General features: G+C 45.2%; 2 protein-coding genes and 1 pseudogene across 7 annotated transcripts; 2 read left to right on the top strand and 1 right to left on the bottom strand.

Moving 5' to 3' along the window:
- The first annotated feature begins 40,009 nt into the window (after positions 1–40,009).
- LOC136124809 (kunitz-type protease inhibitor 2-like) lies at positions 40,010–40,819 on the top strand (annotated as a pseudogene).
- A 23,326-nt stretch (positions 40,820–64,145) lies between these two features.
- On the top strand, positions 64,146–77,382 carry STOM (stomatin). The gene is made up of 6 exons (XM_065879138.1): positions 64,146–64,244; positions 65,175–65,247; positions 66,272–66,354; positions 69,521–69,724; positions 70,702–70,836; positions 77,188–77,382. The coding sequence occupies exons 1-6, from the start codon at positions 64,233–64,235 to the stop codon at positions 77,380–77,382; spliced, it is 702 nt and encodes a 233-aa protein (XP_065735210.1). The 5' UTR covers positions 64,146–64,232.
- Positions 77,383–86,054: 8,672 nt separating this feature from the next.
- On the bottom strand, positions 86,055–142,760 carry GSN (gelsolin). Of its 6 annotated transcripts, XM_065878788.1 has the most exons (18): positions 142,724–142,760; positions 130,829–130,917; positions 111,921–112,125; positions 110,805–110,959; positions 105,249–105,410; positions 103,292–103,441; positions 102,058–102,147; positions 99,177–99,309; positions 98,605–98,693; positions 98,220–98,435; positions 96,247–96,380; positions 92,934–93,024; positions 90,879–91,049; positions 90,095–90,269; positions 88,887–89,011; positions 88,564–88,641; positions 87,053–87,113; positions 86,055–86,462 (listed from the first exon to the last, which is right to left on the bottom strand). In XM_065878788.1, exons 3-18 carry the CDS (start codon positions 112,114–112,116, stop codon positions 86,293–86,295), a joined length of 2,196 nt encoding a protein of 731 aa, XP_065734860.1. In that variant the 5' UTR covers positions 112,117–112,125; positions 130,829–130,917; positions 142,724–142,760; the 3' UTR covers positions 86,055–86,292. The 6 variants fall into 6 exon arrangements, with proteins under 6 accessions (XP_065734860.1, XP_065734856.1, XP_065734857.1 ...); XM_065878784.1 differs by lacking the exons at positions 130,829–130,917; positions 142,724–142,760 and adding an exon at positions 113,624–113,731 and having other exon boundaries at positions 111,921–112,164; XM_065878785.1 differs by lacking the exons at positions 130,829–130,917; positions 142,724–142,760 and adding an exon at positions 113,624–113,731 and having other exon boundaries at positions 111,921–112,146.
- Positions 142,761–144,179: the final 1,419 nt, after the last annotated feature.

Genomic DNA, 144,179 nt, shown 5'->3' with positions numbered 1-144,179 from the left:
TAAGATAGAAATATAATGCAAGCCACATTTGTAACTTTAAATATTCCAGGAGCTACACTGCGAAAATGTAAAAGAAATACGAAATTCATTTTAATAATATATTTAATTTAACCCACTATATCCAAAATTTCATTTCAACATGTATTGAATATAAACAATTATTAATGAGATATCTCACATTATTTTTTTCATAGTGAGTCTTCAAAGTCCACTGTTGGACCAGAAACATTTCAAGTATTCACTAGTCACTTGTTGCTAGTGGCCACCATATTGGAAGGTACAGATCTAAAACATCTTGCTCATTAAGTGAGGGTTCAAAAAGTAAATATCAGAGACGTCCATTTTCCTCCAACATATAATCTAAAAGCAGGACCTCTTTTTGGATGATGCCTACTGAAAACCAGTTTATGCTTGTAAACGAAAATCCTGCCTAAGGCCTTCAACACAAGCTTGGTCATTGGCTGAAGCCAAATATTCCATTTTAGAGCTTAATGCCTTTAATTTATATTTTTAATCACTGTTTACTAGGATATACCTTTGAAAGAGCTCATATATTTTTAGGTTTCTGGTCCTATAGACTTTGAATAAATTATCAGTCTTAATATCTTTGTGAGGAAAATTCATAGATAGATAGATAGGGATACATAAATCAACTTTGGGGGCAGAATATATCCTAATGCATAATGATGTCTCCCTTAGTACTCCATTTTATTGTCACAGAAGCCCAAGTGAAATAGAATGAGTTTTATTGAATTTCTTTTACACAAACAGGGTGGAATTTGATAAAGGAATACAAAAAGAATATCACAGACACTTTGCACCTAATCTAAAATGGATCCCTCCTAGAGGGCCCACCCTGAGGGAGATTTCTGAAGCACTTCAAACAGAATAGGTGGTTCTCCTGACTCAAGTCTGCCTTCTTCCTAAGGCTGAGCATTCTGGAATCAGACACTTGGATTGATGGCCAAGCTTCCACAAATTAGTCTGTTGTTAGAAGGTGGCAAGAAGGTTGTTTTCTACTTCCCCCCAAAACTTTTTATCCTCTTTTTTTCTAGGAGGGAATGAATACCAAATGGAGAAAGCTGTTATTGGTGGCATTTGCTTTATCCTTGATGTGATGAAGCATCATTTTCGGTAAATACAAAAGACTGATGAGTTATCTTTAATGATTGGCAGAGTTGATCTAAAATGCTAAGTGTGGCCCCAAAATATTAATAAATATTTCCTAAATTAATCAGAAATTAATTCCCCTTTGGGGAACAAATCGAATCATAAATATATTAATTCTTTCATTTTCCAACATTCAACAAATATTTATTGAGCACCTTCTTGGTGCTAGGCCCTATTCTAAGTGCTGGGAAAACAGGAATAACACAAAGTGACTGCTCTTATGAAGCTTTACATTCTAGGTGGAGAAGATGGACAATATGCAAAGAAATATTCAATATAATGTCAGGAGCATTGTATTTTATGTAATAATACTATGAAGAAAGAAATTAGACAAGATAAGAGGATATAGAGCGTTGGGGGCTATTTCAGATACATTTTAAACGACATCAAAGTTCCATCTAATAGGAATAAGATTCAAAGTAACCTGCTACAGAAACACAACTATACTGGGAAACAAATTTTTTAACCTGCTAAAATTCTCTCACATAGAAAAACTCAAAGTCTTCCCACCTCCATGCCTTCCTTTTTTATCTTTTTAAAATAAGCAATGCAATGCTACTGCTGCTATTTGAAAGTCAGCTATTTGTGGGAGCTAATGTCTTTTAAAATTAACCCTATTGCTTTGGTATCATGTTCTCCATGTTATTTGCCCTCCTGAGGTGTTGCGCCTTAATAGAAAGGACTTGTGGTCACTTGTAACATTATCAATATCATCTTTTTGAAGATAATGTGCTATCTTAGTCGAAAAAGAAATAATAGATCGTAAGCTCATTGCAGGCCTGGATTCCAGAACTGGAATGTCACATCAGAACTAGATGCCACGTAGTCCAGAACAGGAGTATTGTGCCCGGCACATAGTAGTTTTGTAGTAATTATCTGGCTAACAAGTGAGTGAATGAATGGATCTGAATTCTAGATTTTTTTGTTATTCAATTGCAATAGGCATTTGTTCAAATTTAACACTAAAATGCCTTTTTTTCTTGTATCTAAAGAATAAAGAAGAACCTAGAGGAGATCAATCTCTGCTGGTAAGAATCTTTGTTCTGTAAGTACTTTACAAACTGTATTGAGGGCAAACTGGCTGGAGTCAGGTGGATTCTAATGGCAATGGCAGTCAGAAAGAACAGAAAACTAGACTGAATTTCCTAGAGGCAACCACTGACAAATTTCTTGGGTTATCAGTTCAGACACAAAGTGACTGCTCACTTTGAGTTTATATGGACATCTCCCAATTTTGCTCACTTGACATACTCATTTGCTTATACCAGACAAGTTTTTGACATTTTCTATAGTTTAAGTATCTCTGTCCAGGTTGATATTTTTCTTTAGATTGATAGCCCTCCTTAGTCAACCATGTTTTCTACCACTGACCATTGTGTAGAACCCAAGAATTAGTGAAACCAACCTTAAAAAAAACTTTTTTTTAAGCTCTCCATTTGTCATTGTATATATATATATATATATATATATTTTTTTTTTTTTTTTTTTTTTTTCGGTATGCGGGACTCTCACTGCTGTGGCCTCTCCTGTTGCGGAGCACAGGCTCCGGACGCGCAGGCTCAGCGGCCATGGCTCACGGGCCTAGCCGCTCTGCGGCATGTGGGATCTTCCCGGACCGGGGCACAAACCCATCAGCAGGCTCTCAACCACTGCGCCACCAGGGAAGCCCTGTCATTGTATATTTTTAATAAAGTTGGGTGATTTGGATTTTGAAAGAGCACAAATATTGAGCAATCCTATAATGAAATGTCTTTGGCTAAAAACATCTATGAAATGTCAAAAAGGATACACTTTTAAAGGTTTTACGTTTAATATATGATTTTGAAATAATTATAGATTCACAGGAAGTTGCAAAGGTAGTACAAAGAAGTCACATGTACCTTTCACCAAATTTCCCTCAGTGTTACATCTTTCATAATGGTAATCTAATAACAGGAAATCAATGTTGGGACAATGTATGTGTATAATTATTTGACATTTTATCACATGTGTAGATTCCTGTAACCACCACAGCAATCAAGATACAAAAGTATTCCATCACCATAAAGATCTCAGAGCTACCATTTGTAGACCCACCCAGTTCCTCTCCCTGACTCTCCCTAAACCCTAGGACCACTAATCTATTTTTATCTCTATAATTTTGTCTCTTTGAGAATGTTTTATGAATGGAATCATATAGTTATGATCTATTGAGATGAGACTTTTTCACTCAGCATAATGCCTTGAGATTCAGCCAGGTTGTTGTTTATATTAGTAGGTCATTCCTTTTTCATGCTGTGTAGTATTCCACGAAGGGATGTACCAAAGTTTGTTTAAGCATTCACCTATTGAGGGACATTTTGATTGATAGCTCTTACTGCACGTGAAAAATACTGTTCTACTTCCTTTTGGGTCCAGGGTTTCGGATAAGAAATCCACTTTCATTCAAATTATTTTCCCCTTATAGGTGAATCATTTCTGACTGCTTTTAAGATTTTTTCATCTTTAGTTTTCAGAAATTTGACTATCATGTGCCTTAGCATGTATTTCTTTAGGTTTATCCTGTTTGGGATTCACTCAGCTTCTTGAATCTGTGTGTTTGTTTCTTTTGCCAAATGTTAGAAAGTGTTCATCCATTTAAAAAATAATTTTCAGCCCCACCTCTTTCTTCCCTCTGGGACTCCAATTAAATGAATATTAGTTTTTTTGTTATAGTCTCACTTGTCTCTGAGATGCTGTTTTTTTTTTTCTTCATTTTTTTCTCTCTGTTGTTCAGCTTGAGTGATTTCTATTATTCTGTCTTCAAGTTCATGACTCTTTCCTCCATCCTCTTCATTCTACTGTTAAGGAATTGTATTTTTAAGTTCTAAAATTTATTTGGTTTTTTATATCTTCTATATCTTTGATTTTCTATATCTTTGACTTTCAAATTCTTTGCTGTGACTTTCAACTTATTTGCTGTGACTTTCTATTTCTTCTTGTTTCAAGTATTTGCAGTTGCCCACTGAGGCCTTTTTTTACAATGGCTGCTTTACAATCCTTGTCAGATAAAACTAATATCTGTGTTATCAAGGCATCTGCATATTGTCCTTTCTCACTCAAGTTGAGGTCTTCCTGATTCTTGGAATGATGAGTGATTAGTTATTGAAACTGGATATTTTGGGTATTATGAGACTCTGGATCTTATTTAAATCTTGCGTTTTCACAGGCATCCTCTGATACCGCTCCAGCTGGAAAATGGGTTGGCACCTCCCTATTACTGTCAGTTGAGAGGTGAAATTTCAGGTTCTCAACTCTGCCTCTAATGGAACTTAGTGGGGAGGGGCTCCTTGTTACTAATGAGGGGGGATGAGAGTTTAGGCTCCCCACATGGTCTCCACTGACACTGACCACAGAGAGATGGCCACAGATGCTGAGCAGTGGTGAAGGTTCTAACCCCCACTAACCTCCTCCAACTCCACACCAGTGAGGAGGGTCGGGGGAGCCTCATTACAGGCTGGTGAGGGTGGAAGTTTCAGTTCTCCACTTGGTCTTTGCTGGAGGCATGGATATGGGGTCACAGTTTTTCTGTGGTATTGGGCTGGAGTAGAGTGAGTAGTGCCTAAAAGTTTTCTGCCTTGCTAGGCTGCCCTTTTCCTAGTCCTTTAGTTGTAAAGAGCAGGTTTTTCTCAGGGTTCTTTTTGTGTCTATATCCATTGGCATTTCATCTGGGATACATGTGGCAGAAAACCCAAGGAACTCACTGCCATGTCAATCCATGAGTTCTGAGGTGCCTACCTGAACTGGCTTCTTTGCTTTCAGAGTGTTCTTTTGTTTGCTCTCTATATAATGTCCAGGGATTGTAGCTATATTTAGGGGTAGGAATAGGAAAAATTAGGACTATTCCATTTTTCTGGAAGCACAAGTCACTTAAAAGTTATTCTTATTTTACAAAAATCCTCAGTGTATGAAAGGGAAGTTCTCTCATAACCTTGTCAATTATGTAATTAACTTAAAAGTACCACAAAACCTTAGGTGCATCCTATCTTTAAGTGGAAATCAAAGGTGAACATCTGGACCCCTACTCCAACCCCTTTATTTCAATACATAAGAGTATTTATCACATAATAAGCTACTAATGTTTGATAAATTAAATCTGTATTTTCTATGGATATACATTATTTTCTGGCTCTGTTAATTTTTAAAATATATCACCCCCCGCAAAAGAAACCATACTGTCCCTTGCCTTCCTGCCCTTGATCATAACTTCTTCACCCTAATGTAGCCCTTATTGTTCCAGACTCAGTTTCTATTTCTTCTCCAAGTGGTTTCCCTTAACCCCAAATTTAGGTTGGATGCCCCATTTATATGCTCTGTTTTCCCTATTAGCACTTATCACTCTGTACTGTAATTATCTATTTAATATCATCTTTCCTGCTCATCTATCAGCTTCCTGAGGACAGGAGACTATCTAAATATTCATAGTTATAGAACCAGCACCAAACAGTGCCTGTCATATTATAGGGGTACAACATACATTTGTTGAATGAGCAGATTACTCTTAACATGATTTTCATTTTGTACCCAGGGATCAAGAAGCAGGAGAACCTCAGCTCTCAGACTGGTTTAATCCTAAGTAAGAACCAAAAATTCTGCTCATGAAGTAATAATAATAATATAACTCTATTTGAATGGGGAAGATTTTTTTTCATCATCAAATTTTAGCTAACCTGGGAGGTTTCCAGGACTTGGAACTTTTACTTTTAAGGCTTTTATATACAATCCTAGGACCTATTTATCAAGAATTAGGCAATTAAGGGTCATAATGAGAAAGATGTTTTCTGGTTTAACATTCCTGGTTTTATTAGGAGAAAGAAAAAACCTCTTTAGTAACAGCCTGAAAAATGCCATTAATGACTCCTCTTGATTTTGGCATTAACATTCGGGGGAGAATTTCATTCTTTATAATGGCTGTATACCATAATTTAAGTATTAGCCATTCACTGTTGGTTTTGTATTGTTTGCAGTTTGGGGGCTATTGTAAGTAATATTTCAACAAATAGCCTTACACATATGTTTTGTAAACTGCTGTGTGAATTTATCTGTAATATAAATTCCCATTATGGCATCATTGGTTTAAGAGGTTGTGAACATTTTAAATATTGCTTCAGGCTGCTAAATTGCCCTTTAACAATTATACTATTTATTTTCTAATCTACAGAGGATAAATGTTAATAATTTTTATTTTATATATCTACATTTTATTCTAGTAGTATCAAACATTTTATTACTTGAAAAACTTAGTTGAAATATCTCAATTCAATCTGTATTTCTGTAATTATTATTGAATTTGAGCATCCTCTATGTTTACTATTTATTTGTATTTCATCTTATCGGAATTCTTTTTTATATTTTTAATGGACTGCCGGTGCAGAGAATTAGAGGAATAATAATCCTTGCTTCATGACTTACTCTCATCATTAGTTCATGCAAAATCCACTTATTTTATTTATTTGTGTGCTTTCTTGCTTATTTTTAATGAAGCAAAAATTACAACCTTCTATAACGTCAACGTCTAGCTTTGTGTCCTTTTCAATACCCCCACTCTGTTTCCTTGCCCTAGTCCCTGAAATAACCACAGTCCTGAATCCTGGTTCATCATCCCCTTGCTTTTTTTTATTTTTATTTATTTATTTTTAAAAACATCTGTATTGGAGTATAATTGCTCTACAATGATGTGTTAATTTCTGCTTTATAACAAAGTAAATCAGCTATACATATACATACATCCCCGTATCTCCTCCCTCTTGCATCTCCCTCCCTCCCACCCTCCCTATCCCACCCCTCTAGGTGGTCACAAAGCACCGAGCTGATCTCCCTGTGTTCTGCGGCTGCTTCCCACTAGCTATCTATTTTACATTTTTTTTAAACATCTTTATTGGGGTATAATTGCTTTACAATGGTGTGTTAGTTTCTGCTTTCTAACAAAGTGAATCAGTTATACATATACATATGTTCCCATATCTCTTCCCTCTTGTGTCTCCCTCCCTCCCACCCTCCCTATCCCACCCCTCCAGGCGGTCACAAAGCACCGAGCCGATATCCCTGTGCATTTGGTAGTGTATATATGTCCATGCCACTCTCTCACTTTGTCCCAGCTTACCCTTCCCCCTCCCCGTGTCCTCAAGTCCATTCTCTAGTAGGTCTGCATCTTTATTCCCATTCTGCCTCTAGGTTCTTCATGACCATTTTTTTTTTTTTAGATTCCATATATATGTGTTAGCATACGGTATTTTTTAAAGTATAAACTTATATCCTCCATGTGTATTCTGGAAAAGTCTATTTTAAAATTTTAGTTGTTTATATCAGTAACTTTATAAAGAGGATATCACGATGTAGGTAATCTTCAGGGATTTATTTTTTCCCTTAATGTTAGATTGCTAAAATTCATCTCCAAATTGCATATCACTGACATTCATTTTGATGGCTGCATAATTGACTGTGGAAATATACCACAGTTTGTTCATCTACTGCTTCATTAAAGGGCACTTGAACTGTTTCTAGGTTTTTGCTGCTACTAACATTAAGAACTAATGCTCTTTTAAGATGCCTTTCCAGAGAGTTCAAAGAGTTTAAAAGGTGAAAAAAAATTATAGATAAAATAGCTGCCCAACATCTTCAACATTTGTCTTCCTCATTCCACTCCAATCGTACTGGCTTCCTTGATATTCCTCAGATACACCAAGCATGCTCTCACCTTAGGGCCTTTGCACCTTCTGTTCTCCTGCATGAACCATGCATCTTCTGTATAGTCAAATGGCTCATTCTCTCACTTCCATCAAGACTCCACACAAATGTTATTTTATCAGTGAAGCCTTCTCCAACCACTCATAAAAAATGGCCCCTCCCATTCCCTTTTTCCCTCACCCAGTTTTATTTTTCTCCATTGCATTCATCAACATCTGGTATACTACTTATTTGCTTGTTTATTCATTTATTATCTGCCTCTCCCAATAGAAAGTGCCTAGAAAAGAATCCTAGACATAGCAGAGGCTCAATATTTGTGGATTAAATAAATACATGAAACCTTTTGACTAATCGAAATGTCAGCATTTTCATAACATAACATACCATTACATAATAGTGGTAGAAGGCATTCTTTCATTAGAGGGCTTGTGCTTTACTATTAAGCATCATGGATTTTAGTTTAAAATGAAATGACCAGGAATTCCCTGGCAGTCAGTGGTTAAGACTCAGCACTTTCACTGCCATGGGCCGGGGTTCAATCCCTGGTCAGAGAACTAAGATCCCACAAGCTATGCAGTGCAGCCAAAAAAAAAAAAAAAAAAAACTTAAAAAAAAAAAGTAATTGGGTAACATCTATTAAAAATGAACATACATAAAAGGAATCCTACTTCTAGGACTAGCTGATAAATATAACAGCAACAGTACACAAAGACATAAGATTAAGAAAGTTTATTGTATCATTTTTCATAGTGAGAAAAATTTCAAAAATAAAATGAATACCTATTCGTGAGGAAGTGGCTAAACTCCACACTGTGGAATATTATGCAGCCATTTTAAAAAACGAATAAGAGGGCTTCCCTGGTGGCGCAGTGGTTGAGAGTCCGCCTGCCAATGCAGGGGACACGGGTTCGTGCCCCGGTCCGGGAAGATCCCACATGCCGCGGAGCAGCTGGGCCCGTGAGCCATGGCCGCTGAGCCTGCGCGTCCGGAGCCTGTGCTCCGCAACGGGAGAGGCCGCAACAGTGAGAGGCCCGTGTACCACAAAAAAAAAAAAAAAAGAATTAGTCCAGATAACCTGGAAGGGTTTTCACAAGGTTGTATTGAGTAAGAAAAACAAGATGCAGAAAGGTGTGCATTATTTCATTATTGTAAAACAAACAAGATTTTAAAAGCCTGGATACATATGTGTATCTATGTATATGTGTATATTATACACATATTATCTATAGAATTAAGTGAATATGGAGGAAAAAAGAAAAGAACACAAACTAGGCTGCTAATATGGGGATCCAGCCAGGAGGTGGAGAAATTGTATACTGATAGAGCAGGAGTAGAGGTGGAAATTCTCTAGTACTATTCTATCATGATTCTATCCATTCATAGTAAATTTATTTCCAATATATCACTTCTGATTCTTACTCCTTTTAGACTTATACTCAGTTTCCTAGAACTAGATATAGGTCAATATAGCCTTGACTTATAGAAAGGGTCCCCACCTTCTCTCTCCAGATACACTTTTTGAACAAATTATTCCCTCCCATATTATTATCATGATTCACATCTCATCAAATTTTAGTGACACATTCTAGCATCAAAATCATTTTAATACCTATTCTCTCTTTTCTAAGAATGTAAATATCTTAGGCCATATATATTATTTCCCTCCCTCATCATTGTGCTTCTTTCTATGTCACACCTATGATAGTCTATAGTACCATGAGACCAGAATTTTATCTGTGTATCTTCTTTCTGGAAATTTTCGTTGTAAACAATATACTTCATGAGCAGGTCACTTTGTGTCCTGCTGAATACTCAGGCCTCATGAGGTGTTGTCTAAGCTTCTCAGATACTGAATATATCACGGTATGAAAGAAGCAACTCAAGTGACATGAAGAAACTTTAATGAAGAGATTGTTAGCAGAGATTTGGGACCCAGCAAAGGAAATGGAGGCACACAGGGGCTTGCAAGAGCAGGAAGCTGTGACCACCCTAAGCCTAAAGGGACCAGGGAAGGAATGATGCTCCTGGAGACCAGGGATTCCTGAAACCATGAAAGAGTCAACCAATAGAAGTTGCAGCTGTATATGGATACAGCCACTGTCAAGATCTCAACAAAGCTGGAAGGAAGAGAGGAGAATAGGTAACCTCTCTTCCTGCCCTCTGATCTTGTGTTGGGGCCTCCCATTAGAAGAACCAGTTGGAAGCCACAGAGCAGGGGACTGGATGACCAGTCTGCTTCCAGGATATAACACCGGGCAGAGAAGGTCTAAGGATAAATAAGGAGAAGGTAAATAACTAGCACAATCCCCCCTTTTGCCTCTTAGCATCAATTCTCAACCTTCACTTAGATGAAGAAGCTCATGTTCCCCAAACAGGAGAAACACAGTCCCATCAGCTACAAGGTGTTGTCAAGAGATGAGGTAATGGCAATTCAGCCATATTCCCACCTGGAACCTAAAATGTAACAGCCATCTCCAGTGGTCTTCTTATAAAGTGGCAGAGAAAGGGGAAAAATATAATTAACATAATAAATCATGGCTACAATCCCACCTCTGTAACTGTTCAGGATGTTGGTAATCTATGGTATCCTTATCCTCTGCTAACCCCCGGGTCAGCCAGAGTTCTTATCTGTTAGGGTGACCCAAACCTCCATTCCTGAAGATTCTGAGTCCTTTAGTGGTACCAACTTATTGAGATGCCACAATTTCCTATTGACAATTATTACTAGAAATGGGAGTACTGTTGGGCACCCCAGAGAATCTCTTGGGTTCTATATGCAGCCCTCCTTGCCATCATTGTGTAACTACATCTTAATATCCTCTCAGTGATGAAGATCAGCCACCCCAGCCAGTGAAGTAATGCCATTTTCTGCCTCTTAGCTAAGCATCATGAAGAACCCCAAGTGACCTGCTATCAGGTTCATAGAACCATGACTTATTTCCTAGAGGAAGAACCCCTCCCTTGGGATCTAGGAGATCTAAACTCACTGAACCCAAGGTTACAACAATGGCAAGTAAACATTCTGTAAGTGAGTTATTAGATGCAATCATGAGCTGGAACATCTCCACACCCACCTTGCTTTTTGGACCGTGTATTTTAGCTTTGGAAGGAATGGTATCTCATATCGCTCATTGATTCAAAACATGAATGGTATACAATAGGATAGTACCTCAAACTTTCAGGGAATTATCTCCAAACTATCACTGAAATTGAGACTCTCCCTGGCCATTCCACTTTCTACTAGGCCAGCTGCCTCTAGAGAGTGAGGCACATAGTCAGACAAGAGAACTTCATGGAATTGAGCCAAATGTCATTTCACCCTGAGATGTATACTTTAGGCGGAGGCAATGTTATGTGTGATATAATGGCAATGAATAAGGTATCTGCAAGTCAACAAAACTGACAGATTTGTAGGCTGGGAAAGCAAATCCCTATCCTGAACATGAAACATTTCCTGAGGGAAAGCTGCTGTCCCTTTCATCATGGAGTCTAATATAATCAAGCAGCCATCAGTTGGCTGCTGGTCCCTGAAAAATGGTGTCATATAGTGGGCTCAGAGTTGGCCCCTGCTGTTGGCAGGTTGGGCACTCATCACTGGGAGATATTCATGTCATTGAGCTCATCATCATCTCCACCGGAGTCCAAGTACCTGGCGCCTCTTCGTATACAGACACTAAGCCCACCACAAGGGAGGCTAAGCAAGGCATCTTGCTAACATCCAGAGGGTAGATCATCTTGTCGACCTGACTACTGAAAGCCACCTTTGCAGAGGATATCCTCTGGTCAGATTTACCTCCCAGGCAAAGAGTTTCATACCTAGAGTATAAATCTAATGACTCTAAGTCTCTGCTCTTACTGCTTCCTCTTCTGTTTTATCTAACAATTTCTAAACACAGGTTCTTAATTGCTTTCTGCTTTCAGAGACTCTTTTTCTTTCATTCTGGCAGCAAATCTTTAACCAGATCTAATGAGGAAAGAGAGATAATCTTCAAACCCTTTCATTGTCTTAAATAGATATTGATTTGCATCTGTAGCATGCCTAATTACTAAGTATCATCACTGTGACAAGGATACATCTGGCCAGTTTTAAGGTAGAGTGTGAGACTTACAGTCAAATAGAAGTGCATGACTATTAATTCTAAGAACAGAGAGGGTGTAAAAATAAATGTATAAAAAAAATAAATGTATAAGCTAAAACAGTAAAAGGGTCACTTTAGAAGAATTTGTTATCATATTATTATTAATATACTATTAAGCGTTGCCAAATCCTACACTTGTCTGGGTCTGGATTTGTGATTAAAACCTGCGATCATTAATAGCAAAATGGCTTCTCACTTTGTATTCAATTCCTTCCAAAATGAAGGTCTTGATTGACTTTAATCGTTTAACGCCCTGCCTCCAGCCAAACTATTTATTATTACGAATACTGCTACTTCTGCTGTCATTTTGTTATTATTAGAAGCAAATCTAATGTCATTCTTCCTTTATGGACTAATCACGTTTTCTTCCAGGTTGTAGTGATGGGCCTAAAGCATTAAGGAGAAGGTGAAAAGAGAATACTCTGGGTCTTCTAGGAAAAGAGGAGGGAGAAAGAGGAAAAGAAGAAGTTGCGGGGAGGGAGAAAGGAAGATATAAGGAGACAGTGGTGCTGCCTGCTTTAGGCAACAATCAGAGAAATGTTCAGACACCAGGCTATTTCAGTTTAAGCTCCAGTCAGAGCTCAAATAAAAAATCCTCGGGCTCAAAAGGCAGTATGTCATAATGACTAAAGTATAGATTCTGAAGCCCACTGGCTGATCTTGAACCCTGACTCTGCCATTTATTAGCTGTGTGATAGCAATTTACTCAACCAATCTGTGACCTAAATTTCCTCCTATGAAAAACGGGGATAATAATAGTACTTACAGGACATTGCAAGGATTAAATGAGTAATGGAAAGCACTTAATCACCATGCCAGGCACATAGTAAGTATTTGATAATCATTAGCTATTATCACTTAGACAACAACTTTTCCTGTCATAATAAAGTGGTAGCTGCTTAACTTGTTTCTTGTCTGTTCAACAGAAAACGTCCTGATGTAATAACAACAACTGACTGGCTTGCTCCAGTCATATGAGATGGAACTTACAGTAGACAGGTCCTGGAAAAATATTACAAAAGGCTGGACATTACCATAGGCTTGGCTGTAATATGTGCTCCCAGAAAGTAGGTGCTACTAATAGTCATCCTTTTATTTATTTTGGAAAAATGTGGATGAGTACCCATAGACTTTCTACATTCAAAGAGCTATTCATATTTAACTCTAACCATTATATCTGGCTGGCTATATAATTATTTTTAGTGATTATTTTCTTCAGCTGTGTCTGAGTCCTTAAACTATTTGGGAATCTTTTCATTAGTATCCAGTTAGCTTTCGCAACAAACTCTATGGCTCTTGTCAGGCTCCCAAGCTCACACTACATTCTCTTTCACTAACCAATACCGTTAAGTTCTAGACCCAACTGCTCTACTCTTACATGTTGACAGTTCTTAAGCAACAATGACACGTGTTAGACATCATGTTTAAATGACAGGTAATCTCCTGATGATTTTTAGCAAAACAAGTCTTTTCCGTTGTGTATTAGTTTGTTTGTTTTTCATGTTCCACAGGTCTTCTGCTCGGAACTTGCAAGAGTTCATCCAATCTGCTAATAAGTACCTTTTGGTTGGCTACGATGTTATCTTTTACATCTTGCTGGATAGCTTCTCCAAGCTGCCTCCCATAGTGTTAGGTCCCCTTTGAACATTTAAAGTATTTTTGGTGATCAAAGAGAATATATGGGAAAAAAAAGATAATATATGGGAAGACTTACATTTCATATACATGAAGAACTTACTTGACTACATCACAACACACATCCAGCATGAAGTCAACTTTCTCTTCATTATGACTGCAAACCAGATCTTCAAGGATGACTTTGGAGTGGAAACCCTGGGAAAATCTGTAGCTCAACTTAGTGCATGGTGGTATTTTAAAAATGGTAAAACTTTCCCCTATGAGAGAAGACATAAATCTGCAGCTTTCATCCCTTTTGAAGAGGGAGATTTCTATTACCATAGTGCAATTTTTGGTGACACAGTCCAGGAGGTTTTAAACCTCCTTAAAGTGTATCAGAAAGGAGCTATTCAAGACACTGAAAATAGACTTACCAGCACATATGAACATCACCTGAACAAATATATTTTTATTAAGAAACCCACTAAATTATTATCACCAGAATATAATTGGGATCCAAGTTTTAGAACTCCTCCACAAATTAAATCTGTTAAGATACCATGGCAGACAAAAAGTGTTTGATGGTATTATTATTAGATTTATGGATTAACAAGTTCACTACAATAATTCCTCAAATATAAAACTCATTAAAGTTTTCAGTGTTTTAGAAACTTACAAAAATGTGCAATCTTCCTAAAGAAATTGTTTTTCTCCTTCCAATTTTGAAATATCTAAATCTACCTATGCTGGATTAAGAATAAATGGTTATTAATTTAATGTTAATGCACAGTGATGTTATTATATATAAAATATAGATATATATTATAAATAATGTAAAAATGCTTTTGAAGGCATAAAATGAATGTTTCATGAAGAAACACATCCAGACTGTAGTTCAAAAAATAATAATAGATGGATAGATAAATAGGTACATAGGTAGACAGAGAGACAGATAGACAGATAGATATACACACAAATAATCAAAGGGATATGTGTAAGGGAAAAATATTCATCAACTCACTCATCAAATATTTACTCAGTTTTTTTAGTGTTGGGATATATATTGCTTGTGATTAATCTCCACAATTAGTATTCATTCTATCTAGTGCCTGATTGAATTTAAGTGAACTAAAGACATTCTATGAAATACGTATCTTACTTTTATTGTTACAAAGATATTGAGTTCATTTTCTTTTTAATGCTACAAGAATTTTATTTAAAAAAATTAGATATCGGGCTTCCCTGGTGGCGCAGTGGTTGAGAGTCCGCCTGCCGATGCAGGGGACACGGGTTCGTGCCCCGGTCCGGGAAGATCCCACATGCCGCGGAGCGGCTGGGCCCGTGAGCCATGGCCACTGAGCCTGCGCGTCCGGAGCCTGTGCTCCACAACAGGAGAGGCCACAACGGTGAGAGGCCCGCGTACCGCAAAAAAAAAAAAATTAGATATCTACTGAATCCCACAGTAAGTATATGAGATGCAGTCAGGGATAGAAAAAATGTTTCAAAAATATATAATGTGCCCTCAAGCAGCCTATAGTCTAGCAAGGGAGATAAAACTAATGATAAATATCTCTTTTACGAGTTTAAAAGTGCCAAAAACTCATAAGGAAGACACGGCTAAAACGCATGGTGGTTCAGGAAAGGGAGTAATCATCTTCATAAGAACCTTTATGTAGTCATATCCACTATGTTTCCATAAACTAGTGAAGTATTATCGCATAGTTATAAGAGCTAGAGGTTCTAAAGTCAAAATAGGTTATTATTTTAATCCTCTTTTTTGGGAGAAAAACTGAGTCTTAGTAAGTAGTCTATAAAAGATAAGGATTATTGGCTATTGAAAACACTAAAATTATAAGGAATATTGATGATGACTGTGGCAGGAAGACCTTATCATGGTCCCTGATGATCCCCATATCCTGGTATTCATGTCCTTGTGTAGTCCCCCCTACCTGTCCAGCTGCATTGTGAGCTGAATGTAGTGACTTCCTTCCAATCTATAGAATATAACAAAGATGTTGGGATGTCCCTTTCATGATTAGGTTGCATATGATTGTGATTTCCATCTTACTAGCAGACTCTCTTTCTTGCTGTCTTTGATGAAGCAAGTTGAAATGTTGGAGAGGCCCTCATAGCAAGGAACTGAGGGCAGTCATCAGCCAACAGCTAGAAAGGAACTGAGGCCTTCAGTCCAACAACCCTCAAGGAACTGAATTCTGCCAACAACCATGTAAGTGAGTTTAGAAGCAGATCTTTCCCCAGTTGAGTCTTCACATGAGACCTTATCTCCAGCCAACACCTTGATTGCAGCCTTGTGAGAGACCCAGAAGTAGAAGGTCCAGCTAAACCATGCCCAGATTGTTTTTTTTTTTAAATAGATTTATTTAATTTATTTATTTATTGGCTGCATTGCGTCTTCTGTGGCTGTGCACGGGCTTTCTCTAGTTGCCGAGGGCCTCTCATTGCAGTGGCTTCTCTTGTTGCAGAGCACAGGCTCTAGGCACGCAGGCTCAGTAGTGGCACACGGGCTTAGTTGCTCCGCGGCATGTGGGATCTTCCTGAACCAGGGCTGGAACCCGTGTCCCCTGCATTGGCAGGCGGATGCTTAACCACTGCGCCACCAGGGAAGTCCCATGACCAGATTCTTGAACCACAGAAACTGTGAGATAATAAAGATGTGCTGCTTTAAGACATTAAGTTTTGGGGTAATTTGTTACGCAGCAATAGATAAATAATACAGATACCGTACCTGAAAGTGGTGTGATGCCATGAAAAATACTAAAATTGTGGGAGCGGTTTTGGAACTGGGCAGTAGATGGAACCTGGAAAGATTTTCCAGCTCATGATAGAGTGAGCCTAAATTTTTTTGAATGGACTGTTAGTAGAAATCTGAACTTTGAGGATGCTGTCCGTGAGAGCTCAAAAGGAAGTGAGGAAGATATTATTGGAAAGTGTAGGAAGGGGGATCTTTGTTATGTAGTGACAGAAAGCATGACAACATTGCCCCCTTCAGATATGTGGAAAATGGAACATGTACCTAATGAGCTTGGTTTTGTAGATAAGGAGATTTCTAAGCTTCCTTCTTGCTGTTTATAATAAAATGTTAGGAAATGAACTATAAAATAAAATAGCCTACTTTCTTTGCAACTTCTGGTCCTAGACAAGATGACAAAGACGCACTTTCCCTTTTACTTCCCTCAAAATAAAATAAAATCCTGGAAATAATTACAGACAACCATAAAAGGACTCGGAAAAGTGGAAAGAGGAAGCAGGCTGGCTAGGGACCTTAGGACTTGAGGAACAACATGATGGTGAGTCCCTGAGATTTCTTTTTGTCTCCCATATATCCCAGACTGGGCACTGAAGAAGGCCCACAACTCAAACCACCAAAAGGTGTAGATTTTTAAAAGTTCTAGGAAAAGCCAGCTCTCTCTGGCTGAAGACCCAGAAAAGAGGCAGCACAGCTGAGACCTGGTGGGGAACCCCATCTTCACTCTGTACCTGGCTGGCCTGCTCTGCCTGCACCAGCAGCACCTGCAAGAGTAGGCAGCTGACTCTACCAGAAGTATCAATAGGCCCAGTGTCTCCTGGCCCTCCACTCAGCAGCAGAGGGAGACCTATATCCAAAATCTCCTGGCCTCCATTCAGTGGCAAAGAAGGACTCCCAGCACTACCACCAGAGGCAGAAGGAGGCCCAGGCAGATGTTTCCTCCCTCAGTGGCACTGGCACAGATGGAATAAGAAGCCTGTTGGCACAAGGTAAGATAGAGAGAAGCTAGAGAGAAGAAGATAGAGATAGAAGATAAAGAGAAGTTCCTGGGAAACACTCTCTCCCATAGACTCAGCTTCCTACCACCTAGCAGCATTGGGGACCCCAGAAAAGCGCCTTCCACACCCCTTAGGCAACACCATCAGTGATTAGGCAGGCATTGGGTGGTAGCCTTGAGAACAGGCTCAGGGAAACATTCACTACCCCGTGGCCCAGCATCTCCCATGCTCCCCCTAGCAGGATCTGCCTGGGAAATCACACTCGGTCCCTGCAGGCAGCATCTGCAGGATCAGACAGGAGCCCCGGTGGTGCCAGGGGAAAGAAGTGGACCAGAAAATCGCTGTATAGGCTCTGAAACCTATATTGTCACAGCTGAAAAAAGTAGGCAAGGGACTATGCACTAAACATAAACAGGGTGACTGCCTGCTGAAAGAAAAGACTTAAATAGGATTCAGGGTCTCATAACTTAATTCTCAAAATGTTCAGATACAAAAAACCACTCATCATACCAAGAACCAGAAAAGTCACAACCTGAATGAGAAAAGGCAATCAACTGATATCAATATAGAGATAACCAAATGTTAGAATTATCTGACAAGGATTTTAGAGCAGCTATCATAAAAAATGCTTCAGGGGCAAGGGATAATTTGGAAGATTGGTATTGACATATATACATTGCTATATATAAAATAGATAACTAATAAGAACCTACTATATAGCACAGGGAACTCTACTCAATACTCTGTAATGACCTATATAGGAAAAGAATCTAAAAAAGAGTGGATATATGTATAACTGATTCATTTTGCTGTACAGCAGAAACTAACACAACATTGTAAATCAACTATACACCAATAAAAAATTAATTTAAATAAATAAATAAAAATCCAACTCTTGATTTTGCTGGAAAAAAAAAGCTTTAACAAGCAATTCCAACTCATCTCAAAACAGATGAAAAAATAGAAAACTTCAGCAGAAACATTTCTATCGGTAGAAGGACACATACCATATCCTATCATTTATATATTACTTTATAAAATGCAATGTAACACTACATACTATTTAGGGATATACACATATAGGTAAAAATATAAGGATACAAATTGCAAGAATGATCAGCAAATTTGTGATGTGGTTACCTTTGTGATAGGAAGGAAATACAATTAGAAAGGGATACACGGTATGTTTCATCTAGATGTGAAATGTTTTGTTTCTTAAGCTTCATTGTTGGTACATGTTCATCATAATAGTCTTTACATTTCTATGTCTGAAATATTTCATAATAAAAATGACTATTGAAAAATTCTACTAAGTGATGTCTATCTCTTATCGTTTGAAACTTTTCACTTAGTACCTTAAACAAAGCATTAGAGCTTAATGTGGTTAATTTTTGCTTTAACTTTTTTTTTTTTTTTTTTGCGGTACGCAGGCCTCTCACTGTTGTGGCCTCTCCCGTTGCGGAAACAGGCTCCGGACGCGCAGGCTCAGCGGCCATGGCTCACGGGCCCAGCCGCTCCGCGGCATGTGGGATATTCCCGGACCAGGGCACGAACCCGTGTTCCCTGCATTGGCAGGTGGACTCTCAACCACTATGCCACCAGGGAAGCCCTGCTTTAACTTTTAAAGTTTTTAAATAAAAATATTAAAGAAGAAATAGAAAATTAGAATATCTTAAGGAAACTGAGTCAGAGGGGAAAAAATCTTTTCACAAAAATAACTCTAGGCCATTTACAAAAATTAACTCAAAATTGATCAAAAATCTAAATGTGTGCTCCCATGTCTTGGCTATTGTAAATAGTGCTGTTATGAACTTTGGGGTGCATGTATCTTTTCGAACTAGAGTTTTCTCCCTATATATGCCCAGGAGTAGGATTGCAGAATCATATGGTAACTCTATTTTTAGTTTTTTAAGGAACCTCCATACAGTATTCCATAGTGGCTGCAGTAATTTACATTCCCATCAACAGTGTAGGAGGGTTCCTTTTTCTCCACATCCTCTCCAGCATTTATTATTTGTAGATTTTTTAATGATGGCCATTCTGACTGGTATAAGTTGATAACTCATTTTAGTTTTGGTTTGCATTTCTCTAATAATTAGCGATATTGAGCATCTTTTCATGTGCCTGTTGCCCATTTGTATGTCTTCTTTGGAGAAACGTCTATTTAGGTCTTCTGCCCTTTTTTTGATTGGGTTGTTTGGTTTCTTTTTATATTAAGCTGTATGAGCTGTTTGTATATTTTGGAAATTAATCCCTTGTTTGTAGCATCATTTGTAAAAATTTTCTCCCAGTCTTTAGGTTGTTTTTTCATCGTTTATGGTTTCCTTTGCTGTGCAAAAACTTTTAAGTTTAACTAGGTCCCATTTGTTTATTTTTATTTCCATTACTCTAGGAGATGGATCCAAAAATATATTGCTGCAATTTATGTCAAAGAGTATTCTGCCTATGTTTTCCTCTAGGAGTTTTATAGTATCCAGTCTTACTTTAGGTCTTTAATCCATTTTGAGTTTATTTTTGTATATGGTGTTAGAGAATCGTCTAATTTCATTCTTTTATATGTAGCTGTCAAGTTTTCCCAGGACCACTTATTGAAGAGACTGTCTTTTCTCCATTGTATATTCTTGCCGCCTTTGTCATAGATTAATTGACTGTAAGTGTGTGGTTTTATTTCTGTGCTTTCTATCCTTTTCCATTGATCGCTATGTCTGGTTTTGTGCCAGTACCACACACACTGGCACAAAACCAGTTTCGATAACTGTAGCTTTGTACTATAGCCTGAAGTCAGGGAGTGTGATTCCTGAGCTCCGTTCTTCTTTCTCAAGATTGTTTTAGCTATTTGGAGTGTTTTGTGTTTCCATACAAATTTAAAAATTTTTTATTCTGGTTCTGTGAAAAATGTCATTGGTAATTTGGTAGGGATTGCATTGAATCTGTAGATTGCATTGGGGACTATGATCATTTTAACAATATTGATTCTTCCACTCCAAGAACACGGTTTATTTGTCCATCTGTTTGTGTTGTCTTCAATTTCTTTCATCAGCATCTTATAGTTTTCAGAATACAGGTCTTTTGTCTCCTTAGATAGGTTTATTCCTAGGCATTTTATTCTTTTTGATGTGATGGTAAACAGGATTGTTTCCTTAAATTCCGTTTCTGATTTCTCTTTCTGTTAGTGTCTATAAATGCAACAGATTTCTGTATATTAATTTTGTATCCAGCAACTCTACCAAATTCATCGATGAGCTCTTGTAGTTTTCTGGTAGTGTCTCTAGGATTTTCTATGTATAGTATCATGTCATTTGCAAACAGTGACCATCTTACTTCTTCTTTTCCAACTTGGATTCCTTTTATTTCTTTTTCTTCTCTGATTACTGTGGCCAAGACTTCCAAAACTATGTTGAATAAAAGTGGTGAGAGTGGACACCCTTGCCTTGTTCCTGATCTTAGAGGAAATGCTTTAGCTTTTCACCATTGAGTATGATGTTAGCCCTGAGTTTGTCATATATGGCCTCTATTATGTTGAGATATGTTCCCTCTATGCCTACTTCCTAAAGAGTTTTTATCATAAATGGATGTTGAATTGTATCAAAAGCTTTTCCTGCATCGATTGAGATGATCACATGGTTTTTATTCTTCAATTTGTTAATGTGGTGTATCAAATTGACTGATTGGTGGATATTGAAAAATCCTTGCATCCCTGGGATAAATCCCACTTGATCATAGTGTATGATCCTCTTAATGTATTGTTGCATTCAGTTTACTAGTATTTTGTTAAGGATTTCTGCATCTATGTTCATCATTTCATTGGCATGCAATTTCTTTTTCTGTGATACTTTGTCTGGTTTTGGTATCAGGGTGATGATGACCTCATAGAATGAATTCAAAAGTGTTCCTTCCTCTGCAATTTTTTGGAATAGTTTCAGAAGGTTAGGTGTTAACTATTCTCTAAATGTTAGTAGAATTCACCTGTGAAGCCATCTGGTCCTGGACTTTTGCTTATTTGGGAGTTTTTAAATTACTGATTCAATTTCAGTACTGGTAATTGGTCTGTTCATATTTTCTATTGCTTCCTGGTTCAGTCTTGGGAGATTATACCATTCTAAGAATTTTATCATTTCTTCTAGGTTGTCTATTTTATTGGCATATAGTTGCTTGTAGTAGTCTCTTATGATCCTTTGTATTTCTGTGGTGTCAGCTGTAAATTCTTTTTCATATCTGATTTTATTGATTTGAACCCTCTATCCTTTTTTCTTTTTCTTTTTTTTTAAAATAAATTTATTTATTTATTTATTATTATTTTTTGGCTGCATTAGGTCTTTGTTGCTGCGTGTGGCTTTCTCTAGTCGTGGTGCGAGCGGGGTCTACTCTTCACTGTGGTGCGCAGGCTTCTCATTGTGGTGGCTTCTCTTGTTGTGGAGCTTGGGCTCTAGGCACGTGGGCTTCAGTAGTTGTGGCTCGCAGGCTCTAGAGCGCAGGCTCAGTAGTAGTGGCACATGGGCTTAGCTGCTCCGTGACATGTGGGATTGTCCTGGACCAGGGCTCAAACCCGTGTTCCCTGCATTGGCAGGTAGATTCTTAACCACTGTGCCACCAGGGAAGCCCTATCCTTTTTTCTTGATGAATCTGGTTAAAGTTTATCAATCTTGTCTATCTTTTCAAAGAACCAGCTTTTAGTTTCATTGATCTTTTCTATTGCTTTTTAGTCTCTATTTCATTTATTTCTGCTCTGATCTTTATGATTTCTTTCCTTCTACTAAATTTGGGGTTTGTTTGTTCTTTCTCTAGTGGTTTTAGGCATAAGGTTAGGTTGCTTATTTGAGAGTTTTCTTGTTTCCTGAGGTAAACTTGTATCGCTATAAACTTCCCTCTTAGAACTCCTTTTGCTGCATCCCATAGGTTTTGGATCATCGTGTTTTCATTTTCAATTGTCTCTAGGTATTTTTTTATTTCCTCTTTGATTTCCTCAGTGATCCATTGGTTGTTTAGTAGCATATTGTTTAGTCTCCATGTGTTTGTGTTTTTTGTAGTTTTTGTGTGTGTGTGTGGTTGATTTCTAGCCTCATAGCATTGTGGTTGGAAAAGATGCTTGATATGATTTCAGTTTTCCTAAATTTATTGAGGCTTTGTTTATGGCCCAGCATGTGATCTATCCTGGAGAATGTTCCATGCGCACTTGAAAAGAATGTGTATTCTGCTGCTTTCAGGTGAAATGCTCTATAAATATCAATTAAGCCCATCTGGTCTTATGTGTCATTTAAGGTCTGTGTTTCCTCATTGATTTTCGGTCTGGATGATCTGTCTATTGATGTAAGTGGGGTGTTAAAGTCCCCCACTATTATTGGGTTACTGTCAATTTCTCCTTTTTTTTTTTTTTTAATACTTATTTGGCTGCACTGGATCTTAGTTGAACCATGCAGGATCTTTGCGGTGGCCTGCAGGATCTTTAGTTGCAGTGTGCAAACTCTTAGTTGCAGCATATGGGATCTAGTTCCATGAGCAGGGATCAAACCCAGGCCCCCTGCATTGGGAGTCCTAGCCACTGGAATACTGAGGAAGTCCCCAGTTTCTCCTTTTATGTCTGTTAACATTTGCCTTATATATTGAGGTGTTCCTATGTTGGGTGCATATATATATTTACAATTGTTATATCTTCTTCTTGGATTGATCCTTTGATCTTTATGTAGCGTCGTTCTTTGTCTCTTGTGACAGTCTTTACTTTAAAGTCTCCTTTGTCTGATATAAGTATTACTTACTCCAGCTTTCTTTTGATTTCCATTTGTGTGGAATACCTTTTTCCATCTCCTCACTTTCAGTCTGTATTTGTCTCTAGATCTGAAGTGATTCTCTTGTAGGTAGCATACATATGGGTCCTGTTTTTGTATCCATTCAGCCAGTCTATGTCTTTTGGTTGGAGCATTTAGTTCATTTGTATTTAAGGTAATTATTGATATGTATGTTCCTATTGTAACTTTGTTCATTGTTTTGGATTTGTTTTTGTAGGTCTTTCTTCTTTTGTTCTCTCCTCTTGTGATTTGATGACTATCTTTAGTGTTGTTTGAATTCATTTTTCTTTTTTGTGTGTATAACTATTGTAGATTTTTGTTTTGCCATTACCATGAGGTTTTTGTATAGCAGCCTATATATATGTATGTATTTATGTATATATATATATATATATACACACACACACGTGTGTGTGCGTGTGCACTTGTTTTAAGTTGCTGATCTCTTAATTTCAAATACATTTTAGATACCCTACATTTGTACTCTCTTCCCCTCATGATTACTGTTTTTGATATTATATTTTACATCTACTTGTTTTGTATATCCCTTAACTGCAGATGGATACAAACGATTTTACTACTTTTGTTTAGTAACCTCTCTACTAGCTTTGTGTGTGGGTGATTTCCTACCTTTATTGTATGTTTGCCTTTACCCATGAGCTTTTCCATTTCGTAATTTTGTTTCTAGTTGTGGCCTTTTCTTTTCTGCCTAGAGAGGTTCCTTTAGCATTTGTTGTGAAGCTGGTTTGGTGGTGCTAAATTCTTTTAGTTTTTGCTTGTCTGTAAAGCTTTTGATTGCTCCATCAAATCTGAATGAGAGGGCTTCCCTGGTGGCGCAGTGGTTAAGAATCTGCCTGCCAATGCAGGGGACACGGGTTCGAGCTCTGGCCCAGGAAGATCCCACATGCTGCGGAGAAACTGGGCCTGTGGACCACAACTACTGAGCCTGAGCTCTAGAGCCCACAAGCCACAACTAATGAGCCCGCATGCCACAACTATTGAGGCCTGCACACCTAGAGCCTGTGCTCCACAACAAGAGAGGCCACGACAATGAGAGGCCTGCGCACTGCCACAAAGAGTAGCCCCCACTCACTGCAACTAGAGAAAGCCCGCGCACAGCACTGAAGACCTAACACAGCTAAAATTAAAGAAAGAAAGAAAGAAATTTATTTTAAAAAAAAAATCTGAATGAGAGCCTTGCTGGGTAAAGTATTCTTGGTTGTAGGTTTTCCTCTTTTATCACTTTAAGTATATTGCGCCACTACCTTCTGGTCTGCAGAGTTTCTGCTGAAAAATCAGCTGATAGCCTTATGGGAGTTCTCTTGTATATTGTTTGTTGATTTTCCCTTGTTGCTTTTAATATTCTCTCTTTATCTTTAATTTTTGTCACTTTGATTACAATGAGTCTCAGTGTGTGCCTCTGTGAGTTAATCCTGTATGGGATTCTCTGCACTTCCTGGATTGGGTGACTGTTTCCTTTCCCAGGTTAGGCGAGTTTTCGGCTATTATCTCTTCAATTATTTTCTCAGGCCCCTTCTCTCTCTCTCCTCCTTCTGGGATCCCTATGATGTGAATATTAGCATGCTTGATGTTGTCACATAGGTCTCTTAAACTGTCTTCATTTCTTTTCATTCCTTTTTCTTTTTTCTGTTCAGCAACAGTGATTTCCACTCCTCTGTCTTCCAGCTCACTGATCCGTTCTTCTGTCTCATTTAGTCTACTACTGATTCTTTCTAGCATATTTTTCATTTCAGTTATTGTATTCTTGAATTCTGTTTTTTGTTCTTTATTTTTTCTAATTCTTTGTTAAAAACTTCTAATTTCTTACTCTGTGCCTCCATTCTCCTCCTGAGTTCCTTGATCATCTTTACAATCATTACTCTGAACGCTTTCTCAGATAGATTGCCTATCCCCATGTCACTTAGTTCTTCTTCTAGGGTTTTATCTTGTTCCTTCATCTGAAACATATTCCTCTGTTGCCTTACTGTGTCTAAATTGCTACTTGTATTTTTATGTATGTGGTAGGTTAGTTAGGTTTCTCAACCTTGGAGAAGTGGCCCTCTGAAGGAGATGTCCTATGCATCCAGGAGTGCACTCCCCTCTCATCACCCAAGGGCCAGGGGCCAACTGGTCCCAGAGTAGTGTCTGGCCTGCATTTGGATTCGGTCTGCAGGCTGCCGGACTGTAATTTTCTTGCTTCTGGTGTCTGCCCCCTGGTGGGTGAGGCTGGTCTAGAGGTTTGTGCAGGCTTCCTGGCAGGAAGGGTCAGTGCCTGCCCCCTGGTGGCTAGAGCTGGGTGTTGGCCCTCTGGTGGGCAGGGCCATTCTAGGGGCATGTCTAGACGCAGCTGTGAGCTCAGGAAGTCTTTAGGCAGCTTGTCTGCTTAGGGGTGGGGAACGTGTCCCCACCCAGTTAGTTGTTTGGCCCGAGGTGTCCCAGAACCGGAGCCTACAGGCTACTAGGTTGGGCCAAGTCTTGGTGCTATGACCCAAACAAGATGTCAGCCTTCAGGAGAGTTCATGCAGATGAATGCTCCCTGATACATCCACCTCCATTGTCTATGCTCCCAGAGTGAGCCACAACTGCACCCTACCTCTGCAGGATACCCTCCAAGACCAGAAGGTAGATCTGGCCCAGGCTTCTATGAAATTACTGCTTTTGCCCTTGGTCCTAGTGCATGTGAGATTTTGTGTGCTCCCTTTAAGAGTAAAGTCTCTATTTCCCCAGTCCTGTGGAGATTTTGCAATCAAGGCACACAGGCCTTCACACCAAATGCTCTGATGGCTCCCCTTCCCAGTGCTGGACTCTCAGGCTGGGGGCCCTGACATGGTTCTCCCACAGGAGAACCTCTGTAATATAATTTTTCTCCAGTTTGTGGGTTGCCCACCTGTGAGGTATGAAATTTTATTATATCACATATCCGTTCCTCCTACTGGTCTCATTGTGGTTCCTTCTTTTATGTCTTTAGTTGTAGAAAACCTTTTCTGGCAGGTTTCAGACTTTTTCAACCACGGTTATTCTACAGATGGTTGTGATTTTGGTGTGTTAGTGAGAGGAGGTGAGCTCAGGGTCTTTCTACTCTGTCATCTTGATCACTCTCCTCTGCCCTTGCCTCCTTTCAGTCTGTTCTCAACACAGCAGCCAGGGTGATAATATTAAAATGTACATAAGACCATGCCCCTGCTCAAAGCTTTGATTTCCCATCTTATTCAGAATAAATGTGATCGTCCTTGCTGTGATCCCGAAGGCCCTCATCTCCTAATACTGTCCCCCTAGTTCAGTCTACTCCTCCCCACTGTTCCTTGAACTCACCAGGCATGCTTCTACCTCAGGGCCTTTGCACCATTCCCTCTGCCTGGAATACTCCCTCACTATCTCTGTTTTTTACTCACAGGTCATCTTCTCAGTCAGGCCTCCCTGGTCACCTGGTCTAAAATTACAGAGTCCCCTCGCTCCAAAATTTTAAACTTAATTCTTCCTTCCTTATTTTTTCTCTTTACCATTTATAACTATATAGCATACTATATATTGTATTTACTTATTTATCTTATTTATTGTCTTTCTCCCCACAAAAATGTAAGCTTCCATGAGTTCAGGGTTTTTGTCCATTTTGTTCACAGCTCTAATCTCAATGCCTAGAAAAGTAACTGGCATATAGAAAGTATTCAATCAGTATTTGTCAAATAAACAATAGAACTGATGGACATGAAATAAACATGACTGATGACTTTGGAAACTGTCTTAATTCATTTGCTTTTTAAGCATCTAACTAGGACAAAGGAGTACATGAAAATTAACACTAGATGGCACAATATTACAAAGAAAGTAACCTAATCCTTTCCTCTGGACTGGAATTGCTTCAAGAAAAGCCTAAGTGTTGCCAAGTTTCCTCTGGCCTCCCCACACCCCAGCCTGCAGATGTTATGTTTTGCTGTAATAACTCAAATTTCACTGATTTATACCCCACCTGCATAAATGTTATTCTGCCCTGTTGAGGATTTCAGTGCTTCCATGTGCCAGTCCATGTTACCAAGTTCCTCCTCCCCAACCCTTGTAACCTCCCAACCCACCTGCAACTGAAGTCATTAATGCACTAGAGCCTTCAAATTTCCAGAGCTGTGGGTGGTCTGTGGTGAGAAAGAATCTGTCCCCTCTGGGTCACACTCTGTTGCGGGGGTAGGTGTCACAGATTTTTACCCCCAACCTCCTCTCTCCCCAGAACTCACATTGGATCCATGGGTTCCAAGGGTTGGGGATGGATCTGAATGACAGCTACCATGGAGTCTTAAGAATCACCATTTCCCTGCACCAGTTAAAGGCTCTCTTACTGGGACAACTTTAGCACATCTTGACTACTCACTCCCTAAAGACTGGTTATCCCAGAAGGTGACTCAGTGCTCATGCCAAGAAGCTACTGTCACTAATCAGTCTTTGCCAGTTCATACTAGGTTGTGGTGACCAACTCATTCCGGTTTTCCAGGGACTTTCCCTGTTTTAATGCAGGAAGTTTCACGTTCTAGGAAATCCCTGACTCTGGGGCAAACCAGGGCAGTTGATAACCCTACATTAATCCCAGATCTCACTCCATTCAAACTCAAACCAGAACTGTGTCACATCTGTGTAAAATTTTTAATGCATATATTTTGTTCTCTCCTCCCACCCACGTCATCAGTCACCACATCGGTCAATTCTATCTCCCTTTTGTCACCTATATTCATTTTCTCCTTTATATGCTCACTGCAAAAGTTAGTGGGAAACTACAGTAACCAAGACAAGACAGGACCACTGAAGATCCAGAGCCTTCAGGAATGAAGCTTTGGATCACACCACCTGGTACAGGTGCTGGCTCAGAGTAAAGGAAATATAGAATGAGTAGGGGAAGAAGGAAGTTACAAGTATCAACTACAAGCTCATGACCAGAGAGAAGAAAGGATTAATATCTAAACGTTAGTTTCTTTTTTGCTCACTGTATGTCTGTATATGTGTGTGTTTATGTATTTGTGTATATACAAACTAATTTTTTCTTCCTTCGCAATGTAAGAATTAATGGCAGTGGTTGACTTTACAGCTTCATCTTTAGTGTACAGGATATTCAAGAGGGACTCTAACTGAACTTGAGGAGTAATTGACATCATTCAAAGATCAATAAAATGACATTTGTGACCTTTTCTTTTTGTGGAAAAGGTGAGAGTGCCTATTTCTACAAAGGACAGCTGTGTCTTGTTAAAGAAAAGTTGAAATTTGTTATTGCTGTACAGGAAGTTGAAATACATGTAGAAAGTTGTGTATGGATATTGAATAGGTAAAGTGATGAGCTGTCCCAGTTATTACACCATTGTCTCTCAGTTCAAACCCACACTTTTATACTCTGCTTTGTGATGCTAGGTTGGGACTATGAGAACTATATTTCTACTTTGCCACTTGACTTCCTGCAAGGAAGAGGAGGGAGAAAGGATGCACTCCTTTCCTGACAAGTGGTTATCAATGACAGTATTCAGCTTGGGGGGGGCACTCCTAGAACCAGCCTCACATGTCTAATCAAAGATATCAGCAATAGTCAGCTATTGAGACCACCTCGGAGGTCTCAGGATCCTCTCCTTCAAGCTTCCTTTTGTTCCCCCAACCCCAGGAGTGACAGCTTCATCATACAGTTCCTATCTCTGGGTTAGCTCAGTAGCCCCTTTTTTGCCTTTTCAGTTCTCCAAAACTGCTTAACTAATTCCTTGTATTAAATTCTCTCTGTTGAAATGCCAAGTGTGTTTTCTGTTGTTGTGACTATATCCTGACTGATACAGTCACCTGCCAAGTAAAGAACACAACCACCTGAAGTGCTAGCTAAAAACAAAGGAAATATGGAATAAGAAGTAAAAGAGGGACGTGATAAATATCAACTATGACCTTGTGACTTTATACAAGGATGATAGCACTAATGCATATTTTTGTTATGTACCTTCTAACCAATGATTTCTACTTTTCCCCCTTCCCCTTCTCCTGCAGTTTTGTATGGAGTGTTGGTGGAACTTAATTTACAATCTAGTCCATAGGTCACCAGGTCACAAAAAGTCACATCTGGAGCTGCTAGAGAGGAGTGAGGCTCAGCAGTAGATCCTGAACATGGGAAGGAGACAATGACTACTGGGACTTTGAGTCTCTCTTCTCGTCTGGGGAGAAAGGGAGAGTGTCATTGTATGACAGGCAGAAGTATGAAGGTATTAAACATGGGCAGAAGGGTGAACTTAAATGCTAAGTAGCAGAAGAGCTGGCTGTTTAGATTCTGAACCTGCTTGTCCTCAAATCCATTCTTTGCCCCTCTGCTGCACTGCTCTGGACTGCAGGGGGCTGACCTCTGTTAACTGTGATACCCAAACTCACTATCAGCTGGTTTCTGAAAGACTGGAAGACAGGGAGGGAAGGAATACGCCAGGACATTTCTCTCCTCTCTCTTCTAACTCAGGCACTTCTTTGGCAGGGACTGCACCTCCTTAGCGGACCCAGCTCCCACTAGACAGATCCTTAGAGGTTCTGGTCTCCAACAGATGACATGCAGCTCTGGGATTCAGTAACACAGTGTTTCATTTATGTCTCTCCATGCTACAAGCTGTGGCTCTTCTGCTTAACTTTCTCAGTTAGGCTCTCAGCTCTTCTATCACCTGGTAACCATTTCCCTGCATTACATTTTCTCTGTTGTAAATACTAGAAGTGGGTGCTATTTTTCTGGTTGTCCCTGTCCCTGGCAGCTAATCCCACTCCAGATCCACCCTAATACTAAGTCAATATTCTGCAATGCTCCAACTTCTGGGTATTTAGGTACAAATATACCTACCCACTTACAAAATTAGGGGTTTTTTTTTGTTGTTGTTGTTTGTAGTTGTTGTTGTTTTTTATAAATTTATTTACTTTTGGCTGCATTGGGTCTTCATTGCAGTGTGTGGGCTTCTCATTGCGTTGGCTTCTCTTGTTGCAGAGCACGGACTCTAGGCGGACGGACTTCAATAGTTGTGGCACGCGGGCTCAGTAGTTGTGGCTCATGGGCTCTAGAGCGCAGGCTCAGGAGTTGTGGCGGACGGGCTTAGTTGCTCCGCAGCATGTGGGATCTTCCTGGACCAGGGCTCGAACCCGTGTCCCCGGAGTTGGCAGGCGGATTCTTAACCACTGCGCCACCAGGGAAGTCCCACAAAATGAGGTTTGTAGTAGGTTATTTATTGCAGTGTTGTTTGCAATGCCAAAAACGAGAAACAAACCCCATTTCCTATAGGGAACTTGTTAAACAAACACTGGGACAACCACAGAGCTGTAAATATACCAATGCATATTATTCAGTGAAGAAAGCAGAGCACAGAACAGTTTAAATAGTATGTTATCTTTTGTGTAAGAAGGAGAAGAATAAGAATATGTTTGTACTTACATAAAGAAACACCAAAAAATACACACAAGAAAAATAATAAAACCAGTTACTAATGGGGGTGGGGCAAGGAAGAACAAGGCAGACAGAGACAGGACAGAGAATTTTCAATATATACTCTTTATGTTGTTTTAGTTTTTGAGCCACAAAGATGCATTACCTATTGAAAAAGTAATAAAAATTATTAAAATGCATAAAAAGGAAAAAACTGCAACCAAGTCACTAAATGATAAACATAACCAATATCAAAACACTTTATATAAAATTATAGGAAAATGAAAGATGAGAAAAGACTACATATTGTATAATTTCAACTACTTTGCATTCTGGAAAAAGGCAAAACTATGGAGACAAGAAAAAGATCAGTGGTTGTCAGGGTCTGGGAGGGAGGGATGAATAGGTGGAGCCCAGAGGATGTTTAGGGCAGTGAAAATACTCTGGATGATATAATAATGATGGATACATGTCATTATACATTTGTCCAAACCCACAGAATGTACACCAAGAGTGAAGCCTGAGGTAATCTATGGACTTTGGGGGATTATGATGTGTCAGTGTAGGTTTATCCTTGATAACAAAGGTACCATTCTGGTGAGTGATGTTGATCATGGTGGAAGCTGTGCATATGTTGGGGTAGGGAGTACAGGCACACCTCAGAGATGTTGTGGGTTCAGATCCAGACCACTGCAATAAAGCAAATATCGCAATGAAGCAAGTCACATGAATTTTTTTATTTTCCCATTGCATAGAAAAGTCATGTTTACTCTATACTGTAGTCTATTAAGTGTGCGATAGCATTATGTCTAAAAAAACAATGTACATACCTTGATTTAAAAATACATTATTGAGGGCTTCCCTGGTGGCGCAGTGGTTGAGAGTCCGCCTGCCGATGCAGGGGACACGGGTTCGTGCCCCGGTCCGGGAAGATCCCACATGCCGCGGAGCGGCTGGGCCTGTGAGCCATGGCCGCTGAGCCTGCACGTCCGGAGCCTGTGCTCCGCAACGGGAGAAGCCACAACAGTGAGAGGCCCGCATACCGCAAAAAAAATAATAAAAATACATTATTGCTAAAGAAAAATTGTTAACCATCATCTGAGCCTTCAGTGAGTCGTAATCTTTTTGCTGGTGGAGGGTCTTGCCTCAGTGTTGATGGCTGCTGACTGATCGAGGTGATGGTTGCTGAAGGTTGGGGTGGCAATTTCTTAAAATAAGACAACAGTGACGTTTGTCACATCAATTGACTTTTCCTTTGATGAACAATTTCTCTATAGGCTGCAATGCTGTTTGATAGCATTTTACCCACGGTAGAACTTCTTTCAAAATTGGAGCCAATTCTCTCAAACCCTGCTGCTGTCAATTAAGCTTATGTAATATTCTAAATCCTTTGTTGTCTTTTAACCATCATCACAACATCATTACCAGAAGTAGATTCCATCTCAAGAAGCCAATTTCTTTGCTCATCCATAAGAAGCAACTCCTCATCCATTAAAGTTTTATCATGAGATTGCAGCAATTCAGTCACATCCTCAGGCTGCACTTCTACTTCCAGTTCTCTTGCTATTTCCACCACCTCTGCAGTTTCTTCCTCCACTGAAGTCTTGAACCCCTCAAAATCATCCATGAGTGTTGGAATCAACTTCTTCCAGACTCCTGTTCATGTTGATATTTTGACCGGTTCCCGTGAATCATGAATGCTTTTAATGGCATCTAGAATGGTGAATCCTTTCAAGAAGGTTTTCAATTTACTTTTCCAGATCCATCAGAGGAATATCTATCTATGGCAGCTACAGCCTTATGAAATGTATTTCTTAAATAATAAGACTTAAAAGTTGAAATTACTCTTTAACCATGGGCTGCAGAGTGGAAGTTGTGTTAGCAGGCATGAAAACAACATTAATCTCATTGTACATCTCCATCAGAGCTCTTGGGTGACCAGGTGCACTGCCAAAGAGCAGTAATATTTTTAAAGGAATCCTTTTTTCTGAGCAGTAGGTCTCAACCATGGGGTTAAAATATTTAGTAACCCATGTTGTAAACAGATGTGCTGTCATCTGGTATTTGTTGTTTCATTTATACAGCACAGGCAGAGTAGATCTAGCAGAATTCCGGGAGGCCCTATGATTTTCAAAATGGTAAATGAGCACTGGCTTCAACTTCAAGTCACCAGCTGCAGTAGCCCCTAACATGAGAGTCAGTCTGTTCTTTGAAGCTTTGAAGCCAGGCATTGACTTCTCCACTCTAGCTATTAAAGTCCTAGATGGCATCTTCTTCCAATATAAGGCTGTTTTGTTGACACTGAAAATCTGTTGTTTAGTGTAGCCACGTTCATTAATTAACTTAGCTAGATCTTCTGGAAAACTTGCTGCATGCAGCTTCTATGTCAACACTTGCTGCTTCACCTTGTACTTTTATGTTATAGTGATGGCTTCTTTCCTTAAATCTCATGAACCGGCCTCTGCTAGCTTCAAACTTTTCTTCTGTAGCTTCCTCACCTCTCAGCCTTCATTGAATTGAAAAGTTAGGGCCTTACTCTGGATTAGGCTTTGGCTTAAGGGAATGTTATGGCTGGTTCAGTCTTCTATCCAGACCACTAAAACTTTCTCCACATCAACAATAAGGCTGTTTCACTTTCTTAGCATTTGTGAGTTCACTGGAATAGCACTTTTAATTTCCTTCAAGAACACTTCCTTTGCATTCACAACTTGGCCAACTGGTGCAGAAGGCCTAGCTTTTGGCCCACCTTGGTTTCAATGTGCCTTCCTCACTAAGCTTAATCATTTCTTGTTTTTGATTTAAAGTAAGAGGCGTGCAACCCTTCCTTTTACTTGAACACTTAGAGACCACTGTGAAGTTATTAACTGGCCGAATTTCAATATTGTTGTGTCTCAGGGAATAGGGAGGCCTGAGGAGAGGGAGAGAGATGGGGGAACAGCCAGTCGGCGGAGCAGTCAGAATACACACAGCATTTATCAATTAAGTTCACCATCATATATGGGCATGGTTAATGGCTCCCCCAAATAAATATTATACAATACTAACATCAAGGATCACTGATCACAGATCACCACAACAAATGTAATAATAATGAAAAAGTTTGAAATATTGTGAAAATTACCAAAATTGACACAGAGATATTAGGTGAACAAATGCTGTTGGAAAAAATGGCACCAACAGACTTGCTTGATGCAGGGTTGCCATAGACCTTCAATTGTAAAAGAACACAGTATCTGCAAGCACTATAGAGCAAAGCACAATAAAACAAGGTATGCCTGTATAGGGGAACTCTCTGTACCTTCTTCTTAATTTTATCATAAACCTAAAACTGCTCTTTAAAATTCTTAAAAGAAATTAGAGGAAAGGTGAAAGCCAAGGGAGGGAGAGAGAAAGAGAGCATATACGTGGAGAGCTACAGTCCTTATTTACACAAATGGTAAAGAAGCCATAGTGGATATGTTAACTCCCTTCCTCCATCAATTCAAGCTTTGGTTGCCTTTGGCTAGTGTAAGTCAGTTAAAGTTCTTTGCCTAGTCAACTGACCCTTAGACACCTTTGATTCCTGAGGTGTCTAAGCCTGCCTTGTTTTTTGTTAAACTTAATAACTGGGCATGTAAAAGAAAGCATCCAGATGCCGCTAGCTTTATAACAGTAACCCTAATACTATAACCCTAATACAGTAACCCTTTGATAATCAGGGCCAATCACATCAACCAATACTAGAAGCCTTACTTCTCTAGCTGTGAACTGAGTTTCTTGACTGATCACAATGTTTTATGAAACACAACAATGGTACCAAAAAAAAGCATTCAGTGATTCCATGGATTATAACAATGGTAGAATTATGACAAACAGAAATGGCAAATAACACAGATTAAGTGTCAGTATTGATGATTAAAAAATGTTTCCCCCAAGGCTTCCAGATAAAGATGGCAGATTGAGTATAATAATTCAATTTCACTTCCTCTGAAACTCCACTGAAAGTATGGTAAAGGGATTTTTTTTTTAACTCATAAACCTATAAATCCAGAGAGAAGCGAAGAAGAGACAATAGCAACAAAATATTAAGGCTGGAATGTGGAAAAGTGACTTAGGATATAGTGGGGAAAGCCAAGAACTAAATTGATGTATATCACAGAATCTTCCAAAGGCTCAGGAACTAAGTGGAATTTTGGAAGTGGGGGGAGGGGGGCAGGGCAAGAAGGGATATTAAATAAGGACTGATAGAATGCAGTTTTAAAATACATTCCCAATCTCCCAATTCCTCCCACCCCGCCTTCCCCCTTGGTATCCGTACATTTGTTCTCTATGTCTGTGTCTCTATTTCTGCTTTGCAAATAAGATCATCTATAACATTTTTCTAGATTCCACATATATGCGTTAATATACGATATTTGTTTTTCTCTTTCTGACTTACTTCACTCTGTATGACACTCTCTAGGTCCATCCACGTCTATACAAATGACCCAATTTCGTTCCCTTTTATGGCTGACATACATATACACTATTGATACTATGTATAAAATAGGTAATTAATGAGAACATACTGTATAGCACTGGGAACTCTTCTTAATGCACTGTGGTGACCTAAATGGGAAGGAAATCCAAAAAAGAGGGGATATATTTATATGTATAGCTGATTCATTTTGCTGTACAATAGAAACTAACACAACATTGTAAAGCAACTATACTCCAATAAAAATTAATTAAAAAAAATAAAGTACATTCCCCACCCCTTGAGTGTGGGCTGAGCTTAGCGACTTTCTTCTAAAGACTAGGGTATGGGAAGAGAGACACAGGTAACGAGAGAACCCAGAGACACCACCTTAGCCACGTGAGCACTCAAGTTTAAGATCACCAGTCACAAGTCATGTTGGTGTCATGTTCTCCTGATACGATGCAGTGAAAAGGGCAGTTCATCTGTGGCATTCTTCCCCCAAATCCATATTCCTGATGTAATCATGACAAACCCAAACATCAGGCAAACCCAAATAGAGGGGCAGCCTACAACACCTGACCTGTACTCTTCAAAACTGCCAAGGTCACAAAAGACAAGGAAAGACCAAAACATTGTCACAGCTTGGAGACTAAGAGATCATGATGATTGAATGCAGTGTAATATCCTGAAACAGAGAAGGGCATCAGTGAAAAAACTGGTAAACTCCAAATAAAGTCTGTGGTTTTGTCAACAGTATTGTACTCATGTTAATTTCTTAGTTTTGGTAAATGCAGCTTGATTATGGAAGATGTTACCTTTTGGGGAAGCTTGGGGAAGTGTGTACAGGTACTCCGTACTATCTTTGCAACTTTTTTGTAAATCTAAACTTTCAAAATAAAAAGATATAAAAATATAAAATGGAGAAAAGGAGATAGAGCTCTACTTCCCCTCCCTCATGGCATTAACTCTTCCTGCAGAAGACTGGAACTGGTAAATACAGAATGACTGAACAGCTGTGGTGCAGGTACCCTACTGGGAATCAGGAGCAGGACCTAAACTGTGCACACTGAATGATAAGACCCGACGCCAGCCTTAGAACTGAGTGCCTGAGCCCCACTTGTTAGAGAGCCCTATGAATCAGAGAGATGGAGAGAAAAAATTCATGAAAGAACACATGGGTATCGTTATCAATCAAGGTCCAGCACCCAGTGCTGGCACAGTGCAATCTATAACCTTAAGTATGTCCCTTTTGTGACACTAACTTCATTTGAAGATGCTTCTCCCCATCGCTTGCTCTTGTCCTCCTTTCTCCTCTAAATAAAAGGTGACTGTCCCTGAATGCTGTATAGGAGTGTGGGTTGTGCTTCTGCTGTCAAACACAGACTTTGCTACAGAAGGAATATGAACAGCAGAAGCACTTCGGTAAGAGAAAATACAAATTAATTAGTTTGACAATCTTTCTGAGAGCACAGATGAAATAGATACTTGCATATTAAAGTCTCAAGAGTGTCGGAGGTCCATCTTTTTAAATTTCACTTCAAATTCTAGCTGGAGTATCCAGTGATATGCACTAATTAGCATACTATTCAATACCATTATACACAGCAACTGAGAAACACTTTGTAATATTAAATAATTCATATTACTCTTAAGTCTCTGTGTATATATGTCTAGATATAACAAGTGTGAAGCAAACTATGTATTTCACACTGACAGATGGATACTAATTCTAGAATTGTAATTTGTTTTAGTTTTATAAAATGGTTAATGTGATTTAAACAAAATGCTAAGTTTGAATTACCAGATAAGCAATAATGAGAGATGGAGCATGAGACGACTTCTCAGTTTTCTCCCTTAATGAGTCATGGTTTCCTTAGGCAAGGTTTGCACAACAGGTAACACTTATCCAATGCTTCTCACCCAGAGGCAATTTCCTCCCTTGCCTCACCTGGGGGGCAGGCATTTGGCAATATCTGTAGACATTTTTGATCGCCATGACTCAGGGCTGGGGTGCTACTGGCATCTGGTAGATAGAGGCCAGGGATGCTACTAAACATCTTACAATGCACAGGGCAGCCCCCCAGAGCAAAATAATCCATTCCAAAATGTTAATAGTGCCACAGCTGAGAAGTCTGTTTTAGATAAATCTAGGAGCTTGGGGTTCTCTAAGCTTTGATGTCTCTCATATACTACTATTCCACTTGTCAAGACCCCACTCTTCCCTAATTTAGCTTAACCTGACATTCATATAAAATGCTTGGCAAAGTATGTGGATTCACATACTAATATAATTTACCAAATCACAGAATCAGTCTCTGAATTTGGTTTTCAGTTACCTCAGCCCTATGACTACAAGCAATAAGAGATTTTTACAACACTATCCCATAAAGGCTTTTGAGTTTTATTCTATTAAGGCAACACTTTTGCAATTTGAGTGTGTCACCTGCTTGCTTTAAATTACCCCCTGCGATTAAAGGCACCATCATGGTTTAATCACACCTGTTCCCCTTTAAATTGAACTATGGCAACAGCTATCTGATTCCCCAGAGCTTCCTCCTCAGTGCGTACATAGTTCCATATAATCATACAAAATAACTTGACTGGCTATTTTTCCACTGCATACGGAATGCCACTTTACCATCATGGAATATGAAAGAAAGTCTCTGCATTTTGTCTGACCTCTATGTAATAACCATTTCCCTGAGGACATGTTGCCTGCAGCCCACTGTCTGGAACCACTAGATAGTAAGCTCCATGGAGCCAGGGACCAAGCCTATCTTATAAATCACTGTATTCCCAGCACCCAGGCTGTACTTGGCACATAGCAGGCACCTAGTTAATATTTGTTGAATTAATTGGTAAAGTCAAATGTCAATTTCTCTAAGAAACTTTTTTTATTAAAGTGCTTATTACATATGTTTCTTCATCTGCTTTTCCTCCTCAACTAAGTCTCTCAAGACAGAGACCTAATAACAAAGATACTTAGTAACCTAGTTACCAAAGTACAGGAAACACCTTTCAAACAACTCATACAATAAAACCAACATCCCTGCTACCATCGTCAAAAGAGACAGTGTGGGCTTCCCTGGTGGCGCAGTGGTTGGGAGTCCGCCTGCCGATGCAGGGGACACGGGTTCGTGCCCCGGTCTGGGAGGATCCCGCATGCCGCGGAGCGGCTGGGCCCGTGAGCCATGGCCGCTGAGCCTGCGCGTCCGGAGCCTGTCCTCCGCAACGGGAGAGGCCACAACAGTGAGAGGCCCGCGTAACGCATAAAAAAAAAAAAAAAAAAAAAAAAAAAAAAAAAAAGAGACAGTGTGAAAGAACTGAGAGCTTAAGAACTTATAGGCTCTTCACATAGGGAAGTAAAACTGTGGAAAGGCTGAATAGCTTACGTTTCTAAGTACACGCAGTACTGGTCTCCAAGAGATAACCAAACTGCTTTCACTCCTATCCTCCCCAAAAATGCCCTCTTGAAACGGCCTGAATTTTTTTTTTACATCCTAATAATGAAAGAAATTCTTTCAAATTTAAATTCATTTGAACAGGCATTCTTCTTTAAAATAACAATTATATCTGAAAATGTTAAGAGGTTGGCTATTAATAATCCATGTACTCATTAGGGCAAATCACTACAGTAAAGTTACTTTTTTTCTAATATCAGAGACTCTCCAAAACAGGAATGTAGGTAATTTTGGTGCAAAGAGAGCTCTGACAGGAGAAGATAGGCTTGAATGGACTGGGGCAACGTGGTAACTAGGGTAGTTAGCACCAAGCACTATGAAGTAGAAGAGAAGCAGATAAGAGAAGTGAAAGGATGCTGAAGACAATATACACCAATTTACAAACTGCCTAAGATCACTTCAAGACTTAGAGAACATAGGTCTTCCCTGGTGGCGCAGTGGTTAAGAATCCGCCTGCCAATGCAGGGGACACGGATCTGAGCCCTGATCTGGGACGATCCCACATGCTGTGGGGCAACTAAGCCCATGCGCCACAACTACTGAGCCTGCGAGCCACAACTACTGAAGCCCAGGCGCCTAGAGCCCATGCTCCACAACAAAGAGAAGCCACAGCAATGAGAAGCCCGCACACCACAACAAAGAGTAGCCCCCGCTCACCGCAACTAGAGAAAAAGCCCGTGCGCAGCAACGAAGACCCAACGCAGCCAAAAATAAATAAATAAATTTTTTTTAAAAAAGACTTAGAGAACATCTTCGGCTCTTGTTTCTGCACTTCACTTGCTCTCTGGTTAGTACTGTGATTCACCTGCTTCGAAATTAAGGATTACATGATGGATTCTGGGAGGAGGCTTCTTCTGAACATGAAGTCCACTAAATACCACCACTGTGCTGCTCACTTTCCTTGCAGCCACAAAATTGTGCATGCCCAATGCCCCTGTTAGTACTGTTGAGGCAACAATTAACTTTCTGCCACTTTGGAAGGTCTAGAGCTCTCCAAAAAGTCTTGTGATGATTTCATCACCTGACACAGAGCTAAGAATGATTCAATGACTGCTTACAGAGTATAAAAACGGATTAATTCCACTCAAGGGGAAAAAATCACTGACAAAACCAAACACTTTTACTAATTACTGTACTGCCATTCCATAAACACATGGTAGCTTTTATAGTAAAAAAAGATGGTTCCACTGTGCTGAATTACAATCACTTAGTTGAATGCTGAGCATAATTTAATTTTAGTAATTTTGAGGGGATTTGTATGAAATCACTCCTTAATTTTATGAAATGCAGATTACAATAGACTGTTTGCCATGATTTAATGCATAGCTTGTTTTTTTATTTTCCTTTCAGTCTATGTATATTTGATTAATAAATAATAAAAATAGAACCAAACACAGCAGTAGTTCTCAGCTTACCTTCTTCCAGTAGAAAAAGTTTCCATTTCTCCATGGATAAACCAATGTTTACGGGAAGTGTGACAAAAAGTCACTTTGTTTTTATATTTCAGAAAAAAAATCCTAGGGGTGGAGCCCCTCATGGCGCAGCTGTGTGGGCTGAGGCGGTACTGGGCACTCCTCACCCTGCTGGCATCGCTGCTCGTCTCCCGCTGAGGCGGCCGACGGAGAATGTGGCGTCCATGGAAGCAAGGGCACCTACTAAGAGTGAGGTGTTTCTCCAGCCACACACAGCTGCACAGACTTTTGCCGAGTTTCGAAGAGTGTGGGGAAATGCCCGGCCTCCATCCCTAAGTGGTGGTACAACGTCACTGACGGATCCTGCCAGCAGTTTGTGTACGGAGGCTGTGGAGGGAATGACAATAATTCCATGACCAAGGAGGAGTGTCTTGCAAAGTGTGCTGGTGTCACAGTAAACACCATCGATGACCTGTCCAGGAATGGAGCAGATTCCTCTGTCCCAAGTGTTGCCGGAAGACAGGATTCTGATGATCTGTCCAGTGATATGATATGTTCAACTATGAAGAATACTGCACTGCCAAGGCCGTTCCTGGGGCTTGCCGCGCATCCTTCCCACGCTGGTACTTTAATGCCGAGAAGAACTCTTGTGATAACTTCACCTACGGCGGATGCCGGGGCAATAAAAACAGCCACCCCTCCAAGGAGGAGTGCGTGCAGCGCCGCTTCGGCAAGCAGTTGTGTCCTGCCCTGGCCCGCACTAAAGCGGTGGTCCTGGCAGGGCTGCTCGTGATGGTCCTGACGCTCTTGCTGGGAGCCTCCGTGGTCCGCCTGATCAGGGCGGCGCGGAGGAACCAGGAGCGCGCCCCCCGCACTGTGCGGAGCTCTGGGGACGACAAAGAGCAGCTGGTGAAGAACACTTACGTCCTGTGAATGCCCTGTCGCCAAGGGGCTGCCCTCCTCAATCCCCCGTTAATGAAGAGAATCTGGGAAGGGAGGGGAGACAAGTGTTGAACGCATCTGTGCTTTTTCAAATAGAGTGATTGGTTTGTATTTGCTTGATCATTAGGGCTTTTGGTCTGTTTGTTAATCCAGAAGGTAAGAGGGCTGCTCCCTGGTCTCCCGGGATGGGTTTGCTTTGGAAATTCTCTTAGTGAAGGGCTGTGCACGTTGCAAATGGTCTTAGCCCTAGATCGGAGTTGGTTCCTCTTCGATTTATTTCTTTGCTCCACGTATAGTTTTCTTAGCTTACGTTGAATCCTATTGTCTCCTTTCCGATCACAAAAGTAATGTTTAATAGTTTCCTTTGTTTTCTGTTTTGTTTTGTTTTTTAAAGTAAGCAGAAACATGTTTTTTAATTAGGATTCTCAAAGGAAGAAGTAAAATGTACAAGTTTAATAAAAACGGCCTTCCCTTAAAAAAAATATCCTAAAAGTGGAAGGAAAAAGCAATCATTAGTTTACTTCCTATATGTGGTTTGACTAACTTTTAGTAACCACAACCCCTATGTTCAGTACAGATTAGAAGAAACCTTATATTCAGACCATTTTAACTCTTCAGGGTATGTGGATTCTATCAGGAATAAACTTTTAATTTTTCTTTAATTGAAACTGTTTACTATTAAAAAATCACATGGCACTGAGAAGCAGAAAAGAAGATTTGAATAAATGGAGAGAGATATACTTGTGGATCAGAAAACTGGCCCTTCAGCCATCCATGCACTACGGACTTCTGCCAGGTGGTTAGCTTCCCTAAGCTTGTCATGAAATACCGATGGATTTCCTGCTTCCCTCAACTAGTCAACTGGTATCTTTGGATTTTCTCTTTCAATCTAATCCACCTGCCATCATCTCCCTGCCTTTTGAATTGTATACATCACTTTATCCCTTGAGTTTCCTTTGCCTAAAAAGAACCCTTTCTTCACCATTTTCTGTTCTTGGTAAGATGCAGCACTTTTTTCCCCAGATCACACCAGCCCAAGAGTAAAGTATTAAGTCTCCCAAATCCGTATGTCTCTGACTCCGATTCAGACTCTACCAGCACGTCAAGAGCTCCAGTTTCCCTGCAACAGCTTTGGGTGTCCCAATGGCTGCCTCATGGATGCTCTACAGAAAAATCCTCTGATTACCCACTTGGTTGGCGCCATTTGCTCTTCTGCTGCTGCTGTTTCCTGGCGTTGCTAATGAACAAAACAGCAGCCATGCTGCCGTGGCCACCGACAGTACTATAGCTAGCTACTGGGACCCACCAACAGGTACCAGTCCTGATGGAACCTGCCAATGTCTGTGCCATGGGTCCTGTCCTCTAACACTTCCCAAGCCTTGCAACTGATGCTGTTGACACTTTCTGTTCTCAGTGTTACAGCCACTATAATTCCTACACCATTTTCCACTTTAGCTACCATGCTCTATCATTCTGAGTCTGAGAGCTGGGCTGTAGAACTAAATGCATAAGCCTCTGCTATACTCAGATCATCTGTCCACTACAATGCTGGCCAAATGTCCTTCAATCAAACATAGGCTCCTGAAAAATCTTCCCTAGTTTAAAAAATTAAGCATTTATTTATTCTGCCTTTTTAGGAAAAACTTAATTCATCTCCAGTTGATAAAGGAAAGCTCCTCTTTATTGAAGAATGCTAGACAGTGATAATAAATGTAGAAAGAATGGGAGAATCAGAAAATCACCATTTGGCACCCCCGCCCCTCCATGAAATAATTGATTCAAGCAACAACCATCAGTGGATGTCAAAAAAAATAACTAAATAAAACAAATATGGCAAAATGCTAGCACTTACTGAATTAAGTGGTGGGTAAATTCTTTTAATCTTCTGAAAAAAATATTTTCAATAAAAAGTTGGGGCAGGGTCAAGTCTCCCTTAACTTAAGGTGAGGTCTTTCTCATGAGGATTGGTGTTCCTTTATGTAAATGGAACCCTGGAGTCATCTACCCATGCCAGAAGCCAGATATACTGACTTGTGATGTGAGCACAGCTTCAGCCTGAGCTGAGAACCCTGCTACACTTGAGTCATAGTGCCTTCCTGATGCCTTCCTCTTTCTGACCCTTTCGGCTCTGTTTCCTCCCATCTGTCTTAAGGACAACCCTTGAAAACAAATATGAGTTTACAATTGCATAGTCACAACAGGGAGCAAACCAGAACCATCTGGGGAGCTTTTTCAAAAGATACACACCCAGAGCCTGACCTATAGATATTTCCATTCTTGGGTGGGCCTTGGGCACATGACCTTGAAAAAGTCTCCAGATAACTCTGATATACCTCTCTGAAAGGTGTTTCTCTGAAACTATACTTAGGCTTTTTCCTGAAGAATCTATACAAACATCCCTGACTTACAATGGTTCAACTCAACGATTTTTTTACTTTACAATGGCATGAAAATATGCATTTAGAAGAAACTGTACTTTGAATTGCGAATTTTGATCTTTTCCCAGGCTAGCGACGACACTCTTTCTTGATGCTGGGCAGCCACAGCCCCCAGTCAGCCACACAATCACAAGGGGAAACAACTGATACACTTAAAACCATTCTGTACCCAGACAACCATACTGTTTTTCACTGTCAGTACAGTATTCAATAGATCGCATGAGACAGTCAACACTGTATTATAAAATAGCTTTGTGTGAGATGATTTAGCCCAACTGCAGGCTAACGTAAGTGTTCTGAGCACGTTTAAGGTAGGCTGGGCTAGGCTATGGTGTTCAGTAGGATAGATGTACTAAACGCATTTTCAACTTATAATATTTTCAACTTATGATTTCAACTTAGGTTTACTGGAACATAACCCCATCATAAGTTGAGGAAGATCTGTATACATAAGAAAGGATGGGGGCAGATTTAGAAATTGAAAAGATAAATATCAACTTAGGAAACTGAAAAAAATTCAAATTGTTGGTCTGGTAGTTATTAATGCTGCTCACTGATGTCTAATTCTCTCTTTCCTAAACCCAGAAAACTGCACTTTCCCCTGCTCGTTTGAAGTTGGACCCAGCTGTGTTACTGGCTTTGGCCAATGAAATATAAGCATCAGTGCATGTGTCACTTCCAAGCAGAAGACTTCAAGAGACAGTGCACAAGTCACCACATCCCCTTTTCCCTCCCTTGGTGATGGTGGAAGCACATGTTAAAATGTGCTGAGATCCCTGGGTGACTATGATGAAAAAGCCTCTGTCATCCCAGGACATGAAATGGGAGTAAGAAATAAAGATTTTTGTGGAAAATCATGGAAATATGGAAGTTGTTCATTAATGCAGCATAATCTACTCTATCTGGACTGATAAACTGGCAAACCTTCTTTCACGGAGCCAAAGCAATTTAAAGAGAATCAGTTCTGTCTTCATCAATGAGTAAAAATTTACAGAGACGGTGTTGATAGAGGGAAACGGGGGAGCTTTAGGGTCAGAGCTACCTAAGTTTAAATCCATGGTGTCATTGTTTGTTGTAATAATAAAAATAGTATATAATGTCTGTGTAATATACAACTACTTTTAGTAACCACTAACACTTATGAAGTGCTTACTATGTGCCAGTCACTGTGCTGAGCGCTTTACATGGATTATTTCACTTATTCTTCCATAACTTGCCCAAGGTCAGAGAGCTAGGAAATGGTGCAACAAGGATTCTAACACAGGCAATGGAGGCACAGAGCCTGTGATCTTAACCACACCTCTATCTGCCTCACTCATTTGCCTCTTCTATAAATGGAGATTAGGCAATATGCAAAAAGGTAACATGAGTGATTACTTATCATGACCTACGGGAATGCAGTACTGTAAAAAGACGGGGAGCACAGGCACAATAATCAAATGCTACATTACTATGCTTGCATTACTTAATAGCTAGTATCGAAATGATCACTGTTAACTTCTTTAAAGAAAGGTTTTTTAAAGTAAAGATACAGTGTACAAACAAATAGCACCCATAAAATGCCCAATGATGTAGTAACTGTATCCAGTAGCTCCAAACCATTATGTCTTAAAGTCCAAGAAAAAAATTTTCAAGAATAGCGAGAAGATATTTTACGCTCAGCTAGCCGCAAATAATATACTGGGATCATTCATTTTAATAACCTTATGTTCATATATCAATTGTTAACTACATAAGAAAACACCATTATTAAATGTGAAGCCATTTGTTCTGGGCCCTTTCTTCGTTTGTTTAATTTCCTCCTTTCTTTTGCTTCCTTATATAATACTGTAAGAGTACAAGTACAGACTTTCTACATAGACCGTCATGTCTTTTGCAAACAAAGACAGTTTTATTTTCTCCCTTCCCAATCTGTATACCTTTTACTTCCATTTCCTGTCTTATTCATTAGCAAGGACTTCCAATATGATGTTGAAAAGGAGTTGCCTTGTTCCTGATCCTAGTGGGAAAGCTTCTGGTGCCTCACCATTAAGCATGATGTTCACTGCAGGTTTTTCGTACATGTTCTTTATCAAGTTGAGGAAGTCCTCTCTATTCCTACCTTACTCAGTTTTATGATTAATGACTATTGGATTTTGTCAAATGCTTTTTCTGCATCTATTGATAGGATCATGTGACTTTTCTTCTTTAGCCTGTTGATGTGATGGATTACACTGACTGATTTTCAAATGTTACACCATTTTATATGTAACTGTATATAATTCTTTTATACACTGTTGGATTCCATTTGCTAATATTTTGTTGAGAACTTTTGCACCTATGTTCATGAGAGATATTAATCTGTAGTTTTCTTTTATGTAATGTCATTGTCTGATTTTGATATTAGAGTAATCCTGGCCTCACAGAATGAGTTAGGAAGTACTCCTTCTGCTTCTATCTTATTGAAGAGACCGTAGAGAATTGGTATAATTTCTTTCTTAAATGTTTGGTAGAAATCACCAGTGACCCCATCTGGGCCTGGACTTTCTGTTTTAGAAGATTATTACTTATTCAATTTCTTTAATAGATAAAGACCTATTCAGATTGTCTATTACATGATCTTTTGATAAGAAGGGTTCATTCCACCTCTCTTGCTAAGATCTTCCATAACTTATGGCTTCATAATTTCCTTCTCAGTTTGGCATATGCCTTTTAGTCCATTGTCATCTCTTATCACTCCCACTCCCTGCATATCTGACTACTTACATTTCTCCCAAAATGTCAAACTGTCATACTCCCATGCAGTTACAAGGGCTTCTCTGTATTCCTAAGGCATCCTTTTCTAACTTGTATTTATCCTACTGAACTCAGCTTTCTGCAGAAGCGTTTCCTGATGTTTCCAGGCAAGTTAGCTGCCGCATTCAACCTGTATAATAGAGAAACAAAAATTATTCTTTAAAATTACCAAAAGAGTCCAAACTTTTTACTAGTTATTTTAAATGTTTGACGTAATTCAAGGTATGAAATAAATACTGACCTGGTTGTTGATCGTGTCCTTTATAAATTCATTATCTAAGACAGACAGACACACTTTGACACAGCACATCAACGATGATACAAACACTGAACAATAAAGTATCATTTCAAGATAAAGGTTAAGTATATATCAAGATTGAAGACAAACGTGAGTACTCATTTAGGTGTATGCTTAGATGTGTCACTTATTAGGAATGCATTACAAAATGTTTGAGTCTTTTTGTTTCTTTTTATTTATCCTGAATGATTAAGCGCTTACACTCTGAAGTCATATAGACTTCAAACAAACACTACTTATAACCTGTGAGATCTTGGACAAGGGAGTAAACCAAGCCTCAGTTTCCTCATGGAGATAAAAAATAAACAGTAACTGGTAGTGATAGTAAATGATGGTACTGATATTACTTGAATTATTAAAAACAGTGTCATTATGTAGACCTCTCTTTCATTCCACATACAGTGATGGATAAAATATTTTTTATCATGAATCCTTAGTGCCCTGTGAATAATAGCCTGTTGAAAAGAGAATCCTTTCTCCAACATAGCGCCCCTTTATTCATTTTTATAACTTTGACAGAAGTAGTTGAATACAGCGGCCACTAGATGGAGCAACATTCCTAGCAGAGTAATCCTTCCTAACCAAGAACTTTCAGTATTTATTAAAAATAAATCATGTCTAGAAAAATAATTACTCATAATTATAGGTTACCTGGATACATTTTACAGGGAAACATACATGACTTTGAATACCTCAGAGATATTAATATGAGAAAACAAGCAGGACAAAGATTTGAATACACCATAGTCATACGTGGTATTATGGGCTGAACTGTGTTCCCCCAAAATTCACATGTTGAAATCCTAAACCCTGGGACCTTAGAATGTGACTGTATTTGGAGGTAGGGTCTTTAAAGAGGTAATTAAGTTAAAATGAGGTCATTAGGGTGGGCCCTAATCCAATACGACTGGTGTCCTTATAAGAAGAGGAAACTTGGACACAGAAGTGTACAAAGAGAAGACGATGTGAAAACACAGGAAGAAGACAGTTATCTACAAGTCAAAGAGAGAGACCTGGAACAGATGCTTCCCTCAGGCCCGTTAGAAGAAACCAACTCTGCTGAACCTTGATCTTGGACTTCTCACTTCCAGAACTGTAAGAAAAATATACTTCTGATGTTTAAGCCGCCCAGTCTGTGGTACTTTGTTATGTAAACCCTAGCAAACTAATACATGTGGAAAGGAATACCAGAAAGAAAACTCCATGAGGGCAAGAATTTTTGTCTTTTTTGTTCATTGTTTTATCCCAGGCACCTACAACGATGCCTGGCACATAATAGGTATTCAACAAATATTTGCTTTGTGAACTGATAAATAAAGCAGATTAATAAAATTCTTGCCATAGATGACTCTATTAAATACCACCAATGTTTCAGTAATGCTTTTTATTTTCATAAGACCTGAGGACACAAACACCCAGTGCTCTTACCAAGTGCTGTGGTGTAATTGGTCTGCTGCCACAGCCCAAATGTACAAAATCCACTGGTGAAACTCCTGTTATGATTCAGTTCCGTTAATTTCCTAAGAACAGAAGAGCTAAGAAGACAAAAATGCTGCTGTAATACAATAAAAGTGAATTAGTCCACACAGAGAAACAGATCAACCTAGTTAGACCCATCCTGGTGAAAATGCCACATACAGACATAGCTTGCTGGTACTGCTGTTCCCTCAAAAGCATTTGGTTAGCTGATTTCACTGCAGTCACTGTGAACAGCCTGGAATCATAATTTAAAGGAAAAGAAAATAAATAAGGACTTTTCTCTGTTGTTCTTAAAGCATTTCTTACGTGGACACAGGAAAAAGACTAATTAAATTTCCTTCTGACTTATTCAATTATGAATTCATGGTGCATGTCTGTCTCAAACCCATCTCCATGTCTTAATGTCATCGCTGTCACCATCAATCAATACTTAATTTGGTACCCTGAATATGCTAGGGAAATAACAGCAAAATAAAACATGAAAGAAATATGGAATAAATACTCTGATTTTAACTTATATGCAAATATACTTTAAATAACAGCTAGAGGAAAAATTCACCAAAATGATAATAGTTCTGTTAGAGGCAATAATAGGAGAAGTAATTCTTTCTTTCTTCAAATTATTTGTAATTTCATATAATAAGTCTCAGTTTTTAAAGCATAAAGTTCTCAAAAAACATTCTAACTTCTAATCACTACTGGAAGAAATTTTAGGACTAGAAATTCCCCCAAAGGGAGAGGGTGATACAATAATATTTATTTTTAAAGTACATTTAATCAATACATTTATACATAATATGCATAAGAAAGCCAGAATACAACAGTTTCAGGGGCAAGTGAAATTCAGCGTTTTAAAATCTAAATCTGTAAATTCCGATCTATTCTGAAAGTAATCTAAAAATCAAGTCAAGTCTTGTTCTCAGCTTGGGGCCTGGAATTAGCTGCCGAACTGATGCAACCTGAAACCAGGGCCAACAAGTGTTTACCAAATTCTTTGTCCCAAAGGGTGAAGCCTCTTTTCTAATTCTCCAGAAGTGATGCTGTTGGAATTGCCTTGAGAATTGAATCAACGCAGCAGGCAGGAGTACAAACATTAAATTCATTCTGAAATATTTTCCTTTCCAGCAAAAAGGCAAGCTAAATACTTTTTCACAAATTGATTATGCAATGTGTAATCAAACCCTCCTTTATTAAAAGTTTTAATTAGCCGCCTGTGCATTTGCTCCTCATTCCTGGGAACCGCGGCATAAACAGGAAGTTCATGCCTCTGGGGCTTATTCGCTATGGAATGGAAAAAATGAAGCTGTGGACTTTCTCCAGGATAATTTAGAGGGAAAGGATCATTAAATAACTGTACTCCCCTCCTTATCTGCTCCAGAAGGCTTATAAACCAAGTGACTGCACAAGCTGTACTCCACCCCCAGGAATATAAGCAGTTCTTTCCCACATGTGACTGGAGATCAACTTGAGAGCTCTGCATTAGCCGTGAACCACACACTAGTGTCTGTACCCCAAAGCAACGATGATCAGCCACTCTCTTAACACCTGTTAACAATCGTGTGTGCTCCACTTTCTACCCTGACCACCACAAGGCTCCAGACCTAAAACTAGAAAGTCTCCCATTTCAATTACCCAAACACCACAAAGTGTTAGATATTACAAGGCCAAAGGGAGAACTTTGTGGTGATGGAATAGCTCTGTATTTGACTGTAGTGGTGGTTATACAAATCTATGCTTGAGACAAAATGGCATAGAACTATATATACGTTTGCGCCACTGTCAATTTCCTGGCTTTGATACTACAGATAAGTAAGACGTAACTATTGGGGGAAACTGGGTAGAGGATACCTATAACCTCTCTGCACTGCCTTTGCAACTTCCTGAGAATCTGTATTTATTTCTGCATGAAATGTTTTTAAAAGTGCACCTGCTTGTGTGCATCACCATACTTTGAACGGTTTGCATTCGGACAAGTTTTATCGAGAATAAAACACAGCCTGGTTTTCAAAGGTGAGGTTTCAGCCACCACCCAGCACAAAGCGTGAGGTGCGGAATACTCTTGCCTGTGCTTTTCCCTCCGCCTGGGATTCCCTTTCCGACCTCCCGCCCCGCCAGTCCCCTTTCCCAAGGGTGGCTCCTTCTCATCTTTCAGGTCACACCTCAATGCCACCTCCTTACAGCGGCCTTCCCTTGTCCCCTTAACTAGAGTAGCTGCCCTCGGCTATCCTCTGAGTCCCCTGTGCCCTTCGTCGCGCTCTTCCCCCAGTATAATGACTTGTTTACTTGCTTGTTACCTGTGTCAACTCCACGAGGGCGGGCCCCGTGTCTGCTCCTTGCCCGCTCCGCCCCTAGCAAAGAGCACGCTGCTTGGCGACGGCAAGGGCTCGGAAAGGATTTTACTTGAATAAAGGGCACCACACTCGAATTCACTCCCTTGGGCTCGAGGGTGGTCGCGCCGCTTTCTTCCCCTCACACGATGGGTGCTCCCAGTCTAGGGCTGGGCGCGGCGTCCTCACTCTGGCCACACAACACAGGTGCCTCTCTGCCTCCTCCCTTCACTCAGACCCTACCCCGCCCAAGGAAGGCACCATTTTCTTCTAATTCTTTTGCCCAGAAGGGGCGCCTTTTTCTTCTTCGTAGCCTTTTCTCAGGCCATCCTCTCTACCCCCTCCCCTGTCTCTTCTGCCGCAATTCCTAGCCCTGTGGCCTCCGCCCCTCCCTTCCGCCACCGCCCCACCCTTCCGGTGCTGCCCCCGGCCCGGACCCCCGCCTCAGGGATCCTTCGCCCCTCAGGCCACGCCCCTCAGCCCTTGGATAGCGGGAAGCTCCCCAGAAGCTGCCGCGCGGGAGGGGAGGGCGGTGGAGGGTGGGGGCGTGTCCTCCTCGGTCCTGGGCGTCGATTGGCCGGGCCGCGGGCAGTGGGCGGGGCTGCTGGCTGGGTCGCGGGCTCCTGGGTCGCCTCCGGGCATTCCTCGCCGCTCCAGCTCCGGCCCTGGCTACAGCGACCTGAGAGTAGCGACTCCGGTTCGGGCATCATGTCTGACAAGCGGCCATCAGCGGAAGCCCAAGCCCGGCGACTTCCCGACTCCTTCACGGGTGAGCCCTGTGCCCCTGGCGAGGCCCTTGGGGTCACCCGCCGCCCCTTAACCTTTTCGAGAACGAACCTTAGCCCAAAGGTCCCAGGAAGGTCTCGGATGTTTCTTAGCCGAGCAACCGCTGCTCAAAACCGCGGTTTCCCCACTTGTACGCTGAGAATGACGAGCCCTACTTCGCGGGCTGGGGGTCAGGTTTAGGGATGTTAGGGTGCTGAGTGCAAGCCCAGTGCCCGGCACACTATGGACACTGCAACAGAGGGCGCGTCTCCAGTGCCCACAGCCAGAGCAGGGGCTCGCGTTATCCAGCGGCTGCCAGATGCCAGGCCCTGTGCCAGCGCTTTCCGCTCATTATCTCGTGGCATGCACGCGGACGAGGACGTGCCTGAGTGACTGGCGGCCAGCGAGTGGTGGAGCCGGGCCCAGACCTGCACGCCACACCCGGGAGCCTGCGTCTTCGCCCCACTCCCCCTTCCTTCCCTCCCCATCGGAGGCCAGCTCCTTTACCCAAACCTCGCCCACCCCCAGAGTGCGCCGCCGTCCTCCCGAACTAAAAAGAACTCCTACCCCCCACCCCTGCCAATTTCCTATTAAGCCGCAAGACCGACCTGTGTAGTTTCGCCACATGTTCCCGACACATTTGCGGAAGAAAAGAAGGAAGTCTCTTTTTAGCATCCTTCCTGCATCTCTTTCCAGCTTCACTTTCTTCCCCATTCTGCCCCCTCCACTTAACTTCCTTTGTTCTAGAAACCTCGCCTTGGGGACTTTTGTCCCTCACAAGGAACTGTAAGTTCCCTACCCTACCAGGGCCTTCCCAGTCTTGAGGCAGAAATTGTGTGAGTGACTCAATTTGTTGCCCTGTGTCTAGTACCCTTGAGAGGGCTATCACCTAGAACCTTTATTGTCTATCCTTGCGGGGGAGGAGGGATTCATAAAGACAGGCAATAACCCACCTGGGAGTACTGGTTGCCTCCCCGGGGCTCTTAGTGATCCAAAGGAATTATTTCTCAGGATGGAATTTCAGACAGAATAACATAGTGAAAGAAGTTTAGGAGACTGGGTGGGCTTTTCCATCACCCCACAAAGAACACTATACTGGACTCATTTATTATGATTATTTGTAATGCCAGCCTTGTCCACCGATCCCATATGTCCCCATTTCCTTTCCCCAGCAGTCTTTGTCTTTAGTTCCTCCCCAGGAACATCAAAAGAATTACAGAAATCTTATTTCCTCTTTTCTGTACCTTGGACAGTTATTTTCCCAAATCAGGAGTGTGACAGAGAGGATGTACTTGAAGAAACTGATACTCAGAGAAGTTAAATTACTTTAAAATCACACAGTTTATAAGTAATGGAGTCATATTTGAAGTATGGGTTTGACTGATTCTAAAACCTGCCCGTATAAAAATTATGCAGTCCCGGCCTCTTTGATAGTCAGTTGTCTCTTCCTAGAAAGGAAGGTAGGTGGGATCCTTTCATCTGTACCCTGATATCCTGGTGGGAATCTAAAGGACTGTGAGGACAATGTTAGAAGTTTGGTGAAACTGCAGTGGGAAATCTGTAGAAGTTCTTCGGGAATAAACATGATCTTTGTACTTAATGTTAGTTGTCTTTCACGGTCACAGAACAGCTTTCACTCCTAAACTCTTTTTGTTGATTCTACACTACTTTTTAGACAGAAGTCTTTTAAAAATCTATTGAAAACTGTGCACCCTTTCCTCTGAAAATCATATATACAAACAAAATTTTGCTTGGTCGCTGTCACCTTTTTTTTTTTTTTTTTTTAATTTATTTTTGGCTGTGTTGGGTCTTCGTTGCTGCGCGCGAGCTTTCTCTAGTTGCGGCGAGCAGGGGCTACTCTTCATTGCAGTGCATGGGCTTCTCATTGCAGTGGCTTCTCTTGTTGGGGAGCACGGGCTCGTGGCATGCGCGCTCAGTAGTTGTGGCTCGCGGGCTCTAGAGCTCAGACTCAGTAGTTGTGGCTCACTGGCTTAGCTGCTCCGCGGCATGTGGGATCTTCCTGGACCAGGACTCGAACCCATGTCCCCTGCATTGGCAGGCGGATTCTTAACCACCGTGCCACCAGGGAAGTCCCGCTGTCACCTTTCTAAAAAATGTACGCCTTAGAGACCTGACACTGGTAGGAAAACCACTACTAGAATTTATTAAATAGAATTTATCGAGTGCTTGCCATATGCAAATACAGCCTAAATGCTTTGAAAGCATTATCGAATGCAATCCTCTAGCAGTTCCACAAGGAGAGTGTCATTATCTACCACTTTACAGCAAGAAAACAGAGGCTCAGAGTGGAAAAATCACCCACACCTGTGAACGAGGTTCAAACTTGGGCTGATTTTCCAAATCATTTTACCTATCCTAGAGCTGCTTCCAAATTGCATACCCAAAAGGAGGAATTTGTCAAACATCAGTACTTCACTGAAGGTGAGAGACAGTAAATAAAGCCCAAAGGAACCTGGCTTCAATCAAGACCCCCTGGCTAGACAGCTCCAGAGGGCTGCTTCTGAGAGAAGCAATGGAATATAAAAGCCCAAACTACCCCTTTATGATTTTGCTGATAATCAGTCTTAGGAATATAAATATGACCAAACCTAGGGCAAGACTAGTTTTTCTTAAAGCCAGTGCATTCGCTTTCTAATGAAATAATGCAGGTGGATTGCAAAGAAATGTATGGTTATAATTAAGAGCCAGGTCAACAGAATAAATCCCTTCGGAAGAACGCCTGAAAATAAGCAGAATCAAGGGACTGATTTGTTTATTTCAGTTGTTACAGCCGACCAGATTGGGGAGAACTTTGTAATTTATTTAATAATTAATCTGAGTTAAACCATCAATGGTCATAGATTAACTCAAATGACAACCAAGTCTACAAAAGTTGGCATTTACAAGAGTTGGTCATTGTTTCCACCTGATGGTGTAACTTGTACACTGTAAAAGACAGAGTCACTGATCACCTGGTCAGCTTTGAAGAAAAAAATTTTTAATGTTGATAAAGGATAAAGATTGGATTCAAAGTCTGCTTTTTAAGAAGATGTGAGAAAACGTTTTCCTGAAAATTACTGTAACCAGAGAAAATGAGCACCTCTCCTCTGTGTCTGCCTGGCATCTTGTGCCTACCTCTGTCATAATGTTTATTGCACGGTATTATAAATATCAATTATAATCACCTGTGTTAGACCAGGAGAGCTTCTGAAAGCAGAGATTGTGTCCTTCCATCACTGTAATAAGTTCAGGGTCAAGTGCATAGTAGATTTGCAAAAATAATTTGTTGAAAGTAAAAGGAAGCAGGGAGATAAAAAACACCCATACAGTAGATCAAGTTGTTAAATGTTTGGCTTACGTTGGTGGAGATGTTTTTCTGTTTACAGTTTATTTTTATTAAGTTTGTTACAACCCAAACTGTTGATTTTAGGGTGTGGACATGTTCCTCATACAGATAGACTGTCTGGGTTCATACTACCAATAAGGGGATTATAATTGTTACGATAATATACTGTACTTAAGGAATCTCCTCTTATGAAAGTGTGGAAAGAGCAGTTAGCGGTCACAGTAGAAAGAAGGAAGTGTGTGTTAGTTGCCTGTTAACACACAAATCGTTCCTCCATTCTTTTTGAACCTTTGTCTATACTCTGAGCCTCTATACTCTAGATTAGCCTTGAAGATACGAGCAATAATGTGTCTGTCCTAAAATATCAGACAATGAAAATTAGATACCAGCCTTACCTAGTTGTAGATATGCACTGATGGTAGGATGGTATAGGATAGCGAAATGAGAGTGGAATCTCCAATTTGAAGATCTGAATTGAGACCTCAGTAGCATCACTTACTACCTACGTCACTTTGGGAAGTCTCAGTCTCCAGAGTCAATTCCTCGTCTTCATGTTGGGCTTAATCTTACTGTGGTATCTAGCTCCCAAGGTTTTAAGTATCAAATGAGAAAATTTATATGAATGTACTTTTGAAACTTGAAAGTGTAAATTATTTTATTTTATTTTTTTTTGAAAGTGTAAATTATTAAGATATTATTTAATGGGGAAAACAAAGAATAAAAAGGTTAACAATGGGGGCTTCCCTGGTGGTGCAGTGGTTGAGAGTCCACCTGCTGATGCAGGGGACACAGGTTCGTGCCCCGGTTTGGGAGGATCCTATATGCCACGGAGCGGCTGGGCCTGTGAGCCTTGGCTGCAGAGGCTGCGCGTCCGGAGCCTATGCTCCGCAACGGGAGAGGCCACAACAGTGAGGGGCCCATGTACCGCAAAAAAAAAAAAAAAAAAAAAAAAGGTTAACAATGACTATTCGGGAAGCCTAGTAATTATACAGGAAATTAAAATTTATGCACAAAAAGTTGTATAAAAGACGGTCCAGGAAACTTCAGGACTCCAACTTACCTCCCCAAATGTGGTCTGTTTCTCCTCCAGAGACAGAGTCCCCAAGCAGGTTGTTAGTCGATATTTTCTCTATGGTGTTCAGGTCCCAGAAGGCAATTCACTTAATACAAAGTTTATTCCTATAAACTGTATCAGTAATGACCTTAAGGTTCTGATAAAAATAATGGCTACTATTTATTGAACGCTTCCTAAGTGTCAAGCATTTTACATATTTTCTCCTGGAAGATAATGACTGTTCTCGTCCCTCATTTTACTAATGAGAATATTTAGTGGTAGAATGGAAATCTGGCACCAAAACGCCAAGCTCTTAGCCACTGTTTAGCTACTCAGCCTCAGTTGAAGAATTGGAAACCTCATGATCTAGTTTCCTTATGCTTCTGTTTCCCATTATTTAATGAAAATGATGTTGCCCTCCAAAGACTTTTATGAGAAAAACCTAATTATAGTTACTTTTAAGATATCCAAGTAAAAGAGCTGGAAAAAAAAACAAAACTGAAGAAGGAGAGGGGGTTTTGTTCTGTTTAGTATATTTCAGGCCTAGTCTAAATTTAATTAACTTAATAACATTATGAAATTGTTTTTCTCTCCAGTTTTTCTGAACATAACTATTTTTATCTTTCCAGACATGGGTCATATTCAGCCCATCCTTCTACCTTCCTGAATTCTCTCACCTCACAGGTGAAAAGGGCTGATTTTAAAAAGAGAAAAGGAAAGAAAACATTTGGGGAAAGCATTATGACCACTGCTTTGGGACAGAGGAAGATTCTGAACTGTATTTTTTTTTTTTTTTTTTTAAGTAACATTGGTTTATAAGTTTCATGAATACAACGTTGTATTTCTGTTCCTATCTACCTACCATACAGCATGCTCACCACCAAAAATTGATGAACTGTATTCTGGGATCCTGTATGCAGACATGTAATGTCCATTTACCTTCTGTAATACTCAGCCTTTTCTTCCCCTCCCCAGAAAACAGCAGTACCTGGGAATTCCCTGGTGGTCCATTGGTTGGGACTCTGCGCTTTCACTGCCAAGGGCCCAGGTTCAATCCCTGGTCAGGGAACTAGGATCCCACAAGCCGCATGGCACGGCCAAAAACAAAACAAAACAAACAAGCAAAAACCAGCAGAATCCCTCAGTTCATTCAACAGCTGTTTACTTAACAAATGTTGTTCAAGCATCTGTTATGCACTGGGTGTCTTCCGTGATAGCTCACTGACTCTTCACACTGACCCTTGAGGGGGTACTCTTATTAGCCCTCTTCTTAGATGGTTAGAGTGAAGCACAGAGAGCTAAGACACTTGCCAAAGATCACACAGCTAATAAGTGGCAGAGCCAACTCTGAAGCCTTATGCTGTACTACTTTAACAAGACCAAAATCTCATGAAGAAGACACTGAATAAGATAATTACAAGTATGATAAGTAGTGTTTAGAGAGGGTGAAGTGCTATAGGTTAGGAGAGGGGACCCTATTAAAGACTCAGGGGTTCAAATTTAAAATCATTGATGATAGTCTCACCTATTTTTTCCTCCTGTTTTATGGCTAGAAATATCTGAATGAAGGAAAGCTACAGAAAATCCTCAAGATGCTTGGGAAATAAAATATTTATATTTATTTAATTTCCTGATTCTTCTTTTTTAAAAAAATAAATTTATTTATTTATTTTTGGCGGCATTGGGTCTTCGTTGCTGCACGTGGGCTTTCTCTAGTTGTGGCAAGCAGGGGCTGCTCTTTGTTGCGGTGCGCAGGCTTCTCATTGCGGTGGCTTCTCGTTACAGAGCACAGGCTCTAGGTGCGTGGGCTTCAGTAGTTGTGGTACGCTGGCTCAGCAGTTGTGGCTCGCAGGCTTAGTTGCTCTGCAGCATGTGGGATCTTCCCAGACCAGGGCTCGAACCCGTGTCTCCTGCATTGGCAGGTGGTTTCTTAACCACTGTGCCACCAGAGAAGCCCTCCTGATTCTTCTTGAGCTAAGCACAGCATTCCCTTTATTTCAACTTTTATTGAAAATCCTTCTTAAAAGGACTAGTCCATTTCCTCTCCTTACTATCTCATGGTAAACACATTTTGAGTTTTGTAATTCAAGTCACATAATGCTTCATCAGTACTAGTTCTTTTAATCTAGTATCTACAGGTTTATAATAGGGCGGAAAAGTTATGGTCTTCAGTCATGGTTCTTAACTTGATACCATCTGGCCTGTAGCCACTCCAGTCCAGAGCATAATTTCTTCCCTAGAGGTTTAAGGTTAAGGGCATTCAAAGAACTGTAAACCATGCCTAATTAAAATAGTCTTTTGAAAGATGGGTTATGGTGTGTGCTTGTTTGCTTTCAAAGCCTCTGCCCAATGAACTGCAAGTTGCGGTCGCCAAGTAAACAGCATCATTTTTTCAACATCTGTTTATTGACACCCTACTATGTGCTAAACTCTGCTTTTCTCCCCTCTACCTGTTTGAATCTTTCTCTCTACAGGATGCTGCCTTCACTTTTGTTGTCTCTCTTCTCTTAACTCCTTTTTTCCATTTCTCTTATTTGCCTTTTCTTCTATCATTTCCTTCCCTTCAGTCTTTCTCCTAAAATCCCAGTCATTTGAAAAACTCAGTTATAGTAAAATTTTGATTAATTGAAGATGTATTTATATTCAAATAAAATATTTTATCTGCCCTTTTGCCTGTTTCCGCCTTGAATTCTTATTTACCAGGTCTTTTAAAGACCTTGTTTCAAAACAATGAAAGGGAAGAGAAACTAGCAATCTGGGAACTGTACCCTTACTTGAAATGCCAGAAGAAAGATCAGATGTCTTCTTTAACTCACGATGTCCTCCTCCTCAAATAGATGACTATATGACATAGAACTGGAATGAGTCGTATGGCCTGTGGACCAAATTTGGCCGACTGCTTGCTTTGTATGCCGCACAAGCTAAGAATAGTTTTTATTATATTTATACATTTTTTTAAAAAAGAGGAAGATTTGAAACTTATATGGAACTCAGATTTTAGTGTTCATAAATTACGTTTTCCTGGAACACAGCTGTGTTCATTCATATATGTATAGTCTGTGACTGCTTTTGCAGAGTATTCAGTGGTTGAGACCGACTTTCTGGCCTGTAAAGCCTTAAGTGTTTATTCTGTGGCCTTTTACAGGAAAAGTTTACCACACCTTGACATGGAATCTCCAATGAGCAGTAGTTGTGGCCAAAAAGAACACTTGTATGCTGAATATATATGCTTTTAAGAAAAACTCAAAAAATGCCAAGACCTTTCGTTTTGACCTACTGTTGCCCCTTAAAAGTTGCTATTAGAACCAGATAACGTGTTTTTGAGACTAAATTCCTAGCCATGCTATCTTTCCCCACCCAAACAACAACGTTTTTGGCAATTTACAACATGAAGCATTTCACCTGTATACTGGGAAAGAGGAAGGAAAAGATTGTGCTTTAAATGTTGGTATTTCAATAATTCTTTGGCTTACCTTTTCTTTGTGTAGTAATGTGTATGACTCAGTCAGATTTTCACATACTGCGTGAAGGTATGTTTCTGGCCTTTGCTTGAAGAAGAAATCCCGTATCTTTTGAACTTTAGAATAGAGTCCCAATGGTAAATGGAATTTATTATTTCACATGATTTCTAGTAGTGCCAAATTCAATCAACCGTAAAGGAAATCGGCTGATATGGGATCATTAACAATATGCAGTACTCTGAAATTAGGCCTGTTATAATCTTGAAAAGAATATTTTACTGCCTGTCTGGAAGCCAACCCAACAAAAATTACTGTACAACTTGGTTTTGTTTTTTGTTTTTTCCATTTGTTTCATGGTTTTGTTTTGTTTTCTTTTGTCTCTTCCCAGAAATTCTTTTGCTTTAGTACTTTGGGACTCTGGAAGGAATATTTTATACCTACTTTACAGATTTTTGTAAACATGAGAAATAATGTATATATGGAGTTAGCTTGTGGCTGACGTGTGATAGGCATTTAATAAATGGTTATTATTGGTGTTAATAAAATGTACCTCCAGAATAAGAGAAATTTAAGAATTGTGTAATTTCATCTTTTCAGCAAAATTAGTTTACACAATAAGGATGTATGGAAACTTTGCTGAAAGTATATTCAAAGCAAAAGAGTTTCTGATTGAGAAAACTGGACACAACCTAAATGTTCATCATATGGAACGATAGAATATTATTCAACCTTTAATAATAAAGAGTATTTCCTGACATGAAAAAATGTCCACAATATAGGGGGGGAAACAGATTTAAAATTATTATGTATACCATTATTTCATTTTTGAAAAAAAAGGACACATATATATTGTGTGTCCAATAGCAAGGCAGAAAATAATCACCATCCAGAGATATAAAAGTATAGATTATTTTTCTTCCTCTATTCTAAACTATATTTTTAAATGTTATAGTGACAGTATTTTACTTTTAAAATAAGAAAAAAAAGTAATATTTTAAAAATTTACATTAGTTTCCTGGAGGTAAGCTCAATTTGAATGCTCAATTAAAAAATGTTAATGTATGGGCTCATATCCATTTTCAATACCACGCTTTGGTTAAAATTTTATTCTACCACAGTTTTCAGGAAAGAGTTTGGTAGTAAAAGAAAAAAAAATACTCTAAACCATGGCAAAGTAGTATTTACAACCAAGTATCATGGGATCCCTAATCTTTAAGATTGTTCCTACCCAGCAAATATCAACAAGTATATCAACCAAAATGTCTCAGAAATACCTATTGTTCATTATTTGTCTTTTACCTCATAAAGGAAGGAGGGAGGATTCAGTCCTCAGGGTAATAAGTGGGAATCTTGAAGGAAATGAATTTCATAAAATTTGGGGGAGTAACTGAGATTTCTTTTCCTCTTTGGGCTGTAGTGACTGGAAATGACTAAGGGTTTGTTTACAGCCTGGTGGAGTTTAAGCCTCACCTCTCTGAGGAATGTGATTTATGCACCTTTTCAAGCTATAACCAGGTGGGGAAGAGTTTCAGGGTTGAGAATGGGATCGTTTCATTTTAAAGGCACTAAATATTATGAAATAGCACCATTTCTCCAGTGTGTATGCTCGGATTATTTCTAGCTGAGCATTTGAAAAGTGAAAGACAGGGCTTCCCTGGTGGCGCAGTGGTTGAGAGTCCGCCTGCCGATGCAGGGGACACGGGTTCGTGCCCCAGTCCGAGAAGATCCCACATGCCGTGGAACGGCTGGGCCCGTGAGCCATGGCCGCTGAGCCTGCATGTCCAGAGCCTGTGCGCCGCAACGGGAGAGGCCACAACAGTGAGAGGCCCGCGTACCGCAAAAAAAGACCAAGTCCAGTTTTCAGAAAATCCGCTTAATTTCTTCTTCCTCTTGATTTGCATTCAAATCCCGTATACTCATCTGGGGTTTTTAACATAGTGGAAATTGAGCACAAAAAACCTGGGCTGTACTTTCCCGTTTGTCCTTATGTAGATAATAATTCAATAACTTAATAATTTGATTCACTAATCAGCTTCTTGAAGGTCTTTGAATGTCCAGGCCTAGCCTGGCAGGAGGGAGGCGTGAAGTGAGGGAAAAATTAAGTAGTTCCAGAGGCTTTTATCAAGAAGGGTAAAAGCCACCTATTTTCCCATTTTTCGTCATGGAAATTGAACACTTGAGTGAAATAGGAGAATGACAGAAAACTGTCATCTGTGTTTACTGAGCACTGCCTCAGTCCTGCAAGGCCAGTCTGATTATTTCAAGTAAGGACACAAAGGTTCAGAGAGGTAAAGATCGCACAACTAAGAAGTCACAGAAAGTTGAAACTTAAACATTCCCTATTCTCGGGAAATTCATCTAATAAGGGATATAAATGCACAAGAAATTACATATCTAGTTGGAAAGCTAGCTAAGTATTTTATATCCACTCTCTGCAAGGTACTGTGCTAGACATTGAGAATATAAAAATAAAAAAGAAACATCCCTGCCCTCAGGGAGTTTATCATCTATTACAGTTCAGGACACAGAGCTTTGCCTGGAATATGGGAGACTTGGGGCAGTATTTTAGAAAGCACCAAATGCTGTCAGATAAGTATTTGTGGCCCATCTCTTCCTTGTTTGGAATTCCTTTCATTTTGGAAACCTAGACCTGAGCCTGGCAATGAGCCTTGAGACTGTCTCTTGCTATAAATAGGCACAGCTGGAATTAAGGGGGCTTCCTCTGTAAGAATATCAGATTCATTCTTGGAACTCCTACCATGCTTTCCCAGCTTGGATTCTGTCTTGAGGAAGTGCTCCAAACACAACAACTTCTTTAATAAGGATTTTTTTTTTTTTTTTTTTTTTTAATTCAGAGGCAAAGGGTCAAAGAGTGAATTGATTTAGAACGTGGCCTTTGGAGTGAGAAGACCTGTGTTTGAATCCCAAGTCCTCCATTTTGTGACCTTGGGAAAGATGTTGCTTCAGTTACTTCATTTGTGCAGTGGAATTAAAAACACCTAACTCCCCAGGGCTTTGTAAGGAGTAAATGAGATACGTGTCTAAAGTAATTTATTACACTGCATGAAGTATAACGAACTGTCTAAAAAGGCTGCTATGATTCATATCCGTTATGACAGCACCTGATAGGGCTTCTCCACCTGTGGAGAAGTGGCGTTGCTTGGAGTATTCTCTCACTGAACATGTCCGTACCCGTCAAAATGACAACTTAGAAGCCTCCAGGATTAACTTAGTTCACTTTTACTTAAGTACGCATTAGGATGTTAACCTGACACTGACACAGGATCGGAAAACTACAAAGTCGTGTATAACCAAAGTAGTCATGTGTATTTCTGGTTTTTCATCTTATGTTTTAGAGCACTTGACCTGGATACCCACGTGTGTCTTTTCTTCGTGCTCCCAGCCATCACTGCTTCTTTCTTGGCCTCCTATTTATTCAAAGCCCCATCTTGCTGCTGTCTTCGCCCCTCCTGATCTGAGTAGTAACCTATGCCAGGCCTACCTCTTCCCCTCTGACCACCTCCCTCCCTCCCATTATTAAAACAGCTTCTGGAAAGACAGCAGACGCCTTCTGTGGTTGATAAGAAAAGCGATCTATCCCTCGGCCTATTCAGTCCCTCTGTCCCCCACAGAAAGGAAAAACAAACTAAAAACGAGGAAGACATCGGACACAGAGAGTGGGAAACACAACTTAGGAAGGGAAGGCAGTTTCCCAGGATGACAGTGAAAGGCGATCAGAGGGATGGTTGCTGCACCAGGAACATGAATAGGTCCAGACACGACTCCAGGACTCTTCTTTGGAAGGTGAAATTGGTAGAATACCTGAGCCTGCTGAAAGGAGGTGTAGACGATTGATGAAACGTTTGGGGTTGAATCAATAAGTATATTGAAAACTAAGCAAAGGGGAAAAAGACAGACATTGACTCCAGAAAGAAAAAAAGTTGTACAGGAAAAGAAAACGAATTATGCTTCACTACGTGGCTTAGCTCTGAATGGCATTTGCATATTCATGAAATATAAAATTTGATATTGATCTAACCAAAATTATGATGCAATTCAAAGGATGGGTATATTTTATGTGGGGGAGGGATAGAAAGTCAACAGATAAAGCTCAAAACTGAAAAAAACAACAAATAACCAAACCAGTGTATTATTTAGAAACAGGGGGGTTAAATACTCAGCCGAAAGAGCAGTTGCCTTGAGTAGAAGAAATTGGAAGAGGTGAGCAGGGAACCGCCCTCTTGTACTCGTGGAACTATTTGACTTTTTTAACTTTATGCAAGTTTAACTGATAAAAAATTTAAAACAGAAAAAGCACAAATGCATAGCGACAGGCTAAAAAAGAAGGTGAAAGAACAATATCTAGAGGGGAGAAACATAGGTGACAAATTTTATTTATGTACTTCGAAAAATGTGCATGCACATAGAAAGTTTGGAAGAATATTTACCATCTCTGAATTGAATGATTTTTCCCTTCTTATACTTTTCTAAATTTTTTTGCAGTGGGGCATGTATTATCTTTGTGATTAGACAAAAGCTATTTCAGGGAATTCCCTGGCGGTTCAGTGGTTAGGACTCCATGCTTTCACTGCCAAGTGTGCGGGTTCAATCCCTGGTCGGGGCACTAAGATCCCACAAGCCTCATGGCGCAGCCAAAAGAAAAAAAGAAGGAAAAAAACTATTCCATGTTACAGAAAAGGGAAACTATTAGAAATGTGAGAGGGAAGCTATGTACAAAGATGTTCATTATAGCATTGTTCATAATAGTAAGAAATCAGAACCAATATGGATGATACATTGTGCATATACCCAGTGAGATATTTTACAGGTGGCCTTTTTAAAAAGAGGACCTAAATGAGCTTATATGCGTGTATCATATGATTTTTACCTTTAATTGTGCTGTACCCTCGGCTTAAATTCACTTTGCCCTCCTTCCCCTTTTCATTGGTATTTTCCTTAACCATTACATCCTGCAAGAAGCCCCTCTGACAACCATCACCATTGCCTACCCACCCCACCCCACCCTACTTTCACCTCCATCCCAACGGTGTGGTGTGAGTTACCCCTATTCTGTGTTTTCAAAATATACTGAACGGACACTATATCTGCACTTAGTATTATAATGATCTGTTTGTCTATCTTGCCTGCTAAACTGTAACCTTCTTGGTAGTTGGGATTGGCTCTTACTTTTATCACTTCACTGCATAATAAAAATTAGGGAAAGTAGCACCTGCACTTCAAGGTTTTTATGAGGATTTGATGGGAAAATACATGTAAACAGCTGGTGTTCAGTGAATAGCAAGGATGAAGGTGATGGGGGGACCATGCTAAGAACAGTGATAAGAGCTGTATGTTTTTGGTTTTCACAGATAGCCCCAGTGCAGGCCTGGGACCTTGTGGATGGATTTTGGTGGCTATATCATTCTTGTTCACAGTTTTAACTTTCCCGTTGTCAGTATGGATGTGCATAAAGGTAAAGAATATTTCATCAACATCTGGAAAGGGGTCAACTCCTAAGTACATAAGCCCACTGTGTGTGTGTGTGTGTGTGTGTGTGTGTGTGTGTAAGAGAGACAGAGAGAGACCATACTGGCCTATAATTCTTAACTCTAGTCACCAATTATCATGGAATCTTAAGACTTCTTTTCAGCCACTGCCCAGTCAGCCCCTCCTGACGATTAAAGTAGGGATCACCATCTAAAATTTTCTGGAGTCAGGGATGTGGGGTGGTCCTGTGAGAGCAAGTCCTCCAGAGTCAGGATGCTGAGGTGTGACTGCTGGTGCCATTATTTACTGTGTGACCTTTGCCATGTATAATGTGAGGAAATAGCAATACCTGCCTTATAGGGCTGTTGTGAGGATTAAATGAATTACGTACTTATCACAACACCTGGCATGTGTTAGTAATACATTAATAACGTTAATAACGTCTATAAAGTTATTAATACTGTGATAAATGACTATCATTTTCATATTCCTAAAAAGAGAAAATATGCTCTAAGAATTTTCAGATTATGTTACTATTATAATTTAAGGAATCAGGAGACAAACTATGAGGACTTTAGCGCTTTTTTTCCTGTATTGACAATGCATGAGTAACTGGATAATAATGTTAACAGCTGAGGTGTGTGGATTTGCTTCTGTATACTCTTCTATGCTTTCCAGATTTTATACAAGGAGTATCTATTGCTTTTATGATCCATAATAAAAGTAAATAACTTGGTTATTTTGGCAGGGATGATTAAACATTAACCATGTTACCTATAGCTATTATCTGGATTATAGAGAAGAAAAGAAAATAGAGGCATCTCACTTGTTTAGAGCAGAAATATGTATTTTAAAAGCTATGCATATAAATACTTGTACTCCTCATGTTAAATTATTATTTGTGCTTTTAATCTAGATCATAAAAGAATATGAAAGAGCCATCATCTTTAGACTGGGTCGCATCTTACAAGGAGGCGCCAAAGGACCTGGTCAGTACTAGGATTCTGAACTGTGCCTGGAGAACGAGATTCGTCCTTTTACTGATGTGATTTCCCTTATGAGGGTCTCTGTTGACTCAGAAGAGAGTTCTCATAGCAGAAGTTGTGCAACAATAGCAGTGCTGCCTACCAGAAATTACCCTTTCCTTCCTGCCTCTCCCCTCCCTTTCCTACTTGAGTTGATAAGTTTATCTTAGGCCAAGAATAGCCACAGCTATCGAAATTAGAGCGTGAGAGTCCCTACTGAAATAAATGCTTTCAGTCATTATTTTTGGCAAACTTCGATTAAGCTCCCACTGAGTTCCAGGCTCTGGGAATTCAAGGGAGATGAAAACACAGTCCCTGCCCTGAAGGATCTTACTGCCTGGAGGTGGGACACCAACAAGGAAACAGGTAGTTACAATCCCACGTGATAAGTATTATGGTCAAACAGTCACAGATGGCTGTGGAAACCCAGAGAAGAGTGATGACCCCAACTAGTGGATGCTTTCTGGAGGTGACATCTTGCCAGGAAAGGGTGTGAGGCAGGGGAGAGGTGTTCCCGGCACAGAATATGTGCAGAGCAATGCAGAGGAGAGCATTGTAGGCTCAGGGAACTGCAGGCGGCCCAGCCAGAGTGCAGGACGGGAGGAGAGGGTAGTGGGTGAAGAGGTAAGCGGGGTCAAGGTCGTGCAGGACCTTGTACGGCTTGTTCAGGGGTTTGTGTTGGTTCATAAGAGAGAAACTAGAAGGATTAGATAGATGACTTGGGAAGTGATTGCGTTGGTCTAAGGGAAAACAAATGGGTGACAGTAACAGTGAAGTAAGGAGATGCAATCCACAGGTCTTGTGGGGACAGTTAGATGTAGGAAGAAAGCAGCGGGCGTCAAGGATGACATTCCTGGCTTCTGGCTCATTCACTGAGATGAACTGCTTTCTTTTGGTTTATCAGGTTGATTCTGTTAGAACTGAATGGTGCGGTGAGCTGGTCAGGTGCTGGTGTCTCTTTCTAATCTCGTGTATGTCTCTGTTGCAGGTTTGTTTTTTATTCTCCCGTGCACTGACAGCTTCATCAAAGTGGACATGAGAACTATTTCATTTGATATTCCTCCTCAGGAGGTAAGGTTGTCTTTTGCTGTGAGTAACTGAGCTATCACCGGGGAAGGGGCCTGGCGTTGAGAGGCAGCAGGGGACAGTAGTCAGAGCACAGCTTTAGAGGCTGTCTGCCCTCACCATTTTCTGGCTGTGTGACCTTGAGCAAGCTCTTTAACTTCTCTGTGCCTCCGTTTCCTCATCTATAAAATAGAGGTTATAATAACAGGACCTACTTTATATGGTTCTTTTGAGGACTAAATGAGATACTCTATGTAAAGTGCTTAGAGCAGAGGCTGATAGGTAGTAAGTGCTATGAAAGTGCTTGTCGTTACTATTATTACAAAACGTACTGTCACATTAATGTAATATAATATTACTGTCATCACCGTTGTCATCATTTTTACTACCACACTTCTCTCTGGGTTTCTGATACGATATTCTTCTTACGGTTCTTGACTGTATTCTAAGTAAATTGGTTAGAAGCCAAAGAATTAGAAACTGCCCCTTTGGTACTTTAGATAAGCATATAATGTTTTATGTTAGTAATTATTTCAGGCTTTTTCAAATTGCTCCACAAATCACCATTGAAACGCACAGCAGAACCCAGAAAGTAGATGGTTGCAGTGAGACAGAGGAATTCCTCCATACTACAGTGGTGGAGCCAGGACTCAAAGCCAGCCCTTCGGATTCCCTGTGCAGTGCTTTCCCCACGGCTCCATGCTAAGTGCATCCTACAGCAGCTCCGTCCTGGCCCTTGACGCAGTGATGGCCATCCTGGCGCTCATGTCTAAGGAGTTGTAATAACCGTTGCAGATAGAAAGCCTAAAAACATGATGACGGGAGGGACAGAAGAAAACGGCCGGTGTTTTCTGGCCACAGGCCAGATACTCAGCAGAGTGGTGGAGCCTTGTCACAAAGGCACTTCCCTGCTGGCACTGAGCCAAGTAGTTAGGGAGGTCAGACTTCATAATCCACACATACCAGGTGAAACCGGAAATCATTTTCACCCACAAGAGCAAGACTGAGAGCATTGCTGTATTCTCTGCGTGCAAGATTGACCCTTAGGAGCCCCATTCAGGGTAGCGGGGAATTCTCCTGGCACTTTCCTCTGTAAACATGGCAGGCGTCTGGCAGGGTCACTGTGAGCTTCTGCCTTCCAGCTGCTCTCTAAACACAGAGCGGATTGGAACTTGGCAAGCAGTCCTTTTTCTGATCCCCTGTGAACTTACCGCGAAGGGAGATAAACACTCTGCCTACAATAATCAGTAGGTAGCGAGGATGCAGCTTTACAAAGCTCCAGCTGTGGTAGAGTCACAGTGGCAAGAACTCATTTAGCAACGATACACATTTTCCCATCACATCGTAGGAAAAGATTAACCTTCACACAAGATGGTAATACACTGTGTATCTATTTACAAATCCCCCACTTCTCTTCCAGGTTAGAAGTATTTTTAGGTTACTAAAAAAAAAGGATTACTGCTTTGATGCCTTGCAGAACTAAACTGCTATGTATTATCATTGTTTTTATTACTTTCCACGTACATAGCTCTTTACACTCTCAAAAGGGCTTCGTTTCCAAACATCTTCTTCTTTGACCTTCAGAGAAATTTGCATAGACTTGGGCCGTATTATTAGCCCCATCTCACAAATGAGGAATCGCTAAGTCAGTCTAAAGGCCTTGCTGGAGGTCACCGAGGGAGGTGCCAGCAGAGCTGAAACTATAGTTGGGGTCTCCTGACTCTCTCACTCCCACTTTCATCCCTCACTGTATTCCTGGGACCACGTTTCAGTCCCGTTCATCTCTTGTCTACTGACTACCTGCTGTGTGTCAAGCTCTCTGCCAGTGCTAGAGATACAAAGACAAACTGCCCTCAGGAAATTCATAGTCTAACAGAGAAGTGATGATGTAGATAACTCATGTCACTGCAGTGAAGGGGCAAAGGAAAGAGTGTTTAACTCTGCCGAATGAATCAGGGAAGTTCCATAGAGAAGAGGACACTTGAGCTGTGTCTTAAATGATGAGTAAGGACACTCCAGCCTGAAGCCGTGGGGGAGAGAGAAGGGAGGACATGCAAGGAGAGGGCCATCTGCAGAAAGGCCTGGGGCATGGAACATGGTGCACGTGGGGACCTGCACGTCTAGCATAGAGTGTGTGCAGGAGTGGGGAGGAATGAAGCCAGAGGGCAGATGTCAAAGGGCTTTACACCAAACCATTGAATGTCATAGGAAGCACTGATTCATTGTGTCCTGTTGAGCATTTTCACGTAGCCTGCTGTAAATGTACTTCCACCTTGACCTCACCCTACGAAAACAGTTCCATTCACTTTTCGTTCTAGTAACACTCTGCTACTTACAGTTCATGAAACCTCGGCTCCCCGGGACCTCTGTTCCTTTCACACATTATTCTCTCTGCCCTGAATACTCGTTCACTCTATCCTCAGAAAATGTTTATTTCCTTTCTCAAGACTCAGTTCATGTATCACCTCTGCCACCTAAAACTGTCCATCCTTAGTCCCTTAGAGCTCCCCTTGATTCCTCAACCTCTTTGAAAGTGGGAACCAAGTTTTTTCATACCTTTATCCCTGGAACATAGCACAGCGCCTGCTGCTAACTGCTACTAAGTCTCAGTATTTGTTACGTGATCGAATGAAGGAATGGAATTAATAAATAAATGAATGTACTTTGTTAACATTTTATAGACATAGTTAACATTCTAATGCTTTGCTCTCTTAGTCCCTTTGGGCTGCTGTAACAAACCACCATAGACTATGTGGCTTATAAACAACAGAAGTGTATCGCTCACAGTTCTGGAGTCTGAGAAGTCCGAGATCAAGGCACCAGCAGATTCGGTGTCTGATGAGGGCCTGCTTCCACTGTCTTTTCATTGTGTCCTCACATGGTAGAAGGGGGGAGGGATCTCTCTGGGGCCTCTTTTCTAAGGGCACTAATCCCATTCACGAGGGGTTCACTCTCATGACCTAATCACCTCCCAAAGGCCCACCTCCACACACCAACACATTGGGGATTGGGTTTCAACATGGATTTTGGGGGAACACAAACATTTAGTCAACAGCACTTACTAAAGACAATCAGCTAGTGTTTTAAGGTGTTCTGTCACATAACATTCCTTACAGTTTTATTAAAGAAAGAGGTGGTTGACAGATGTAAAATTGCTTCCTTTGTGTTGTAGATCCTCACTAAGGATTCAGTGACAATTAGTGTGGACGGCGTGGTCTACTACCGTGTTCAGAACGCTACCCTAGCTGTGGCGAACATCACCAACGCTGACTCAGCAACCCGTCTTTTGGCACAGACGACTCTGAGGAATGTCCTGGGCACCAAGAACCTTTCCCAGATCCTCTCCGACAGGGAAGAAATTGCACACAACATGCAGGTGAGGAGTGTACCAGTGCTGCAACTCACAGAAGTTGGAAAATAAAGCAAAGGGTCAATGGGTATTTGAGAACTTTTCATCAAGTCAAGTTGGGGAATCACCGGCCTTTTTTTCTTTGTAGAAAAGTTTTCCCAAACCTGATGGAAGGGATTTTTTTCACATAATTAGCTCATGGGTTAATAACACTCCGATGTGTGCATTGTTTTTTAATTCCCTCCAGTGTGTATTTTTTTCTCCCAGAATTAGTGTTAACCTTTTTCTTTAGCATAAGAGTTCAGAGGCCGTTCTACAAGATAGCGCAGGTGTAGTTAAAGCCATATTCTGTGCGAGTCCCGTGACTGCCTTTGCAACTCTTACGCTTTCCAGTCTTGCTTACGTAACAGATGACGAATCAAACCTGACTTGTTCAAAAAAGATCAAGTACTATAAATCTGAACTGTTATTATTTGTATAGACTTCACTGTGTGTGAAACCTCTGGTCTTACTTGATGCCCACAACAACCATATGAAATAGAATAGAGTGATTTCATTCCTACCGTTGTAAAGGGAGGATACTGAAGCACAAAGAAAGAACGTGGCTCACACAGAGTCACATTGGCTCAGGAGTCTGCTGGCCACCTGTTTTTATAAGTGAAGTTTTATTGGAATACAGCCACATCCATTGATTAATGTACTACCCATGGCTGCTTTTGACCTGCAAGGGTAGGGTTAGTTGCAACAGAGACTGAAAATAAACAATCACTATCTGACCCTTTTAGAAAAAGTTTGCCAGCCCACCTTAGCTTATTAGTAACAGAATCAGGAGCCGCTCCCCAGTAACCCAGCATCCCACTTCAACCTCCCTGCCTGCATGGATAACTGATCTCTCTGCAACCCTCCACCAGTGCCTTTCCCGCTCCAAATCCCAGTGAACAGAGCTACCTTAGGCCACTGGGCGGGGGCTGAACATTTCTAGCTTCCTTCTGTCTTCGTCACAGACCACTCTGGATGATGCCACTGATGACTGGGGAATAAAGGTGGAGCGTGTGGAGATTAAGGATGTGAAGCTCCCTGTGCAGCTGCAGAGAGCCATGGCTGCGGAAGCAGAGGCATCCCGGGAGGCCCGGGCCAAGGTAACCTTTTTTTTTTTTTGTAGCCCATTTGTTCTTCCTGTTGAGTTTTCCTTTTTAATTACACAAAGTAAAACGTGTTTGTTGTAAAAAATTGAAACGATCCTGAAGTAGTGAAGATGAAGGCTCTCCCCGTCACTTTACATTTCCCCCAGAGGCCAGCACTCTGAACAGCTTAGTGTACATACAGAAGATTTCCATTTGGGGTTTATTTGACTAGGTTGTTAGTCTACTGGCTTGTTTGGTTTACAAAAGTGGGATCATACAATACATAACTGTTCTTCACCTTGCTTTTCTCACTCAACAGTATCTCCTGGGAATAGCAGTACACAGAGATCTACCTCGTTCTAACTGCACATCCCATACATTATTCTCCCAGTCCCCTATTAAGGACACATTAACAGTTCTGACTTCAGAGCAGATGGGCAATCGCATCAGCTTGCTTACCATTCATTCCTTCCTTATTTTTGTCTTCTGTTTCATTCTCTGTCTTTTCCCAGGTTCTTCTTTCTTCCTACGGTTTGCTCTTCCTTTCTCTCCTCTTCTCTTTTTTTCACTTCTTTTTCTGTTTGTGGCCTCTCCCGTTGCGGAGCACAGGCTCCGGACGTGCAGGCTCAGCGGCCATGGCTCACGGGCCCAGCCGCTCCGCGGCATGTGGGATCCTCCCGGACCAGGGCACGAACCCGTGTCCCCTGCATCAGCAGGCGGACTCTCAACCACTGCGCCACCAGGGAAGCCCTCCCCGCCCTTCTTTTTTTAAATCATTATCCCTGCCTGTGTCTTAACCCTACATGGGTACACGACCCCCATGGGAGGTGCTGAGGGAATATTTGTGAACCTGGAAAAGAGGATCTATTGAGATGATAGTGTATAAGGGATATCTCACCACACCCAAGGGTAGGAAGTAGAGTCAAGCCTCTCCAGAATTGGAGCCAGAGACCAGAAAGCAGCCTCAGGGGAGGCAGGCATTCCATATCCTGGGCCACGTCTCGCTGCAGACAGCTGGAGGGGGAGAATGTCTGACTCCCAAGTGCACGTCTCCCCAGTTGAACGCTGAAGGAGACACACCAGCCCCGATTCCAAATTCACAGCAGAGTGATTCTTTTCAGTCCACCTTCACTCAGAGATCCTAATAAGGTCCCACAGCCCCTTACCTATGAATGGGTGGAGGAAGAGGGACAATTTTCATAGGAGTGGTTGCTGTGGATGTGACAGGTCTCCCGGGATACCAGGAGCGAACCAATTTGTTGCCGTTAGAAAACAGTAGTAACTGGTGATAATTGGCTAACCACAGGACCCTGCCCTTCTGTTAGGATGCCCTGTAAGCCACGGATTGGTCACTGTAATTTCTTAGCCAGCACCAAATAAAATAGTAGTTCATTTGACACACTGCATCCAGAATTTTCTACTAACCAGGATTTTTAGATTTGCCTGATGTGTTCATTGATGCTTGTGATAACACTACAACACCCTCAAGTACTTTGTCTCCAAACCATCATATTTTTTTTAGAAGATTAAATTACATTTGTGTTAATGATATTAAATATGCCCCACTATAATTTAGTTATTTGGAAGATTAGGAATCGCTTTTACCTAGAATATGTCATTAACCAAAAGCCCTGTTTCCAAACCATATTGAATAATAGAATTTATTATACATAGAATACATAGAGTTTCGGAGCCTGAAGGGTCCTTAGGGATTATCTTCTGAAGGTGACAAATACCTGGCCCAGAGGCTGCCACTCCACCCTCAGGCTCCCAGGCCGGTAATTAACCACAGCACCGTTTTCCCCTGAGCTTGACTTGACCTTAGAACCGTGCTGAAACACTCCAGGTGACAACCTGCAGCTGCTTGGAATTGGCCCTGAACATGAAACTTATTTGCCATCTCACTCTTTAGATGAAAACGTCAAAGCCCAGAAAAGTTATGTGTTTCCCTGAAAAGCACACAGTTGATTAGTGACCATGGAGATTAGAATTTCTTCTGCTCCCCACTGCCTCCTCTGGGACTTTCCAGGATGGACCAAGTCTCTTCTACCAGCATTCTCACCAGTTAAGAAAGAGAGCTCCTGACTTCCCTTTCTAACAATAAGAAGAGATAAAGGAAGCTGGTTAGAATTCTGAATTACTGTGCTCTCACTTGGGTGAGGCTGTCTTTAAGGGTGCGGTTAACACGCAGAATCACAATGAGTCTCATCCTTCCATAAGGTACAGTAACCCCGCAACAGCCATAAGGCCCTGTACTCAAGTCCTCAGGGAAATAGGGGTCACCATTTCTTCAACCAATAAATTGCAGAGGAAAAGGGTGGGAGAGTCTATAGATGAAGAGACTTCAGAGAAAAATTCCTCAAGTTAATTGGCCGTCAGGGAAGTGCAAATGCAAGTCACAAGCAGATGCCACACTAACCATCCACCAGAATGGCTTAAAAAAAGAAAAAAGGAAGCAAAAGATGCAAGTGTGGGCGAGGGAGGAGGTTTTGTTGGTGAGAATATAGATCGGTACAACCGCTCTGGAAAACTGTCTGTCTGTATCTGCGAGGAATGCACACGTTTGTTTACCAAAGGGCACATGCTGGAGTGTTCACTCCAGTACTCCAGCGGCACTTTGTAATTACCCCCGACTGGCAACTACCCACATATCCATTGCTGGCTGGCTGGATAAATAAACATGGTTGATTCATACGAAGGGGTACTGCACAGCAAAGAGAATGAACATGTAAGTGCCCACAAGCGTAATTGTGAGAAGAAAGGTCACAAAAGAGGACAGATTCTCCTGAACGCGTTATGATACGTTAGGGGGACCTCTTTTTAAAGTTTTCAGACCAACTCTTAATGACTGGAAATGGAATGTCTTCCGTGCTTGCAAATTCTCCCTTATTTCCTTTTTCACAGTTCTCAGAAAAGTGCCTGGCGTGTGCTTTCGGGCTCCTATCTCTGGGGCTACTCATCTAATAATTGAGAGGGTGGGGTGCAAGAACGCAGGTCACCTTTCTTGGCGCTTGCCTCAGAGCAGCCCCCCTAGGCCACAGGAGGAGACAGCAGGACGGCCCACGTACCTGAAAGTGCCAGCTTTCGACACGACAGTCTGTAAAGACGAAGTGCCGATCGACAGGGGACTACTGCACTTTTTGCAGAAGGCACACACGCCCGTGGGTAGCTTGCGTTGCTTCCTAACATCCTACCCACAGTGCCCGCTTGGCCTGTGTTAGACACGGCCTGTGGTATCGTGTTCACCTCGGGCAGCTCACTCAGAGCAGCTGTTCTATTAACAAAATGTGAGACAGCTGGGTGAGTCTGGCTTCCCAGCCAAGAGATGGTGTATTGATTGGTAGTGGGAGATGAGCTATCTTTGCAGTTGGTCCATGTCCAGACAGAAAAAAGGACCTAACTGGGCATCTGAGATGACATGGAAAGAAAATCAGAGCCTGCCATTCTCGTGGCAGGGTCGGCTTGTGCGTCCTCTCCAGTGTTTGCCTGGGAGGACGGTTCCCAGAGTCCCTTTCAGTATGGCTGGCACTGGCCCCTTCTCACACATCTAGTAGGGCATAATGGTTTGCCTTGATAAATTGAGGTTTTTATCCTCTAATCTGGGTTCCATCTCCCAGTAAGTATCCCCTGTCTCACCGAATGCACCGCAATCCAGGAACCTGGACTCAGCCTCTGTGCCCCTCTGGTCTCGTCCCAGTCCGCCCCACACTGTTGAGTCACCCTCCTGAGCAGCGCCCCAGTCTGTTTCCTCCTCCATCCCCACTGCCGGTGACTGGCACCAAATCACTCTGAAAGCTCTCCCTCTCTGTCTTTTCTCTTACTGATGCTCAGACATCTGTCGGAGTGTTTGCTCAAACTAGATCTGATGAGGGTTCCCATCGCCTCCGGGATGAAGACGAACACCCGATCTTGTGCTGCCCTTCCTACCCCGCCCCATTCCCCCCCTCCCACCTTCCCAGCTTGTCCCATTCGTCTCCCACCTTCCCTTCTGCCCCGTTCACCCCCCACCTTCCCACCTTGCCTGATTCACCCCCTACCTTCCCTTCTTCCCCACAGTGCTCATCCCCTTACAGGGTCCTGGAATACACCAGCGTTTTTGCACCTCAGTACCTTTTCATGCGTTCTGCCTGCAATATTCTTTCTCATCTTAATCCAGACAGCAAGGCTTTCGTCCTGTAATGTTCAGCTTCTTCTGTAACCTCACCACTTCACCTTCTGCAAAAATTGCTTTCCTCTCAGTGCCGGCATTTGTACATGTCTCTGTCAGCATTTGTCACACTGGAATGAAATGATCTGCTTCCAGTCTGTCTCCCCTACTTGGCCAGGAGCTGAGGGAGGCGGGGGAGTCCCCCTCCATCCCTAGCCCCTCACAGGGCTTGACACCTGGGAGGCCCCCAACGTTTACTGTATACGTGAATGAAATTGTACTGGTCGTAAGACCATTGCTTTCCATTCTGATATTCACAGCAGTGTTAAGAACCATTAATATTTTGAGATCCCTGTGAGAACAACCTAACGACCCTTTTAGTCTTGAGGATTATGGTATGTTTACACCTCTTCTCCTAGGATTACGAATTAGAAGTAACTGCCTTGATTTGGCTTCTGAATCTTTTAGGAATTAGGGTATAAGTGGATCCAAAAATTAGGTCTCGACTTGGCGCTTGCCCTTCCTACATAATTAGCCTCCGTTTGTACACTCAACATATAACAGGCTTTCTCTGTCTTCCTCACAGTGGTCCCATGAGGTAGGTGCTCTCCCATTTTAAGAATAAGAAACTGAGGCTCAGAATGTTAAATACAGTAAGTCCCCTACATACGAACCTTCAAGTCACGTACCTTCCAGTTGCGAACTTTCAAAGATGCAAACGTGTGTTAGTGCGTGTCCAGTCACATAAGGTAGTGCACGTGTCTGGGTTACGTTGTCGTGTGCGTGCACCCTCTGCAAGTGGTTGTGCTTCTGTGTACTTCACAGTCCTGTGTAGAGTACAGTAGCACAGTATCTTTATTCCAAGCCCAGGATGTTTGGAAGCAAGTGTAGAAGCAGCGGTATATAGCCAATTGTGTTAGTTGGGTACCTAGGCTAACTTTGTTGGACTTACGAACAAATCGGACTTACGAACGTGCTCTCAGAGCGGAACTCGTTCGTTTGTGGGGGACTTACTGTAACCTTTCTGAGGACATTCAGCTAGGAAGGGTTAGGTTTGTGATTTGAGCTTAAGACCATCCAGACTCCAACGCCCCTGCCGTCCCCACCACTCCAGTGATCTTCAAACTTTTTGCTCATGTAACCCCTCAAAGAATTTAGAAAAACTCTACGTCCCATGTCACATTTTAAATAGACATGTACAATTTTTCATTTTGAATGTATATACTTGTCAAGCATATAAGTCCTGGCATGTTTTAAAAATTGACATTTTGAAATGAAACTGTTAACATCATTCTTTTAAATGTATCCAGTGAAATTTCGATAACGTAATGATTTCATCCTCTGTTTTATAGAATGATGAAAGAATAAGTTCTTTTAGCAATTAGGAATTTTTCATTTTTTCTTTTTCTCCTTGAACTTTTACTTCCATTCCACCTCCCCCACAGAGTCTTTTCCTAATATAATGTATTTTGTCATGAATTATTTTCTCACCCTTCTGGAACACATTTAGTATATAAGTTAAAATATTTTTAAAATTTCTCTGACTACAAGCAAGGGTCTCAATGAGATGAATGAGGAATGAATCCGTGTCTTTGTAGATGGTTGTTACTTATTGCTAGAATAAGACAATATTCAGCATCAATTCTACTTTTCATTTTTACAGGTATAAGGAGTAGGAAACCTTATTTATATAAATAAGTAGATGGAATTGGAAGTTTTTTTTTAAGTAACTTTATACAATTCTTAGCACTCCCTCTGAATTTACGTGCTAAAAAATCCTACAGTGATCTTTCATCAAAAAATACTTTTAATTATCCATCCGCTTGCAGTACAATAAGGTCCTCTTCCCTTTCTTTGAAATCAAAGAATTGGAACTCCATCTGACTTGCAAAAGGCTTTGTATACAGTCACTGGGGTCATTCACTTTCTCAGCCCCTACACAGTATTCTGAATTGTCCCCTTGTTTGGTGCCCTAGAAATGGGAGAAAGGCAATAAATAGTAAAAGAGAATGTCTTGCCCTCAGGCACATATTCACGCAAATCAGTTACAGGAAAAAGAACATACAGGAACTGAGTCTGGAAATTGATTTCCTTAGAATTATTCTGGCTGACTCTCAGGAAGGCTTTGTGTACCACCTGAGCTAGACGTACCCCGGTTTGAACTGCTCAACACCCGCCGGTGTTCTCTGGTTTGACTTCTCCTTGCCACTGTTCTGTAGGTCATTGCAGCTGAGGGAGAAATGAATGCATCCAGGGCTCTGAAAGAAGCCTCCATGGTCATCACCGAATCTCCTGCTGCCCTTCAGCTCCGGTACCTTCAGACACTGACCACCATTGCTGCTGAGAAAAACTCGACAATCGTCTTCCCTCTGCCCATAGATATGCTGCAAGGCATCATGGGGGCAAAACAGTGAGCCATGTAGGCCGATGCAAAGATGAGCTCTTCCCTCCTAAGGATGAAGTGGGGACCAAACCAGCCTCTAACCCATAAGGAGGGAATAGGGTGGGAACCTTGACTTTCCTCCCTCCGTTCCTTTCTCCATATGTTGAGTGTGATGTTCTTAGAACGTGTAGTGCTCCTAGCCACAGACGAAGGTTGTTAGCTTGTAAATAGTACGTGAGAGTGATGATTTATGTAAGATAATCTCTCACTCTAAAATACTTCAAAGTTCGTATTTTTAGATTGTTACGCGATAGGTTAAGTCCATCTTCTTTCGAATCTCACTGAGTCATTCTGTGCCCTCTGTCAGCAGCCAGGCCAAAAGGAGGAAGGCAGACTATCATCCCAACCCGACACCCTGGCTGGACAAATGTTTTGCAGAGAACAGTGGCCTCGGGCTACAACCAGCTTCTCTGGGCCACATGTGCCTTACTTCCGCGGAGTCTCAGCTAAGGAAATTTCCCTAACATCAGTTTACCTTCTAAACTCAAACTGCCCCACCCACACCCCCGATGCTGCAAAATAATCCTTACTTAAGGGTAGACATGTCCTTGCCAGTACCTGTTAGCACTGGAGAAAAAGGGGAAGACCAAGGAAAATGATGACCCTAACCCTTGAAAGACTTCTAAATCCATTGCTGTAGACGTCCTTTTAAAATAACGTGGGTGGTTTGTTTTTTTAACTTCTTTGAGCCCCTTTATGAGTAAATGATTCCTCTGTGGTCTTTCAAACCAGCTAAATACTTGTCACAAAAGTGCTTTTTTTTCCTCACTTTTGCCTATTTTCATATATCAGGTTCTAAATAGTTTCGATTTTTTTAAATAAAATTTTCTCTAAGTTCTATAAGCCATTGTTTATATACCCATTTGAATAGCTTAAGGGACTAATACTTTAAAAAAATATATCTTCAGAAAGCCATTATATTTTACTGTCTGCATGCTATCGACTCGTGTACACTGTGAGCTATCTTGGTTACCATTCATTAAGTAGTAGAAGGAATTCATAGTCTCTCGGGCACACAATATCCAAGGAGCTTGGGAAGATGCTCTCAAGCTTAGCATATCTATATAGGTATAGATCCTTTTTATTTCCCTGGTGGTTTTTTTTTTTCTGTCGTACATGGTGATGCTGAAGGAGGAAGTGGTCAGCCCTTCTGAACCACCACTGCTGTAATATTAAGACGCATCTTCCATTTCACAAATGCCTGTGAAGCCAAGTAGCCTGGCATTCTTCTGTTGGTCTGGAAAGCCGCCTGGTGACATTTGTACCACTTCCTCTTTGAAGCTCTGAGTTCACCTAGAAAAGTCTAAGAATAGCAGCTTCCTTACCCAAAGCTGCCCTTCATATCTGTCCTTAGCTGGGTCACTCTGTCAAATCCCAGCCTACGAGAGTCCCCTCCCGACAGCCCATTTCTAAGGTTATTTTACAAAACCTTGAACCACCGTGGATCCAGGTGCCTGGTTGAGTTCATTAGATATACAATATACAGAGCATTCTGGCTTGGAACTCAAGCTGCATTTATATTTTGAATTTTTAAATAATGATTTTGTCTCTTTTGTGAGGTGGCTCACCCTCGACCACTGAGGACCAGGAGACAACCACATATCCTGGCTGAAAATCTCTTGTCAGACTTAGAGGTTCAGTGCTTTCCGTTCCTGGAGTCTTATCTCCAGATACCAAACAACCTTCGCCCTTCTGCCTTGTGGATTCATAGTCCAAAAGGTTGGAATTAAATTGCCTGGGAGGGAGGAGGCATAGAAGGAGCTCTAGGATGACAGTGTTAGTACGAGAGTTTTTTCCAGGTGGCCTCCCTTTCCAATGCTGTACATAATAAACTGTGCACTTTTACTAATTTTCTTTGGGTGAGAGTTTTCTTTGGGTGAGTCTGGTTCTGCCTGCATTTCGTGTATGTGGATTTCATTTTTCAGAAGCGGCACATCAGTTCCTCCAGTCCTGGACTAGCCGCTTTGGCTTCCGTGTGCTTTTCCTGGGCCAGAGGAGGAGGAGAGGCCGTGGTCCATCTGCCGTCTCTCATGTCTTGGCTCCCTCTGGTGTACCTGCCTGCAGTTTCCCTGGGGAGTTTGAGATCGCTGAATGCTTGGCTGGGCTCATTTCCCTTTGCCTTAATCCAAACAGGACAGGACCTCACTTCTTACTGTCACCCAGCTAATCACACTGGCATACCCCCTACTTAAAAAGAAATAGGGCTTCCCTGGTGGCGCAGTGGTTGAGAGTCCGCCTGCCGATGCGGGGGACACGGGTTCGTGGCCCGGTCCGGGAGGATCCCACATGCCGCGGAGCAGCTGGGCCCGTGAGCCATGGCCGCTGAGCCTGCGCGTCCGGAGCCTGTGCTCCGCAACGGGAGAGGCCACAACAGTGAGAGGCCCGCGTACCGCAAAAAATAAATAAATAAAAGAGAAATAAATGATATAAAACTAATGGGTGTTACCTGCCACATCCAACCTTCAAAGAACCATCTTGAACTAATGGCTACCGCTTGTGGAGCACTAGGTACCTGGCCCTGTGCTTGAATACTTATACATACATTCTATCATTTCATCTTCAAAACAACTTGATGAGGGACTTCCCTGGCGGTCCAGTGATTAAGGCTTTGTCTTCCAATGCAAGGGGTGCAGATTCATTCCCTGGTCAGGGAGCTAAGAGCACATACCTTGGGGCCAAAAAACCAAAACATAAAACAGAAGCAATATTGTAACAAATTCAATAAAGACTTTAAAAATGGTCCACATCAAAAAAAAACTTAAAAAAAAAAAAAAGGACTTCCCTGGTAGCACAGTGGTTAAGAATCCACCTGCCAATGCCAGGGACACGGGTTCGAGCTCTGGTCCGGGAAGACCCCACATGCTGCAGAGAAACTAAGCCCGTGCGCCACAGCTACTGAGCCTGTGCTCTAGAGCCCACGAGCCACAACTACTGAGCCCGCATGCCACAACTACTGAAGCCCACGAGCCTAGAGCCTGTCCTCCGCAACAAGAAAAACCACCGTGATGAGAAGCCCGCACACCGCAACGAAGAGTAGCCCCCGCTCGCCACAACTAGAGGAAGCCCACGCGCAGCAACGACGACCCAATGCAGCCAAATAAATAAATAAAAATGTTTATAAAAGAAAAAAAACAGCTCGATGAGACATATTTTTAGCCATTTTATCGATGAGGACCCTGGGGCTCAAAGGTTAAAAGTTACCCAAAGTCACATGGGTAGTGAGGAGCTGACTCGGCATTTGAACGTGGCTCTAACTCCAAAGACTCCTAAGTTGTCTGAATGTATCCTGGTGAGGCAGTGCCTGCCTCCTCCACTTTCATATACACACCACCACCCACAGCCTTTTTATATGTAGATCACTTTTCAAGACTGTCAAGGTTCATTTGACTTGTGAAACTTTGCATTCATACCCAAGCAGGCCTTAAACTCTAGTTTTGGACCATCAGATCTAGGCTTCGGTCCAAATGAAGTAAGTAGATTGGGTGTTGGTAACCACAACATTGTTAGAACACGCTGGCCTGAGTGGGAGGAAACCAGGGTTCCATGGATCTTTGAAGTTTCGTGGCCTTTTAAACTTTATTATCTCTGTGAGCTTCACCACGCCGGGCTTCACAAGGTTACTAGCTAGTAAATGGTGAACCACCTGTTTTCAAACTTCTTTTTAGCAGCAACCCCCTTTTTTCTTTTTCCAAAGGAAACTATAAAGTAAAAGATTTAAAATGCCTCTTATCAGGATAAATTCTTAAGTCCACATTTATAACATTTACTTAATGTCAATCGATGAGGCTGTTTTGAAAAAAATTAATCAGAGTTACAAAAGGCAATTACAGCCTTAAATTAGGCTCTACATTCAATTTCAAGTGTCTGTGATATTTGTTACCACTTTAAAAACGGAATTTGAATCAAACCTTTGTAAAATCACTGAAGCACCTCATAGAATTCTACAGATCCCAGTTTTTTGTTTTTGTTTTTTTTAAATAAATTTATTTATTTATTTTTGGCTGTGTTGGGTCTTTGTTTCTGTGTGAGGGCTTTTTCTAGTTGCGGCGAGCGGGGGCCACTGTTCATCGCGGTGTGCGGGCCTCACTGTCGCGGCCTCTCTTGTTGCGGAGCACAGGCTCCAGACGCGCAGGCTCAGTAGTTGTGGCTCACGGGCCTAGGTGCTCCACGGCATGTGGGATCTTCCCAGACCAGGGCTCGAACCCGTGTCCTCTGCACTGGCAGGCAGACTCTCAATCACTGCACCACCAGATCCCAATTTTAAAGTCACTGCTCTTAATGCTTTTCCCACTACACCCTTAACGTGTAAGGTGACCTCAGGTCATGCTCCTTTCTGAGCCTCATTTTCCTCACCTGTAAAATAAGAAGTTGAGTTCCACCTGTTTGGGTCTCAGACCTTTAGAGAAACTGTTGGAAGCTATAAGCACAAATTTGTGCACAACTTTAAGAGGTGCACTGACCCCACCGCCATGCCTGTCCAAAGACTCGAGAACCATTGGACTAGACAGATGATCCTCTGACCCCACCGCCATGCCTGTCCAAAGACTCGAGAACCACTGGACTAGACAGATGATCCTCTGACCCCACCGCCATGCCTGTCCAAAGACTCGAGAACCACTGGACTAGACAGATGATCCTCTGACCCCACCGCCATGCCTGTCCAAAGACTCGAGAACCATTGGACTAGACAGATGATCCTCTGACCCCACCGCCATGCCTGTCCAAAGACTCGAGAACCATTGGACTAGACAGATGATCCTCTGACCCCACCGCCATGCCTGTCCAAAGACTCGAGAACCATTGGACTAGACAGATGATCCTCTGACCCCACCGCCATGCCTGTCCAAAGACTCGAGAACCTTTGGACTAGATAGATGATCTTTAAGATCTTCCCCAATTTCAGCAGCTCCGGGCTCAGATCAGGCTGAGATTTGCCTAAAGGAGTCACACTTGCGAATAGGAGGCAGCCCTTTTCAATCCACCCTATAGCCAGAGTTCGTTGACAAAGGAAATTGAAACAACTAACAGATTTCAGGAAGCTCTAGAAACTTAGTAACCATAATGGAGGCTGGGAATCTTCCCACAAAGATTCTGAAAACAAAAAACAAAACAAAACAAAAAAACAGGTTGGAAATTAAGCCCTCTGAAAATTACTAGACGTCATAAAACCGTAAGGAACCATTACCGTTCATTATTATTTTTAGCATCTGACTCCAAAAAAGTCTCCCACAAAATGGCTGTCTACCCAGTGTCCATTTACCCCCTTCCTCCTTCCTAGGAACCATGACTTTAGGTTTCTCCCCGTTAGAGCTCTTATCTCAGGGGAAGAGGAATCCAATCCCAGCTCCTGTCATGAATTTAACTGGCTATTATTGATAATTCTATCCCCCAGCCCATGATTTGGTCAGGAATGGTCATGTAACCCCATACGGGCTCTTGAGATCTGAGGAGAGGTTCTCTATGGACTGGGGGATAGTTCCGCCTCCCTTTTCTGGGAGAACTTCTCAAAACAATCCTTTATCTTTTCCTTTGGGCGTTGCCATGCACGGGTGTGACAGACAGGACGCCTACAGGTATTTCAGTACCAGATCGGGAGGGGCGGAGCCAAGAGAATCAACAAGAAACCCAGACAGACCCAATGGGTTTAGTCAACCGAGATGGCCCCCGAAACTCTGCACTACCATTTATGAGAGCATATAAGTGTGCTTATGGTTTAATTTGATTTGAGTCGGTTTTCCACTTCTTACAGCCAAAAATATCCTGTCTGATCGACAGTGTAGTGGGTCTTTACCTCCATGGTTATGTACTAAGTCCTGCTGTGGACTAGGCTCTTTGGTTTTACCAAATAATAACATGTTTACCATTTTTGAGCATTTACTATGTGCCAGGTATTGTATTAAGCATGATCTCATAAAAGTCTTCGTTGGGTAGGCTCTGTTCTTATTCCCATTTTGCAGCTAAGGAAGCTACAAAGAATTGAAGTAAGACTACACTGCTGATTGTAGCTGTGGTGGAGCTAGAATTTGAACCCAGGTCTGACTTCAAAGCCCCACTTTCAGCCCCTATATTGTACCACCTCCAGTTAGGTACTATATGAATACAATATTACCATTTTGCAGGTGGGGAAGCTGAGGCTCACAGAAATTTTCTGTCCTATCCCTAGTGCCTTGCACACGGCCTGGCATAAATATGTATCTGTTGAACTGAATTGTCCAAGATAGGATTCAGGATCCAAGCCCAGACCAACCTCTTTCCAAGAGATGCCCCCTGGGCACCTGTCATGGCATTTCACAATGACTTCTCCATTGTAGACGATGGAATCCAACGTCTCTCAAAAAACGTTAGGAAGATAAAACTATATGGTTGAAGTGATAGTGTTCCTGACTCATTATTTTGTCTTTGAGAGAAAAAAATATGGAGTCCAAGCAACTCTATTGCCTCAGACAACTTCCTTTCTCAGAGTAGGCAGACCTCTCTCTCTCAAGCTACAGACACCAATAAACCGAAGTTGGCCAATAAACTGCCTTGAATGCCAATAACTGGAAATGAAGAATGCATGGCAGGTTCACCTGCCTTTGACCTTCCACAGCGAGCTGGCTCTGTCTAGACAAGCCTCCACCTTCCTCTAGTGAAGGCCCTACAACCTTGAGGTGGTAAAGGCTGCCTTTGTTCCAGAACTTTGCATTTGTCAAGTTGATAGCTTTGACCATGAAAGTGGCCCTTTGGAGTAGAGGTAGGCATTACAAGATCAAGTTCAAACCCCTCAGCGTGGCATTTGAGGCCCTCTGTGAACTCTCTGCTTTCCCACCTTCTGCTCCAGCCCCCTGGGCTGCAGTCTGTCCCTGAGTACAACATTCTCCCTCAGAGCTCCATCTTTGTATAGCTCCATACCCTGCCTGAGATGACCTGACTCCCCACCACTCCATGTTTCACCTGGAAAATTCCTTCCCCACTACTCCCGTCACTTCTGCGATGAATCAGACTCTATTGAGGTAGGGCCCCTAGGGAATTTACGGTTTTAAAAACTCCCTGGGCAATTAGTGTGATCAGCCAGCTTTGGAAACAGCAGTGTAAACACACACACACCCATCCCACCACATAAACCCTCACACTGGTTTCTGTTCTTCCGCGGTCCTATGAACGAGTTTTCCCTCTGTAAGTTGATGGGGATGGGTGGGGGAGAGGCATAGAACAAAAAAGGGGAAAACGTGGAGAGAAAAGACCAGAAGGATAGAGGGGAGGGAAGGGGATCTGTCTCCCAGCAGTTCCTTGGACTGGTTTGGGATCTCCATGGAGAAAAGGTTTAGAGACATAAGTTCATGGAGACATCTAAGAGGAACTTCATGACAAATGGAGCATCAGCGAAGAGTCAGGGTCTGGGGGACCAAGTGGGGCACAGAGGAAGTCCCTCTTCCACACCCCAAAGGCTGCAAATTTCGGGAGCATCCAGGAGCACCTCATGTCAGCAGAAACACTCGTGGGAGGAACCAGAGGAAGCGAGGAAGATGCAGGCAGATGTTACAGGGTGTGGTACCTTGCCCACGTTCTCCTACAGGGAATGTAAGTGACTCAGGGGTCCAGCTGCTGGCTTTGAACTTCTACTGACAGTGTTCCAAGGCCAGGCCTCCCAATGACTGAGTGTAGTGGGGAGATAAGACACACCCCACCCCTGGGAGACCTTCACATCCTTCGTTGGCTGATTTGACTTGGGCTCCAGAACATTTTAAATCAAACAAATATTTGTACACCAAGGTTCACAGCGGCATTATTCACAATAGCCAAAAGGTGGAAATGACCTGAGTGTCCATCGATGGATGAATGGATAAATGAAATGTGGCATATACACACAATGGAATATTATTCAGCCACAAAAAGGAATGTAATTTTTACACGTGCTGTAAAATGTATGAATTTTGAAAACATTATGCAGACAGAGGACAAATGCATGATTCCACTTATACGAGGTACCTAGAATAGGCAAATTCATGAAGACAGAAAGTGGAAGAAAGGTTGCCAGGGGCAGAGGGGAGGGGGGAATAGGAGTTATTGTTTAATGGGCACAGAGTTTATGTTGGAGATTATGAAAAAGGTTTGGATATAGACAGTGGGGACGGCTACATAACATTGTAAATGTACTTAGTGCCACTGAATTGTACATTTGCAAATGGTCAAAGTGATAAAATACTATGTTATGTATAGTTTACTACAATAAAAAATAATAACAAAAATGGGACTCTACATTCAATTTTTTTTTTTTTTTTTTTACTTTGGCTCAAGGACTCCCCAAAAGCTTTGCTGAAGCTTGCTGGACTCCACGGCCATCTAAGATGCATCCACCCAACCCCTCTTCCTCCCTCCTTCACTCGGGGTCAGACTTGCATCTCAGTCTGATGGCTCTCCAGCCTCCTGGTTCCCTCCCAATTTCCTTCCACATAAGCATTTTACCCCAGTACAATCTATACCCCTTTCACCTCACTGCTTCAAAGCGCACCGTGATTCACACACGAGGTGAATGAAACTCACTCACTGGTTCACAGATACAAGCCATGCCTCCCCCTTCCCCCCCGCCCCCCCCCACCCCCCGCCCCACTCGGGCCCTTCTCAGAACAATGACTAGGACAAATGAGCCACAGCAGGGTAACACACTTCAAAAAGCTTTTTATTGAATTCAATTATTTCCAAAAGCACAAATACTTGAGACAATTTTGCAAGCACCCTGAATTTTTGCAGGGCTGTTTTTGGCTACTGTAAAAAAGCAAACAAACAAACAAAACAACCACCACACACACACACACACCAGAGTGGCCCTGCTCGCTGTAAGGTCTCCTTGCGGGATGGACAGTTCTGAAAGGCACTGACCAGTAACAGGGTGGGGCCTTCCTCAGGCAGCCAGCTCAGCTAGGGCCCTGTCCAAGGGATCCATAGACCAATAGTTGTCATCCCAGCCAAGGAACCAGCCCACGAAGGAGGGAGGCTCAAAGCCTTGCTTCACCATGGTGATAGGGGTCCGCCTATCACGATTAGCTGGGTCTGTCTCGATGTACCGCTTAGCTGCAGACACATAGGCAGGAGAAGAATCCTTAGGGTCTCCCTCGCCAAGGAGACATGGTTCCCTGCCTAAGATGGTTTTTGGTCCCACTGTCCCCAAGGCCCAACCCCACACTGGACACCACCATCCCTTAAAGGCAATGACACCCACATGACTCCTCCACCGCCCTGCCCAGGAACATGGGAAGGAACGGGGGTCACAGTTTAACCTCCAGCTTCACGAAGCTTATGTCATTTTTCTCTAGCCGTTCCCTACTGGAAGATATCAAAGAACCAGCTTTTGGGTTTCCAGCTCCCAAATCAGATCTGCTCAGCTACCAGGGATCTGCTTTCCCACATCTAAATCCTGACAAGTTTGGTCCTTGGGCATTCTGGGAATCTGAAGCAGCTCCTAGCTGCTGCTTCCTTTTGGTGGGACCTAAGGCTTCTGCAGAAAGTGAGCTGTTCTTTCACCATCCCAGGGAGGGCTCACCGGGGGCTGACCACAGATGCGAAAGTCCCCACCTCCACCGTCACAAACGCCCAGACCCGCAGAGGAAGCTGCTTCCACCCCACCGCATGACACAGACCCACAGGCACCCTTGGGTCCTCACCAGAGGTCAAGGCTTCTGTCCTTTCCTCTTCTTCAGAATCCTTTCCAACCCAGACAAAGACCTGGAAGAGAGGCGCGAGATGAAATGGCGTGAGGCGTGCTGACTCTACACGCTCCTGGAGGAAGCGCGGCAGGTTCCAGGTGTGGACCAGACACCCCCTCGGCTGACAGAGCCCGCGGACCGGGATTCCAAGGATTTGGAACAGAGACGGCAAACTGGTGACCTCCAACCTGCTCTGTAGGCCCACCACTCTCTGGGGGGGTGGTCTGCTTTTAGACAAACTGAGTGACTAGCGGATTACATTCAATCCAGACTTCCAACTTCCCTTCCAAACGGGGAGGATCTGGCAGCCTCACCTGCACGTGAAGGACGAAGCTGAGTAGCAGCTGCCCCTCTCAATGGGAAGTTCCAGTTTGCCTCAGACTCCACCATGCCTTCGTGTCTCCCCAGCTCAGCCTGCTTCACTCACTAACAGGTACCGTCAGCCACTGAGGTTGAGACCCCTCTCTAGCAGTTCAGGAATGATCCCCTTCCGGGCATTTACTCGTTCAACAAATGAGCAGCCTAACATATGCTCACTGGTTTCTTCACCCAACGAATATGCATTAAGAGTCTGCTATGTGCCAGTCTCCGTGTGTCTGAGCCAACATGGTCTAAGGCTTGGAATAAAAACAACCACCACTACCACCATCTTGAATCTTATGACAAGCTTGTTACACCAAAAAACCTATCCAGCTGATTTTTATGTATCATTTATTTTGATGTGTATCTAAAATACAGAGCGTGTCATTGATAAGATGGTATCAGACAATAAAATGCCAGACTTCCTTGCCCTCACTTATTTACAAATGTGTTCCCTACTGCAACACCAGGTATTGTGACTGTACTGCTCATCACAGGACTCCCAGCATCACAGCATTCTGCCTGGAAGACAGTGGTGCTTCATAAATGTTGGCTGAGTGAGTGAAAAACAGATGAACGTACAGATTAAGTAGTAAACGGAACAAAGTTGCCAGCAGCTGAACGGCTAAACCACAAACCTTTTGGTACTGATCTTCCAACTGGGGAGCCCAAGAAACAGCCCTGCGGGTCGAGGGGAGTCTTACACCTGCATGGCTGCTATCTCTAATCCTGACAACTCTGGGAGAAGCCAGCTTGATAGGAGGGGTTATGGACTGCCACCCCCCACGAGAATGCAAGCCCTGTGGGGACAGGGAAATGTTTACTTCTAGGTGACACCCCGGACAGTTTATGCCTGCACGTGACATGCTGCAAAGTTCAACTTTCTTTACCAACAGATTTAAAGGAAGAGTTCAGGCTCCCCTAAGGCCTTGGAAATAACCCTGGTCGTCTGATTTGCATTTACATGGTGCTTTGCAGTTGGCAAGGAGGTTTTATCTACCTCTCATCAGTTTGGATTATGCAAGGTAGGTACCACCATGCCCATTCTGCAGATGAGAAAATGGAGGCTCAGAAAGGGAGAGTGACTTGCAGCACCGTGCTCCACCCACCTGGTCCCAGATGTCCAGAAGCATGACGTCATCGGTGGCCAGGTCTTCCTGCATGAGCTCGCCAGGGACCTCTTCGATCTGGGAAGGAATGGAAGAGGTTAATAACAGCACACCAGCAAGCCGCTTTCCCCGCCCCGGTAGGCCTGCTCTATCTGCCCCCTTGAGTGAGATGCAGAGCTGCCTCCAACCTGCATGGGTCTATGCTGGTCTGTCAGAAGGGTACACTCCCTGCCCCTGCTGTGGCTGCAACAGCTCCGCTCCCTGGAACACACCTCCCAAGGGGCAAGCAGAGGGAGCGCCCTTTGCCCTCCGCTGGGACTCACCACAAAACGTCCGATCTTGTTGGAGCAGGCGAAGAGGCGAGGAGGGTGGGCATCCATCTTCTTGTCCTTCAGCCGTGGGGACGTGCGGTAGGCGGCCTTCCCACCCAGGGCCTCCCAGAAGCTGTCTGTGAGGGGAGGCCACACCAGTTACCAACTGACACCACCCTCCCCCCTCCAGCACTTCTCTTTAGACCCTGGGACAAACCCTGCCCTAGCACAACAAACTGCTCTCAATCCGCAGCCTGCATCTCAAAATCCCAGGGCGCCAAAGAAGGAAGGGGCCTGAGGGATTCGACGGTGATGAAACAGAGGCCCAGAGAGGGAAGACTTGGCAGTGGACACACAGCCAGGACTACTTCTTGTTTGCGACTGACGACAGCACCGCGGGATGGGGATAATTATCCCCGCTCAACCTATGAGGTGGCTGAGGCTCAGAGAGGTTAGGCAACTCACCCAACATCACACAGCTAGTATGCTGTAAAGCCACCTTACCTGACGCCACGTATCATTTCCACTATACCTGCTCTGTCCACATGTGCTATTTAAATTTAATTGCATTTTCCCACCAGTCACATTTAAATATTCATTAACCTAAACATGTGACTAGTGGCCACCAAATTGGACCTGGCAGACATAGAACATGTCCATTCTCTCAGAAGGTTCCAGTGGACTGTGCTGCTCTAGACAGAACTACTCTTCCCCATTTCTGCTAAGCATCAGGCAGGAAGGATTGGGCTTAAAAGTAAGAATGGAAAGACCTAGGGTTGGCGTAACAAAGGTGTTCCTGACCCATGCTCTGGAAACAAAGCAGGCTTGTGGCATTGTGACCTCTCTTCCAGCTGACTTCCCCACCTGCCCCAGCCCACACCGAGCTCTCCTTTCTCTAATTCGTGGACGCCTCCCTCTCACTGACCATAGCCCTCATTTTCATCTAATTCACTTTTTTTTTTTTTTTTTGGTAGCGCTGTGGCATGCGGGATCTTAGTTCCCCGACCAGGAATTGAACACGTGCCCCTGTGGCGAAAGCGCAGAGTCCTAACCACTGGACCGCCAGGGAATTCCCTAACTCACTTTTATTAACGCACATTAGGGGACAGGTGCTCAGGAGAGGGGGGAGGATATAGAAACCCCCAAGCAGACAGAAGGGAGGGAAACGTAACAGCTGCATCCCCAGAAGCAGCAGAGGCCCCTCCACCCGTTGCACCTACCTGGCTCGCTGCCTTCTGCCACTTGCACAGGTTGGGCCCGAAGCACCTGGAGCAGCTCCTGGGCCCCGGTCTTCTCTGCCTCGCTGGCTCCTGTACCCACCCACAGGTAGGCGGCGGAGGGGGTTTTCAGGACAAAGGCATCGTTGGAGTTTAGCACGCCAGCCTTGGGGATCACCTGGGAGGGCAGTCCTCGATTAATCAGGAACCAGATAAAATGTCCTCAGCCCCCTCCTCGTAGCCCAGGAGACGCTGCAGCAGGACCAGCTCTCAGGTGAGGGCTTGGAAGAGCACACACCCCATCAGAGCTGAGGACACAGACTTTGGGCACTGAGGGCCTTAGTTGACTCCCACGAGTCATTAGTGCACTGTGGCTAGCCAAGGAGATTCTAGAAATCTGGGCTGCATTAACAGAAGTTGGGCGCCCAGAACAAAGAAGGTGATAGTCCCATTCTCTAGGCTGCTCAATAGATATGCACCTTCCACCATGAAAGGGAGAGCAGCCAACTGGAACGTAATGAAGAACAATGTCCGGATTGTGAAGAATGGACTGCCTGTGAGGTAGTGAGCTGCCCGTTATGGAAGGTATGCAAGGGGCAATGGGCATTTCTTGAAACAAGGGGAAATCTAAGACATACAATCTTGCTGCCAGGGCAGGAAGGTACAAAAAGCTGCTTCTTAACCCCTCAGCCAAACCCACCCAATCCCATGCCCGGAGATCTCCCCATCAAGCCTGGGAGGTTTCAGAGAGGCCAATCCTGCCTGGGGTCCAGGGCCTGGGTATTACCTCAACAGCTCGGGTGGCTCCAGAACTGCTGGCCCGGACCTGGAAGAGGCGGGTACTGGCAGGAGCTGTCTGTCCACCCTCGCGGGAGGTGCCACCCCTGTAGATGATCATGGGTTTCCCGCCAAACAGGCTCATGAGGTGAGCAGGCTCCTTGCCTTGGACCACACGGCTCTGGGAGGGAGACAGGAGAGCAAGTCAGGAAAGGGGGTGGGAACGTCAGTCCTGTACGACACCAGGCTCACCGCCACCCCCTGCAGCCAGCACAGCCTGGGCTCACCCCTCAAATAAGGCCGTCACACTTGGGTCTGTGCACGGGTGGTGCATGACCCTACAGCACACAGGGGCTGGCAGGGGAACAGGAGTTCCAGGAAGGCCGGACACAGCACTATTGCCTGAGGCCCCCCGGGCACTGCCTCGGCCGCTCCCCTCCCACGAGGCCCTGCCTTGCTGAGCCTGAGTCTAGTCCAAGAACCAAGAGAGCCCACGTTTGCAAATATTCCCTTAAATGGAAGCACAGGGACTGTTCGTGCACTTTCTTCCAGGATGGTGATGTCAGCCTCAGGCATGAAAGCTGGCAGAGTGGTGAGAATAGAGCCTTCCAGATCTGGAGAGACCCCTCCTGCACAGCCAGTGCACCCCACAAGCAGACTGCAGTCAAGGGCTCAGTGGTGGGAGGGAGAGGGCAAGGAGGTCTAAGATATATCACATCTGCTTCTGCCCTGTGTGCCCATTTCATTTCGGATCCCAGTTGTGACCCTGGCTAGCTAAATCTAGAAGACAATCGCACGTGTGGGTCGGGGGTATTGTAGTCACTTCCCAACGTGGGCCACCACTGCTGGGTCAGAGCTCAGATCCAAGCTCCGCCCTGACAGCGAGAATTCAGGCACGGGCCTCAACCTCTCAGTTTCTTCCTCTGTGAAATGGGGCCAAGAACGCTACTCGTAAGGCTGATGCTGGGATGAGCTGAGGCAGTAACCATCCCACTGGGCGCCCGGCACCCAGCCTCCAGGACCCAGAGGATCCCACTGTCGTGGTCAAAGTTCAAGGCACCAACCCCGAATCTGAATCCAGAGCCCTGCTCACTCCAAGGGTAGGATAGAGAAAGGAGGATTCTGTCTCCTTCTCCCATGTCTCCCCCACCTGCTGCCCTCCAGGGCCCAACACTGTAGCCAGAGCAACCTTTTAAACCCATGAATCCCTTCACGTTACATTTACCATGTTAGCAACGTCCCCTTGTTCTCAGGGTCAAGGTCAACATCCTCACGGTGGTTTCTGGGTGGTCTGGTCCCTCTGATCATCTCCCCAGGCTCCTATCGTGGCACCCTCCCCTCGCTTTAATAACCAGTGCCCCCTCCCACCTCAGGGCCTTTACATGTACCCTTCCCTCTACCTGGAATATGCCTGGCTAACTCCTACTCAACCATTGGGTCCCAGCTGAAAACTCCCTCCCTGGATGGGGGCCCTGTCTAATCCAATTAGTTCCTACTTGGGATGTATGTGTCCTTATACTTAACACACCTGTATAAGGGGTCTATTATGGGCCAAGCATGGCTCTAAATGCTTTACAAATGTTAACTCTTCATCCTCACAGCAATCCTGTGAGATAGGTACTGTTATTAACCCCAGTTTGAGAACACAGAGGCATAGAGAGGCTAAGTGACCTGTCCAAGGCTGCCCAGAGGTGAAGACTAGATTTAAACCCAAGCAGGCTAGCTCCATGTCCATCCTCTGAACTAAACCACCACACTGCCTCTCCTGCTCCTCTCGTGTCTTATCATTTTCACTCACTGCACACGTCGTTATGTGTGATTGTCCAACCTTCACCTGCATGTCTGCTGAACATCTTTCTCCCCCCTAGACTGTAAACCACATCACAGCAGCTCAGGGCAGGGCAGGGATGGGATCTGTGTGTTCATGGCTGCAGACGCAGTGTCAGACCCCTGCATAAATGTTTGCTGAAAGGATGGGTGGATGAATGGAATGATGGACAGTCAGATAGATGAGTGAACAGATGGACAGGGCCCAGGGTGTGGCCCCGAGGCACAATGGGCTCACCTGGACAGGAGTACCTCCCAGTTCCTCATCCAGCTGGGCAGTCAGGATGGCAGATGCGGCGACCTCATCCTGGGTGGACTGGGCACCCTGCCTGGAAGGGAAGTGATACTCAGCACTGAGGATTGCAAAGAGCCCCGAGTCTCTCCTTTACCCTGGGCCTGAGAAACCCACAAATCCCCAGATTACAGGTAATGAAACTGAGACACAGAGAGGAAAAGGGGTTCTCTCAAAAGCAACCAGTGCCAGGAACCAGACCAACATGCCACATCCCCCAGCTCAGCATCTCACCTCTTATAGAGATCTGACCACAACCAACAGACTTCCTCATCCTAAATCTGCCCTGCAGGGATATTTATAGTGGGTGGCTTTCTGCCCCACCTCTTCCTATTACTGTCTAAATTTCTCATAACCAACATGTGTTATCTGTATAAGCAAACAATCTGACAAATCAACGTGCTGATGCAGCTATTAAGAAAAAAAGAAAAGGCTTCTCGTGAATTTTGTACCGTGTGTGTATTACCTTGTCCAAAAAAATTTCTTTCAAGCTGCTTTTCAAAGTCTGAGGTTGTCATCGTTAATCATTAGAGAAATGCAAATCAAAACTACAATGAGATATCATCTCACACCAGTAAGAATGGCCATCATCAAAAAATCTACAAACAATAAATGCTGGAGAGGGTGTGGAGAAAAGGGAACCCTCTTGCACTGTTGGTGGGAATGTAAATTGATACAGCCACTATGGAGAACAGTATGGACGTTCCTTAAAAAACTAAAAATAGAACTACCATACGACCCAGCAATCCCACTACTGGGCAAATACCCTGAGAAAACCATAATTCAAAAAGAGTCATGCACCAAAATGTTCATTGCAGCTCTATTTACAATAGTCAGGACACGGAAGCAACCTAAGTGTCCCTCATCGGATGAATGGATAAAGAAGATGTGGCACATATACACAATGGAATCAGCCATAAAAAGAAATGAAATTGAGATATTTGTAGTGAGGTGGATGGACCTAGAGTACTTCACCTACAGAGTGAAGTAAGTCAGAAAGAGAAAAACAAATACCATATGCTAACACATATATATGGAATCTAAGAAAAAAAAAAAAAAAAGGTCATGAAGAACCTAGGGGTAAGATGGGAATAAAGACACAGACCTACTAGAGAATGGACTTGAGGATATGGGGAGGGGGAAGGGTAAGCTGTGACAAAGTGAGAGAGTGGCATGGACATATATACACTACCAAACGTAAAATAGATAGCTAGTGGGAAGCAGCCGCGTATCACAGGGAGATCAGCTCGGTGGTTTGTGACCACCTAGAGGGGTGGGATAGGGAGGGTGGGAGGGAGGGAGACGCAAGAGGGAAGAGATATGGGAACATATGTATAACTGATTCACTTTGTTATAAAGCAGAAACTAACACACCATTGTAAAGCAATTATACCGCAATAAAGATGTTAAAAAAAAAATCTGAGGTTGTCAAATTGAGAGGCATTCTACAGAATAAGACTAGTGCTCTTCCAAAGTATCAAGGTTGTGAAAGAAGAGTAAAGCCTGAGGGCTTCCCTGGTGGCGCAGTGGTTAAGAATCCGCCTGCCAATGCAGGGGACACGGGTTCGAGCCCTGGTCCAGGAAGATCCCACATGCCGCGGAGTAACTAAGCCCGTGCGCCACAACTACTGACGCCCGCGTGCCACAACTACTGAAGCCCATGCGCCTAGAGCCCGTGCTCCGCAACAAGAGAAGCCACTGTAATGAGAAGCCCGTGTACCGCAATGAAGAGTAGCCCCCGCTTGTCACAACTAGAGAAAGCCTGCGTGCAGTAACGAAGACCCAATGCAGCCAAAAATAAATAAATAAAACAAATAAATTTATTTAAAAAAATAGAAAGAGTAAAGACTGAGGAACTGTCACAGATTAAAGACATGATTAAATGTCACTAAGGAGACGTGATGACTAAATGGCATGTGAGATCCTGGGTTAGATCTTAGACCAGAAAAAGGATATTAGTGGGAGAATTGGTGAGATTCAAGTAAGGTCTATAGATTAGTAAATAGTATTGCAACAATGTTAATTTCCCGGTTTTGAAACTTGAACTATGGTTAAGACATGATCATAGAGGGAGCTGTGTAATGGGTATATGGGAACTGTCTGTAGTATTTTTGCAACTTTTCAGCAAGTCATTTCAAAATAAAAAGTTTTAAAAAAAAGAAACCCAACCGTCAATCTTCAAAAAGTTTGAGACTGCATATAAGAGAAACGAAATGAAAAAAGAAAAATACTATACTGAGATACCATTTCATAAACTATAAGGTTGACAAACAGCAAAAGTTTGATAACACAGTCCACTGGTGAGGCCGTGGGGAAACACACACTCTCATTTGTTGCGGGTGAGAATGCAAATACTACAAACTCCATCTACGGAAACTGGGTGCTGTCTATCAAAACGACAAGTGCATTTACTGTTTGACCCAGCAATCCCACTTCTGGGAACTTGCTGCAAAGATTTTTCTCTACACATTCAAACTGATGTTTGTTTAAGGTTACTAATCACAGCAATGCTTCTAATAGCAAAAGTCTGGAATCAACTCAAGTACGCAACAGCAGGGAATTTGTTAAATAAACTACAGGTTAGCCACGTGATGGAATATTATGCAGCTGTCAAAAGGAGTGAGGAAGTTCTTTATGTACTGACAGAGACTAAGCTCCAGGAAGTATTAAGTGAAAAAAAGCAAAGTGCAGGATAAAATACATAGTTTGCTAGCTTTTGTAAGGAAGGAAAAGAACTAGGAATATAGGGTGAGATTTTCTTATATTTGCATCAAAAATTACTGGAAGAGTATACAAGAAACTAATGAAAGTGGGCATCCATGCAGGGGTGGGGGTCATAGAGCAAGGTGGGGAGGGACAGAATGGGGACAAGCTTTCTCAATACATGCGTTTTTATTCTGTTTCGATCCTTGACTTGTGAATGTATTATCTATTTTTAAAGAATTAAAAATAATTTTTAATTAGAAAAGGTGGGAGGATGAACAGTACTTAGAGTGGGATTGTGGGGGAGATTTTCTGTTTGTTTGTTTCTCCCTAGTCCCCATGTCTCCTACAATGGACATGTAATGCTTTTATGAGAATAGTTTAAAATTTGTTTAGAGAAAAAAGACAAGAGGTGTTGCCCTGTGGACGAGAGCCTTTCCCAGTGGATGGTGGCTGCCCCGGCTCAGGTCCACACACTCGCAGGCTTCCCTCAGCCCTGTTCACATCCCTCCTTGCTGCCATGCTCGCCCCACAGCACAGGGCCCCAGACCCTCACCAGTTGTAGATGATCTGTCCCTGACGGCCGCCATGACGGTAGTTGTACAGAATGATGTAGCTGTCACCACCGTAGAACTGTCCATACGTGGCGGGGTCCACGGGCACTTTGTTGGAGCCTTCAATTCTCCAGATCTACCAGAGCAAAGCTGGGTTCAGACACAGTGCAGCACCCCCAGTCCCCAACTCAGACCAGATGAGAAACCACACAGTGGTGGTAGTGGTTACAAAACACGACCGCACTCGGACTCAGACTAAAGTTAAATAATCTGCCCAAATCACAGAGCCACTAGGATTCAAACCCATGTTTCCTGCTCCGGATGCTTATACTGCACCCCTGCCCCACCCTGCACTTCCTCCTTGTAGAAATCAGCACAGGGACTGGTAGCCGCATGACAGTATACTGGACCTGCATGATAGTATTTGCAAAATGGGTTTAGTGGGTGTTACACAGTGTAACACAGGCTAAGGGTGCAAATCAACGAATGACCTGGATCCAAATCAGGATCCACCCCCTTAGAGGTTGTGCAGCCTGGGACAGCTTGCTTACTGTCTATGAGCCTCAGTATGAGACTAATAAAGGACGTTGGTCTATTCATGAAAGTCTAGCACAGGGCTTGGCACAGGGTAATGGCTCTACAGGTGGCAGCTACTCTTAATTTTTAGAACTATTATTATTTTATTATTAATGTTGCCATTATCTGTATCATTATTAAGTTGTCTGAATTTTATAGATCACCTGCAGAGGCGGGGCCATCACTAAGTGACCTCAGAATGACACCTGCTGGCAGATCTCTTTGCAGCGCTCTGGTAACACGGTGTCAAAGTGGTCACAAAGCCCTGCAGCGCCACCTGGTGGTGCTGCAAGTCCCGGGAAACAATCTCCAGACTTTGAAAATTCTCGAAGGTGATGGAGTGGACTAAGCCTCATTTTACAGGTGAGGAAAGTGAGGTTCAAAAAGGTTAAGTAACTTGCCCGAGGTCACACAGCTGAGCTGCCAGGGCTCTTTCCACACTGCCCTATCCTGATCATTTTCATGGCATCCTCCCCTCCCACTGAAGTAATGAATGAGTGATGAAATAAAAATAATAACACCAATGACAAAAACAATAATAAATAAAAATGAACACTTTTGCTATTTCTATTATGTAGGATGGAATCAGTGTTTGCCTGAAGCAGATTCTACTTCATAAACATCTCTGAATTCCACCCCCCCACACTTCTCCATCTTCACTGTGACCTTCCTGGTCTCAAGGTCATTATCTCTTCCCTAGACTATTATAACCTCCTCCATGAGGTCTCTACCGTCATTATCCTGTCTCTAAATTCATTTTCACAGTGCGTTTAGGAAGCACAGAACTGAGCCTGTCATATTTCTGCCTTTAAAAAAAAGAAAAAGAAAAAAAAACCCTCACTAGCACCTAATGGTTACAGGATCAAGTCCACACCCCTGGACATGGAACTCAAGGCCCCTCCTTGAGGATGCCATCAGCACCAGGCTCCCAGGACAGCTCCCTGCCTGGAATACCTACTCTTCTTCTCTGGCAGCAAACTCCTACTCATACTCTGAGGCCCAACCAAAAGGTCCCCACCTCTGTGAAGACTGCCCCAACCACCCACCTTCACTTCCCTTCCTGTGTTCCCATAATCCCTGTGCACCTCCCATCTCCCACTGACCACACAGGTCTGAGCAACCAGCTGTGGCTGTGGTCACCTCCCCTCCCAGACCAGGCACTCTTCATGGGCAGGGTGGGGTCTCAGACACTTGGCATGGAGCCTGGAAGACAGTAGGTGCTTAGGGTATGTTGGTTGCAATAATCCAGCAAGACAAAATAATTCCATCCACCAAAAACTGTGGTCAAAATCTCTTAGAGAAACATCTTCAGAGAAGCAGGAGGCAGTGGGTGGGCCAGAGGTGCCAGGGAGGGAGCAAGGAAGGGGCCTGGACACACCCACCCCAGCCCCCCAGGTACCTGTTTCTGGCCTGTGCCATTGTCATCCATGCCGTGCTGGGCGGCCATTGCAGTGGAGGTGTGCAGGGTGGCGGCGTCGAAGGGCACGCGCTCTATGTTGGCGATGTGGCTGGAGAGATAGGTCAGGCCCAGGCCATCCGTCTGGTCTAGGTCGCGCCAGTTCTTGAAGAACTGTTTGAACAGTGGGGTCTCGCCACCCTCAGGAAGGACGGAGACCTGGAAGGGGAGGGGGGAGAGCAGGACATGCTGGCTTGGGGTCCCCCTGAGGACAGGGGCAACCCAGCAGGGGTCCTCAAGGGAGCCTCAGACACCCAGTCCACACTGAGGTGGGATACCCACCCAAAATGGACCCATTCTCACTGTCCTACCTGGCTCCAAGACTCACCTGGGTCTGCTTGGGGTAGTCCATCTTGGAGATGAAGTTGGAGGCCGTTTTGAGGGCAGCCTTCCTCTCCTCCACGTTGGCCTGCCTGCCTGTCAGCAAAGGGAGGGTAAGGGGCCGGGGGTCAGTGCTGCGCCCCCGCATCCAATGGTCCAGGGAAAGCAGAAGGCCAACCTCCCTCCCTCCTCTTCCTAGACTGTGGACAGCCAAGGCCAGAGAACTCAGAGCTGATCACACCATGAGCTCTCGGGGGCGCCAGCTGGGGGTCCTGCCTGATGATGGCAAGCACACTGTGGCCCATTTACTGAGCTCAGAACTATACAAAAATGATGGCATTTAATCCACACAACAACCTTATGTGATAAAGATCATTATCTTGTCCTCATTTACATATAAGGAAACCAGGGTCTTAGAGAGGTGAAGCGACTTGACCAAGGCCGCTCAGACAGTAGGAAAGTTGCAACTCAGACCCTCAGGCCCCCCTCCTCTTCCCTAGACTCATGAACCAAATTCCTGCAAGGCTGCTGGAGCTCCCACTCAAGGTCCTGTTCAAGCCCTTCCCCTGTCCCCAATACCTTTCCAGACAAAGATTTTCCCATCTTTGCCATGGTCCAGGATGAAGCAGTCCTCGGACTTCAAGGCCCCCTGGGCGAAGGGGTTCTCATCAGCCACGAGGGAGACCGACATGGTGCCCGCGCCATTGGAGACCTGGGAGGACAAGGGAAAGGCAGCCCAGCCCATCAGTGACCTCCACCACTTCAGCCTAACCATGGGCGCCCCCAAGACCACACGTGGGGAGACCCTCGTCTCACCCCCACCCCCAAACGACACTGCAGGGTAACATGAGGACTTGTGCCCTCAAGCCCTGAGGCTCATTCAGGATTTCTTTGTCTTTTTCCACTATGTCACAACCACATCTGCGACCTACACACAGGTGTAGCATGGAAACTGCACACGGAAAGGGAAGGGGGAGGATCCAACGCAGGAATGCAGGTGGCATAGGAAAAGAACTGTATAGTCGGTGAAAAGATATTCAACCTCATCAGTTAAAAAAAAAAAAAGGAAGTAAAGAAGAAAAAGAAAAAGATCTAAATGCAGTGTAGGATTCTGGATTGGAACCTGGAATGAAAAATTGGGGAAAACTGAATAAAGTCTGCAGTTTAGTTAGTAGTATTGAACTGATGTTTCTTAGTTTTGACAAATGTACCTGGTTATATTAAGATGTTCAGGAGAAGCTGGGTGAAGGGTATACGGGAACCCTCTGTACTATCTTTGCAATATTTCTGTAAACCTAAAAATTATTCTCAAATAAAACTTCATTGAACTTTTTTTTAAGTGTACCATACTCGTCAAAATTCAAAAGATTGACAATACCCACGGGCTTCCGTGGTGGCGCAGTGGTTGAGAGTCCGCCTGCCGATGCAGGGGACGCGGGTTCGTGCCCTGGTCCGGGAAGATCCCACATGCCGCGGAGCGGCTGGGCCCATGAGCCATGGCCGCTGAGCCTGCACATCCAGAGCCTGTGCTCCACAATGGGAGAGGCCACAACAGTGAGAGGCCCGCGTACCGCAAAAAAAAAAAAAAAAAAAAAAAAAGATCGACAATACCCAGCGTTGAAAAGACTCTGGGTGAACAGGCACTTTCAAACCCATGATGAAGGTAACTAGGGAGCCCTTCTAGAATGCATTTTAGTAATACATATCAGAACTGTAAAAAATAAGTGCTCCACATTTATTGAAAACTTACTATGTGCCAGGCACTGTTCTAAGCAATTTGTGTAATTTATATAATTTAATCACTTCTACAATTATACAACTCCTTTAATCCTTAAAACAACCCTGTGGTAGTCCTAGTAGTATCCCCATTTTTTTTTTTTTTTAGTATCCCCATTTTATTCACAAGGAAACCAAGGCACAGAGAGATCAAGTAACCTGCACAGCTAGAAAGTACCAGACCTGGGATTCGAACCCAGGTAGTCTGACTCCAGAACCAGTAATTTTTTTTTTTTTTTTGGCCACATCCTGAGGCTTGCAGCATCTCAGTTCCCGGACCTGGGATTGAACCACAGCAGTGAGAGCCCAGAATCCTAACAACTAGGCCACCAGAGGACTCCCAAGAACCAGTATTTTCAATCACTGACTCTTTATTCAGCCTATGACCCAGCAATCCATGTCTGGGAAACTCCCCTAATGCCACACTTCGCCCAAGTGCACAAAGAGGGACTGTCTGCAATCAGAAAAGGTGGAAACATTCTAATGTCCATCAATTAGGGATCTGCTAAGATTCCTACATTCCTAAAATAGAATACTACACAGCCGTTATAAAGGACCATGTGGATCTCTATTACAGACAGATATTCCTGACCACGTCAAGTGGAAAAAAGAAGGCCACAGAAAAGCATGAATCGTTTGGATCCATGAATATCAAACAGAGATGGAAAAATATATGTAACTAGACACAGAAAGCTGTATCTGGAGATTTCTTTACCAAAAGGGTAACCATGTAACCATGGTAACCCATGGAGAGGAGAGGAGAGGAGGCGAGGTTGACTTTTGTTTTTGAGTGTCGTTACTTTTGTAATTAAAACCCATTTTTAAAACAGTACTGGCTACCTTAAACTAGTGAAATTGCACTGACTCGTATTTTCTTCTTATGTTCCTGAGAACTGCTCAGTACTGTTATTTACGACGTGTATGTGTTACTTTAGTATCAGAGTAAATGTCAATAATGTGGTTTTTCTGTGGTGATGATGAGAATCTTCACCTCATGTTGTTCTTATTTTACCACAAACAAGCCTAGGGCACAACATGGGTGTCACAGGCCCAGAGGCCAGAGTTCCCTGGCTCAGGATCAGCCTCAACTCACTTTTTTAAATCACAAGAAGGCAAATTCCCTGGCGGTCCAGTGGTTAGGACTCCGTGCTTTCACTGCCGAGGGCGTGCGTTAAAGGGAACTAAGATCCCACAAGCCGCACAGCGCGACCAAAATAAATAAATAATAAAATCACAAGAAGAGATTATAAATAAAGTCATTAACCATAACCTGCCCCTCAACACACACACACACACCCCACACACACTTTTGTATTATTTCCCTGTATTTTCCTACAACACTCCCATCAGTTTCCTCTGTGGACCCCCGGAAATCCTGAAAAGTTGACTCTACTGCCCTTCTCCCCACTTTACAGACTAGGAAACTGAGACCCAGCAGAGAACATGTGCTGCCCAAGACCCCACAGATGAATGTGATGCAGATGTGTCTGCAGTCGCTCGCACGCCCTTACTCCCGGGGCAGGAAGGCAAAGGCAGCAGGTGGGCGTCTACTGGAGGCGTGTGGAAGCCGAGTCCCCCCCACCCCACCCCCACGCATACTTTGCTCAAGGCCCCGTGGCAGCGGAGCTCAGGAAGACCAGGTCTCCTGACCCAAGACCCAGGGGCCAGCGCAGCTGAGGCTCACCTTGTAGAGCTTGGCCAGCTTGCGGTTGGCTGCATCCTCCTTGGCTGTGTCCTTGGCACCCTCGGGCAGAGCCGGCTTGGGACCCAGCACCTGCAGGAGAGGGAGACACGGAAGAAAGGGTGGCGGTGAGCTCCTGGCAGCCTCCTCCCCCAGGGAGGGGACTGAATTCCTGAGAGAGCTCCCTCCCCAGGCAGGTAAGGACCACGTGGGCATCCATCCACAGCGACCTTCCACTTAGGGTAAGGTCCCCTCCAGAGACATCCTGCATCTCTTGACGTGTCTCCTGTGTGCAGAGCTCAACCAGGGCTGCCTGTCGAGTCCTTCCCTCCTTGTTCCTTGTCTCCAGGAGCTCCGTGCTCCTCTGCCTCCTGGACAGTCCTTCAGGTATTTATTCTACCATTTCCTCCTAGCCTTCTAAGAATGATAAATAGAGCTATGAACATCTTCTACCACATGCCTTTAACAGACCTCATTTCATCCTCGCACCCATGCTGAGAGGCACAGATTATCACTCGTTTCACAGGAGAGGAAACTGAAGTCTAGAGAGAAGTACCTTGTCCACACAGCTATAAGGTGGCTAAGTTGGAATTTGTACCCGTATCCCTGTGACTTTAGAGCCTATTTTCACACCTCCATTCTGAGCTACCTCCAGCCTCAATGGCCCCAGCTACTGCCCCTCTCAAGCCATGTTTGGTGTCCAGGCTCCTCCCCATAATAATCACCTTCTGCTCTTCCTAAAAACCAGAACTCAACAGCCCCAGACAAGCAGGAGACAAGCCCGTGGTCTCCTCCTTTTCCTGGTGACCTCTGCCTCTGTTGATATGTCCTCAAAGCACAACGGCTGGCAATGCCATCATGCAATTTGATGAAATGGGCTATAAACTACTAGGAATGGTCAGAAGAGGAAAGAGGGGATTGGGTCTCCATTGTCTTTCTGACCTGGCTCCAGCACCAGGTTCACCCTCGGAAGACGCCAAGACCCTCCTTCTCAGCTCCTTTGGAGGACCTAGCCCTCCCAGTGGGAGGGTGTGGCTCACAACCCCGGGATGTACCAGGTCCTGGGATTCCAGCCCCACTTCTCAGGGGAGTCTGGGAGTTGTCGGGGAAGCTGCTCTTCCAGCTTGGTGGAAAAACAAATTCACCTCAAAACTGCCTGTTGGATGGAGGGAAGAAATGAGCCTCCTGTCCCTATTCTCAGCCCCACCCTGCACTCCTGGGATGTGGCCGTGGGTACCTGGAGCATCGCCTCCGGCTCGGAGCCCTCCTCGGACACGTGCACATGGGCCCGGCCGCTCCGCTCGTTGTCTCGGATGCCCTTGGACACCTGTGTGGCCTTCAGCCTCTCAAAACGGTTGCTCTTGGAGCCGCACCACTGATAGATGTCCTGTAAGACAAGGACCCCACATAAGGCAGTGCCCCATATAAGCCCTGCCCAGCGACATGGCCAAGAGGGAACTATGGGGGCGGGCGGTGAGCTCACCTTGTTCTCTGCTTGCCCAGGTGACAGCCGGTGGAGCACACACGTGCCCACATCCAAGCACAACAGGTGTGATCTGTGTGCACCAGGGTATGTGAGTGCATGATTTTGGATATGTGTTTTTTCACAGGTACCCCTACACATAGAATGTGTATAGAGATGTTTGCCTGCTGGTGGGAGCAGAAATTAGTACAACCGCTTTGGAAACCCATTTGGCTGTACCTTCTACAGCTCTGTATACCGGTATCCTATGACTCAGCAATCCCTCTCCTGGGAATACACCCAACAGAAACGCATGCATACATCCACCGAAAGACCCGTGCAAGGATGTTCAGAGCAGCACCACCTGGAATAGCCCCAAACTATCCCAAGTGTCCATCAACAACAGAATGGATCAATGAACTGTGGCATATCTGTCCAATCAATTCTTATATAACAAAGAGAAGGAACAAGTTACAACTAAAGGCAACAATACGGATGGATCTCAGAAAGAAGATGTTGGGCAAAAGAAGTCAGAGATCAAAAGCGAAGATTCCACGTACATGAAGTTCAGAATCAGGTGGAACCAGTCTATGCTGTTGGTTGAGAGAGTCTGGGATGACGGTGATCCTTGGGGGTGAAAGGATGAGAAGAGGACAGACGGGGAATTCCCTGGTGGTCCAGTGGTTGGGACTCTGTGGGGCCCACTGCAGGGGGCACGGGTTCCATCCCTGGTCAGGGAACTAAGATCCTACAAGCCACGCGGCCAAAAAAAAATCTAAGAAGAGGACAGATGGGGCCTTCTGGGGGCTGGTGACGTTCTGTTTCTTGAGCTGGGTGTTAATTACACGGGTGTGTTCACTCTGAAATCTATAGAGATGCACACTCAGGATTCACACACTCTTCTGTGTACCTGCTACGCTTTAATAACAAGCTTACACTCAGCGTGTGCCTCCGTTTGCATGGACATTACACCATGTGTATAGATGAGGTTGGGTGTAGAACATCGGCCATGTCCTTCTGCAGGTATGAATATATGTGGATTTGGGAAGAATGTGTACAAAGCATCACACATCAATCAGTAAGGTGGGCCTGGGTAAGTGCCGCCCACACACGTTGCCACATACAAGTGGGCATGTGCAACTACACGTATGACGTGCGCATTGTGGGTCCCTGCACAACATGCCCAGGTCTCCATGTGTAGGCATTCATCGTGGTGCCATGTCCACGCCTGCTGGGCAAGAGCTTATAGTTTTTTTTTTTAATTGAGATGTAGTTGACTTACAGTACTACGTAAGTTTCACGTGTACAACATAGTGACTCACAATTTTTAAAGACTATGCACCATTTGTAGTTGTTATAAAACATTGGCTACATTCCAAAAGCCTATAGTTGCTGCACATGCGCGCCATGTATTTGCAAGTGGATGACTATGTGTAAAAAGGTACACGAGATGTGCCCATGAACACGCCAGGGAGTCTGTACGTCAACTGAAGCCAGAGTGCGCTGTGCGTGAGGTCTGTGTGCGGGCATGTGATGAGTCCCAGTCTACACGCCAGGCACGTCTGTACCCAAATCTCTGCAGGTATGTCTGACTGCTACACAGCGCATGTGTGTGCGTGGGGGCTGCTGTCTCTGTGGCTTGCCCTACTTGTTCACGTGGATGCGTCCACCTCCCCAGAGTCAGGCCTGGAGCACCTCAGTGGCCCCTGGGAAAGGGGAGGGCACGACTTACATTGCCCAGGTCCAGGATGAAGCAGTCGCCATTGTTGAAGCTCTCCCAGGACACAGGCACCTCGGTGGCGCGGACCACACGCCGCCCTTTGACCTGGAAGAGTCTCTGCACCACCACCTCATTGGGTACCACGTGCTTGAATCCTGATGCCACGCCTCCTTTCTGTTGGGTCAAGGAGACAGCGTTAGTCCACGGGAGAGCGTCTGGGGAAGGGATAGGGATGAGTTGAAGGAAATTCTGGCCTATGCACCACTGGACTTCTAGCAGATTCCCTACCCACTGCACATTGCTGCCACCCCTTTGAATCTCATACTCCACTAACAAAGACCCCTGGGCCCACTTTCCTGGATCAAAAAGCTTCAAACATTCCTTTCTCAAAAGCTGCATTTTCCAAGGGATGTTCTAAGGAACTCTAATCCCCCAAATAGTCTGCAAGGAAAGGATTCCATGATCAAATAAGCACAAGGAATGCTCCTTACTTGCTCCCTGACTGTTACATAATGTACATCCACATAATAAAGGCTCTGGGAAGTCCTCTGGTAAATAAACCTGCTTGCCTTTTGTTTTAGAGAATATTTCCCTGCCTTATTGAATCAAGAACTGCTTTTCTCCTCCTCATCCTGCCTGCAGCTCGAGTGTTCTGCAAAACCCACTTTGAGAAGCACTCACCCGAAGCTTTCCCATCCTTCAAGGCTCTCTCGGTCTCCAGCCGAGACCATTCCCCTCCCTCCTCTGACGCTGCTGCAGCAAGTCCCACCCAGCTGTGCCTTCAGAGGCAGCTGTGGGTAAACAACGAGCACCGACCTCAGGTTCAAGTCCCTGCCCTGCCACTACAGTGCTGGGTGACTTTGGGTAAGTCTCTTTCCCTCTCTGAGCCTCAGGCCTCTCCCTTTTGAAATGGTGACAAAAGCCCCTGCTGTGCCACCTTCTGCAGTCATCACCAAGTTCCAGGGAACTTCAGGAAGGATTCCTGGCAGCGGTCAAAACTGCCCTCGGCTCAGTATAAAGCCAAATAAAGTGGGCTGGGCGTCCTCATTAACAGTTCCCAGCCCCAGGTGCTCATCGACCCCAAGCCCCAGGGATGTCAAGTCAGAGCTGCGAAGGTCCTTATGAGCTTCCCGTTTTACGCATGAGGAAACTGAAGCCCAGAGAAGTGAAGTGACTTACTCAAGGGCACTCAAAAAGCACGCGGCAAAGCTAAGGAGTAAAACCTTGCCTCCTGTTCCCAATCTGGCACTCACCTCCCTGCTCCACACGTCAAGGGCCACTAAGGCCAGAAATGTGGCCATCCCCTCCAGGCCCCTTGCTGACACCTCAGTTTGCAGAGCAAAGCCAAGTCTGACTTGCCGCACAGAGTCCATGAGGGCAAGGGACAAAGGGAGTGAGTATAATTGGGTTCCTATTACGTCTACACACAGTAAGCAGTATAGAAGTGGCTGTGAAATGATAACGCCCACTCTGCCGGGCATTTTGTACGTGTCATCTATGAGGGAGGTGTCATCATCCCCAACTTACAGATGAGAAATGCAGACGCCAGAAGTGAAGAGACTTGCCTAAGAGCTCAAAGCTAGTAAATGGTGGAGCTAGGATGCAAACCCAGGTGTAACTAAATTTGTAAGGGCCACATTTTCCCCCAACATCAGGTTTTCTTAGAGCAAAGGTCACTAGGGTCACCCAGGATGGGAGGCAGGAACAAACCACTGTTCAGAGCAAGGTTCTTCAAGTTGAAATGTTTTCCCTGTTGTGAGTGGAGCGCCCCCTGGTGTCCTTTCTTAGTACTAGCATGAGGCCTTTCAAGAGCATCCCCTTGGGCCCAGCAGGGTGGCCAAGGTATTCGCAGAGCCTTTCTTCCCACCTGGCTTCAGGGACCCTCCTGCTGGGGAGCAGGTAAGGAAAGGCAGCTGGGGAAGAAGATGCAATGCCCCGTGCTCACCTGGTAATGACCGCAGAGGCTGACACTTACTAGGCTTGTGACAGAGGCTGAGGCACCTGCTTTATGGCCATGCAGTGTGGTCCCCACAAGCCCCTGAGGTAGCAACTCTCATTACCCCACTTCACAGGCATGGAAACTGAGGTGAAAAGAGGTTCAGCCCCGTGCCCAGGGTCCCAGATAATTCGTGGAAGTTTTACCCCCAAGTTCGCCCTTCTAGGGACCAGCCTTGCCCAAGTCTGCCAGCCCAGGAACTCCTGAGTGTCTGTGGGCACCACTGACCCCAGAACCTCATTCATCTGGAGGTAAAGAGACTGTGGATCTGAAAAGCTTTTCCAAAAGGCGCTGAACGGACACATGGACCATTTTCATGGATTCCTCAGAGAGGAAGAAATGGGGAAATGAGGGAAGAGAAAGACCCTTAAGTTTTAGAAATACATCTCTAAAATATTTTACTTGTACAAGTGTGCCTTTTATTTTTTATCAAAAAAATAGAAACTTTCTTTTAAAAAAGGAAAAGTGTTGCTCAATGTCATAAATCTTGGTTCCAATAAATTCTCTGTATATGAATTTATAAATTAAAAGAATACTTGATTTCTAATGAGTATGGACAGGCATTTCCTGATTAATTAACTCCTCTAATCTTACTGATCTGGGAAATTAGACTTAGAAAGATTAGTTAACAAAAAAATAAAAGTAAGCTCTTAGGAGACATTAGTGGATCTCCAAGTATAAGGGGCAGGACTTTTTGGAAAGTTTTACTATTTTTCACTATTTTTACTTTAATCTTTAGGATTGATTGTTGCTTTCTATGGTCTAATCATTAGGTGGGCAGAGATTGGCATCAAATTATTTAAACAAAATTTAATAGGATATTGTTTTAAAAGCCACTTTCCAAATTAAAGTGATGATATATCCATATTTACATATATATGTATAGATTCTATATCTATATATAATATACACATCTATACGTTCATATAGGGACTTCCCTGGCAGTCCGGTGGTTAAGACCCTGCACTTCCACTGCAGGGGGCATGGGTTCGATCCCTGGTCATGGGGAAGATTCCACATGCCGCGCGGTGTGGCTAAAAAAATAAATAAATAACATATATGTTCATGTATATAGAGAGAAAAATTATATACCATTTGGTGTATATCTCCACGAGTAGAATCATGGGGAACTTTTACTTCCTAGAAGCCATATTTCTACGTTTGACATTTTACAATAAGCTTGTATCACACTTGTAGTCTGAAGAAGGATAAAAGCTATAAAGATCTACATTTTAAAATATGTTATAAAACAAAGAAAAACCTACTGATTGGGGCTGGTCCCCTCCACCCTCTAAACTCAGGGTTCCTCATCTAAGAAACAGGAGGGAGGACAGGAAGGGTTCAAGTGATTCTGTGAGTTCCCGTTGCATTCCGGGAGCTTCTAGGACTCAGGCCACCCCAGACTCTGCTTGAACCAAGGTTTTCAAATAACGCAGCCCCGTGGGGTCTTTCGGGTTCTGTCTGGGAGTCAGGAGGAGGAGGAGGGATCAAATGCAATGACTTGAAAGATGTGGAGGTCACAGAACAGGACAGCACAGGCCCTGTGAAAGCCCTTTCCAGCGGCTCTCGTCCCCTCCCTGCCCCTTCTCACACCCCGAGGACGGAACTGGCTCCAGGAGCAGGCTTTCACAGAAACAAGTCTTGCGTAACAAGCTCTGCTCCTTGGAAATCTATAATTGATGAGGGCGCCAGGCCGAGAACCTTGAACTGGGCCTGCCAAGTGCAGGGGCGGCAGAAGGTGGAAAACAGGACTGGTTTTGGACCTCACATTTCCACCGAAAGCCAGGGCCTCTCAGGACTGAAGTCCCAAATCCAGGCTTGGGCTGGGAACCCATCCCCTGGAGCATTCCTCAGAGTATGGTCCAAGAACATCTTGGAAAAATCACCGGAGGGTGAAGGAGGCTTGCTAACATGCAGATTCCTAGGCTCCATCTGAGCTAAGATCAGAGACCAGGGAGTCTTCAAATGTCCACTCTGAACTCGTTCTGTGCGAGGCCCTTCACACCTGGGTTTAAATCCCAGCTCTGTCACTTGCCAGCTCTGTAAGCTGCTCAACTTGTCCACAAGTTAAGTCACTGCTGTCCAGAGAGCAACAACAAAAAAGCAGGCGCTGTTGCTCAAGGGGCTTGATAACTATTTGCTGAATGAATGACAAATACGTGAGAGCGCCCACCAGGAGGCACAAGCAGGGAGAGGGGTGGGCTTGGGACCTGAACCAATCTCTCTGACTCCTGATCGAGTGTCCTTTCCGCTTTCTGCTCCAGGAGCTGCAAAAAGGCCTGGTCCTTCTCCAAGTCCAGGGACTGGGTCCCAAGCTTCTCACCCCTCCCTCCGTCGGTACCAGGGCCCCAGAAGAGGCTGTAGAAAGAAGGTAGAATTGGACAGCTTCGCAGGAGGCACTGTGGGTGTGGATGTGGCTGACAGGGGTGCTGGTAGGCTCCAGGGAATCCAACCCTGCTCCACCCAGCGCAGGGCTGAGGCCCTGTTCCCACAACACACCCTGCCCTCTGCTATCTCAGTCTCATGAGAGCTTTTCCATCACCTAATCCCTGATGTGTCTGCTGAGCAGACAGCGTGGCCACCCTGCTAACACAGACAACCCGGAGGCCCAGAGATGGATGATGACTTCTCTAAGGTCACATAGCACATCGGCAGCATAGATGGGGCTTAATACCTATCCTAGAACCCTGCTCATGAGAAGCAGGTTGGTGTAGTGGGAAAAAGCTGGGAGTCAGGAGATCTGGGTTCTGGTCCTGGCTCTGGGACTGACTTGCTGTGTGACCCTGGACCAGTTGCTTAACCTCTCTATGCCTCAGTTGCCCCTCCCTCTCTTAAAATAAGAGATTTGAACTCTGACATTAAGACCATCAAAGCTTATGATCCCCTCCTTATCCTGACCAAAGAGAACCCCAGCTTCGTAAAACTACAGCTTTCCAGGAGCCCTTCCAAGGTGCCAAGCTCTGTGCAAGGCATTTCCCAGCTATGCCTTCACCAAATCCTCTCCCCAGGCCCGAAGGGCAGGTACAACTGGTTCTTATGTAACAGAAGAGGAAAGGGAGGCTCAGGGAGGCCAAGTGGTTTCCCAGACGTCATACACAATATATGGCACAGCCTCTTGGGGCTTCCAGCTTGGTTTTGCTCAGCCCTACCTGGCTTGGGGCTGGGACTCAGACTCTTCAGAGTTCAAGTTCAAGGGGGATTCTAACAAGCAGAAGGAGAAATGTGATCAAATGTGTTTCAAATACCTAACATAGGCCCCTCTGTTGGCAGGCTCAAGCCCCGGGAAAGCAAGGTTCCCACCCATGGCCCACCCCTTACAGCTGGGGCTAGGAAGACCACCCTGTGAAGTGATGGAGAATTTTCTTCTCTCAATTTAATAAGAAACCAGAGGCTCAGAGAGAGAGAGTGTGATTTGTCCAAGGTCACACAACTAGGAAGGGCCCAGAGCTAACCAACTCCAAAGGCTGAGCTCTGACCCATCTGCCCACATCACCAAACAGGACTGAAAGATGATGGATGGACCTGAGTGAGCCCTGCCATTGGTGCATCTGTCCCTGCTGCCCGGCACCCACCTTGTACTTGAGGCCGTACTTGAAGTAACCAAGGAAGGTGGCAGACTCGAAGCCCTGGACCTCACGGCGCTGCACAGCCCGACCGTTCAGGTAGTCATCCAGCTGCACGGTGAAGATGGCAGCCGCCCCGCTCTCATCCTGGCTGCATTCATTGCCTGGGGGACATCAGAGCAGCATGAGCCGGCCTTCTGTAAAGTGGCCCCAGCCTCCCACGGAGGAGGAGTCTGGAGCCCCCAGCAGTGCCCTGGCCTGGCTGTAGAAGCTGGGCAAGCCCCTGCCTCCTATGAGCTTCGGTTAATCTATCTGTATAATGGGGGAGGTGGGAGGCTGACTCCAGGTCTCTAAGAGTCCTCCCAGCTCTGACGCTTCCCCCTGCACTCACTCTCAACCTTCCTGAGCACGAAGTCAGGCCAGGGAGCATCAGAAAACCAAGGCACAGGGCTTCCCTGGTGGCGCAGTGGTTGGGAGTCCGCCTGCCGATGCAGGGGACGCGGGTTCGTGCCCCGGTCCGGAAGGATCCCACATGCCGCAGAGAGGCTGGGCCCGTGAGCCATGGCCACTGAGCCTGCGTGTCCGGAGCCTGTGCTCCGCAACGGGAGAGGCCACAGCAGTGAGAGGCCCGCATACCACAAAAAAAAACAAAACAAAAACAAAACAAAACAACAACAACAAAAAACCAGAAAACCAAGGCACAGTGAGGGGGCAGGACTCACAGAGTCACACAGCAGAGCTGTGGCAGGGCTCCAGGCTCCGACTCTGAAGGGCAAACTGGAGTGTGACTGGAGCTGTGCAGGGGGTCCAGGGTCCCCAGGTCACCTCCAGTCTGTGTGCCATAGTGGCTTGTTTAACCCTCACAACAGTCGTATGAGGTAGTCTAGCGCAATCATCAGGTCTACTTTACAGAGACACTGAATATCTTGCCAAAGGGCAGAGCCGGGGTCTGAACTCGGGCAGGTGGGCTCTAGAGTCTTGGGAACATGTAACCAAGGGTCTGGCACACACTTGATGCTCAAGAGTCACTTAATTCCCGGGGGCACTTCCTGGCGACCATGCCTCAAAGGTCTGTGCTTTACAGCAGAGGGGTTGGGATGGGGGCTCGGGCGGGGCCAGCCTCACCCAGCCAGTAGTGGAGGTCATACTGCAGGTTCCCACTCCTCAGCTTCACCGTCTTCAGGATGACATAGGCATCGCCTGTGAAGAAGTCTCCGTATAGGTTGCGGGGCACGGGAACCAGGTCGAACTTCTCCACACGCCAGATCTGCAGGCCGGGCTCCTTCCCCGCCTTGAGGAACTCGGGGTGTTCCACCACCATGCTGCCGGGCTGCAAGAGACGGGGAGGAGCCTGAGCGAGGGCAGGAGCCTCGGCGGGGAGAGACCCCACCCCGGGGCACGAGGGAGGGTGGTTTCCAGCACCAAGAGCATCTCACTTGAGCCGCTGACTCTCCCCACCCCGTTCTATGACCCCTGCTCGACGAGTGAGCAAACAGGGCAGAGTTTAGGCTCCAAACCCTGTCCGTGGCCAGCATCTGTCTCCCCTCCTCAGCTCCCTGGTGACGGGGGGACAGAAGGCTCTCTCTCCCTTCTCTCTTCCTTTCTTAGTGCCAATTAGATGCAACAGCCGAGGTGCAGAGAGGTGAAGACGGGGACCCCCAGCTAGGAAATGACGGAGCAGGAACTGGCCCATGCTCTAAGAGCACGAGTTTTGGGACCGTGGGGAGACCCCTCAGATGGCAATGGTAAATCTGGGGGTCGCCAGGGGCTCAGCTTGTTCCCTTCCAGCATCCTCAGTGGTCCTCAGAACTAGAAGGGTCCTCAGAGAGTTCATTATCCAACTCCATCCTGCAGACAGGAAAATTGAGGCCCCAAGAGGGGAAGGGGACTAGCCTAAGGTCACACAGCCTGTCTGCTTTTGCTCTTCGGAAGTGGGAAGATTTCCCATGCCCCAACCATGTCCATGTCCACACCTCCAAGAAGGGCCTAGATGACTGAGCCCAAGTGGCCTCCTGCGCTGTCTGCCTCCTCCCTCCTGCCCCCAAAACCCCACCCCCCCCAAATTCCATTTCTTGGAAAAGGCGAGAGGATGCAGCCGGGGTCTGCAGGAGCCTGTTGGAGATGAGGTGGTCAAGGATGGGGGAAGGCCGTCAGACATGCACTGGGGCTAGACATGGAGCAGAGTGGGATGGTTAGCTTGGAGTCAGAGGGTGGAAATCAGTAGGCGCAGGTCACCTCGGGCCGGATCTGGTGGAAGAAGTCAAAAAAACAGATGGGAGAACTCAGGCAGAGGGACGGAGAACACAAAAGGACAGCAGGAGTGAGGAGAAACCAGACAGGGCAGAGGAGGTACCAGAGAGGCGAGAACAAATAACAGGAAGGACGGTAAGCAGGAGGAGGTGAGATCATACAGGGAAGAGGGGAAAAATATTGAAGAGGCAGAGAGAAATTAGATGAGAAAGAGGAATCTGAAATGGAAGAAGAAATCAGAAGAGGGAAGGAGAGAAATGAGGCAGAGGGAAGGAGAAATCAGGCAAGGAAGAGGAGAAATCTGGGGGCAGAGATGGGTACGAAATCAGAAGGTAGCACCAAGGGAAAAAGAAATCCGGCCAAGGTGAGGTTAGCCTCTAGGGAGGGAAACAGCCAGGGCCCTGAGGCTCCCACCCCCATCCACCGGAGCCCCGGAAGCAGCAAGAGATACTTACAAAGCAACAAAACAGTTTTTCCATTCTAGACCTGAAATACTCCCCTTTTCCTAGCGCTGTATCTGCAAGAACTTACAATAGAGAGTTACTCCGGGAGCCCCCCGGGGCCCCCCGGGCACTCACCCGCTCCTGGGTCACCCCCCGCGACGCGGTGGCGGCGCGGGCCGGCGGCGACAGCGCGCACAGCGCCAGGACCAGCGCGCCCAGTAGCGCGGAGCGGTGCGGAGCCATGGCAGCGACGGCGGCAGACCTGGGCGGCAGCCTCTGCCTCCCCAGTCGCAGACCTTAAGTAGCCGCCCGCCCATCCCGCCCAAGCTGGGGACCGCCCCGTAGGGAGGGCGTGCGGCAGGGCTGGGCCCCCGCGGGCCTGGGAAGGGCGGGGATCTGGCCTGGATTTTAGAGACCTCGGGGTTCCCACCCGGACAGATCGAACTGGGCGTGGCCACCCCTTCACCGCAGGTCAGGGGTGGAGACCAAGCAGCAGGCGCTAACTCAGTGTACACTAAATGGGCACACGTAAGAATGGCAGGGAGTTCACCCATCTTAGCCTCCTGTGTGATCCATGCAAGAACCCTCCCCTCTCCACCCCTAACGTCTCCAGCAACAAATACCATGAACTAATATTTATTGAAGGTTTTCCACTTCATATGAAAACTGACACATCCTAACATCCTTTACGGACTGGGTACCATCGACAGTCAAGCAATTTGCACACTACTAGGAAACGAAAGCCAAGATTTCACTCCAGGTGCTCTGAGTGGACGACCCGCTTAGGCAGCATGTAGCTGTCACCAGCTGAGGACACAGCCCAGGGGGCTGACCCTCCCTGGACCCCTGAACAAGCCAGACAGAGAAGGGCAGGCAGACCTCTCAACTTCTTGGATTGCAGCTTCTGTTTTACTCAAGACTGCCCGTCTTTCCTTCCTTTTAAAAAAGTTTTTATTTTGTAAAAGGTTGTTCTGATAAAAACTTAAAGTCACGTTATTTATGCAAAGTTTTGCCTCTCAACCCCACTTACACCCTGGGGCAACCAACCACTTCTTTCTTCCTCCTTCAGCTGATTTCAGTGTTTGGCTTCATGTCTTAAATAACAAGCCCTTGTTGTTTGGGTTTTTTTCTTTTTTTGGGGGGGGGTGTTAGTTTTGGTTTTGTTCTTGTTTTTTTCAGTTTTAGGTCCTATTGGCTCTCCCTGGGGAAGTCAGGATTCAAGCCTCTTGCCCTTCTCCCAGGCTCCCTTCCCATCTCTCACTCTCCCACTGGAGGCTTACAGTCAGTCACTGGGTTAGAAGTGCTATTCGAATTCACCCAGGCCTGCTTCCCACCTTCTCCAGCCCCTCTCTTCTCCCTCTCACTACTCTGCTGGACCCAGCTTCTCTATTTCCAAGTTCCCTTTGCATCCCAAATCTCCTCCTTTCCCAATAACAGGGAATGCAATGACAGGGAAGAGAATGCAGAAGCTGGAGACCTGGGTTTGATTCCCACCTCCACTGTGTGTAAGTTACTTTCTTCTTCTCTGCCTCAGTCTTCTCATCTAGTAAATGGGTATAAAGTGGTCGCTGAGAATTAAACCAGTCTCTCTGTGTGAAAATGGCCTGGTCTGACAATTAGTAAGTGGGAGTTCCCATCCCCCTTCCCCACGAGCTTTAGTCATCCGCACCAGCTCCTCCTGGAGCCCAGTTTCTATCTAATCAGGCTGAAGTTTGCCTTCCATCACACACAACTTCCTCCCATTTAAGATGGACTGTGGGTCAGATAAAGGGCTAAATGAACACACACACGGAGAAGACAAATCAGACGGCAGGGATTAGAAGAAAGCTTCATGGACAAAGGGACTTGTGACCTGGGCCTTGAAGGACAGGGAGGAGGGAGGTTGAGAAGAAGAGGCATTCTGAGGAGGGAACAGCATGGGCAAAGGGCAAATACAGGCCACATGCAGTGACTAAGGAGGGGTCCTGTCTCAAACACAGGAGCAAGAAGAGATGAGGCTGGAGAGGGTGGCGGGGGTCACAGGGGTCTGTGTGTCACACTGAAGAGTCTGAATTTTATCCCAGTGTCTGTGGGGAACCACAGAGAGATGCCCGAGTTCTTGAAGCCCTATGTCTAGTCGTGGGCCTGTAGAGCCTGCAGTGGATCAGCTCTGGCCTAAATTCAGAGAGCTCTTCCCTCTCCTTAGGCATTTCGAGGGTTATAAAAACCCCACAGTTCTCATATGCTCTTGATGGAAGTATAAACCAGTCTCCCCTCTCTAGAGAGCAATTTATGACCACAAATTCGAAACACGTAATGCAACAACAGTGCCATTTCCTTCAGCATCACTTGCAGAGGAACGTGGAAATATACGTGCAAGGATGTTCACTGAAGCATTGTTTGAAGAAAACTGGAAAGGACCCAAGTGTCCCGGTTAAACAAATTATGGAGCCGCCATACAACAGACCACTCTGCAGCTGTGAAAAAAGAATAAGCTAGTGCGGACCGTCCCTGGCACATAGTACGTGCTCAATAAGCACGGAGAGATCTCCAAGTGCAAAAAGCAAATTGTACAATAACTATAATGTGACTCCTCTCCTCTGTTTTATAAGGGTGTCTGTTTTTCTATACATCCTTAAAAAAATCGAGGAGGGTAAACACCAAACTGTCAAGCCAGTTTGTTTGAAAGGGATAAGAGGTTGGGGTTAAGCACCCACATCGCTGCAATTGGCACAAGGGAACATTTTAGGGTGATGAAAACATTCTAACTCTGGATTATGGTGATGATTACACAACTGAAAAATGTACTAAAAATCACAGTCCCGTCTGCTTACAATGGGTGAATTGTTATGGTATCTAAATTATACCTCAATACACTTGTGTGAAAATTTTTTTTAATGTGCTATAGGGATTGAAACTATTTACAAGTATTTATCCAATGAAGTTTTTTGGTTTTTTTTTTTTTTTTATAAAAGACTGATCTACGGGGACTTCCTCAGTAGTCCACTGGTTAAGACTCTGCGCTTCCACTGCAGGGGGCACGGATTCCATCCCTGGTCGGGGAACCAAGATCCTGTATGCCACGTGGCATGGCCGAGAAAAAAAAAAAAAAGACTGATCTAGAAATAATACCTTTAAAATAGAGAATGATACCTGCTCATTAGACAATTTGGAAAATCCAAACAAGCAGGAAGAAGAAATTTCCTTGTCATCCCTGTCCCCCGAATGAACCTGAGTCGGCATCTGGCCCAGCTGAGCAGTCCTTTCTGCTCAGTTGGTGATTAACAGAGGGCTGCTGTGGCTTGGCCTTAGTGCCAGGGGTCACTGACCACTAGCCCAGGGTCACTGGCCCCTGGTTAATGATCACAAAGGCCCTGCAGCTTTGCCTGTCACATAGCTCTGGAGCCCGGGTCCTCAGCGCTAGAGACCTGGTGAACAGGCCCTGGCTCCTGCCCTCGGGGAGCCCATGGCCTAGAAACTCTCACTACAGGGCAGTGATGTATGGAGACTGTGATGGGGACATGGTCTTATGCTGCTCCCTGCCTGGAAGAGGATGAGTTCAGGGCGAGGGTGGGGGCAGGGGCCAGTGGGGGGACTTAAATGCAAAAGAAAAACTTCTAGGTAGAAAGGAAGAGTCCCCACCCAGTGCTAGGCTTCCCTCTGCCACTGACTTCCTGGGTGACTTTGGGCAAATCACTGTCCCTATCTGGGCCTCAAGGTCCAGATACCCAAAAGATGGGGTAGGCCCTGATGCTCTGACTCTAAGCCTCATTCCTAGCCCAGCATTCCCAGATACTGGCTCTACAACCATATCCAGAGCCGACACGTCTCTAAGCCTCAGGGTTTCCATCTGTAAAATGGGAGCACTGGTCCAGGTTGCCTCTACAGGTCCTTCTGAATGAGACGGTGCAGGGCCCCTGAACTACACAAGGGGGCACGGCGGTCACCGATGGCAGCATGCCACCTCACCTCTGGATCCAGACGTCTCTGGGAGAAGAGAGGGAGGAAGGGATGGGCGGTGTCTGATACTGAGTCTCCTCACAGCAACCAGGGGAAAGAGGTATTAAATTTCTCATTTTATAGACCAGGAAACAGAGATTCAGGGAGTTTCAGTCACTTGCTTGGGGTCATTCAGCTAGAAGGAGGCACTGCTGAGATTCAAACACAAGACTGGCTGGCTCCAGTGCCCAAGCTCTATCTAGGGATCAAGCAGGGCCTCCCAGCACCATCCCACCTGGGCAGGAAGGGAGAAACAGTACCGTTTACAGGTAAAGGGTTGCAGGCACTGACTCAGTCAAGCCCAAGCCAAGCCTGGCAGCCCAAACTCCATGGGGTGGCTGTCCCTACCACGCGTCCCAGGCTGAAGAGGTCGCAGCCCTCCAGCCCTGCACCTGCACCTGTGAGCACCCAGGACAGAGGCTTGTCCTAGGAAGGTCCCCAGGCTGCAGCCACTGGGTGGAAGATGGACTGTGGTACCTACACTCTGTGCCACTCATGGGCACACAGGTCAGGCATGGTCTCCTGTACTTGAGAGGCAGCCCGGCTCTGCCACCACTCGCTATGTGAGTACGCCCTAGTCCCTGCCCTTCTCTGGACCTCAGAGATCCCCTTGACCTCTGATCTTGGGTGTTCCAGGCTCCCGCCTAGTGCTACACACAGCAGGTGGCTTTCAGCATCAGCCCACATCTCTCCCCTGTAGTTGGATCCAGGACCCCCATCACCAGCTCCGGCCCTTCTCCTCTGTGACCTTAGGCTAGCCTCCGTGTCTCCCTGGACCTCCCAAGGCAGCTACCAGAGATGGGAGCAGGCAGCCTCACCCTCCGCCCCCGGCCTCAATGTACAAAATGCCTTGGCTGGCCCTGGAAGACACCACCCTGTTCTTTTTTCTTCACCCCAAACACTGTTGTTCTCGATTCCCAGGCAGCCGGCTACTCATGGAAAGTCCTCTCTCAGAGCTTGTTTGCTTTCTGGGTCACTGCTGGGCTCTGGGTCCTCCTGGGAATACCCACCCCTCTGGTTTTGCGAAATGGGACAACAGGCAGTAAACAGAGAAGGCAGTTATGAAACCCAGTGAAAGCGGACAGGGCCTCTGTGAGGTCTGGGGAGTCCTGGGGACTTGAAAGAACACGTTTTAGAATCTGGGAGACTCAGCTCCTGTGATCAGGGCCTCAGTTTCCTTATGTATAAAATGGGGAGAATGATACCCAGCTCACAGAGCAGTGAGGAGGCCCAGGGCCCGACACACAGTAGAAGCTTCCCAAAAGTTAGTGCCCATTTTTTGAACTCGTTTCTTTGCACAGAGGCCTCTGTTCAGCACGTGCCACGTGAGAGCAGTGTGGTGGTGCTGGAGAAAGGTTACAGACTTCACAGAAGATGCTTGAGTTCAGGTCTGGGCTGTGGAACCTGGAGCAAGTTGCTTTCCCTCTCTGAGCGTTGGGTCACTCATCTGTAAAAAGGGATAGTAGTGCCCAGTTGCAGGACAGTTGGGAGCTCAGGAGCGAGACTGTTGGAGTGCACTGCACAGAGTAGGACTTATCTGTAGCAACGCTCACTAGTCCATCCTCTCTTTGTAGACTGTGACACGAAGAACAAGAGTGTAACTTCTGAGAATCGCATAGCAAGTACCTGGCAGAGCAGACCTAGAACCCAGGTCTCCATTCCTGGGCCAGAGGTAAGGCCTGAGCCCATGACATGACAAGGCGCCCTGTAAGGGCCAGCTGGACCTCTGCCGTGGCCCAGTCTACCCTGGGTGTGGACAGCTGGCGGGGAGATGGCCAGTGGGACTCCAAGAGGCTGACTATCCCTGGGACCAAAGCCACTGGCTCTTTCCCAGCTTCGGAGGCAACCCCACCTAGTGCTGAGAGCCAGGGCAGGACATTCAGAGAGGGACTAACCCCGCCACTTCCTGAGCCTGTGCCCTGGAAGCAGCCAGATCTGGCCATGGGTGTGAGTCAGTGCCCTCCCTGCCAGGGTCCACTTTGAAGTCGGTGTCCCCTTCTCTGGGGAGGCAGTGGCCCTGGGAGGCTTGGCAGGCCAGCAGCTGGAGCTGCAAACAGCTGCATCCTAGCCCCTCTGGCACCCCACAGCCCACCGATAGGGGAGTCCAGGCACAAACACAAATCAGCAGCAGGACAGTGAGGCCCAACTACGGGCACTGCGGTGCAGGACCAGTAGAAGATGGGAACACAGTCTCTGCCCGCCAGCCTCCTGGGGCAGCAGGGCCTACGGGGCCCAAACAAGAGCCAGAAGCAACAAAGGCCACGGGAGGCAGCTCCCTGCTCCACAGAGGAAAGGCTTTCCAACAGAGAGAAAAACAATGTGCATGATTGTGGAAAGAGCTCCCAACAGGAAAAGCTGTGTATAAATCCCGACCTACCACTTTTCGCTCTGTGGCTTCTGCTCTCTGAGCCTCAATTTCCTCATCTGTAAAATGGGGATTAGAACTGCTTCTTCCCAGAGTTGCTGTGAGAATGTTGTAAGGTAAAAACACGTTTGGGGCTTAGCACTGTGCTTGGCCTAGCGTACGCACACATAGAGGAAGCTGTGGTGGTTGTTTGCTGGGGGCTAGGAAGCATCTCTCTCTCTCTCTCTCTCTCTCTCAATCTCTCTCTCTCTCTCTCTCAATCTCTCAGTCTGTCTCTCTCTCTCTCTCTCTCTCTCTCTCTCTCTCTCTCTCAATCTCTCTCTCTCTCTCTCTCTCTCTCTCAATCTCTCTCTCTCTCTCTCTCTCTCTCTCTCTCAATCTCTCTCTCGCTCTCTCTCTGACACTCAAGTTCCTTATGTATAAAATCGGGGTTAAAATGTTTTTCTCAAAGGTGAGTGGAGAGCACTGAATGAGACCATAAATGTGGACGATCCTAGGACCATGCCTGGCATAAGACAGTTCCAAAATGCCGGTTTCCTTCCCCCTCTTCCAGAGAGATAATGAGTGGCCCAGTGGTGACCCAGCCAAGGGGACTCAGATGATGAGCAAACCAGCCCATTTCTAAGGACACTTCAGGCCCTGGGACTTTAAGATTCTGAAAGAAACAGCAAAAGGCAAACAATGTTTGAGCATCTGGTCAAGGTCCCCCACTGTCTGTCTGGGGATCAAGTTCATCCTTCAGCAGGACCCAGCTCCCTAGGCCAATAATTACCATGATGGGAGCAATAATGACAGGACCTCAGAAGATGGTGACATATCCCTCCTGCTGCAGGCTCCAAGTGAAGCCTTTCTCTGTCCCCAAGCTTTGCACAGCCAGTGACAGCCAAGACCTCCTGTAAACAGGAGCCCATCTTCTGGGTGTCAGTTTGTACCTTGCAGGCAGAACTTCCAAGAAACACAAAGGGGGCAGGTTCAGGACAGAGGAGAGAATACAGAATCCAGGAGCAGAATCCAGGAGCAGAGCTTAGGTGAGCTCGGGATACCAAGAATGACCAGTAGGGTGAGGGGTACACAACCTTGCATCCAAGGGAAGACAAGATAATATCCAGGCTGAGTTTGGACACAGCCCAGATCCCTACCTCGGGGGGGACTTGGGCCAATGGCCCTCCTGCAGTGTCTCAATTTCCTCCTCTATAGAATGTGGTGATGAGTCCTACCCTGGGGGTCATCTGGGAGGAGGGTTGAAGGAGCTCCCAGCACTGTGCTTATTAGCACACAGAAAGCGCTCAATAACTGCAACACCCAACGACAAGCCCCCGGCATGTGTCCAGGCCCCAGAAGCGAACAGTCCCCTGGCCCCCATACCCACCCTTGACTTCTATCTCTGCAGCCTTGCATCCAAAGCAGGGTAGAACTGAAGGGTCCCAGCCAAGGCCCAGAGACCTGGAGGCCTGGAGGGATGGCTGGTGCCAAGGATAGGAAGGCTTCTTGGGGGGGGCCTCAAGCCAGCACTTCAAGAGCCCCCCTTGCCTCCCACCCCATCCACAAACCTCGTTATGATGCCCTCCCCTCTCCTCTGGTCTCCTCCCACCCCAAGGCACAAGGGCTCTGGAGTCACTGCCCGATCCCAGCCCTGTCTCTTACTACCTAGGTGACCCTGCAAGTGACTCAACCTCTCTGAACCTGTGTCCCTGGGTATAGAAAAGCCAGACTATCTCACAGGCTTGCTGGAACTTGACACTAGTAAAAATCAGTTATGGAAAAACTCCAAATGCTATAGCATGATTAGAAATTCTCTGCAATTTATCTCAAACTTTTAACTACAATAGAACTACCAGAGATTCAAAGATATTTTTTATCCTTACTAATCCCTTTAATTTTAATAAGGCTTTTTAAAACGTACTTTCCCCTCTTAAACACAAACAGAGGTATAGTATTGGAACCCTTTTGTTCCTTTCCCAGCTCACTGAATAATTGTAACCAGCTGGAAGAAATGAATGAGATCCAGTCCACAAAGCACAGTGCCTAGCACATGATAGGGCTCCGGAACGGGTGCTGTCTCCTTTCCCCAGGTGTTCTCCCAGCCTCACCTCCATCCAGGCACCTGCCCAATGACCCGCATCATCAAGCCCTCTGAGGGCTTCCAGAACGCTCTGGGACACTCCAGAGTCATCCCACCAGGCCATACATAAGGGCTGAGGCCAGAGCAAGACGCTCAACCCCACACACGCCTCATTTACACTCACTTCCCTCTCCCGCATCCCAGACACTGTCCTGGTTCAGGGTTCCCATCTTTTCTCTGGAACCACTGCACCAGCTTCCTCAGTGCCTTCGACTCTCCCTTTATCCACAGGGATCACATCATTCCCTGCTCAAGACCCTTCCACGGACCCCAGTGCAAACTGAAAGAAGTCAGGACTCCTCAGCTTGGCTTTTAAGGCCCTCTGGGATCTGGTACCTACACGCTCTTGGGCAGCCTCATCACCCACTGACAACGCCCTCCACCTTCCCCCTGACACCCTCTGCGACACCTCTTGCCTCTATACTTCCTGCCTCCCGGAGAGCGGGTGGGGGGGGGGGGTCTAGCCTCAGCTGTGGCTCTGACTGCATGACCTCAGGCAAGCTCTTTGCCTCTCTGAGCTTCAGTCTCTTCATCAGGCTATTGGAGACCTTGTGCAGATGAGACAAGGTAAGGGAGTGAGCGTCAGGTGCCAGGAGGGCTTGGGCAATGCTAGCGCGGGAGCCACAGCCTCCCCGCTGCACCTGCACCTCCGTTTCCCCCACTCTGACAGCAGCTGGTGGGGATGGGCTCCTCTGCCCCAGCAGCCGTAGGGGCTCTCTCTCCCTTAAGCCCTGCAACTAAGACGCGCTCACAGCCGCAGTGGCAGCCAGGGAGGGAAGCAGGAGGGAGGACGGCTTAGAGGAAAATTACCCGGCTCCGGCCCAGCCAACAGGGGCTCACAGCTGCTCCTGACAGAGGGGACTTTGGGGCCTGGCAGGCTCTTCCTGAGCCATGAACTTGGCCCCAAGCCTTGACCCCTGTCTGAGCTGGTGGGGGGGGTAACTCTGGGTTCCAGTCCTCTGGGACACTCCCACTCTTTGGCATCCAAAGAGGCAGAGAGGAGGAGACAAACCAGACAGGCCTTTGTGAGAGGAGAAAATTGGCCCCTGCTGCCACATGCTGGGGCCCCAGGCACTGACATGAAAAAAGGACCCTCTGTGCCCCGTGGCCGTACATCAAACCCTGTACCCTGGGGACCTTGTTCTTGCGTCATATACTTTGAACCACGCCCAGCGTCCCATACACCGTGTTCTCTGTGCCCCATACCAGACCCTGTGCTCCTCATACCTTGTCCTGCCTGTGTACCCTGGTGCACAGTCCACGTGCTGCGTCCCATGTCACTTACACCTTGGATCACACACCATGCACCATGTCACTTCTGCTGTGTGATGTACTCTGTATAGACGGTCCCCGACTTGTGATGGTCCAACTTAGGACCATCCCTAGAAACCTGGTAGGGGGGCTAAGATCCCACATGCCTCGCGGCCAAAAAACCAAAACATAAAACAGAAGCAATATTGTAACAAATTCAATAAAGACTTAAAAAAAAAAGTGCTTTCAATTTTGAATTTTGATCTTTCCTGGGCTAGCGGCATGCTGTACTATTCTCTGTTGTGATGCTGGGCTGCGGCCGCTCCCAGACAGCCACGCGATCACCAGAGGAAACAACCGGTACACTCATAACGATTCTGCACCCAGACAACCATTCTGTTTTTTCACCGTCAGTACAGTATTCAACAAATTACATGAGATAATCAACATTTTATTATAAAGCAGGCTTTGTGTTACATTTTGCCCAAGTGTAGGCTAATGTAAGTGTTCTGAGCACATTTAAGGTAGGCTAGGCTAAGCTATGACATGTGAAGGCAAGGTAGGTTAGGTGTATTAAATGCATTTTGACTTAAGATATTTTCAACTTATTGGGACGTAACCCCATTTTAAGTTAAGGAAGATCTGTGCTATCTATCATCTTTTGAATCCCACGTCCACTGTCGCAGGCCCTGTCCCTTGGAAGTGTGTGCCATAAACCTTGCCCTGGGTTCACACACTGTGTCCCTTGCTCCGTGATTCCCATCTGTTGTGTGAAGGTCAAGGAGGAAAGGCTCTGGGACAGACTCCTAGTGCTATCAATCGTTACCTACACGACCTTGCAAAAGTTACTCCCCTTCTCAGTGCCTCAGTTTCTTTGGCTATAAAATGGAAATGATATTGACATTTGCCTAAGAAGTCTCGTCGTGGGGATTGAAGGAGATATAGCAATTACAGGGCTTAGCCCAGTGCCTGACACACAGTGAGTCTATCAGATGTTTGCTGTATTGTTACAACTGTGCCCGCGTATCTGTACCACATCCTGTGTGCTGCCTACCAGGCTCCCTCGACCCCAGCCCCTACCGTGCATCAGGCACTCTATCACGTTAGTCCGATTCAACCAAAGAGCTACAAGGAGGCTATGCCTCCTCCCCTACGGGAGAGAAATCCAAGGCTCAGGGAGGGGCGATAACCTGCAGGAGGTCACACAGCCAGAAAGGGTGAAGCTGGGAGCTGCACACAGGTCTGGGCATCCAGAGGGACAGTAAGTAGATTAGTGGTGGGCTAGGAGGTGGGTGTGCAGATTGCTGGCCAGCGGGCACAGGCACCTTGTAGGGGTGATGAGGGGTGATAAAAATGTTCTCAAACTGGATTGTGGTGACGCTGGCATCCCTCGTGTGAGTTTACTAAAAATTACTGAATTAATTAAAGCCAGTGAATTATATGTATGTAAATTATATGTAAACTCACTCCAGCAATTTATGTAAGTTATACTGCAATAAAGCTGGTTTGGGTTTTGGTTTTTTAAAGCCCATGCGCTTCCCGGGCACCATTCCGCCAAGGCATTCAGCAAGAAAAGTGCTCTCCGTGAGTTAGTGCTGACGGTCAAGCAGAGGCTGAGCAGCCCCTCTGAGGCCCAGGGGAAAGCAGCCACGAGCCGCATGGTTCCCAAACACCTCTGCAGACCAGGTGTGCAGCAGTTACCTGGGGAGCTCCTGAAAACCCCACGCCCAGCGTCTGTCTATAGCTCGGGGTGGGGCCTGGGAACTTGGGGTTATGAGGCTCAACCTGGACTGGGAAAGGCTCATCAAAGCCCAACATCTCTCGCACTTGGGGAAACTGAGGCCAGGCAGCACTGGGGACTTGCCAGATCTAGTCCATCGAGCAGTAGGAGGGCCTGGGCTGGAATTGGGGCCGCTTCCTGGTTCCTTCTCTCCTTCACTCCTCCTCCCACCCCACTCCTCCCTGGCCCTCAGCCTCCTGGTGACTCAGGGCTCTGAGTCATCCAGGGGCACCAGGGAAGAAACTTCTTAGGAAAAACAATCCCCAAACAAAGCTTCCCCTGATCTGGGGAACAGAATAGGCCCAGGGGGTTAAAAGAGGAAGGGGAGGAGAATACAGGGTGGAGTTGGAAGCTGGGACCCCAAGACTTGGTCTTTCCTCTCCACCACTGAGCCCTAGAGAAGGCGCTTCCCTGCTCCGACCTCAGTTTCCCCTGAGTAAATAACACCTGCTACTGCACATAGAAGCTCAATGTGGGCCAGGCACATGAAAAGTCCTTCTCAGCTTTGTCTTGCTGACAATGCTTCCCCAAAACTCATGGCTAGCGTCACGCCCATTTTACAGATGGGGAAACTGAGACCCAGAAAGGTTCAGCCCAAAGTTACACAGTTAGGAAGTACAGAGCAGAGTCCAAACCCACGGCTATCTGACTCCAAAGTGCTACCCTCACTCCTTTTAAAAATACCTACCGCGTAGCGTGGCATGCTGATCTTGTCTCATAAACCGTGTAAGGTCAATGGCCCAGTAGGGGCTCAACCACACATGCTTTTCTCCTTTCTTCCCTGTGTCAGGTCCTGCCTCAGGACTCCCCGGCCCAGTGGGGCACACACATGAACTTGGGTATTCACCCAAATGGCTCTAGGCAGCAGGAACACAAGGCAGGAAGCACCCAGGGCCTGATGAACCACAAAGGAGCACTTGAGCAGGGCCTTGAAGGATGAATGGAGGTTTGTCTTTGGGGAACAGGGAACCAGCACGCCAGGCGGAGGGAACAGCAAAAGCAAAAGCTCGGAGGTGTACCCCCACTGGAAAATGACACTGGAGAGGGATGCCTGGGGTTAAGACCTGGTGGGTAAACACCGGAGCGGCCTGACTGCTAGGGGTCCTGGCCTGATCTGAGACAGTGGAGGATTTTTTAAGCCCGGAGAGAATAGGCTCGGAGCTGGTTTCATCTCTGCAGAGGGCCTGGCTGGCGGATGAACTGGGAGTCAGGGCTGGGACTTCCCCTGAGGCCTCCCTGGAGCTCCTCTTCCAAGCAGGCCTTGGGGACGACCCTAGATCCCCTGCTACTCACCCATGGGTCAGAGTCGCCCCTGAGGGCCTCTTCCTCCACCATAGCTGGGCTGGGCAGAGGACAGGCGGGCCTCTCCTGACCACATCAATCTAATCACATCGGCCTATAAATAGGGCCCTGTGGCTTAGTCTGAAATAGCTGTGCCAGGCCCAACTCCACAGGCACACAGTTCCAGAAATGCTCCTTCGCCTTGACACAGTTAAAACCCAAAACTTCCTCAGGACACTACTGTTCATGCTCTAATTCACTTTCTTAAACACGAGGCAGTGGGCTGGGGGGAAGAGCCCACCCACCTACTGCAGGCTATTGGAAGTGGGCCTTGTGGCTGCTTCTCTGCTTTCCGCTCTCTGGGGACCCTGAGCAAGTCACTACCTCTCCCTGGGCCTCAGTCTCCCCAAATGTAAACTGGGAGGTTGCACTTCATATCCTTGGGGCCCTTCTAGCCAGGATGCTCCCCAGAATTGCCTAGGGGACACTGTTACCCCTTTCCCAGTCTACTTGGGAACTTTGAAATTGTCAGTATATATATATTTTTTAATGTTGAGCCTTCTTTTAATTAATTTATTTTTTTTATTTTTGGCTGTGTTGGGTCTTCGTTTCTGTGCGAGGGCTTTTTCTAGTTGTGGCAAGCGGGGGCCACTCTTCATCGCGGTGCGCGGGCCTCTCACTGTCGTGGCCTCTCTTGTTGCGGAGCACAGGCTCCAGACGCGCAGGCTCAGTAGTTGTGGCTCACGGGCCCAGTTGCTCCGCGGAATGTGGGATATTCCCAGACCAGGGCTCGAACCCGTGTCCCCTGCATTAGCAGGCAGATTCTCAACCACTGCGCCACCAGGGAAGTCCTGTCAGTATTTTAAAAATTAGAATTGCAATAAATACTTGAGACAGGCCCAAGCCCTGCCACTGAAGGGCTGGGTGACCTTGGAGGAGTCACTATCCCTCTCTGGGCCCCAGATTCCTCAGTCATAAGATGAAGGTGCTGGTAGATTGATGCCTGAGGTCTGCGACTTTTTTTTCATTAAAAAATTTTTTTTTTGTTTAGTATTTATGAGAACCATGATAGGCCAGTCTTGTGCTGAGTGCTGGTGCTAAAAGACAGCTAAGACCTGGTCCAGCTCTTGGAGCCCAGCCCTGTGCCACACCCAGTGGGGGAAGTGTAAAGGCATTTCCAAACCACTCGGCATCCCACTATAGGCTCCCTTCAGGGCTTCCGGGGACACCTTGTTTCCAGTTCACATTACAGATTTATGGCCACAGAGGAGGCCTCCCAAAGGGGCAGATCATGACAAGGACTGAGCCATCACCAACCAACAGGGAAATAAAGATAACCAAGCCACCACTAGGTACCAGGCATATGCTTAGGACTTTACTTCCCCATCATTAATCCTCAACAACCCTAATATCACCCCCATTTCACAGATGAGGAAACTGAGGCTGAAAGGGGTTAAAGGACATGTCAAGGGGCACATAGCAAGTCAGAGCCAGAGTGATGCTCAGACCTGCTTGCCTCTGGAGCCCAGGGTGTAACCAAACCCCAGCTCAGGAGGGCCAGCCAATGGGGGAATGACCCAACAGGACACAGAACAGAAAGAGGCACAGAGCATTTTACTGTGTGTGTGTGTAGGTGGGTGGGACTGACGAGGCTTCACCCAGTGATACTCATTCTCTCCAACCAGTTCACAGCGTTGCCTCTTCGATCCGCCCTCCCCTCTGCCTCCCACCAACAACTGATTGTTCTCAGATCCCATTGCTCAAGCCACTCCTCAGCTCAAGACCTGCCACGGCTCCCTGACACCCAGAGGATCAGGACCCTGCGTTCAAAGCCTCTCCCATGCGCGCTCTCCCAGTCTCCCCACCTCAACCCCACCCTCCTGCTTTAGCCGCTCTGCTCACTAGTCCCCAAGCACAGAGGTCCCACCGGGGGGCCAAGCCTTTACACGGGCACCTCCCTTGCCTGGAATGCCCATCCTCTCAGCCTAGCGCCTGACTCAGGGGGAAGCCCTCTGTGGCTCCCAGGGCCCCAGGCGTCAGCCACCGCAAGTCTGGATCTCCCAGGGCAGGACAGGGTCTGATTCACCTCCTCTCCCCAGTGCAGAAGTTCAGCAATGAAAAAAAAGGTAAGGAGCCCAGAGAATGCTGTACAGTACACATTTCAGGGCTACCCAACACCAAGCCTTCGACTGAGGAGCAGCGTCAGGACGCCACAGTGTGGAAGAGCCAGAAATTACAGCCTCGGGGCTCAGCAGGGTGGGGCTGGTGACTCTCTTTCAAGGGTTCTAATAATGAAATCCGGGCAAACCTCTCCCCTACTTTAAAACTTCCAGTGGTTCCCCAGGGGTCTAGGAAAAACTCCAAACCCTAACCAAGGTCCCCAAGGGCCCACACGACCAAGGTGTTGCCTGGTCTCCAGGCCCTTCTCTCGTCGTGCTCCCTTCTTTCAGTTCCTCAAGGCCACACTCATGCTGTTCCCTCTGCCTGGGGCTCTGTCCCTACCCACTCAGCCACCTTCTACTTCTTCTTCAGGTCTGAGGGTTTTCAGGAAGGCCTCCCTCATCTGTCCAGACAAGATCCCATCACACCCACCCAATCCCATATGCTCCCGTAACGCTGGTCCTTTCCTTCATAGCTGAGGAAAGAATGAATTTGTTATGTGTAGAACAATGTATGTAAGACCCAAGACGGTAAGACCACGAGGGTTGGAAAAATCTCGTTCGTTGCTGATTCTCCATCACCCAGTCCAGGGCCCAAATATCTGTCAGGTGAATGCAGGCATGAATGAATGAACGAGTGAACGAACTATGTTACTATAGTATCGTATATATAGTAACTATGTTATTATACGTGTAACTCGAGAAAGAAGTAGTCAGAATCCTGCTGAATGTTTGAGGAAAAAAACCAGGGCCCTGATTAGGAAGGTCAGAGAAGTAGGAGATATAGTGAATGGTGCAGCCCATCAGAAGCAAAAAAAAGAGAGAGCTTCTAGAAGGAGGAGGTATCCGAGGCTCCAGAGAGGTAGGACATGGAGAGCAGAGGAAACACCACTGGATTTTGACAAGGAGGAGGTCACCGGCGGGGTCCCATCAGAGGTGGGCGTGAGGTAGGGCACAGCACAGGGATGGAGGAGGGAAGGGGTGAACACGTAAAGCCCTCAGCTGACAGGTACTCACTCGGTGGGTGCTCACTTCTGCAGAAGTGGGAAAGCAGAAGACGGTCCCTGTGTCATTGTCGCCAAAAGCATTAACACAGCATAACTCTCTTTTTGGTGACAGATCACCCTGAGGCACTTTGGCTCTGGGAGCCGTCAGGGCTCAGTCTCAAAATCAGGAGCATCAGAACCAAGACGGTCCCCATCCCTCCTCTCTGGGCAGCATCAGGGATGCCTCTTTATCTAGAACCCTCGGGATGCGGCTACAATTGGACAAGTCCCCCTCTCCAGACCCAGCAGGCCTTGTAGGAATCCCCAGCTTTGAGGATACAACATTCTGGAGACCGTCGGAAGACCCTTTCATCTAAGCTTGGGGAAAGAGGAACAGCTCCAACTGCAGTTGGCTTGTCGTGTCACTCCCCACCACCCCCACCCCCCCCCACCCCCCCCCCCCCCCCGCACCCCCGCCCCCGGAAGCCAGCTGGGCTGCAAGGATGAGGAAGCCCTGAGGCATTCAGCCCCTTCTCCTTTTGGCAGCTAAGGGTGATGTCATGACCTGGAGGGGTGTTTTCCAGGCTCTCCGCATGGTTGCTATCACAAACGCACTTCTTTCTGTTCCGACACTGGAATCTGGGTTATTCCCCTAGGGCTGCTACTTCCCCTTTCCACAGCTCACAAAGCCCTTCAGCATCTATGAGCTTGTGCAGTACTCATGACAACCTCGTTAGGTGAGTGGGGGAGACCAATGCACCCATTTTACAGGCAGAGAAACCGAGACCCGAGCTGGCATCTGAACCAGGTCTCCTGCTTCCAGCCGAGGACTCTGCACTCCACCCCCTGCCTCTCAGCCTCCTTCAGCGGGTCACCTGTGAACCTGATAGTCAGGCGGGCCCTGCCCTGCCAGCCATCCCAGGTGGGTATGACTCATCCACTTTCCCCATGACTCACACTTCTCACTCCTCCTATGGTCAACAAGCCTGGAGCCTCCTTGGCAGCCGTACCCCAGCTTTTCTCACCTCTCCAAAGAATTCCTACACCTCCTCCTCACAGGAGTCCACCCTCTTACAGAAGCACTAACAGAGGCCTTGAGAGGGAAAGCGCTTTCCCACAGTCACCCAGCAGGCAAGCAGCACAGCCAGGCTCGGGGCCCAGAAGCCCTGGCACCCAGCCCAGTTCTTGCCTCTTCCCCACGGGATCACCCTTGTCTGGCCTCCCTCTCAAGGGACCGTGAGGGGTAAATGAAGTAATGAGCAGAAACATTTGCTGAGCCTTACTAGAAAAACCTCGGCGACTGCCTTTGAATCCACTTGTGGCGACCAGCAGCTGCTTCCACAGTCCCCTCCAGACTCCCCTGGGCAGCCAGGGCTAGGTTTAGAAGGAAGCCAGGGTGTCTGCACTGCTCTACCTACCTTGCAGGCTGTTGGGTGAAGACGGTTGCTCCTGTTGGGAGGTGTCAGGACCAAGGCGGAAGCACGGTACAGGGCGTTATCAGCACCACCTGTAAAGAAAGGGCCGAGACTCCCAGGGTCAGGGGCTCAAGGTCATCTGGTCAAAGCCCCATTTGATACTTCCACTCGTCCCCAATCCCCACCCCCCCTCCACACCAAGGTCACATAGCCTACTTGCACACCTCCAGCCATGGGGCACTCACTTCCTGCCAAGGCTGCAAGACCTTCTGTTGGAGAGTCTGGCTGGTTAAAAGGCTTGTCACAAGGATGTGCTAAAATCTCTCTTCCTATGCCCCATACACACTAGTCCTAACTCTACCCTCTGGGGTCACCCAGAACGGGTCTGCCACCTTGTTTCCCAATGTCTCCATAGAGGCTTGAAGACAATGACCCTGGGCCCCTCAAGTCTTCTGCAAGTTGTACACCCCCCTTCCTCCAGCTCTTCCTGAGATCAAGGTGTCTGGTTCCCTCCCCCTGCTTCCCTGATCTACTTCAAATGAACCCGGTCCCTACTGACAGCACAAGCCTCAGAATTCAACATTTAGCAGAGCTCTATCCAGGGCAGGGCAAGCAGAACTCTCACCTCCGTCATTCTAGATATCATGCCTCTATTAATCCAGCCTAAAGTCCCACGAGCATTGAAGGTAACCTCATTGCATGACTGGATTTAGCTTATGGTCAACTTCAGAGCTGTGGTTCAAGATCCTGGAGTTAGACAAAAATGGCCTCTCATTTAACTAATATGTAACTTAACCAAGTTCCTCCATCTTTCTGAGTCTCAGTTTTCTTCTCTGTAAAAGAGGGATTATGTTAGAACCTATCCCATAGGCTCGTTATGAGGATTAAATGATATGTCTAGGGTTTTGAACAGTGTATGTGCTTACTCTGATTATTAATCTCTAGGCCTTTTTCTAAAAATTATATCTTTCTCATCCTGTACTGGTGCAGATCGGGGACCCAAGCTGTTTACATGCCGTGTCCCCACCTCCATGCTTAGCATTGCTCTATTTTTGTAAGGCTGTATTATCCCTATCTGGTGACGGGTCTTTCCCTCCCATCAGACTGTGAGCTCCATTAGACTGTTTTGCCTTTGAAACTCCAGCGCTGGCACGTGACCTAGCAAACAGCAGGACCCGTGGGTATATGCTGGATGACTAAACGAAGGGCCAGCCTTTCAGCTCCCACACTTTCAGGGACGACCTGGATCGTCACCCTACCTCACTCCCAGACTCATTCACAGCTCATCCACGTTCAGGGAGCAGCTGAGCACACTCGCTCCTGCCTGAACTGGTAAACTTCTCTGCACACACCTCCTTCTCCAAGCCAAGGGGAGACAGTCCAAGATTCCAAATTCAGTGGAGCCCTGCAGGCTCCTGGGATTAAGACACAAATGAACCCTATTCTTAGCTGACAGTAAATGGCCCAGACATTCCTGCGGATTTCTGCATTGTGAGTGGCACCAGTGCATAGCGAGGGATCTGGAAAGAGGTTGGGCGCTTATCTGGGCCCCATGACCTAGATGCCCCTAAATGCCACCTCCATGGGCCCTCTTCAAAGAGTTCCACAGAAACTTCCCAGTTCCACGGGATAGATCAAAGTAGAGCTGGGTTCCTGCAAATGACTAATGACGTCCCACTTTCTGTTAACTCCCTGAGGACAAACCTTTCAAATCCAGCCCCCTTCTCTTTGACACACCTCGAAATCTCACGCTCATCCTCACCGGCAGTGCTGCATTTGTTCCCAAGTGCCACCTGTTTCACCCTCAATGTTCTCCATCTCAGCATCAGCACCGTCACCCACCACGTACACCCGGGGCCACAGGCCAGACACCGGGGCACCAACCTCTTCAGCCTTCCCTGCTCTGTCAATCTCAGCTGCAAAACTGCCTGCTGGTTCTACCCTAATGCATCCACTTCTCCCCACCCCCACTGCCAACATTTTGGTCCAGGCACCATTGCCTCTCACCTGGGATACTGCAGTGCTTCCTACCTGGTCCTCCTGCTTCCTCTCTCCTCGCCTGCAAAGGTAAGCCCAGACCACCTTACTCCTCTGCTCAGACTCGACCATGGCTCCCCGACAGCCCCCAGGTAAAACACAAGATCCTCAGCGAACCTTTCAAAGCCTTTTACGATCTGCCCCCATCAGCGCCTTGAGCCTCAGCTCTCATCAGTTCCTGTCTTCCACCCACATCCCTCCAAGCTCCAGCCAGAGGCGGCTGCACTCCGTTCCTTGAATCTTCCTGTAATCTTTGCACAGACTGTTTCCTCTGTTCCCAAACTCTCTTCCATCCCTCCTGTTCTTTTCTCCCGCTCATGATCAAGCCCAGCTTTCCTCCAAGAACTCTTCTCTAACCTCCCCTTCCCCCGTGAGGCTGAGCTCCACTGAGCCACCACCCACCTCCCCTGTCACACTGTTAATGGTCTGTTTCCAAGTCAGCCTCCCCCATCAGACCAAGACCTGCTCCTGGCTATCCCAGCGCCTAGTCTACGGCCGCCACAGCTCAAGATTCATCGAAGGAAAAAACTGGTAAATCACATGCATGCACACATGCGTGTACATGTGTGTGCACACGTGCATAAACACTCATGCGCACACGCGTTCACAGAGATGGCAAAGGGTACAGGTGCTGCCATCTATGGGCAAAAAGAGCATTACACTCTTTTCCAGGCTCTGGACACCGGGAGCCCCAGAGTTTCAAACTCAGCTGGGTTTAGAATTAGCTCCAGCTAACTCCAAGTTGGTCTGTTTTCCATTTTGGACCTTAAGGCTGCCACAACTTAGAGACAAGGTCCATAAACCACTAGCTCTAGTCTACCACCCACATGTTGGATGGAGCCATAAAGAGAAGGTGTCCTTCCAGTACTCACCATCCCAGTCTGGGGCTCGTGTGGTGCCTGTTTGCTGAATTATATCTTAGAGAGGGAGAGAAGCACTTTCTAATAGTCAGAGCTGCCCACAAGTGGAAAGAGTGAGCAGAGAGCTTGCCGTTAGTGAAAGGGTACAAACACCAGGAACCCCATCTGTCTGGGTGGCTGAAGAGGAGCTTTCTGCCCTGGAGCGGGGGGCGGGGGGGGTTGGTGGTTGGGGGAGGCTGGAACAGAGGTGTTCTATCCTAAAAGACTGCTCCCAGCTCACTGGGAGGACCCTCAGATTTGGTGGGGGCAACGTGTTATCTGTCCAGTAACGCCAGAAGGATTCAAATGGCCGCCCCAACGACAACAGCTGTCATTTTTTGAGCACCTACCAAGTGTTAAATTCCTTGCATACACCATGTCTCATCCTCACAATAACTCAGCCAGCAGATGTCACAGTCCCTATTTTGTGAAGGAAGAGCAGAAGTTCAGAGAGGTGAAGCAATGTGCTCAGGGTCACACAGCTAAGATGTCGGGCCAGCTCCCATCAAGTCAGGCTGCCTCCCCGATACCTTGGTCTCACTAAATTGCAAGCTATAAGGCTGGGCCTCTCGCTCACTAGAGAAAAATATAAAGCTCCACTTACTCTAGACCGGGGTTAGCAAACTTTGACAGTAAAGAGCCAGAGAGTGAGTATTTTAGGCTTTGCAGGCACATAACCCTTTCCGTTGCATATTCTTCCTTGTTTAGTTTTGGATTTTCTCTTTTACATTTTTACATCTAAAAAAATGTAAAAACCATTCTTAGCTTAGAGACATACAAAAACAGGCTGGGGCTTCCCCGGGGCTGTAGTTTGCAGCCTACAGCTACAAAAGAATAATATTTATAATCTTGAGTATAAAAACTTCTGGTGGAAATGTTTATGCCAAATGCTAGGTCCTTCAGCTGTATTTCTCCCCCTTCAGATGGCTTCCTACTGAGTCACTCTCTCCTGAAGAAGAGCCCTACCTCGCTCTGCAATTAGGTAGCAAAATATTTCAAGGGCTGTTCAGATTCTAGAAACTCGTAACTGTGGACCAAATACAGTTCAACTCAGTGTTGTGAAGAGAGGAGGGAGGCAGATACGATGGGTAGAAAGAACCTCAAAGAGAAGACACCAAGAGATGTGGGCTCTAGTCTGGGCCCTTACCAAAGGATTTAGAACCTTACTGTGCAAAGTGTGGTCCCTGACCCAGCAACATCTGCATACCTGCAAGCCTGTTAGAAATGCAGAGTGTCAGGCCCCACTCCAGACCTATGGAACCAGAATCGCATTTTCACAAAATCCCCAGGTGATTTGTGTGCAAGATAAGCTTGAGATGCTCTAGAACATTCCTTACATCCAACTGCAACACTGTTAACAAAACCCTTCCCCCGAGGAGAGAAAGGGTCCAAAGGCATCTTTTTTTATGTTGTAATATTAAGTCTCTGCCCTTAAGTGACCCAAAAAGCTTGAGGTCACCCACTTTAGGATGCACATCAAGAGACCAAGACCTGCCGCTGGATCTTGTAATTAAGCCTTTGACTGGTGGAAAGGTAGACCCAGGCAGACCAAAGAAGGTGCCCATCCCCATCTCACAGTGGCGGAAACCGGCTAGAGAGGAAAATGACTTTCGCAGGACAACACTGCCAGGACAGACTCGGGGTCTGACCATGACCAAGTTCCTTTCTTCCCAGGTCTTGGGTTTAATAATAACTGAAATCCTTTTGGTTTAGACCAGAACTTTTGAAATCTCACAAGTGGTGGAGCAGAAATCAGAGAACTTGCTTTGTGCTTTAGGAAATTCACTGGCTCTCTCTGGGCATTAGCATCCCTGGCCATGAAGTGAGGAGGTGGGACCAAGCAACTCCCGAGGTCCAGCTGTTATGGTCGGAATCGGGAAACGGTTTCAAGGCGAGGAGGCAGTCAGGAGAGAAGCCTTCAGCAGAGGGTGACCACAATCACAACAAAGTCTCTGCACTGGAAACAAAAAGGCAAGTCCATCTGTCCTAAGCATGGAGGCAGAGCAGTGACCAGGCACAAGCTCAAGGTCTTATGGCAAGTGCCAAGCAGAAACTGGAGTGAGAACCAGATTCTCTCTGCCTCTTCAGCCTGGGATCTTAATCGTTATCCCTTACTGATGCTGAACTGTGCAGATCTACAGGCACCTCGTTATGTGGCACTTCTGTTTATTGTGTTTCACAGATACTGTGTTTTTCACAAATTGAAGGTGTATGGCACCCTGCGAGCAAATGGCCTTGTGGCGTCATTCTCCCAACAATATTTGCTCACTTTGTGTCTCTGTGTCACATTTTGGTAAGTCTCGCCATATTTCAGACTTTTTCATGATTATTATATTTGTGATGGTGACCTGTCATCAATGATCTTTGCGGTTACTACTGCGACTCGCTGAAGTCTCAGATGATGGGTAGCATTTTTTAGCAATAAAGCATTTTTGAATTAAGGTATGTACATTTTTTTTAGACAGAATGCTATTGCACACTTAATAGACTACAGTATAGTGTAAACATAACTTTCACATGAGCTAGGAAACCAAAAACCTTGTGTGACGCGCTTTATTGTGATATTCACTTTATTGTAGTGATCTGGAATCGAACCCACAATATCTCCAAGTTATGCCTGTATTTGCTAAATGAAGAAATGAAGTAGATGCTTCAGGAAAATGGTCCCTGAGCCTTCTAACAGGACAGCTTGCCTTTTGATAACCAGCTTCCAATGCTCCTTAAAGAATGCTGCCACCCTTGTGAATGGCTGGTGGAAATAAAGAACTGCTACAACCTTTCAAGGGTGGCAATTTGGCAAAATGTAGCAAAAGCTGTAAATACATCACTTTTGACCCAACAAGTTCATTTCTTGGGCTCTCTTGTAGAAAATAATGAAAGAGGAATAATTTATGCACTAGAAGGTTCATTGCAGGATTGTTAATAAACAGCCTGGATGCCTAACAATACAGGGTCAGTTAAGTGAACAATTCACACCATAGATACAATAATAGAGAATAATAAAAAATCAGGTCAGCAGTTATCATTTTAATAATAAAAACGTAAAACTTGTTTTTTACAAATAAAATGCATTATTTCACTTCTTTAAATCCCCCAGACTATTGGAATGAAAGATTTTAAATAAACATGCATTTATCTACTTAGGTAGAATAGACTTTTGTTTTCTAATCATTTTTTATTTTTTAACATCTTTATTGGAGTATAATTGCTTTACAATGGTGTATTAGTTTCTGCTTTATAACAAAGTGAATCAGCTATACATAATACATACATCCCCGTATCTCCTCCCTCTTGCGTCTCCCTCTCACCCTCCCTATCCCACCCCTCTAGGTGGTCACAAAGCACCGAGCTGATCTCCCTGTGCTATGCGGCTGCTTCCCACTAGCTATCTATTTTACATTTGGTAGTGTATATATGTCCATGCCACTCTCTCACTTTGTCCCAGCTTACCCTTCCCCATCCTCGTGTGCTCAGGTCCATTCTCTAGTAGGTCTGCATCTTTATTCCCGTCCTGCCCCTAGGTTCTTCATGACCATTTTTTTTTTTTGATTCCATACATATGTGTTAGCATACGGTATTTGTTTTTCTCTTTCTGACTTACTTCACTCTGTATGACAGTCTCTAGGTCCATCCACCTCACTACAAATAACTCAATTTCGTTTCTTTTTATGGCTGAGTAAGTATACTTTTAAAACTCTTTTAAAAATTAAATTTAGAGTACTAAATAACATGAAAAAATATTTATGTTATAACGTTGGGAAAAAAATGAAAAGAATAGATTACAAACGTGGTATGACCACAATTATATGCGGGTAAAAAAAAAAAAATGTGCTGAAAATATCAGGAAGGAAATGCACCCAAATGTTAGCGGCGATTATCTCATGTTGGCAGAATTATGGACAGTTCTTATTTTTTTATGCTATTTTTACTTTCTAGATTTTCTATCATAAAGAGTTATATTTAGAACAAGAAAAAAAGTCATTGGAGGAGGCGGGGAAAAGTACCCATATCCCATGGGTATCCCACCCATACCACTTTGCCACTCCCCCAAAATTAACTAGTATTTACTGAGTACCCACCAAGGGCCCAGCACAGCCACAGCCACTATAAAAGGAAAATTAAGGGCCAAGCCCCACCCTGAAGGCTCACATATACCGGATATATATTCTTTCTCTGGCAAATAAGCGGAGCCCAGATGATATCCTTGCTGAAGCTGGAAAGAAATAAGGTTGTTTGCTTAACCAGTTCAGCAGAATAAATAAATCTACTCCCACTGGTGTGGTGGCGCCTTCATCCGAGTTCCCTGAGAAGCTCTGCGGCCCTAACTGCTGCTGGAGCCCCCTTGGGAAGAGCATGTTTCAGGGATACATTACAGCCCAGGAAGAAAACTGTTATCCCTGAGTCCAAGCATTGAATGTAAGAGGTTTTGAGGCAGAACCGGCAAGGTATTGGAAGGAGTAGGATGGGGGGGCCTGGGAAGGAACCTAACTGGCCATGTGGTCCCTGGGGACCCCTGGGCATGAGAGCTCACATCTCCAGGCTTCAGTTTCCTCATCTGTGAAATGGGACCCATAACAACCTCAGGGCTACCGTGAGGCTCAAAAAAGAGAAAGTAAGGCATTTCAGCTCTCTAGGCTGAACATCAATTTCCTTATCTGTAAAACTGAGTCAATATCTCCTCCCTAGTAGAGCTGTTAAAAGATTAAACAAGGCAGTGAAGACAAAAAGTGAACACAGACAGTAAGAATACTACAGACAGGGGCCCTCATCCTTATTGCTTATAGAACAGGGACTAGGATACATGAATGAATCCTAGGCCTCAACTTCCTTATCTGTAGAATGGGCAACCAATTCAACACACAAAGACCAGATTTATGAACAGTAGCTGAATCTCCAGCCGGCACTGGTGCAAGTCACTTAAACAAAAATGGTTGCTGTGGGCTCACTTTATGCTCACAGACGTGCGGGTCCCATGTTCCTGCACTGAGCACAAAGCCCTGACTCAGAAGCCACCAGAGCTGGGAAAGCCTGACGTTATTCTATCCACCCCCCTAGTGCCAGGAGGACACCGGGGCCCAGAGGAAGGCAAGGATTAGCTCAAGTCACCCAGTATTTTGTCAGTGGCAAAACCAGGACCCAAGCCTAGGCCTTCTGCTGTCCAGCCTTGCCCACCACGCCTACTGCTGTCCTCTGCCCTGCCCTTAAATTGTTGATGTGGTCCCAGGCAGGGCAGGGGAGAGCAGTCAGTCTACAGCCGGGGGTGGAGAGTGGGGAAGAAAAACCAGAGAGCAGCAGGAACCCAGCCTGCCTGTGGTCTCCAAACTCTCAAACCACACCAGGCTGAAATATGACACAGGCTCACTCAGTTGAAAGGGAGGAGATATTTTTACTTAACATCCCCCAGCTGCCTGAACACTGGTCTCTTTCTTTCCCTCCCCCCCAAAATGCATAGCTCCTGGGACCTGGTTTTCCCTGCTTCTGCCAGCATTTTCTCAGGAAATAACCGTGGGGCAAGAGGGGTGCCCACTCTTCCTGGCTTCCTCAGAAAGCTTTCCAGAGCATGGGCTCAAATGATGAAAGGAGGGAGACTGGGCCTGGCTGGGCCCCCTGCTAACTCTCTGAGTGACCCTGGGCAAGTCTGTGTCCTCTCAGAGCCTGAATTCCCTAAAACGGAGGGGAGATGGACCTACACTCTGGAGTCCTGTAGACAGTACAGAAAAGCATGAGTTTACGCACAGTCCCAAGAGGCCCCTCCAGGCCTGTGTGCTGCAGAGCTGAGCTCCCCAAGCCACACACACTGATTTGCATCCCTCGTCACAGCCACAGCAAAACTCCCCCTCAGTTCTCATCATGTCAGGACTAAACAGAACCTCCGGGAGAACATTTAGTGCAGTGATTAAGAGCTACAGCTCTACAGTCAGTCCTCCAGAATCCTGTCACCTTCACCTAACAGCCTCACAACCCGAGGCACGTTATTTAGCCTCTCTGAGCCTCAGTTTCCTCCTCTATAAAAGCGGATAATAGTAGCTACCTTAAAGGAACGGTTGTGAGGAACCAACAAAGTAATTAATGTTCCAGAGCTTGTTTTACTAAAAGGTAGCTTTTTATTATTATCATGGAGACCAACATCTCCATTTTACAGATGAGGTCACTGAGGCCCAACAAACTGGGACTTGTCCAAGGTCACTCAGAAGAACTCAGACTACAGCTCCACTCCAAGGTCAGTGTGTCTAACTTCTCTTAGTCCTACAATCTCTAATAACCAAATATACATGCTCAGAGACTAGATACAGGCTGTAAAGTTTTCTTGAAGAAAACCAGAGACCAATGCCTCAGCAAAGGATGACAGACCATGCAGAAATCATCTCCATGACCTGACAACTTCTCATGAGAGACCCAAACTGCCCACATGGAGTGGGGAGAAGTGACCCTCTGGCACTGGATGGCTAAGAAGTGTGAAGGCATCCAGTCTACAGCTCTTGCTTGTGCCAGCTTGGCAGAAGTGCACACAAGGCTGTCAACAGGGAAAGAAGCGGGTTGGAAAGAAGCGGGTTAGAGGGATGAAGCCCACTCTATACTCTTCTTTACGTTTGAATCTTTAACAATATTTTTTTGCTTTAAAAGTAAAACCCAATACTGAACAACTCAGAATAAGAGCAACCTTATCCAATAGCTACAAGCCTATTGTCTGCTTTCAGATGAAATTTACTGCAGGTTCTGACAGGTTCTTCAGCTGGGCTTCCAGAATCTGCCACTCTAGTCCATTCCGTGGTCACTGCTCTGGTTCAGACCTGCACTCTCTTGACCATCCAACAGCCTCCTCGGGATCTCCCTGCCTCCAGTTAGCCCCATCCAATGCATCTGCTACATCGGCCACAAGATTAATGAGCGTTTTGATCACTGCCTTCAGGATAAAGTAATTCCAAGCCCTTAGTTTACAATCTAGTTCCATTTTGATTTACGGTCTCAACTCCCACCACTCCACCTTTTGCTCATCTGCCATTCTAGCCATGTTGATTGTTCAGAAAACCTCAGTGCCTTTGCATGAGCTGTTCCAGCTTTTTAGAAAATGCCTTTTCCCCAATCGCTTTATGCCGTAGAAAACTATTACTCATCTCCAAGGCCTGGGTTGGCCAGACAAACTTAATCACCACTTTAGGCTGAAGTAGCTCTCAGTATTGCATGTTTGTTCCAACCACTATAGATGAGAAGCATCTTGAGGACAAATAGCTTTGTCCTCCTCGAGGCTCTGGGGCCCCTCACAGGGTAAGACACAGAACATGGACCCAGAAGTGCGCTAAATCCAGGAAGGAGGGAAGGAAGGAAATGCCATGAGAGGCAACCCCTACAGCCTCCTCCTGGGAGCTGCTTGCTTTTCCAGATTCATGTCAGTCCACAATAAAAAAGACTATGGAAAATTCTGGAGTAAAGTTCCTTTCCCTGATTCACACGGAAACATTTGCTGCTGTGAAACTCACCCGGGTGCCAATCCAATCCAAGCTCCCCAGGCTGTTTACAATTTCCCTGGCATTTATAAATAGTGAGGCCCCAAAGAGGAAAATGGAGTTTCGAGGGAGCTGGATGCCAACTGTCCCCAATCCCAGCCCACCTCCTTTGTTCCAAGGCCTTTACCCCTTAATTAACATCCCCAAGAAACACCAGCCAGCACCCCAACATGTGGGTGTGTGTTGGTGCAGGGGTGTTGCTGCAGGGCTCAGTTTCTTTGTGAAGCGAACTCGAGACTCAAGAAAGAGTCTACAGCCCCACCAGCTAGAAGGAGTCAGCTAAGTGAGGCCTGGAACTGGGTCCCAGCCCTGCCCCTTCCTCATTGTGTGACTATCAGCTAGTCACAAACTCTCAGGGCCCTTCAGTTTTCTCAACTGTGGAACGAACAGGGCTGTGGGGAGACTCCAACAAGCTATAGTCACTGTAAAGTAAAGTGCGGCAGGAGTTCACAGTGCCCTGGTCAGAAACATGGTCCTGGGAGAACAGGACCTGCAGGATTAAGCCTCAGAAAAGCCTCCAGAGGCCCTGCCTTCCACAAAAAGCAGTTACCCCCCAGGGCAGCCCTGAAGGTCCTTGGCTCTACAGAGTCCTGGGTGTTGTAAAGATGTCCTCTCTGCTCTGAGGAAGATGTGAAAGCAGGATAAGGAGTGGATGTCTGGGCAGATGAGGGGCTGCAGAAGAAGCCAATGTCCCCTGCATCCCCCACAGTCTCCAAGGACCCAGGCTTCCTTCTGGCCACTGTCCAGAGCAGCCGGCCTGCACTGAGCCAGGAAACACTGCTGTAATCACGATCTGGGGCGTTTGGACCCAAGAAGAGATGGGGGCCTAGAGGGAAAGGGAGATTCCCATCATTGTCTTCAACTCTGAAAGAAGTTTCCGTGTGCGTCAGGGAAGAGAACATACTCTGCAGGGCGGGGAAAGAGACAGTACCGACAGGTAGCAAGTGCAAGCGGATTCCGGAGTAGGAGGAAGCACTTTCTAACAGTCCTGGGCCCTGAAAGAGGAAGGAGGTCCAGGGCTCCTCAGCGTCAGGGGAGAGCAGGCAAAGGCGTTAACCCTGGAGTCCAGGATCCGCGGAGCAGACCCGCCCAGCGGAGCCAACGCCCAGCCCGCGGGCTGGAGACCGCCGGCAAGCGAGTGCAGGGGTGACCCCGGGCCCACTTAACCCCAACCGCGCGAACTGGGTCAAAGTTAGTTCAGGTGCTTGCAGCAAACGGGGCCTGTGGGTGGAGGCCTGAACCTCCTCCTCCCCTGCCCTAAGCCCCCAATCCAACTCTCCTTGGTCCCCTGGAAGACCAGCAAGGTGAGGGAGGAAGCTCTTCTCCAGCGATGCCCCGGCTGCCGGGCCGAGATCCAGGCGCGGGCAACCTCGGACCGGACCGCGAGAGGAGGGAGAAGGACCCAGAGGCCCGAGATCCCCAGATGCCCCAGGGTCGTGGTCGCTCCCCTCCCCTACCTGCTGCTGCGGCGCTGGCGACGGCGGCTGCTGGGCCCAGCTGTGCTCAGCTGGTTCCTGGCTGCGGGGCAGGGGCGCTGAGGTCGCCGGGCTGGGATGGGCAGGGCGCGGGCGGGAGCCGCCCTCAGGGCGGGGCCGCCGTGCGGTCGGGGGGGAGAGGGGAGGAGCGACGGCCCCTCCCCTAGGCGGCGGGGAGGATGGCGACTCTGGCTCCGGGCTGGCGTTCGTGGAGTGCACTGCATGTGACTTTGCCCCAGACCCCTCGCTACTTGCCCAAGGAAAGCATCAAGCTCCCTGCTTTACACGGGAGGAAACTGAGGCCCGGAGGCGGAGGGAGATCTGCAGGAACCTGGCGGGCAGGGGAGGAGACCCGGGGAGTGCTTGAGCTGGGCTGGGGCCAAAGAGCTGGGTTGGAATGGGCAGCGTGCAGAGGCGGATTCAGCTCCGGGGGAGGTCAGGCTTCAGGAGGCAAAACCACTGAAACCTGGGCAACCCACAAAACCGGGGAGGCGTATAAGCAGCAGCTAGACCCTCTGAAGGGAACAAAGGAGCAGAATGATTCCCAACTGCATTCAGAAACAAGAAATATAAGAAATGCCAAAGCGCATCCTTGTCTTTAAAATATTAAGCGGCGGCTTTGGAGTCAGACCGCCTGGGGTGGACCCCCCTGACACTTACTAGTCCTGTAACTTCGGGCAAGTGACTTAACGTATCAAAGTTTCAATTTCCTCATCTGTAAAATGGACATCAGAGTTTCCTCTTCACGGGGCTGCTGGGAAGACTCAGTGAGAGAAAGACTCTTAACACAATGGCTGGTACCGTGGGTTCTCTATAAATGGACGTTCTTATTAGTGTGACGGCGGATATTACTTTAGATGATAGAGCAAATCCGCCTTGTCAAAAAGATGAATGCCACGTCACTTTAAAACAAATGTAATAGTTTATTTACAGCAATAGCATCTCACATGCATGGGACGGAGAGCCATTTAAGATGGAGGACGGCATAGGACAGCCTCCCAACAGTCCTGTGCAAATGTGATATCCTGGCCTCTTGCAGCTGCTCTGTGACTCCGAGTTGGGAGGCTTCACACTGCAGGAGACTAGAGCAGATGACTGCGAGGTCCATTCTCAGCTTAGGTGCTGGCAGCAGTCCCATGTTCAGCTGGGTAAACCTCCCTCCAACAGGAGGTAAAATGTACCAAGTCAATAATTGCCGAGTGCTGGGAAAAGAGACAGAAAAGCTTGTGTTGTCAAAGTAGCAGAGAAGCTAAGAGCACACACTCACTTCCTGGTTTTTCCTAGTGTTTCCACTGAGTAGCAGTCAGGGAAGCCACAGGGCCTGGGGAAGTCCCAGCCTGGCTCTTCCTCTTGCCCCCAGTCCCTTTCTACAACTCTAGTAATTACAAGAACCATTTCTTGAACATCCTGTGCCATGCTCTGGGCTTCCCACATGCTA

This window comes from Phocoena phocoena, chromosome 6 (genome assembly GCF_963924675.1).
Source record: "Phocoena phocoena chromosome 6, mPhoPho1.1, whole genome shotgun sequence".
Lineage (NCBI taxonomy): Eukaryota > Metazoa > Chordata > Mammalia > Artiodactyla > Phocoenidae > Phocoena > Phocoena phocoena.
Note: the sequence above shows the minus strand (reverse complement) of the source record. Positions and strands in the feature narration are given on the sequence as shown.

Bases quoted from the DNA above. Each gene is read 5' to 3' on its own strand.
- GSN (XM_065878784.1), bottom strand. From the start codon at position 113,731: ATGGCTCCGCACCGCTCCGCGCTACTGGGCGCGCTGGTCCTGGCGCTG. The intron at 88,642-88,886 runs GTGAGTCCCAGC...ATTCCTTCCCAG, and splicing joins ACAAGATCGGACGTTTTGTG to ATCGAAGAGGTCCCTGGCGA. The intron at 87,114-88,563 runs GTGGGTGGAGCA...CCTCTCTTCCAG, and splicing joins TTCTGGACATCTGGGACCAG to GTCTTTGTCTGGGTTGGAAA.
- STOM (XM_065879138.1), top strand. The intron at 65,248-66,271 runs GTCAGTACTAGG...TCTCTGTTGCAG, and splicing joins AGGAGGCGCCAAAGGACCTG to GTTTGTTTTTTATTCTCCCG. The intron at 69,725-70,701 runs GTGAGGAGTGTA...TCTTCGTCACAG, and splicing joins AAATTGCACACAACATGCAG to ACCACTCTGGATGATGCCAC.